This window comes from Leptidea sinapis, chromosome 24 (genome assembly GCF_905404315.1).
Source record: "Leptidea sinapis chromosome 24, ilLepSina1.1, whole genome shotgun sequence".
Classification (NCBI taxonomy): domain Eukaryota; kingdom Metazoa; phylum Arthropoda; class Insecta; order Lepidoptera; family Pieridae; genus Leptidea; species Leptidea sinapis.
In genome coordinates, this window is record NC_066288.1 from 12,196,575 (window position 1) to 12,340,753 (window position 144,179).

At 33.5% G+C, this 144,179-nt stretch overlaps 6 protein-coding genes across 8 annotated transcripts; 4 read left to right on the plus strand and 2 right to left on the minus strand.

Annotated features, from left to right (window-relative positions):
- Nucleotides 1–9,626: 9,626 nt before the first annotated feature.
- On the plus strand, nucleotides 9,627–25,215 carry LOC126971861 (protein obstructor-E-like). Its single transcript, XM_050818373.1, has 7 exons — nucleotides 9,627–9,776; nucleotides 15,428–15,514; nucleotides 18,518–18,631; nucleotides 20,073–20,137; nucleotides 21,723–21,861; nucleotides 22,990–23,203; nucleotides 25,094–25,215. The coding sequence occupies exons 1-7, from the start codon at nucleotides 9,737–9,739 to the stop codon at nucleotides 25,149–25,151; spliced, it is 717 nt and encodes a 238-aa protein (XP_050674330.1). The 5' UTR covers nucleotides 9,627–9,736; the 3' UTR covers nucleotides 25,152–25,215.
- Nucleotides 25,216–34,845: 9,630 nt separating this feature from the next.
- LOC126971864 (protein obstructor-E) lies at nucleotides 34,846–53,620 on the plus strand. Its single transcript, XM_050818380.1, has 5 exons — nucleotides 34,846–34,999; nucleotides 48,614–48,675; nucleotides 50,253–50,415; nucleotides 51,383–51,577; nucleotides 52,466–53,620. The coding sequence occupies exons 1-5, from the start codon at nucleotides 34,954–34,956 to the stop codon at nucleotides 52,684–52,686; spliced, it is 687 nt and encodes a 228-aa protein (XP_050674337.1). The 5' UTR covers nucleotides 34,846–34,953; the 3' UTR covers nucleotides 52,687–53,620.
- Nucleotides 53,621–56,464: 2,844 nt separating this feature from the next.
- LOC126971855 (protein obstructor-E-like) lies at nucleotides 56,465–67,153 on the minus strand. Its single transcript, XM_050818364.1, has 6 exons — nucleotides 66,986–67,153; nucleotides 61,530–61,686; nucleotides 60,803–60,921; nucleotides 59,623–59,823; nucleotides 57,646–57,841; nucleotides 56,465–56,676 (listed from the first exon to the last, which is right to left on the minus strand). The coding sequence occupies exons 1-6, from the start codon at nucleotides 67,029–67,031 to the stop codon at nucleotides 56,526–56,528; spliced, it is 870 nt and encodes a 289-aa protein (XP_050674321.1). The 5' UTR covers nucleotides 67,032–67,153; the 3' UTR covers nucleotides 56,465–56,525.
- A 16,675-nt stretch (nucleotides 67,154–83,828) lies between these two features.
- Nucleotides 83,829–103,668, plus strand: LOC126971852 (uncharacterized). 2 transcript variants are annotated; one of them, XM_050818357.1, is made up of 6 exons: nucleotides 83,829–83,979; nucleotides 88,947–89,074; nucleotides 90,326–90,635; nucleotides 95,144–95,274; nucleotides 98,275–98,473; nucleotides 103,249–103,668. In XM_050818357.1, exons 1-6 carry the CDS (start codon nucleotides 83,874–83,876, stop codon nucleotides 103,350–103,352), a joined length of 978 nt encoding a protein of 325 aa, XP_050674314.1. In that variant the 5' UTR covers nucleotides 83,829–83,873; the 3' UTR covers nucleotides 103,353–103,668. The 2 variants fall into 2 exon arrangements, with proteins under 2 accessions (XP_050674314.1, XP_050674315.1); XM_050818358.1 differs by having other exon boundaries at nucleotides 103,252–103,668.
- A 2,564-nt stretch (nucleotides 103,669–106,232) lies between these two features.
- On the minus strand, nucleotides 106,233–118,539 carry LOC126971857 (protein obstructor-E). 2 transcript variants are annotated; one of them, XM_050818368.1, is made up of 5 exons: nucleotides 118,381–118,539; nucleotides 111,446–111,655; nucleotides 109,944–110,132; nucleotides 109,190–109,400; nucleotides 106,233–106,923 (listed from the first exon to the last, which is right to left on the minus strand). In XM_050818368.1, the coding sequence occupies exons 1-5, from the start codon at nucleotides 118,424–118,426 to the stop codon at nucleotides 106,869–106,871; spliced, it is 711 nt and encodes a 236-aa protein (XP_050674325.1). In that variant the 5' UTR covers nucleotides 118,427–118,539; the 3' UTR covers nucleotides 106,233–106,868. The 2 variants fall into 2 exon arrangements, with proteins under 2 accessions (XP_050674325.1, XP_050674324.1); XM_050818367.1 differs by lacking the exon at nucleotides 106,233–106,923 and adding an exon at nucleotides 107,735–108,340.
- Nucleotides 118,540–142,138: 23,599 nt separating this feature from the next.
- On the plus strand, nucleotides 142,139–143,716 carry LOC126971903 (lipase 1-like). The gene has a single exon (XM_050818417.1). The coding sequence runs from the start codon at nucleotides 142,139–142,141 to the stop codon at nucleotides 143,387–143,389; it is 1,251 nt and encodes a 416-aa protein (XP_050674374.1). The 3' UTR covers nucleotides 143,390–143,716.
- The last annotated feature ends 463 nt before the right edge of the window (nucleotides 143,717–144,179 follow it).

Here is a 144,179-nt window from a genome sequence, read left to right on the forward strand (position 1 = left end):
CATTACAATGCAGTGCCGCTCAGGATTATTGAAAGACCCAAAAACTCTGAGCGGTACTACAACTGTGCTCGTCACCTTGAGACATAAGTTGTTGTCTCATTTGCCCAGTAATTTCACTAGCTACGGCACCCTTCAGACCGAAACACAGTAATGCTTACACATTACTGCTTCACGGCAGAAATAGGCGCCGTTGTGGTACCCATAATCTAGCCGGCATCTTTTTTTTTAATTTTTTTTTTCAATTTGATAACCCTTCTGGGATTAATACACAAATAAAATTTGAAAACATAATTTTAATGAACGATGCGGGATTCGAACCCACGACCTCTCGTGATCGAGTTCCGTGTCAGTGCTCTTCTAACTGAGCTAACCATTCGAGTGATGTATCGTAATAAAATCTTGGATACTTTGTTCAACTCTCAGGTTGTGGCTGTTGGAAGAGCACTCGCACGGAACGCTCCGGAAGGCCGGAGTGTGACTGTCTTCTTGCATTATTGGGGCATCAGCGATATCTCCCCGACCCCTCATCATCATCATCATCATTTCAAGATGGTGATGATGAATACTCCAATCTCGGTTGCTGTTCAATTAATCTCTGATTTGCATTACCATTGCCTAAAATAAACCGTGTGTGGGTTTATACCTAATTATAAGCTAATTTACATTCACATAGATGTAATTAATGAAATGAAATGTAAAAGTAGGTATAATATGACAAACTACTTTCTACTTTTGTTTTTGTCGAACTTTCATAAGTTAGATGTTGGTTATTATTATCAACTTCTCAATAAAAAATATTTTATAGGTTCAGTACGGTTTACTCTTTGTGTGAAAAAAATACAAGAGTGTCTTATTTTCACGAATTAATTACTGTTTTAGTAAGATAAAAATACTATTCAAAATGTGTTTTTTTAGACTTAAAGACTTACACCCTTATTCATAATGGTACGCTAACTTTAAACAGCTGCTTAGGAGTGTTTTTTCTCATTCTGACTTAGGTCAATAGAAGAGACAGAGTGAGAATTAGCAATGCTTTAAGTTAGCAGACTATTATGAATAAGGGGGCTATACTTTAGCAAGAAGCTCACACAAAGTTAAGAATCCTCTTTATATTGCTAAGGTTATATTATATAACTTAGTGCGTGTCGAGCCTTAGCAAGCTTAACGCTAAAACCGCACTACAACTTTATAAAAAAAATATAGATTTTATTAGTCTTTATTGAAGAAAAGACAATAATGATTATTAGGGATTATTTAAAGTTTTGTGATATTTTCACATGCTAAAATCGAAAATATTAGAACTCAAAAGTTACATGTAAAGCAAGATTCAAAGAAAGATTACTTACTCGGTCTTTATTTAGAAGGCCTACGAAAGTAGGTTTAAGTTGTTGGTGAGTGCTAGCCCGCTGTCCGATCTATAGAAAAATATTAATACTGGGGAACCGAGCCAACGGCCTTGAGAAATCGAGCGGAGCTAAGTTACTTCTCCCGTACAAGATCGCCATAGGTTTAATTCGGAATTAGAATCATTTTTAATTTATTACAAACATTATTAAATTTTCTTTACTATAAACTAACTTAATAACTTTACTGTAAACTGACAAAACTATGTCATGTTAAATAGTATTGGTGTACAATTAATAAATTTTCGTACAGTTTTTAGATAAATCTAGATTGAAAGATTAGCATGATTCCAACTATAAAAGTTAGGGGTATTTTAATAATTTTTTCTGTCACACACTGTCTATAAAAAATAGATATGTAACGAAAAAAAAGTTTTTGGTATATTCTGTTCTCATATTCTGTAGATACATATATTTTCTTTTTAAATATAAGCTTTCTACAAACCGTCAAGAAATGGTTGCAACTATTTGTCTATGTGCAACTATGCGCTATTTTGGCTATTTCTTGAGATAACGGACTTAATAATAAATAGCTTGAATGATTTTAATACTTATAAGAATTAAATTGAAAAAACTATATGACGTCTCAGCAGTCTCGATTCACAAATGTGACATTTACCTGTGACAAGCACGGGGAGGGGGTAAAAAGTTCATAAAATTGTGTGACGTATGTTATGGATGGCCTATTAGTTACATGTCTCCTTAAATTATTAAAAAATACATGAACTTATTTAGACTATTTCGATTGTAGTTTAGTATTAATTATAGATATAATTAATACTAAATTACTTATAAGGAAGCTCATTCTCGCTCAGAGGGCAATGGAGAGGGCTATTATGCTCGAGTTTCCCTGCGAGATTGAATCAGAAATGAGGAGATCCGTAGGAGAACCAATAGCTCAAATTGTTGCAAAACTGAAGTGGTAGTAGGCAGGGCAGATAGCTCGACGGACAGATGGCCGTTGGGGCAGAAAAGACCTCGAATGGCACCACGTAGCGGAAGAAGTAGTGTTGGTAGGCCCCGCACAAGATGGACTGACAATCTGGTCAAAATCTTTGAAGGATTCTCTGGCCTTTGTCCAGCAGTGGACGTCTTCCAGCTGAAATGATGATGCTATCATATAATACTCCACCACAATTGTTTCCTGTAATAAATTTTAAAAGGCATTTTGTTTGAGAAGGTCCTGATAATAGAGGGATTGTATGAATTTATTGTCACCAATTTCTAATTTATAATTAACAATAACAATTTGAATTACATTTCAAATTACAGTTTTGCGGCAAGGTGAACGTGTAAATTCTCAATTATATCCAAGCCAACAACTTTCGAAGAGTTCAAGCTCAAAACAAGATTAATTTAAATTTTCAAGTTATATTCAAAACAAAGGTCACAGACCGGATTTGTGAATCAAAGTTGCCAATGTATTAAAATCATATAAAAATTTAAACAGATTATTATGTACATCTATCTATATATATAAAAATGAATTGCTGTTCGTTAGTCTCGCTAAAACTCGAGAGGGGCTGGACCGTTTTGGCAAATTTAGGTCTTGAATTATTTGTGGAAGTCCAGAGAAGGTTTAAAAGGTGAATAAATAGGAAAATGTTGCAAAATTAAATAAAAACAACAAATTTGTTTTTCCTTTGATGTGTTCATATATAATTTCTATGAGAGAATTTATTGACGCACGGTTTGACAGTTCTGCTGTGAAACAATTTCATTACGACGGAAGTAATTTTTGATGTTATGATATATTATTGACAAATTCATATAAAAACATTACTTTATTTATAATATACAGAACAATGTCTGTCGGGTCAGCTAGTTGACAATAAATTATTTCAAACCTCATAACGCATCACGAAGCAGCTAATATCATCGCGTTACACGATTCGTCCGTATTTAGGGTACCATAGCTCAAGATTTGTGATGAGCTCAAAATAATTGGAGGTATTGAAATGGATGGGGTGAAATAAAGGATAAAGGCTTGCATAGGAATACGTCATTTTCGAAGATAAAACCATGAAACTTTGTGTTTAGGCATTTGATAAGTAATACTAGATATCAAAAATGTCGATTTTTCAGTTCTCTTTTTTTTAATGTTACAGAAACAAGAATTAGAAATTCAACTTTGGTGCGTTGTAATAGTCGATGGTGGATGGTCATCTGCTTGTGATCGCCACCGCCGACAGACTTGCAACGGTTGACTGACCAATTATATACGTATAGACTCTATTATATGATTAACTATGTTCGCGACAAAATGCTCAAATTATGACAAAATTTTTAAGTTTTTCCTGCGGACTATGAATGCTGCATCTGGTAGCCCTAACTGAAGTTCCCTAATATAAATTAAAGCTTCATATTAAGGAAATTTTAATGAAAAAAAGCATATTATAAATTTCTGTGTACTGTGAAAATTTTAAAGGACGGATAAAACTTGCTGAATTTATTGCCGGTTCTTCTCAGATCAAGGCTTCCTGAGGGCCTTCAACTTTAAATAAGCGGAGCGATTCCGATGCAGTTCAGTTTACTGAATCACTAAAATTCGTACCATTATGTGCCTTTTACTGAATGGCGCTTGCATCACAAAAAAAAGTCCAATAAAGTATTCTCATCTCATCTTTCATCAATAAAATTTTCCTTTTCTGTATGTTTTCACTATTTTTTAAAAGTTATTAACAACACGATTCACTTTCCTCTAAGGAAGTAGCAACTTTTTTCAAATCGCTCACTTTGACACATAAGCTATCCAGTTTAGGCTGAAATATTACCTCATGGTACGAATGAATGAACGAACTAAATCAGTTTGCGATTAAATTGATATCATTTTTGATATTTAATTCGTTGATTTGACGTCAACCCTAAATTAGATAGCTCTAATCACGTCGTTGTACGAAATAGCAAAGCAGTTCATTTTAGGTTGTCAATTGAATCGCAAAAGAGTTCATGGTAGGCCCGCAAAATTGAATTTCATAGATAATTGATCTATCAATTCATTTTTATCATCTTAAAATATCTTTATTTGTTATGATAATAAAGATATTTTAATTGAATTGAATTGATCTGATTTCTGCGACCGAATTCCTCTTCGCACGAAACAACACAAATTTGGATATCATCCTCACCATCTGAACGTGCTGCGTTCCTCCACAGAGCGGTTTTCAAGAAGCTTTCTTGTGCGGTGTTTCCGGGACGATACGACATAGCTGCTTTCAAAAAATGCACTTACACCTCCCTTAAGGGTTGGCAACGCTCCTGTGTTTCCTCTGGTGTTACAAGACTAGAATCATTTCGAATAAAGAAAAGTGTTCACGTTATAAATAAGTTGCCTAATACTTTCAAAGAAAGCATACAGGAAGCTTGTGGCTGGTAATACGGTTTCCTCAAACTGAGCATTGCGACATTATTCATTGGTTTCGTAGGATAGCTGGTCGGACACGTGTCTTGTTTTACAATGAGTCATTCTGGGACATCGTGCCAGCCATTGTTCACAGCGCCAGTCTGCAGTCGATCCGGTGATTGAACCCTGCATACTTCCTACTTCGGAAAGTACAGCTATAAAGCTTTTATGGAATTTTTCTTCTCACAAATAAATTCTTCTTACGCTGACATCAACTGACGACAATAATTCTCAATCTTCGTCTAACGACCGTTTTCAATAACGTATCTCTAGTTACGGATAAATTGCTATCACCGTTTAATGACAAGATCTTATGTATCCATAGTTATGTCCAATATAGATTAGATGTTAGACGATAGGTAATTGAAATGTAAGTAAGTGTAAAAGGATAGATTTGTCTACCTCTAGTAAGTTAAACTAATGATAGACAGGTTATTGAAAGCGGCCATAAATAGAGCGTCTTACTGTTAGTCAATCAATAAAAACAGGCCAGGATTATAACTTTAGTGTGCGTGACAAGCTACGTCTTACACTCGCGATTTGTATGTCACTTTGTGTTAGTATGCATGCATTGCTCAATAAGAGGTTAACTGTCAACCTCGACGTTTTCCCAGCTGCCACAGTCTATCTGGAAGTTCATAATGTATAATACAAACTAAAGCCTAAATATGTTTTCTTGCTAATTCTTCACATTAAAGCGCATTCCATAAAGTCCAATAAATAAAAAATAAATTCTCATGAGCCTTGTGGATCCCGGTCAATTTTGGAGCACTGTAACAGCGTTTTTAATGAAGGAAATTAAAAAAAAATCCTTAAAAGACCATCAAGATACAAGATTGGTCTAAGGTATGTTTTTTGTAAAATGTATAAAAGCGATTTGCTACACATTGTCTTTACGATTTTTTTGTACGACGCATAATTTCCGAGATGTCGGGAAAAAGGTGTTTGCACCCCTTTTTCCAAGATGACGGCCGAGCCCACAAACTTGGGGTTAAGCTTCTATTGACCCCCACATATATCCCAAATATAAAATGGCGTCCTCCAATAAATGGAATATTCGGTCCTTAAATTGTAACATTTCAATGTACTAATAGTGGCTACCGATATAATGTATAACTTTGACATTCAAAAGTGTCGTTGTTACGTACATTAATACATAACCATCGACTAAAGCATAATTCTGTAATAGAACAGTACTTTAACATCATACGCTATATAATCAACGCACGCACACATACACACGATTTACACGACCGCTAAGCAATCTTGGGACGACAAAACTATTGAGTGCCGCGCCATACGCTGCTTAGACTGGTCGCTGTCCGAGTTGGCAATCTTTTTGTATGTACCAACCCTAGCAAGTTGTACCTACTTGTATTGTGACTATAGCCGAAATTAATTTCAGATTTAAACTCCTCTACTTTGAACTTGCGACTCGGCCATTTTTAAGCTTACCACGTTTAAGTTTTGCTTTATGATTCTGTTCTAGACTAGTGCTTGCGTCTTGTAAATCATCAGGCGATCAGAACCCTTTAAAATGATTTGCCATTTATTATTTTTTCACTAACACTAGTAAGTGGAAATGATTGAATATTATAGTGCATCACTTTTCATACATGCTGTAAACACAAATATTTATTTAAAAGAGTGGCAATGAGATTCTTGCCACTTCTTTAAAGTTCAACTTTTTTGAAGCAGTACTAAATGGGAAAAATACACATAAGTGTGAATGATTTTTTTTTCTTCATGTCTCTGACGAGCTGTGGTCAGCTGTAGTCAACTCACTTAGTCTTTGATAAGCCTTTGTAGTAATTACACGCACCAATAAGTTCATAAATTAACACATGTTTAATTTTATTCGTTAATTTATTTGGTAACATAAATGTAAGCTTTGAATTTATTCGAATGTCATAGTGCTTGACCCACTGTCATCAAGTACTAATTTAATTAATTAGGGCGCACCCTAATTTATTCGGATGAGCTTTTATAGTACACAGTACATATTAACTCAAGTGTATGGTGGACGCAACTTGCGACGTTACTCTGGGTCCTTCTCATGTCCAAGTTACTTCAGTTGGTGCTGGGGATGCTGCTTCGACTGCCCAAGCCAACCTACGTCGCAAATATGTCGGTCTCAGTGAGTCTTACATCATCGTTTCGTTTGGTGTCGAGACACTCGGCCCGTGGGCCCCAGAGGCGCGGAGAATGTACAAAGTACTATCTTCGCGCCTCAAAAAGGCTATTGGAATCCCAAACGCTGGCAGCTTTTTGGTCAACGGATCAGCCTAGCTATCCAACGCGGAAATGCTTCCCGTATTCTTGGTACACTTCCCCGTAAATGTTTTCAATTTAATGTAATCATAGTATTGTAAAAATAGCTATAAAATTTGTTTTCTTTGAATAAATTATTTTTTACGTCAATGTAATACTATTTTTGGCGTTGAGACGCCGCCGATTGTAATGACTTCCGCAGCAATCCCACGGATGTATGTTTAAAGGTTTCTGGGACCAGTTTTAGTTGATTAAAATCTAGACCTGTTTCCAGACTGTTTGTGTCTTTTTTCCTTTGTGATGTCATGCGTCCGCACTCAATTACATTTTACATTAAACCGAAATGTACTCCAACTCAGTTAACTGATCTTTCTCTGGTCACCATATAATATGGAGCTATGCCAAGCTTCGTATTTCAAAAGACATCCCAATACGTAGTCCGTTTTCAACCAAAGTCTTAGAATATGCTACCGTAACTACCAGAGCCAGTCTCGAACAATGTGTGACGTTGACATGCCACATATTCTGTTGAACTTTGCTAATAATTGAAACTAAAATGCCGGGTTGCGTAGTAAAATATTGTAAAAATAATACTACAAGAAATAAGAAAGACACTGGGATCACACATCGTCAGTATTTTGTATTTTATTATGTAACATAACACGAAGCGTATTTTAAAAAATTTTAAAGATGCCATGTAGTGCCATCTTATATTTGCCGTAATAAAAAGCGATTGTTCTTAGGTAGTGCGGTATCTAGTTGGAGCGCAGCCGAGACCAATCCTTAATCTAAGACTTGCAAACGTAAGTGTATTCTGCAAGCAATACAAAATCCATAAAAGTAGTCTATAAAGTTTTTCTCTGTTTATCTGTACGTATGTACAAATGGCAAAACGCAAAAACTACAACAAAAAAAAAATACTTCTGAAAAATTATAACAATAAAAACACAAATTGACATTTATAATATAAATGAGCACTACGTAAAGAGTTGTGCTACTATTAGGTATTAAGCCAAACATAGTTATATCTTTTTTAAAATTGAAAATAAAATAATATGCTGCTTTCAAGAATAATTTTATTGCAGTTTCCATTTTTACAATCAATGTTAACGATCAAACTGTCTTCTGAAGGAGCCCCATAATACCTAAAATGTCACTGTTATATCGTAAAGATTAATTACCGATATTAAACGTGCCGTTAAAACTTATTGCAGTAGTTTAAATATTAAACATGCACCACTTTCCATGAGATTGACCATGATGTCCTGGTATTCGAGGCTGTCTAGTTTAACTACTGTAACTTCCTTTTTTACCCATAATATCTTTGGACAATTGACTCTTTCACTACACACCGTTCGTTTGACAACAGTGCGTAAAATTCTTGAGATCTAGCTTTCGAGGTCGCAACTTTATTCACACTGTCTTTTACAACTTTTATAATTTTTATATCAAACGCTTGGGGCTTTCATTTTCAGCTTCACTTGATGGTAATGAGGCAGGTACCAAACAGACGGTCTAATGACATCACCTAGATTTGACTTTTATTTGTTATGAAAAGTGTAAGTCGTGATTTACACCATTTTATTCACGAAAATCTTTTTTATGAGAAAACATACGATACGCCCTTCTCATATCAATACAGTGCCTTTCAGGATTTTTGAAAAATAAAACCATATTCTGAGCGTCATCTCAATTGCAATTGTTACTTTGAGACATAAGATGTTAACTTACATTAGCTTAGTAAAATCAATAGCACCCTTCTATTTAAGACAATAATGTTTTATCACATGAAACATTAAAAAAGGTTTGGTATCCATCTAACTGAATTGTGTACAAAAAAGCCTTTGCCTGATAAAGCATTGATTCTTTATTGCGTCAGTATTCTAAAAACAATCCTACCACCTGGAATATACTTATTCTAGAAATTCCAATATTCCCTCACCACTGATAAAATATGTTTTCATCACGGTTTCATTCAGGTTTCACGAACGGAAATCAAAGCCTCATCTGTTGGACTAAGGGAATCGTTGTATGGCTCGCATTGAGCCAAGCATTCAAGGATCTGATTCCAGTTTGCTTACATTTATGGACTTGTCCTAAGATTTTGCAAAAATAAATGCGATATATTAATGCACAAGCTTAAACACATAATTGAAGTAACGGGGCTTATTATATACGAACAAATCCTTATAATATGTTATTTAATATTAATTGTATGTTATGATCATTTAAAAATATACAGCATATTAAAATATACATGCAAACATTTAAGCCTCTACAGTTAAAAATTCTCAAATGTTAAAAACATCTCTCTAATAGGCTCGAAACAGATTAGAAATAAGAAAAGATTGTGTAAGAATCATAAGCTAATCACATTCAATATAATAATTTAATAATCTATTTTCTAATATTAAATGGTATGTCTCACACCTAAATTTTGTAACTTTGTCTCATTACTACCAATTAGAAAAAAACATTAACTAAGGACTATAATTAAGTGAGCAATACTTAATAAAAATCATTTAAATTTAAAGGCACTTAATTTACGTGAATGTAGTGTAGCAGGCTGCGTATGCGCCGGTCACGAGTCTTGATACTTCGAGCAATACAGAACAGCCATTCAGAGAAACCGCACGTGCTCCTATACAATTGAAACAATATGAAAAGCTTAATATTCTTCAGTTTGGCTGTAACTCTAGGTAAGTTTTATTTAGATTAATTTATTTAAATACAATTTTGCAACCATTTCGGATAAATATATTCATTGCTCTAATAATTGCTAACAACAAATTTTAACAATAAATATTTTCGAGAACTTTGTCGATGCTACTAAAGTTTGCAAAGTGTTATAAAATGTCTTGGAACTGGATTTTATTATAAGTATATTTTACTTGTATACGTGTAAGCAATATCAGCTTAATTTTTTTTGTTTAATGATTATGAAAGTAAAGCCAGTTTTTCAAGGACATATTACAAATTCCATTGGATTGTGGTTAGGTACTGTCACTTAAGACTGCACTATTAAAATTATCCGCGTCTTACGAAACCAAATGGTTTTACATGCAACTGTATCGAACGTTGCATAAGCGAATTTAGAAAGAAATTAAGTTTTAGACTTTTTATTGACATTTCTTAACTTCATATTGTTTAAAATGAATTTGTATTTTATGTCCATAGATGTGTACATACCTATACGTTGAGCACAAACATATGACGTGTACTGTTTTTTTATTATATATTTAGGGGCGCATGTTTTGAGCTTGTCATTTGTGATGAATTTCTAATGATATATTGTAAATGTATTGTGCAATCACTAATAAAATAAACATATTTCAAGTAAATAACGCTTTAAATGTAACAAAAAGACTTTAGTATCAGCTAGTTCAGTTATACACTGTATTGTCACTAAGCATGGCCAAAACTGCTTTTAGTCGGCTATCAGAGATAGTATCTAGGTCCTTGTATTAATGAAACTCGCTGGTTAAAACTGGATTCATACGCGGTTTGTTTAGCAAACATTTTCATAAGACTGCCACATAATAATAAGATACATTTTTACGTTCATTTTTTTAGTTTGTAGTCAAGAGATCTTCGACATTTAGTAACTTAAATAACTTTACATACGTTTTACAGCTACGGAAAACATTTCGTTCTTCATTTTCTATCTCCGAAATTTTCTATAATAATTTACATTCGCAGAAGATACTAGATGTTTGTTAATTTTTATGCAGAAGTACACCAATATGCTTCACAACTTATACAACATATGGATGCCATTCTATTTACAAATTAATTTGCGTTATTCGGCTCTTTAATTCAACAATAACATGGTGCTTGTAATTAGTAAAGAATTAAATTCATCTGAAGGTCATCGGAAACTTTGCTATATCGCATACAATTTCAATATTCTTCTCGCTTTTATGTTGCGTTACTTTACATAATATTGTAATTGAAATGATGTAAATGTTGATTTAAAAGAAAAGAATGAGTTTCTTGCCAAATGCTTCATCAAAGCACAACCTTTTCCGAAGTGGCGATAAATTTAAAAAGAAAATATACATTTTTGGCATTCATAAGTGTCATTTCCTTGATCTACACGAATAAAGTGATTTTGATTTGATTTAACATATTGCAACTCAAACAATTTTACTGCCTGGAAATTTTGCAATGTAACTTCACTATCGTAATGTAAATTTGAATACTTTGGCTCTGGTCAATTTAACAATAAATCACTGGTTCGTCCTCCTTTCATCACCCTGCCAATGTTTGCTGCACTATAATTTCCTAACACATATTTTGCAAGGGCAATTTTACTGTGCAGTTCTGTCACGCAAAATTGCCTCTTCGAAAGCTATAACGTCCTAACTTTAAAGTGGACTGTATGTGAACGATATTCATCAAATTGGCGCGAAAGTTTTTGAGATAACTAATGGCTTCATGGTACTGGTTATCCAAATAATATGAGTCTTATTGAGTATTAAGTCTACTAAGATTTGTTAGACAATTCGAAAGTGGAGACTCAATTACGTCTCGTTTCAGAATTACCTGAGTCAGCATCTAACGAGGATTAGCAATATATTCTTGATAATATATTGCTTAAGTGAATTTGCTAGAATCTATCATGACCATAATGTAAACACCAGGAACAAACATAATCTTATAATGCCTACTACTCGCCAAAGTCGTGTGAGTAAGTCTTTTGTGGGGCGTTGTATATTCTTTCACAACAAGATCCCAGATAATGTTGAAAACAAATGTATTACGAAATTCGAAAGAATTGTTAAAACGTTTGTGTGGTAAAGGTTACTATAACATAAATGATTTTCTTAATGATACCACTGATTGGGAATAGACCGACCGCCTATAGGCTAAAAAATAAATGTTATTGTACGATTTTACATAGTAAACATATTTAAAAAAAAGCCTTCTGAGTTTATTGCGCCCGTTCTTCTCTGGCATACTTTTTCGAATCGGTGTTGAGCTTTTTCGAGTGATTTTATATCCTATCTGAATAAAATATATGAATTTGATGCCTCGTGGCAAGCAAAGTTGAATTAACACTCAAGAAATTTCATAACTATAGAATAGCCCGAGTACAATGTAGTCATTAGTTGAGTCTAAAACTATCCCGCAATTATGACGCATTATATGGTTCCGTATACAGTCCACTTGCTATTAAGTTAGAACGTTATAGATTTCGGAAAGGCAATTTGGCGTGACAGAACTACACAGTGAAATTGCACTTGGAAAATAAGAACGCCTTATTCAATACAATTTTCTTAGTCAGAAAACAACTCTCTATTTATCTAGCTTTAGTACAATTATTCTCATATAAAATCTCATTGATATATTATTTTTCATGCACAATTGTATTTTCTATTAATGAAATGGCAAATCTTCCTCCTTCCCTCTTTCTCTAAGCCTCAACTGAAGTCGATCGATACAACAGTGATGATATTATTATTTTATCATCATTATCATCAGCCAGAAGACGTCCACTACTGGACAAAGGCCTCTCCGATCTCCACAACTATATAATAATATAATATAATTCTTTGCTCGTAATAAATGAATAGCATGAAAAAACTTGTATAGATTTAAGAAGCTTATACATAAAAGTTAACCAAAATCGTCTACTGAAATAAATTTACTACACAAAGCATAAGAAATTAAATCTAAGTTAAACAGTTTTATCTTTAACAAAGAAATGTTAAAACCTCAAACCTAATAATTACATTGGCCAGATTTATCAATTTAATTATTACCACGTAGATTACATAATTTATACACATTATTATTTTAATGAAATAAATACAATTTAAATAATTTATTACACAATTCTTATAGTAAACTAGGTGACCCGACAGACGTTGCTCTGTCAATAAATGGTTCGAGAGATATGGTAAATGCGTAGGTGGGATCGTGACACGACAAACAATATATGTGAACCTTCATTGAGCTTCAACGAATCTATTACAAAAGATTTCATTGAGATCGGTCGAATAGTTTAGGAGTTATTAGGGAACATACAACATACATTCTCTTTTATATTGACACATAAACACAAAACACATTTACATAAATTATGTTGCCCCAAGTTAAGCATATATAGCCTGTGTTATGGGTTACAAGATAATGATATACTTGTATTTAATACAATATACTTACTTAAACATACATAAATTCATATAATCATACATATAAACATACATAAATACATTTAAACATCCATGACTCGGAAACAAACATCCATATTAATATACCGGGATTCGAACCCGGGACCTCTAGCTTAGTAGGTAGGATCGCTAACCACTCGGCTATACAGGTCGTCAAAACTTTTATATTAATAGAATAGATAGATAGTCAAGCATTAAGGTTGAATTCGATAGGTAGGGTGCTGATGAAGCTGGCAACATTTCCTCTCTGTATGTCCAACCTTATCCTCTGACAGAGGTACGTACCAGACCTTGGGTCACCTGTCAAATCCCTAAGGCATTTAGACAACTCTATAATGAGTTATTGTACTTATAAATAAAATAAAATTGATTTTTCTTATGTAGGTATACTTAATTTAGCAAAACTGCAAATTTTACAAAATAACGTTTTATTTAACGATTAAAATAAAAGCTGCTTTAGTTAGAGGCGTGTTGATTACATTCTTATTGAATAAGAAACTTTTCACTCTAAAGTTTGATGCATATACGATATACGATAATTAATATACGATAATTTATATTTAAACAGTTTATTACTTTTTATGAAATAAATGATATGATTTAAACACGATTCATATATTGGATGCAGCCCGGATATATTACAACCATTGTAAAATACTCTTCTATTTGATTGAAAAGAGTGGCCATTGAGTTTCTTGTACGATGTTCTTCTCACGAGCTCAACTTTTTCCGAACATATTGTAAATTCAGTAATTAACACAAAATATAGAGACTATTCAAAAGCGCTCAGCTTAAGCTTAATTGAAAAAAGTTTATTTGACTTTGACGAGCATTAATTCAAGCAAATATTCCAGTAAAAATTATGATAGTAACTAATGTAGTAGGCCATACATAATTACACAATTAATTAATGCAAATTTCACTTTTACAGCGTATACTAACAAAGCTATCTGTATTACGACCATTAGGCTTATAGACCATGTCATATTGTTGCGTTTTATTGTGCGGAAGTAATAAAACTCACTCTCATTTCTGATAACTCATAACTCATTCAGTTTTGCATTGAAATATATAACAATAAATAAACTTGTAAACTTACAGTTTTACATAAAGCGTTTACAAGGTAGTCCCAGAAATACAAATAAAATTACAAAATTCGATTTTGAATTAAAGGTAAAAAACAATACTGAAATAATACAAAAAAATTCAACTTACATAAAATCAAATTATGTTCATAGCGCCAAATGAATAAAGTCCAAAGTTAGTCATAAAAGTATGTCAAGTCAGTAAATAATTTAAGAACTTTATGTTAAACAGTTATAACTTTATTCGTATGTTATAACTGTACTGGAAAGGAAAAATCGATTATTTGGCTATGAAGAGAGAAGAAGCTAAAAGTACAATGACTGCACATTTTTTTGACACTGATTTTCTGAGATCTGTATTTATCTTAGTGAATCAGGAATTCACGGGAGATTGGTGTTATAATATATATATATATATATATATATATAAGTGTGTATTGAAGATCCACGTAGGTCAGTGGTTAGTGAGTGAACTTACCCAGTGAACTAAAGGTTCCGGGTTCAAATCCCGATAGGTGCTTCATTAAATGATGAATATTGATGTTTGTTTCTGAGTCCTTGTTTATATGTATTTCGTTTTAAATATATGGGTCTTGCAAAAAAAGGCAAAGTAAGGCTATGCAAACAACAAGATAATTTGTATAAAAATTGTGTTAATATATTATTATATAATATATAAGTAGGCATTATCATTGAACAAATGATAATTAAATGATTTTAACTTGATATACCTGAGGGTATTGAAACTTGTACAGAACGATTGTAAAGTGATACCTTATTAAGGGTATACAATTACGTTATCCTTTATAAGTTATATATAAGTAACTGACTTCATACTCGTAACCAACTACATTTAAACATGATAAATGTACTTGGTTATTAAGTTTTCACTATTTAAAATAAATATTATGTCAAATTAAATACTTTTGCAGTATCAACACGCCTCTAACTAAAGCAGCTTTTATTTTAAACGTTAAATAAAACGTTATTTTGTAAAATTTGCAGTTTTGCTAAATTAACCCTTACCTTGTAAAACTCGCAAAGAATGTAATGTTTTAATCCCGTTGCTCATTATTTCTTTTGTTACAGTTGCAAGCCAAGATTTTAAATGTCCAGAGAAGAGTGGATTCTACCCCGACCCCTACCAGTGTGACCTTTACTACAAATGCAGCAAAGGTCAGTATCGTGTGTAGAAAGGTCGTATTTCTGCAGTCTTGTAGTCAAATGTCACTTACCTTCACACGAGTATATAATTCAGGGTGATACATACGTTGGACCAAAGTTAACTGCCACATATCTTTCGTAATACTAAAAGCCTTTGGTACTTATTATTATTGTTTCAATATTGACTAATATATCAGATTACAAGTCCTACTCCCAAAATAGTCTAAAGTGTCTTTATAAGGGTTTAGAATAAACTATTAATTATTCTGTTCGGGGAACCCATGGGTTTATGTCCCACATCGTTCATAAATTTTGGTTACAAATTTAATATGGATAATTAATTCCAGAAGTGAGGAGGAGAGAGGGAGGTTTAAAATAACAAATAACTTAGATTTTTAAGAGGGACATCTCAAGTCAATTTCCTAATATGCATTTATTGGAGTTGAGCAGGCTATCAACTGTAAAGTAGATCCTGTAAATAGAGCTACAACCTGAGAGTTAAACAAGATTTATTAAGATACGACGACCAATGCGTACACGAACGGTTGGCTCAGTTGATAAGAGCGCTCGGATGGAAACCAAGAGGTCGCGGGTTCGAGTCCCGCAACCTTTATAGATTTTGGTTACAAATTAAATAGGGTTTTGAATATGATTTATTAGCCTCTGAATTCAATTATTTTGTACTGGTCTGAATTTAAAGAAGTATCAAGTGACAAATCGAATCATTTGATCGTGCGACGCAGAGCTGCTTGAATTATCATGGATCCAGTCCTCTATGAATGGACAGATAGTCACCTAAGGCTTTGATCAATAGAGCGACACATAGATTTTACTTATGTAATACTTACCTGAGTTTAAGTTTAGCATAATCTTGGATTTCATTTTTTATAATTATGCTGAGCTTAAGCTAAGATGGCCCAAAACAAAAGTCAATTTTGCGTTTTAATCACACTCGGCTAAGTTTTACTTAAGAAACGTCTAAGTACATATATAGATTTCATCCTTACTATTGCCGGTGACTCACCACGGAGAGTTTTCCGAAGAGCTGTGTGGCCTTATTCCTGCCACTGAATTGAATCCTGGTACCACAAACTTTTATCATCCCAATCATCTAGATGTACGGTGTTCCTCTGCAGTGTCATTTACAAGGAACTTTATTTTACATACATCCAATCTAATGAGATTCCTTACACGGTGTACCCAAGATGCTACTACATGGGTATATTATTAGTACCTTACTATTGTTCCATAAAATGGAGGTTCGGAAGCATTTCACAAGTCAAATTACCCTTACCCTCACCCTTAATTACACATATTAAATTTAATGAACTAGACATATACAAGATTTATCAACAATACGTCACTCGAACGGTTGGCTCAGTGGAAGAGCATTTGCACGGAACGCGAAAGGTCGCGGGTTCGAGTCTCGCAGTCAAATAGTACCCATACCTTACTAAATATAATACTGATACAACAAAGTACACTAGCCAAATAGATAAATGGGACTTGAAATTGTTTTTACATTTGTAGACCAAAATATCTCCTTTCATTTCTTTTAGTGAACCATTCCACAGTAATTATGGTAACAAATAATTAAGAAATGAAATTATCCACGTTATAATGCCATATTTATGTAATCTAATTAGTGTGTAAGGTTGTATAAAGTTTTCTTTTAAAAGTACAAAAATAGTTCTGTAACACGAATAAATTTGTGATTTCACTGTGCATGTCGAAAGCACTTGAAATACTTCGTATCTACCAAGAATTCTAATGACCGCAGATGGAGATTGTGATATTGGCACTAACACGTCTCACCGTGTTTACACGACACAATAAGAAAGCGTTCGAAATTGTTAATCTAATGCTTGTCTTGCATAATGTTAGCTGTTATAGTTAAGACTTAAGTCAAATTTAACGTTAACAGTAACGCTGAACATGGACTGCGGAATGTGTTGCATCATCGTATTCCTTGGCAAAGTTAAAGTTTAAAAAGTGAAATATCGTGTCAATATTTATATGACACTTTTGACAGGTCGCTATTTAGCTATTTAATATTGACATTAGCTTTAAACGGCAAATATTGGACGGTTCGGTAATCAATTAAATAATTCGTTATCTAAAAATTTTCATTTTTTGCTGAACTACTACGTTAACATGTTTGTTATTGCTAAAGTTAAACCCATCCTAAGCCTGCAAGAATTTGACCATTTGGTGTTCAGTTTTGAGAAACATTTCTCTGTAGCAAAATTTCGTATATCAAGAAACAATTGGAATCCGTTTCTATAATAAAGGGATTTACATATTTTTTCTTAAAACTAGATTACTACCAATGTCCAATACCTTTAATTACATTATCATTATAGGTTACAATAGGGCTGAAACATTTCTGAGAATTTTCATAATTTTGGCATAGTTTTTAATATCTCATAGTTATTTAGTGGCGTGGAAGCCTGATCAGTTAACTAATTATAATTAAATATATTACTTTGTATAATATGGTTTCATTATAAAAGCCAATATCATTTATCGTTTTCTGAGAAATTAAATAGAATTTAAAGACTACAAAAAAATCGGATATTATGGACTATTTTTAGTTAGAATAATGAAGATATTTAAAACGTCATAGATTTCTATTAGTACCATTCATTATACTGATTAATATAACTGAGTCAATATTTTTTGGACGTCATTACTAATATAACATAATAATATAATACAATTTATACTTACTTTTAATGAAATATTTAATATTTGAAACTGTTTTAACTTTGAACAGGTTTCACATATTGGATGTAGTACCACAAAAACTAATTTGTGTTGTACTTTACAGCCATTGCTAAATACTCTGTTAATTGAAAAGAGTGGCCGTTGAGTTACTTACATGTTATTCTCACGAGCTCTCCTATTTTCGAACATAAGGTAGGGTAGATTCAGTAATTTAAAATAAATATTTATAGTGACTATTAGTGTTAGTCTAATTGAATAAACTTTTTTTGACTTTGACTTTGAATACAGGTAAAGCTGAGGAGAAACTCTGTCCTGATGGCCTGGTGTTTGCTGATGAGAACCCGAACAAGGAACTCTGTGATATTCCATCCAACGTTGACTGTGGAGACAGAAAGGAATTGCGTAAGTGTAAATCTTAGAAAAATACGTGATGCACGAAATATTCTAGTCTAAAATATTTAAATTTACTCAATTTATTTATATTTAGATTTTGAAAGAATACTACGATTTTTTTCTCCTTTCTTTAATATTATAATTATTTAAATGTTGCCCCACTTATATAACAATTTAGCCTGAACTTAGGCTAATAAGTAATTCTACTTTTACTTAAACTGCTAAATTACTACTAGTTAAACTAACATTGTGTCCATTAACATATTTCTTAATGTCTCTATTAAGGGGAAGTCACTTAATTCATGTGTCTTTTATAATATCACAATTTTTATAGTGTATTACACTAATTCACTAGCACTACACTAACTCAAAAGGTTTTGTTCGTTTTAGTCTTCTTACTATCATAACACATTTTTTTATTTATTTATTTACGATTACATCAGTCTTGTCAAGGAGATGGATTGCTTCGAAATTCACGTGATGATTGATGAAGTCTATGTTGATGAGCTTCAGCGTAATTTTGTATAACTTTTGTAAAAGAATACAAAATAATAAATTAATGAAAGCTTTATTGTAATCAAAAGAAATCAATTTACCATGCGTAGAAATTGAATTTAATTATCATTTTATTTTTTTACAAATAACTCTGAAAGTTTAGTTTGTTACGTACTTATAACTGTAACTAACTCACTATAACTAAGTAGTTGAGTAAAGTATAACCCCCTTATTCATAATAGTCTGCTATCTTAAAGCTTTGCTAATTCTCACTCTGTCTTCTTCTATTGAACTAAGTCAGAATGAGAAAAAACTCTCCTTAGCGGCTGTTTTAAGTTAGCGGACCATTATGAATAAGGGGGTTAGAATTTAACAGAATAGAATAGTAATATAATTATATTTATTTACCTGCTACAACACTTGGTGTACGTCGTGAAGTTACATCAGTTCGTAACAATAGACATGGGGGGAAAAACTGAATAGAAAAATAATAATTTATTTATTACTAGCTACATCTGGTATGAGTTGCAATATCACGAATGAGTAACTTTTTATTTTATAAATTTTTTGGACCAGGAACCCCGGAACACTATATCAAACTTTTACCACAATCTTATCAATGGTTACGGAACGCATAATAATAATAAATCATTTTATTTCAGGCATTTCATCCACTGAACTACAAACGACAATGATTTAAATAACATTTCTTCTTTGTCGTAACATTATTTGAATTCAATCACAGCTAAAATTAAATATATGTCGGGCTATATTAATTTTTATATATATTTATATATAAATTTCATATTCACACACACAATTCGTTTATTTAAAATTTAATTTCAATACATCATGAAAATGCTATGATTAATGATAATTCTAAGTTTTATTTCTATTCTTTAAAATCCAATCTATGTAAAAGATTACTACTAATGAAGGCTCTTAATATTTTTAGAGGAGCCAAAACCAACAAAGGGATGCCCTCGTCAAAATGGATACTTCAGACATCCTGACCCACAGGTAATATAAATTTTATTGTTACTTAAACTAGTTTTTTCTAGGCTAAACCAGTTCATCCTGGTTAACGCCGAAAAACCAGCGATAGGATAAACTGGTACAGACTAGGTTAAACTAGTTTCAACTATCGGCCTTAGGACACGTTTAGCCTAGGCTGAATTAGTTGAGCCTAGAACTTTGAACTGTTAAATAAATATTTTTCAACATGAAATTACCTGTTACATTGACGGAAAAAATATTTTTAAAGAAGAATAGACACAGGAATTTTCTTTGATTAAAAAGTGTTGTCATTTTAAACCTTTGCATTTGATTGTATGGATATCAGATCTTAAATTATGTTTATATATAAAATTTCGTCTCACGTTGTTTGTTCACGATAATACTACACAACAGATTTTAATCAAACTTTGCACACTGTGTGTAGTTTGATCCTACTTGAGATATAGGATATTTTATATTTCGAATCATGACACTTAATATTTTTTAATTTCTGTATGTTTAATTCTATGAGATAATTTTTTAAAGCATAGTTTTTACAGTTCAGCTGCAACATTATTTCATTACAAGAATACGGAAAACATAATAATTATCGTAATGAATGAACTTCTTCAAATTTCGTTAAAAGATTCTAATTTGTTATTTTAAAGTGATGACCTCATTCTACCATTAATAATACAAATTAAATTTGTAACCAAAATTAACCCGGAACCCGTGCGGTCGCATGTTCGAGTCACCGATCGTTCATACATTTTGGTTACAAACTTAAGATTTTAAATATTGAAATGTTTTTTTTTTTATAAATTTGTTTAGGTAAAGAGAAGCACACTGGTCTTCTTCTGTTCTGAAGGTCGTGTCCGTAATTCAAAGTTTTCTTAACGTTGGTCACTAAAGCCTTTCGGTCCGCAACCTTCCTTATTGCGGTCGAAAGTGGTAGGCCAGTGAGTGTCTTAATCTGGTCCGACCAGCGGCTAGGTGTTCGCCCGCGTGGTCTTTTGCCCTCCACCTTGCCTATGACTATCAGTTTGGGGAAACAAGGAGAAACCTCTGCACTAATTTCCCAAGAAATCCATAGGATGGAGCTTAGAAAGTGACAAAAAACTAAGGGATTCATAACATAGTATTGAGATTTATTTGGGTCACAACAATCCATAAAATGGAAATGGAGAAATGTATTCCAACGGTTCATGGAACTACAGTTCAGAAAATTTCAGAAATCTTGGTTTGTGAATCTGTTTATTATTTAGTCTAAACTAACAAGCTAATCATCCGCGTGGTCTTTTCCCTCCACATTGCCACCACTATCAGTTTGTCTAATTTACTGGGAAGGCGTCGGGCAATGTGACCAAAATACCCAAAGATCTTTTTAGCAAATTGTGGACTGTATCTGTGACCCTAGTGCCAATGCAAAGTACCTCCAGGATAGGCTTGTTTGTTCTCTTTGCCATCCACGGTATGCGAAGCATCCTTCTTCAACACCATATCTCAAACGCGTCAATCTTCTTTCCTCTCTGCCGCTTGGATCATCCATGCTTCAGAGCCAAGACGCACACCGGTCACCAGCTGGTAAATAATACAACTAACATTGCAGGCCTGTGACAAGTTCTACTATTGCGCTGACGGAATACCCAATGAGATGCCATGCCCTCCTGGACTTCTGTTTGATGAAGAGAGCTCCAACTGTGACTGGAAGGATGTTGTGCAAAGGCAGTGCGACAAACTAACAAAAGGTTTGTAATACTTTCATGACACTATGTCATAAAGACAATGTACCGGAAGACGTAGTGTTGGTAGACACCCCACAAGATGGACCGTCGATGTGGTCAAGTTTGCCGGAGTAGGTTAGATGAGGGCAGCGCAGGACCGATCATCATGGCGATCTTTGGGGAGGCCTTTGTCCAGTATTGGACATCTTCCAGCTGAAATGAATGAATGAATGTTATAAAGCCCCCGCTTATCAGCCATTTATCATTATTTTTATCCGCCATAAACTTAAAAGCCGCTAAACAGATTGACATCCAACAATTGATGTAGTATTTGATTCTTAAAGAAGGTTTCAAGCATGACTGCTCTTTTAAGCTTTCCACTCCTATTTCAACCTTTAGAGGGTAAAATTTTACAATGATTTGGGTAGGTCCGAAGGAATACTATTTCCTTCTTGGATTATTTATACGTCTAGAATCAAAATTGGGGTTAAATGTCAACGTCAATTTTACGACGTTTTAACATTTGTCACAGACGCATATTAGGAATAATTTAAATTTAGACTGTATACATAATATTTATTCTCCTTATTCTTAAAGAAGATATAAACGCGTGGAAAGAAAATGAGTTGTGAAAATTAGTAAAATTATTTGTTATTTTTAAGTGATATACCTCAATTCTGGGAATATTTTATTTATATATAGTAAATGATGTCAGAAAACATGTTCCTTAAAGATATTTTTTGGAAGGTATAAATAATTTTACAATTAATCTTATTATTTATATAGGTATTAATATGTAAGACAAAAACTTTAGGCCACTTTTAAATAGATTGCGCAAGCGGATGAACGTGAAAATGAACACTTTATATGGAAAAAAGTACATAAAGCTATTTTTTTTATAAAGAAGAACTTATCACATACGATAGATTAAATTAATTAAAATGAATATTTTTCACACTAAATATTGAATGACACAACATAGACACACGTACATTATAGATGTATAAATGGTTTTTGACAAATACAGACTTCAAGTTCAAACTTAAAATTAGAATGTATTATGGTCATTAATTTCGTATGGGCGACCACTAGTTAATGATAATTATAAGAAAAATTAAGTATTAGTATCTTTAATAATGCTCGTTTTTACAGATGTACTCGATGATGGCTTCACTTGTCCCGACGGTGAAGTAGCAGGACCGAATGGACGTGCTCTTCCTCACCCGACCTTCCCTCACCCAGAAGACTGCCAGAAATTCTACATCTGTCGCAACGGAGTCCAGCCCCAGAAAGGAAGCTGTCCTTTAGGCAAGGTCTACAACGAAGATACATTCATGTGTGATGAACCAGAGAAAGTGCCTGGATGGTAATTAAATTATCAAAGATTCATAACTATTTTAAGCTATATAGCGTAGATATATCTTAGTGACCCCGTTATTTATTATTTAACATCCATTTATATCTGTAATATCTTTTTTTTACGACAATAAGGGTCGAGAAACGCAGGATATTCAGCTGATACGACCTGCTCATTACAATGCCTTATTTTATATGGCAAAACAACAATTGCCGGGTCAGAATGTGCATATTATGTAGCGAAGCAAAACATATCGTTGTTTGAAACACCCACATCCCTAACAGAATAATTTATCCATTTTTCACATATAGCATTATATTATTACTCGTATTAATGACAAAATATTTTTTTTATTAAAGTATTCAAAAACAAACGTTAAGATTAATAATAGTTTGTTCTAAATACAATTGGCTAAACTGTAAAAGTGTTGACAGCAGTATTTTTTTAAATATTGTGAATGGTGCTCGAGTTTTATTGCATGAGCTTTCAAGCGTGTAATAAGTCTTGTTAGTTATATTACAGACAAATTTCTTAAATATTTCTATTTTGATTGCAAATATCAAATAGACCTCTATTTTCGTAACCTATATTTTAACAATATATGTTTTTAAGATACAATGAAGAATAGATTTCTATCACCAGTATGATTTACATGTTATCACGTATGAAACGTTCACGCTTTTGGCGATGTATTTTCTTATACAAACCATCAAAGGAATGCATTGGTAATAACTTGATGACCGTTAAATGCTGCCCCGGCAGTAGGGTTTATTTTAAATCCAATCACTGGGCAGCATGATGCTGTTTTGGTCTGTATTTAACAGCTTAAGTATTTTTAAACAGAGTTTGTTCCAATAGTGTACGCTTTAAAACCATTCCGACGATGTTTGGAATAAAATTAAAATTGAAACTCAATAGTTGAAGAAGTGGTAGTGGGCAGGGCAGCTCGAATGTCAGATGGCCGTTGGGATCACGTACTGGAAGACGGAGTGCTGGTAGGACAAGATTGACCGATGATCTGGCCGAGAATCGCCGGATAAGGTTGGATGAAAGCAGCGCAGGAGATCTTTTGGGGAGGCCTTTGTCCAGCAGTGGACGTCTTCAGGCTGATAAGTCAAAAAACCCAACAAAATGATTAATAGAGCTTGGATGAAATGCTAATCTCATGCGAGTGGAACAAGCTAGGCAAGGGACGAAATGGCTGGCGATTGAAGCTCCTTAATATCTGTATGAGATCTGTATCCTTCTGAGAGACTTAATATCTGTATCCTTCTGAGAGACATTGTTGTAATGAAACCAGCTGAGGCTGGCAGCTCGAATAATTTTGACATTCAAAAAGTGTAATTCTGGGGTGCAACCCAGCATTTTGGGGAAGCCAATTATTGGATCTGGTGCGGCTGCTATCAATTTGTTCATTCTTTAATAAGCAAACGCAGCCTTATTGGTCGGGGATCAACAGTAGAGCAACCAGGAAGGCCTCGGTGAGCACCAATCTGCCCCCGAAATGGTAGAGTAACGTTGCTCCACTGCCTTTGTTGCCTGCAATATTTATATTAATACAGTTTATCCTTTATTACTTTTTATTAAATATTTGATATTATTTAATTAATTTCATATTATTTAATTTTATTTAAACACGCTTCAAATATTGGATGCAGCACCTTACACACTATGTATATAACAGTCATTGTAAAATGCAACATTTGTTTGAAAAGAGAGGCCGTTGAGTTTCCTGTATGTTCTTCTCACGAGCTCTTATTATCCGAACACATAGTAGATTCAGTAATTTTAAAGAAATATTTATAGTGACGATTTGAAGGCGCTTAGTTTAAGCCTAATTCAATAAAGTTTATTTGACTTTGACTTTGAATACGCTAAATTAAACCATTAATGTTTCAGTGAAAACTTCTACGAGGGCCAGACATTTGAGAAGAGCAAATCACCGAAGAAGGCGTAAATGTAGATTATAACTTCTAATCCTATTAATATTATTAAGTTTATAATAAAAAATAAAAAATAAACCTGAGTGTTATTAGTTTTGTTCCAAACTTATTAACTTAAAGAGAAAGCTCCTTGAAAACCGTACTGTGGAGGAGCGCCAAACATCGTGATGGTGGGGATGATATCCTAAATTGTTCCTAATTTGTGGCGAGTCGTGTTAAGGTGGAATTCGGAAGGAATCAAGCCAAACAGCTCTCCGGAACACTCCCCGTGATAGATCTTGGTAATAATAAAATCTTTGATCCACATTTTACATTTATTCCTGTATTATTTGTATACAAAAACTCATCTTTAATGAGAGAAAGCTCCTTGAAAACCGCACTGTGGAGGAGCGCCACACATCCTGATGGTGGGGATGATATCCTAAGTTGTGGCGAGTCGTGTGAAGGGGGATTTGGTGGCAGAAATCAGGCTATATAGCTCTTCGGAACACTCCCCGTGATAGATCTTGATAATAATAAATCTTAGATCCAAATTTTACACTTCCTCCTGTATTCTTCATTCAGCTCTAGAATTAGCATCCATCTTGCCATAATTCAGTTTTGCAAACGTATTTATTTGAAATAATAAAGTATTCACTATTCAGGCATTTTCTATAAATAATATTAGGTGTTTTATTAATAAATGGCTCTGTCGTAAATCCTACAACTCCACAGCTGAATTGATTGGACAGCCTGGGCTAGTCCCAGGTCCCATTATGGTTATTTTATAGCATTAAAAATGACAGTACAATATTGTATATTTTATTAAAAAGGAAAAAAGTATGTTAGGAGAGTTTCTTGTGCCACTTCTTCTCTCTCAGAGCGCCTTTTGTATCCGAAGCGGTGGTTGTCTTAGAAGTGACATAAAAAAGAAAAATTCTAAAGAAATCAATTTTGAGACTAAAATGCCTTTATTAGAATGAATCAATGTATTTAGAATTCAGATAATTTGCGGAAATACTTGGCGTCAGGATTTCTCTTAGAGAATGAGGCATAAGTGTTAATAACATGAGCATAAATGAATTCTTCACTACTATCATTATTTCAAGCCTTGAAGCCAATGCCAGATTGCAAAGACACTAGAAATCTTGCATAGTTCCTGCAAAGTTGTAACAATTATCATTATACCAATTATATTTTTAACTAAACAGTAGTTTATCACTTGTTTATTACGAATTGTTACAGCATATATTAAGCACATGGAAACAGTCTTAATTTGAATTTGTCTTCCTTGAATTTGATAATAAGAGGTAAAATGTAACGAAGTATAAATATAATGGAGGTTTGGAAACATTGCATAGGAAAGCTCATTTGACATAGTTTGGTTGTTCGTGGAACAAAGTTCCATAAAAACCACACTGGAGATGGACGCGAATGTTGGGGATGATATCCAAGTTTGTGAGGTGCCACCTATGTATTAGATATACCAGAAGATCGCCATAGTCGAGCAACTATGGCGAATGCGCGCGCGTCTCATGTCGCTCGTTGATGATCTGGTGACCCTCTAAGTATACCAAGAGCTGGCGGTTAATAATGCATTCCATGATTTTTGACAGCAGGGAGGTAATTGCAATAGTTCTATAGCTATCCGGATCCGAACAGTCTCCTCTTTTTATGTTCGGATGGGCAAGGGCAGACTTCTATGAGACCGGGATTACGCCTAGTCTGAGTGGCGTAATAAATGCGCTTGAGCCATCGTTAACTCAGTCATACGTTCTGAGCAAGATACGATAGAAATGATATCCAGACCGCAACACTGCCTTAATCATCATCATCATCACTTTAGCCGGAAGACGTCCAATACCGGACAAAAGCCTCCCCCAAAGATCACCAAGACGGTCGGTCCTATACTGCCCTCATCTAACTTGTTCCGGCGATCAAATTTTTTGCCTTAACTGTACATCCAATATATACTTTTGATATCGCAGGGTCATCAGCAGTGTCTTTCTTCTTCTTGAGTTATGAGTCGAGTTGGAGAACTCCCACTGCGCTGGCTGATGTTGAAATTCGTGGCATGGTGGAATTGTGGTTATAATACCTGGGGCCTACTCCTAAAATGGAAATTTGTCATATCGTGGTATTAGTCGTGTCGAATGCTACTCGTAGTTACATCGTATTAAATGTCGAAACGATGATTGAACTAACGAAATATTATTCGAAATTATCGGTCCCTACTCTTAGTTGTAAATGTCAGTTACGAATATTCGAATTCTTTTTAGTTAAAAGAAATATAAATTTACATAGCACTAATAACTCTATGTGGTAAAGCTCACAAATTTTCATCAGGCGAAATAATCTCTTTGCACAAATGTATAGTAATCAATATTTAGGTCACTTTTAAAATTAATTAACATTTTACCGTTGGCCTGGTAATTTCGAAGCCAATATACAAATGTTACCCAAAACATGACCAAAGCTAATTACTCAGTAACTTTCATTACAAGTCCTTATCATGATAAATAGCAATTAGGTACAGGCAGAGTGAACGAGAATCGTTTCGTGAAGATTTGACAGTTCACCACGTCAAAATATTTTATCAGACTTTATTCAAGTTAATTTTTTTTTACTTAAGTACTAAAATTATTCTAACAAACCAAATCTGAATACTATATTTACAATACTATGATTACCTTAAATTATAATTATCATTACGAGGAAGATTGATTGATTGAGAACAGCTTCGGCCGCTGAAGACAGCAAACGTCGCAAATATGTTGGTCTCAGTGAGTCTTACTTCTTTGTGCCGTTTGGTGTCGAGACACTTGGCCTGTGGGGCCCAGAGGCGCGGAGAATGTACAAAGTACTATCTACGCGCCTAATTAGGGCTACTGGAAACCGAAGCGCTGGCAGCTAATTGTATTCAAAATAGGATTTCAAATCAGTAATTGAACGTAAAAATTACCACCCACTGGATGCCTCAAAGCTAAGCAAAAGAAAGCAAGAAATTTTCTTTCGAAGGTTTCATGAAATTGCCGTTTCATTTTAATAGGTACTTAGAATTGACATAGACCTTCATGGTCTGAGATTTTTGAGTGAAACTTTTTTCACACGGTACCTATATAGTTCTTCTTTTAAAAAATGATACATTGGATTTTCGAATTTCAGTTGTTTTTTTTTATTCAGCTTAAACAAGAAAGATGGATGCTTTGAAAATTTGAGTGATTTTTTAATCCGAGTTCCGACGCGGAACCATCGCGGCCGAAGCAGCTCCCAATGTCAATGTTACGTTTCGTTGCTTTAAACGAACCACGTGGAATACCGCCCACACAGGTGAATAACAATAAATTGAGAGAGATAGAGTAGAGAGAGAGTTTTCTTCTAAGAAGGCAGTACAGAATGCTTTCACAGTTTGTCGAACCTAGGTCATTACAATTCTATATCTAAGGCATAAATGACCTTCCTGACAGGCGGTAATGTATATATAATAATGGTAATTATTTTGATTAAATAAATATGTTAAATTAAAAAAAAACTAATTTCTTTTCTGTACAAATCGGCAATATCATACTTTGTATGTTGGCATTTTTTGCGATGAGGAAAAATTATTGAAATCGCAACACTGTTACCGACACCTCTGTAATTAGGTATGTGTATGTACGTATAAAGATACACATTGTTAAAAATTTTCTACATGCGTGTTGACATATTTAGAGTTGGGGAAAAACCATGGTACTCGCGACACTATTATCATTAAAATCACTTTATTTAAAATATTTCCTTCATCAATAAAATATTTTATGACGATTCAAGAAATACGCACTCAATTGTTTTAGTTTTCAATTACTTTTCTGTTGGCACTCGAGGAGTGTTAATGTCATTTTTTTGTGAGTGCTACCTTTTATTTCATTTTTTTTTATGGAATAGGAGGGTAAACGAGCGTTCGGGTCACCTGATGTTAAGTGATCACCACTGCCCTCATTCTCTTGCAACACCAGAAGAATCACAGGAGCGTTGCCGGCCTTTAAAAAAGGTGTACGCGCTATTTTTGAAGGTACCCATGTCGTATCGTCCTGGTAACACCGCACAAGGAAGCTCATTTCTCAGATTTGTAGAACGCGAAAAAAAGCTCCTTGAAAACCGCACTGTGGAGGACCGCCACACATCCAGATGGTGAGGATGATATATTGAATATAAATAAACGTCTATCAAGAACTTATAACTCCATCTGTGGAGAAGGAGACATTTTTAAAGATTCATTACCTACGTTTAAAAAAATATCACGAGTTTGTTAGGCGCCAAATGATTGATGATCTTCTTCTTTTCAAATTCGTATGTGTCTTGATTTTATAATTTTTGTTTTATTTTATATACTTGTTTTCTTGCTGTCACGGAAGCAGACTGTGCATGTTGTGACACCTTAATTTGTTGTACATTCAACTGATTATTTGTTAATATTTCATATATTTTATGCGTATTACAATGTAACAACTACTGGTTGTCCTATAAATAAATAAATATTAAAAATAATCAATGAATCATAACTTCTCGTTCACTCTGGTCCAGGTCAAGTCGATCGCCAACTAAAGGTAATTGTAACAGTTACGCAAGCGCATACGTAACAGCCGGATAAACTTGTCACAAGTCACAATGCATGTCAGTCAGTTAGTTTGTTACGCGTGATTCTAATATATAAATCGCTCGTGTATTGATCCCGGTTTCTCTTGTATTAAGATTGTGGTATCACGAGTGTAGCTGCGACAGTGTTGTCACGAAGTCAGTGATTGTTTCACTTTTACTTTTGCGCGTGTACCTCAACCCCATTTCAAGTTGTTGTAGAACTCAATTTAAGCTTTAAGCAACAATTATTTAAATTAAATTTCAACCTTCAAAATTCCTTCTTACTCCATTTTGTTGTATGAGTTGGCATTTCCGTTTTTTATCATTAACTAAAGTTTTTCAAAATTGCTGTTATTATTGTATTAATTAGGTTTAATGTTCACTCGTTTATTGGGAAAACTAGCTTCCTAATGCAATTAAACTACATAATTAATTTTCACTATACAAGATTACAAATTATTTTGAAGAAATGAATGTGTTAAAATTTTCGTTGTGACATTTAATAAGCAATAAAAATTTAATTAATATTATTACTCCAAATTGGAACAGTTAAAATTTGAATAAAAATCATCAATATGATTGAGATAGATCTATGTGTAAAATTATAATCTTATTTATTCCCGTGCTGTATCGTTGTTACCAAAGTTCGTTATGATCACTGAATGACATTGCTTGCAGCGGCGTCGCGTCGCCGGGTCCTCTCCTTCCCTCAAATATGTGCGAAGGGAACGATGGCTGGTCATTGCGTTAACTCGTGAACGGGTGCTGCTTGTGGTGCCAGGTCGACCTGTTATAGTTAATGAATCATTGTATTTTTTGGATGCAATTACTAATAGTGACAGTCATCACGACCACCATGTTCACGAAGCATCCTTACACAAACAATGAGTTCAAGCTATAAAGGTTGACGCATCCAATATAGGATGATTTATATTTACACATTTAATTCTTTATTACTTTTCATGAAATAATTTATATTATGTAAACATCTATTGGATCGACTCATATATTGGATACCTTAAAAACTAATTGGTTATGTATATTACAGCCATTGTAAAATACTTTATTTGATTGAAAAGAGTGGCCGTTGAGTTTCTTATATGTTCTTCTCACGAGCTCAACTTTTACGAGCATATGGTAAATTCAGTAATTTTAAATAAATATTTGAAGCGCTCAGTTTAAGCCCATTTGAATAAAGATTATTTGACTTTGACTTTGAAAAAGAGTGCAGATAGAAACTTACGTATTAGTACATTACTGCAGCGGCCAGCAGTGGGAGGCTCCTTAGCACAGGATGCCGGCTAGATTATGGGTACCACAACGGCGCCTATTTCTGCCGTGAAGCAGTAATGTGTAAAAATTACTGTGTTCCTGTCTGAAGGGCACCGTAGCTAGTGAAATTACTGTGCAAACAAGACTTAACATCTTATGTCTCAAGGTGACGAGCGCAATTGTAGTGCCGCTCAGAATTTTTGGGCTTTTCAAGAATCCTGAGCGGTACTGCATCGCAATGGGCAGGGCGTATCAACTACCATCAGCAGAACGTCCTTGCTCGTCTCTAATGAACGATCGTGTTAAGTCCACCATAGCCTAGTTGCGACCAAGATTTGTACGGTACTTTTCTCAAATAATGCGTGGAAATTAAAACTAAATCACCTCTTGAAATTCAAGTGGCGTTTAAGTAAAGTTCATCACACTCAATGTCTTCTCTTGAACCCATTTTGTCAAATAAAATTACTTTTTAAAGTCTATGACAAACTTGATATGAGTTTACTGTGTAATTAATTTGGCCGCTAAACCAAGAAAGGTATAGATTATCATACATATTTTTCCGGCCAATAGTTCTGAGAAAATAGTTCAGCTGATGGTAATTGATACGCACTGCCCATTAAAATGATATACCGCTCAGGATTATTGAAAACCCAAAAGTTCTGAGCAGCACCAAAGTTGCGCTCCTCACCTTGAGACATAAGATGCTATGTCTCATTTGGCCAGTAATTTCACTAGCTACGGCGGCCTTGAGACCGAAACACAGTAATGCTTATACATTACTGCTTCAGGTTGAAATAGGCGCCGTTGTGGTACTCATAATCTGGCCGGCATCCAGTGCAAAGGAGCCTCCCACTGTGCAAAGGAGCATCCCACTGGTATACTGCTGGTACAGCAATTTCGGTCGAAGAATGTTGTCAAAATTCTTAGCAAAAAAAATATTACTTAAACAACAAAGTAGAGTGTAATATATAAAAATAAAAATATAAAATAAATACATGTGCGTCTCGGGACGCCCGACAGAAATCATAACTTAAACTAATCTAAGTTGAACTACTTAATATTGAAATTGTTAACTTAAGAAAAGCTTAGTTTACTACATAAAAAATAAATAAATAAATCTTTGTAAATTAATATAATAATGTAAGGAAAGCTTATTAAATAAAATCTCTTATTGATTATAAACTATATTTCATTCTTAGTCACAATTCTTGATTATGTAAGTAACAATTGGTTAGAGTGAGAGCGAAGGAGACTGCTTATCGCTGCTGTATGCGTGGGAGAAAGGGAAGCCAGACATATTGGCACCGTAACGCGTTACGTGCCACACACATGCGCCAAACAAACAATATTTTTTATTTTATTTAGGTATACAAGGAACAATCAGATTCATACAATAACTATTCACTATAAGTAAATATAAACCTTTAGTTCTCTCTGTAATGTACTGGTTTTTGCGCATTTTGTATAGATAAATTATGCATATAGAAAGGTGAATTATATATATATATGAAATATAGATACCTACTTATATATTTTACAGGAATGTATATAACTTATTTAAACTTATCACTTTAATTGATCACTTTTAAACGTTCAAGACTGTGTGAGTGAGATAGCATCATAATCGCCTCTTTGTTTACCTAATGTTTGAACATATTACATCCTCAAAAAACTGGTAAAGTTAGAGACAGACTCGTAAAAAATGTTTCCAAACCATCCTTCTAGATATAACACTTTTATTTAGATTTTAACCGATTTCAAAAAAGGAGGTTCTCAATTCGTCGGAATTTTTATGTTTGTTACCTCAGAACTCTCGACTGCTTGAATTTTGATAATTCTTTTTTTATTTGAAAGTTGGTGCTTTCCAAGTGGTGCCATTGCAATTTGGTCCAGATTTGACAGTGCCATTCATGAGAACATGAAACCATAAAAGTCTTAAATTTGTTATAAGCACGTTTGCAACAAATAGACGAATAACTCGAAATCGCGCCAACTGATTTCGATAATTCTTTTTTATTGGAAAGCATATACTTCAAAGGTAGTTTGGTTATGATTATGGGATTCATGACAAAGTAACGGAACTCTTCAATTCTTAGGAGCAAATTAACGATACTCAGCCGGATTTTACTTTTGCTATCTGGATATTTGAGTCACCTACTGTAACGTTGTTATGGTCAAGTAATTGTCGTAGTCAAATATGATGATCAATGGAACGACTTACAGTAAGGGTGAGGTGAGGTAAGTAAATTAAAATGCGCTTACGTTCATTGCTGCATTGCAAAATTATTAGTTGTTGTACTTCAGATTCACTAAAAATGAAAAAAAATAAGAAAAAAAACCAACCAACTTAAAAAATCTATTACATAACAATATGTGCTCTAAAAAGTAAAAAAATAATTGCGTATATTTATACAATCTAATTAATTATTTTAATTCTAGTTACAATTATTGTTATTTTTAGATTCGGTGTTAGCCGTAGGTAGGCTTGTAACTATATAAATAGTTGTAGGTGAGGTGTGCTTGTGTCGCACGCGCAACGCGACGAGGCGAGAGTCAAAAATGCCTGTCTTACACTAGTAATATAGTTGAAATTTTAGCGCCTTATAAAAAACAATGCGCAGATAGAACGACGAACGGATAGAAAGAGGAATCTAAATAAGGTTCCCGCTGATTATACTTAGGGTGTGGAATGCAACTACGGGATTTAACCGGTAAATCCCAAATTTAGTTAAGTTACATTCCTTTTTAAGAAGCTGTTATTGATTGTTAAAAAATGTTTCAAAAGTTTCTTAAAATGACCCGAATAAGTAGTTTCAAAAGCTAGTTCATGAGATACAATAAATTGTACAAAGCATACCGCTTAAGTTGTATGACCGTTTTCGTAATAGGTGACTTGTGTTCAAATTGAGGCACGGCGGTATGTATAGTCGAGATATCGAATAAATTTAATGTCACAACCAACTATTAAAAATTTTAGTCATATGTCTTAATTATTTAAACAGATTTGCGACTGTACAAATATTGATTAAATTTTATGGCTCTTATTTTATTTATGTGATCTATCTTAATATTGTAAAATAGAAAGATTTTTTGTGTATGTATGTATTCTCGTTAATAAAACCGATTAAAAAAAGTCTTTCACCTTTCAAATTGCACATTATCACAGAATAACATAGGATGATTTTAATTGAAAAAATAGAAACTTAAATTCTTCTTAAATTCCAACAACGCAAAAATAGGTAAACAGTCGCAACCAATTTCAATTTTTACTCCTTTTATCAAATTCAGCGAAGTTGGGTTAGCGACTATATTGAATAAATTAATTCGGTTCAAAATGAGGTAATGATTTATAGGTATGTCAATTTGGTTACTTTATTTATCTTTGAATGGAATATGAAATCAAATTAACTAGGTAAGTGATCGCAACTACTTTGTGGTAAGTAATGACGTAAACCAGATCTATCACAAAATAGTTTCCAATGTACAAAATAAATAGTAAAGAATATTTTTTATAGTATTTATTACACAAATAAAAATTGAAAACAAAATTTATCTATCTATAATCTCAGGTTGTGGCTTCATCTACAGGATCTAATTTACAGTTGGTAACCTACTAAACCCCAATATTTGCATATTGGGAAATTGACTTAGTGACATAGCTCTTTCAAATCTTAACAAATTTGTTTTCAAATTTAATTTGTGTGATTAATCCCAGAAGTGAGGATTAATACTTTATAGAAATAACAAATTATTTATATTAATGTTTTTATTGAACGTAAAATATTAACAAAGAAAAGATTGACATAATTGTGAATTAAATAATGCTTCAAAAGTAGTCGTCACTATAGATACGCGCTGCAGGGTGGCAGAGGCCGTCTGTTGGTCTGTGTGTACACGCGTTGGCAGTATTGCCGGACCGAATTGGACGCACGGACGTCAGAAGCAAACATGAGGATTATTGAACACTTGGCACTTTTCTCTTGCATCGCGCTTGGTAAGTACACCAGAAAATCATTTATATTATTAACTCGTAACAAATTCTAAATTCAAAACGAATCTAATTCATTTGTATTGAAAATCAAATGCATTAACATACTCTAAACTATTATAAAATAAAACCATTTGGGTTTTTAAAATCTTTGTATTAAATAATCTTTAAAAACAACTTTATCTACTGTCCGATCTTAGTTCGAAACAAGTTCTTATATTATATAACGTGTACTATTAATCGAACTTGTTTTAAATCGAATTAGATAAATCTTGGCTGGTGACCTTTAAAATTTTGTCCGTAAATCCGTATACGTATGATAAATAATGTAACATACGTGTATAGAATATATTTTCGTTAATATAAAACAAAACAAGTCTTGAAATACTTACACAACGTCGTCCTTCATTTAGCGAAATAATTAAAGTCTTATGCAATTTTCTAACTTAATTAACTTAATCATTGCTTGTTAGTTTTGTAATAACTATTACCTTATTATTATATAATGACAGGACGGAGTGTTGATTGAAAGATCTGTATTACAAGGAACGTGGCGTAAGCAGTAGTAAATGTTATCTTAATATTGGTAAAGCGATATTTGTCAAAGCAACGTATAAAATAGCATTGAAATCAGTAATTTATAATAACTAATAGGACTTCTTGAACGAAATCAACAGATTAGCTTCGAAAAAACAGTTTGCGATACGAAATAAAACTATTTTATTTATGTATAAAGTAATGATGTACATAACTATATATATTATATATATATATAACTCATTTAAATTTTCGCCTTACTTAGTTGACTCGAGCTGGCTCTCTTTCCCATCAAGAGTTACATACACAAACGTGATAGCTCAGTGTCCTTCTTCTTCTCTCGATACGCTCTAAACAGAGCGATCATGGTTATCTTGAAGCTTTGTTCCTGTGTGATAACCTGCATGACAACTCGGGAAGTGGTCTCTCGTTGACTGCTGCACCAGACAGACTATTCTGAGGATATTTATGCCCGAAAAGTTGCTGAAGCCTCTTTTGATCGGTCTCCAATGCTGTGTTACGCGGTAGGTCTCGCTAACGCTCGCGGACTAACCTGCATCTGACAAAAGTGCATGTGATGGAAACGATTGGAGCCAGAATGATGGTACATGAGTGCTCCCACTTTCCCCTCCTAGTGCCTAGCACGTCTTAAGAAGTCTTCACTTCAAAAGTAATTCTGATTAATATCTACAATCTTCTATCATCAGTAAATTGATAGTATTATATTATATAAGTACCCGCTCAAAGCTAAGAGATTACAACCCTCCATTTTTCGGTGTCCTACACGTTTTCTTTTACTCACACCAGCCCTTTCGTTCAAGTTCTTCATAGCACTTGCCTGTCATCTAATACTCCCGCTAAATGATCGTGGAATACAAACCTAGGTGGATGAATATCTTATTAGTAAATCTATTGATCTATTACCTAGCTAATCTTCTATTACCAATATTATATACAATGGATGCCCTTTTAATGGTTCCTCATTCTCTGAAAATTAACTCTTTGTGACTTTATTTTGAAACCCGTTAATCATGACTGCTGAAATATTGAACCCTATCAAAAGGATGGTACTATGTTCTATTTTTACGATCCGGACAAATGGTAAGTAGCCCTTCCTGCTAAGCTATAGGTCCCCATAGGGTTCGAACCCCGTCCGTTAAGTGCAAACATTTATATGATGAATATTAATGTTTGTGTCAGAGTCATAGATGTTCATTTATGTATGTTTCTGTAAATATATCGTTGTCTTGCAACCCATAGCACAGGCTAGTGTGTGTCATTATTATTATGTTTTTACTTTTATTCGGAACATGATAAAGTAAAATTTAATCTTATTCTGTATAACGAATGTTATCATAATATAATGTAGTCGAATAACTGTATATCATAAAATTATATATTTTATGCCTTTTGGATTGAGCCAGAATACATAAATTAGAGAATAATAAAATTAATATTAAATTACAGAATATGTAAATTGCAAGACAATTACATCTGTAAAATTGATCACATTGGTAAAATTTAAAAGTGTTTTTGTCGTCATTTATGAATGAAGATATTGGACTCCTAAATGGACAATTGAACATATTTACTGAAGGACAAACTCAAAAATATACCTGTACACATATTCCATAACTTTTAATTTGTGGTTATTTCATTTAAATATTATTTCATAAGCCTAAAAAGATTAGAAAGGATTTGGTGTACAGGTTTAAATACTGCGCAATATTTACCAATTGCTAGGGCTTGGTTGAGTTTTGAAATGAACCAATTATAATTTAAATATTACATAGCGCAAGTAATTTACGTGTTTCAGTTGTAGCTTTCATAACCGATCATAAGGTTACTCAAAACTATTTTTTGAAATATGATTTAATTAAGAGGCTTCATTTAATGTATTATAAGAAGGAGTAAGTATAAAATAATAGTTCTCTTACAATTATAATAATTTTTTGGATTATTTATTAATTAAGCTATTTGATAATAATAACCTTTACTTTTTCCACTGGGAGGCTCCTTTGCACAAGATGCCGGCTAGATTATGGGTACCACAACGGTGCCTATTTCTGCCGTGAAGCAGTCATATGTATTCATTACTGTGTTTCGGTCTGAAGGGTGCCGTAGCTAGTGAAATTACTGGACAAATGAGACATCTTCTGAGCGGGACTGCATTGTTATGGATAGGGCGTATCAATTACCATCAGCTGAACGTCCTGCTCGTCTCGTGCCTTATTACACAAATATTTCTAAATAAGTATGGATTGCGATATAAAAACATAATGCGTGAAAAATCGTAAACCAACTATAAGGTTTAAATATTTGTTTATTATATGTATTATTATTATATTTTTAAATTGACAAGAGGCTTTTATATCGGGAGATAAAGTTATTGATATTTGCCAATGTGATTGGAAAGGGAAAGAACATTTGTTAAGTCTCAAGGCTCTATCTGTCCGTTCGCTGTACAAAAACTGTTGCCACTTTTGTAGGCCACCTTGTAATTTTTCTTATTACATTTGGCAGTTATAACATAAATTACAATGTTACAAACACAAAAAGTTATTTGAAAAATAATAATTATATAATAATATTGACACACTTTTACACAAATTATCTTGCCCCAAACTAGACATAGCCTGTGCTGTGAGTTGCAAGTCAACGATATATTTAACACAATGTACTTGTTTAAATATACATAAATACATATTAGTGTTATGCATCATAAAAATGTTTGCGCTTACCGGGATTCGAACCGGTGACGTTATAGCTCAGTAGGCAGGGTCACTAAGCACTGGGTTATATGGACCGTCTTAATATATACGACCATATGACCGCATGAGATTTTTTTAAGAAAAATTTTAAGTGGATTCCGCTTCTGAATAATACTCTTATAATATTTTTTTTGCTGAAAGATTTACTTTTTATTTGTTTATTTTAGGTTTTAAAACAAATTTAATTTTATCAACTTTTGAGATATTATGAATCCCAGATTGGGTAAAGGAAACCAGCAACTTCATCCACAACTTTCTATAAGTTGTGCGAAATAAATATATTTATTATTATTATGTATATTATGTATAATGATAATAAATATAGGGTGTACCTTACAATATATAAATACTTCAAGTATTTTTATTCATACAAGGTTTTAAAATCACTTATTAAACGTCAAAAACTACCACCCATTTGAAATAGTGTGCCTCAGGCCTGCGAAGAACGGGCGCAAGAAACTTAGCGGGATTTTTTTATTATAAAATAGAGATTCTAATTTTATATTTAAGACTACAAAAATACTTTTAAATTGTATATTAGCTTTCTCTCCCAGAAAATTTTAACCCCACATTTTTTTTCAAAAGCGTACATTTTTTTAATCCGAAGTAATATAGAATTTCGTTATAATATTAATAAAATAACCTTGAAAATACCCTATGTGTATATATACGTATCAAAGACAGTAATTAAGAACACAATAATAATTACGTTACTGAGATTACTATATCTGATCGTGAATACAATCACGATACAAAAGAGTTCAACGCGCGCGCGCTACGCATGCAAACTATGACGACAATATTTCTATTAAGGTAAATCAATGTTATTTTTCATTTATTCTCCTCTATTGGTTCCGTAGCAATAGGTGATACCGTCTCTACTGCAAATGCTGTCAATGAAAAAGTATCCTTAACAACAACGGTATTGGTTGCGATTCATTTGAAAATACCTATTCATTATTTTTAATATATTAACCATATGAATTAATTAACAAAACTGCTTGTGATTTTTAAGTAATAAGTATCATAGATAGTAATTAAATACACACTAATAGTTATGTTACTGAGTTTAGTATATCTTATCGTGAATACAATCACGATACAAAAGAGTTCAACGCGCGCGCGCAACGCACGCAAACTATGACGACAATATTTCAATTAAGGTAAATAAATGTTATTTTTCATTTATTCTCCTCTATTGGTTCCGTAGACATATGAGTTACAAAAGGCTTGGTAGTTGGAGTATGATACTAATGGTCTAGTTGACCCATAGACTTAGTATACTACCGTAATAGGCAAACACTCTCCTCATTACGGCGAGATTAATTTAAAATGTTCATGTGTGCTAGTTTTACATATATGTTAGTGAGTTGGTAAGGTGTGTAGTATTTAACTTTTGGTCAATCCCTACGACAAATATTAATAGACGGCGTCATAGCGGCGTATGCAATATATTATTATGTAACACATATTTTCCTTTAATTATTACTTATAATGTTAAGAAAATATAGTATGTACTGCATATATCAAATGTAATATTTTGTATTTTAGTGCATATGTTCTATGAAAATATACATCTCGAAAGTAGTATTGAACAATCAGTATTAACCTGTGAAATGTTTCTTTAGTTGGATTGTAACAACACAATCCAAAACAAAACATGACACCATTATATTTTTACGGTAGTATATTAAGTTTATGAGTTGACTTCAAATGTCAATGTATCCAATTTGCATGACGGTGTGCGAGCGCATAAATAAAAGTAAATGACAAACGCAGTTGTTGTACCCCTCGAAATTTTTGGGTTTTTTAAGAATCGTGTTGCTGCATTGTGTTGGGCAGGGCATATCAATAACTATCAACTGAACGTCCTGCTCGTCTCGTCGCTTATGTAATAAAAAAACGTATCCACTCCATATAATATTTTATTAAAAGTAAATTTCTACTACTCTTAAGCTACCGAAGTCCTTAAAAAAATAATTAAATCCAATATTTATGAACGATACGGGATACGAAACCACGCCTCACGGGTCATATCCCAAGCTAGTCGTCTAAACGTCCATAAAATTTCGTACAAATTAAAATTGAATAAAAACCTTCTTTTTATATAACATAAGTCACCTAATTTTCCCTATTTATAAGAATACAAATGCAGACATGTTATGTAGTTAACACGAGATTTGTTATGCTATTGTGTACAGAAGCGAAAGTTTGTCCAATACGATGTTACGCGTGCAACAGTCAAATTATATACGATCTGCTCAATGACTTAGTCACCAGCAATAGGTGATACGGTCTCCACTACAAATGCTGTCAATGAAAAAGTATCCTTAACAACATCGCTATTGGTTGAAATTCATTCGACAATACCTATACATTATTTTTAATGTATTAACCATATGAATTAATTAACAAAGCTGCATGTGATTTTTAAGTAACGACTTTAGCAGTTGACGTACAATAACAATAACAACTAGACTCGCAATCACGCTCAAAAATTGTCTAAAGCAAATCTCTGCCTACGCGTGTATTAGCCAGAGGAATAGTTAAGTTGTGTTCCGACCGCGCTTTGAATACAACGCCACGCAATGACAAAGTGTTTTCGAGGTTTCAAGACCTTTCCAGATCTCGTTTCGCAGTCCCCCTGAAGACGAGATCTGTGTATAATATTGTTCAACACTCACGTAAATCAAAGAAAACACTACCTAGAAAAATTCAAATTAATATTGTTATTTTATTATATTCATCTATTTTATGTTTTATTTATTTAAATAGTGTTAAAGGTGAATGGCTCTAGTCTGCATGTAAGATTTTCTCTTTCACTGAGAATAATACTAAACAAGCTTGCATAAGAATTCTTCCGCAATAACCTTATATGGCACAGGTCAAGTCAGTTTTGTTCGTTAGATTCGAACAAAATATGAATTAGAGATCATTTTACTGTGTTAAAATGTGACTAAGTTTCATTGTTTCTAGGTTCAGTTGCACTATTTTTGCACAAATTTATTTTCTGGTAAATAGATATTTAAATATTGGTATAGGTATCATTTGAGAAATTATTTATCAGAACAATTTCTTTTTTTTTAAAGTGATAACCCTCACTTCTGGGATTAATTACACAAATTAATATTGAAAATAAAATTTGTGAACGATGCGGGACTCGAACCCACCACCTCTCATGTTCGCTGCGTGTTCCTCGCGTTAAATAACAAATTGTTTAGATTTGAAAGAGCGACATCTCCAGTCAATTTCCTAATATGCAAATATTGATTTGATTATCAACTGTAAGGTAGGTCCTGCATTTGAAGCCACTTGAGAGTTATATCAAGAACAAGATATATCAAGATTTACGAAATTTACGTCACTCAAAAGGTTGGCGCAGTGGAAGAGCGCTCGCACAGAATGCGAGATCACGGAGAGATCAGAGGTCACGGGTTCGAGTACCGCATCTTTCATAAATTTTATTTTTCAGTATTCATAAAACAAGACCTAATCAGTATTTAAAAAAAAATCGAACTCTAAATATATTTATTTACATTATTTAAAACAAACATTAACATAACTTAGGCTAGTGTACTCCGGTTCAAAGATACCGCTTTACCTCAAAATTCCAACAAATTTAAAAGTATAAAAAGATCATATTACTATATGTATGCTTGAAGCCTACAATTTTTACATTTCCTTTATTTCTTTACAAACACCGATTTAAACCACAGAGTAGAGTATATACATACATACTTTAGTTTTTAAACAGAATACGTATAGGTCATTTATGCCCAGTAAGATGGGGGTGTAAATGTGACAAATCTTGTATTGAAAATGTTATATTAGCATGCCAAACAATTAGTAAATACTCGCTGATATTGGATAACAAATAGCTTCTAGCCGCGGCGAAGATTTTAATTAAATTTGCCCAACGTTATCATGTCCACAGTAAATATGACAGACGATCATGTAGAACTTTTTTTCTTATCACTGAGAAACATTTTTTTTTGATAAAATTGGTTACTTAACACTAACAAGGTGTGTACGAAATTTATTTATTTATTTAATTTATTTAATTCCAAGGTGATTGGTGGAGTAGCGCATGAAAGCCTAACAAAAAAAACAAACTAAATAGCCTATATAGTGGTTAGTGACCCTACCTACTGAGTTAGAGGTCCCGGGTTGAAATCCTGTTAGGTGCAAACATTTATACGATAAATATGGATGTTTGTTTTTATGAATGGTTAAGTAGGCATATTGTGTTAAATATATCACTGACTTGCACCGATAGTACAGGCAATGCCTAGTTTGAGGCTAGATAATTTGTGTAAAAGTGTGTCAATATTATATTATTATTACATTTTTTCTTATAATATTTTAATTTAATCCTAAGTTAAGACTAATAATAAGTTCGACTAATATTTTATTTACACATAACTTAATAATTAAAAACACTCTTTATGTAAAGTAAAAGTAATAAAATAAAACTTAAATAATGTATTGAAATAAAATTAATTACAAATTGTAAATATCATTAAGCAGCTCCAACAAGTAAGCTAGCAACATTACCTCTCTGTATGTCCAAATTTATCCTCTCACAGATCTCTATGAGAAGATAAATTTGGACACCTACGTACCTACGTACCAGACCTTGGGTCGCCTGTCAAATTCGTTAGACGCCTGAATAACTATGGTATTAATTTTCTTCCCGATGAACCCCATGGACCAACAGACACAACCCCATTACCAGTGGGAGGCTCCATTGGACAGAATGCCAGCTGGATCATGGGTAAGACAACGGCGCCTTTTTCTGCCGTGATGCAGTAATGTGTACGCATTACTGTGTTTCAGTCTGACTTAACATCTTATGTTTCAAGGTGACGAGCGCAATTGTAGTGCCGCTCATAATTTTTGAGTTTTTCAAGAATCCTGAGCGGCACTGCATTGAAATGGGCCGGGCGTATCAATTACCATCAGCTGAACATCCTGCTCGTCTCGTCCCTTATTATAATAAAAAAACAATATTATTATATAAACAAAACTCACGTTCATATTACTTAGTATTATTTGGGTTTAGTATTGTTCTATAAGGAAATGAAATGTATTTATTGCGTTGACCGTACAGTATACATCGACCTTTAATTCATACTAGTAACTTTTATACGGCTAATTAAAATTAACATGCAAAAAAGTTTATATTAAATTTCAAATATCCTTGAATCTCTAAAAGTATGATAGTTAGATATCGTTTTAAGTAAGTTAATACAAATAAATAAAAAAAAACATTTTTTTGAGTTTGAAGACCTTTCCAGATCTCGTTTTCAGGGGGACTACAGATGGAATGAGTCAAGTTAGTATTTTTCATATGTGTCATTTTGAAGTTTAGCGCCATTTATTGCCTCGGAGGTGGTATTTGCTGTAGACAAACGGTTTTTGGCAAAATTTACTAAAAAAAAAATCTGTTACAATGGAAGGAAACGATATGGAAAAAATGAAACATTGATAAAGTTTCGTGGCAGTTTAATAAAATTACATGATTGTGCCGTTGTTCTAATCAACAACGATATCAGCGAACGATTGCACACCTACATTCCAAGGTAGACTACTACACAGTTCACTTTCGCTCACTCAATTTACAGCTTAATAAGTCTTACCAATATTGTTGACAATTTAATAAACCATCAGTTTTTTTATACAAAGGACCTCACTATCTTAATATAAATGAATCCAGTGTCCTGATGTTTGTTTTCAGTGAATTCCTGGGAGCCAGTGGGAATCTCCTATGCACTGGAAGCCGGCTAGATTATGGGTACCACAACGGTGCCTATTTCTGCCGTGAAGCAGTAATGTGTAAACATTTCTGTGTTTGGTCTGAAGGGCGCCATAGCTAGTGAAATTACTGGACAAATGAGACTTAACACCTTATGTCTCAAGGTGACGTGCGCAATTGTAGTGCCGCTCAAAATTTTTGGGTTTTTAAAGAATCCTGAGTGGCACTGCATGATAATGGGTAGGGCGTATCAATTACCATCAACTGAAAGTCCCGCTCGTCTCGCCCCTTATTATCATTTTTGTAAAAACTCCTACACTAAAGAACGGATTTTAATGCAGAATTCTTTATGGAGTGCAGTTTAGTCCAACTTGAAAGACAGGATAATTATTATTTTTATTTCCAATATTTGTTTTGAACGGACATATTTTCAATGAGATAATTTATTGACGCACTGTTTGACAGTTCTGCTGAGAAACAATTTAATTACAACATATTTTACGGAATAATTCTTGATGTTATGAAATATTATTGACAAATTCATAAAAACAGTATTATGTACAGAACAACGTCTGTCGGGTCAGCTTTATTGTATAATGATTTTAATAAGAATTAAATAAATTGCAGCATACCTTAAATATTTCTTCAATATGTAAAACCTTATCAATAAGGCTTTTAAGGTAACGTATCTAATATAAGTTACTATACCTGTAAAACTCACCTTGGCACGATTGAACTAAATATGTCTTAATTAATTTTTGAAAGTATGCTTTGCCTTTAGATATGACTATAGGAAAATAAAGTTGTAGCTATTTAATATCACAAAGAAAAAGCATTATTACTGTATGTATAGACTTCCTAAAATAATTAGTAACACTTTTTGAAATGCGTATCTCAAGTTTTTGGCAATTACTGCAACAGTACTTCGATATATTCAAATTTTGATGCGTTGAATACAGTATAATCTGTATTATTATTTATTAATAATTATGTTTTTTCCGATTAACAGCAGTATTTAGACATATTTCAAATGAATACTTTTGTTATTTAACACGTGTATCTACATGCATTTGAGACCTTTTGAAAGATTATGCTTAAAATAAGTGACGGTACAAATTACTTATATGTACAATCTTTGTGATTCGGTTCATCACATTATAAAATTTTACTGGCGTAAATATTCTTACCCAGAAAATATAAATTCATTATCTTTTCATTACTACCCCAAGTAGCACATATTTTATTTATTTAAAACTTATTTTAATTATACAAAACTGTTAATCTAACTTAAATTCTAGTATATATTTCATCCCGCTGCTGGGCGAAGGCCTCCCCCTTTTTCTTTTTTTATAATTTGTCGGCTGTTGATTGGATGCAGTGTACTCCTTCAAAGGCAATTAATTCGTCAAACCACCTGATGGTACCTGCCTCTTTTTCGTTTTGCGTCCCTCGGATACCATGATGTGACCAGACTACTCCAGCTATTGCTAGATCTTCTTGTTATATGTTCTGCCCAGTTCCATTTCATTCTTTTCGTTGTTATTGCTAGATCTTGTAATTTACTTTTTGTCATATATTTTTATTTGGTATCTTATCTTTAACCTTTTGTTTCTGTTAAAATTCTTTCCGTGTTTCGCTGTGCTGTTTTCCTAAACTGACTCCTATTCAGGTGGCACATATTACCACACCGTAATTTATTGACTGTTACAATTCATAACCACATCATTAAGTAAGTGTTGCAAGGTCAATAGTTACATTGCCTGACTTAAGTTTCATATATCCGCATATTTAATTAAGTTTTATACCAAAGCAGTATGTATAAGATAACGTATGACGTATATTTAAATTACTTCTAGTTCAACTATTTCCGTTGACATTTATTATAAGCAATTTAAGAATTTTACAGCAAACGTTTTTTGACGGTATTTTTATAATTTGCTTGAGTCTTTTGCGTTGCGTAGAAATGCAGCTTCTCTCTGCATCTTCTACCGCATTTATCACGGGGAGTGCTCAGAGGAGCTGTTCGGGTTGATTCCAGCGGCTAAATTTCACCACCGGACATTACTTCAAAATGAAAATACCACCCGCATGACGTTGACGTCTGGCATTCCACAATCGTGCATTTGCAAGAAATTTCTTTGCCACTTTGTGGAATCAATTATCCGCGATGCTAGAGTTCTACAGATGCGTTGCCGGTCTTTAAGTTGTGAGTATGTTATTAACTTCCTAGCTCCCTAAGTCGTGTCTGTCCGGGATACGTGCAGTCAGTAATTGATTCCACTATTGGATGCTTAGGACTATGCTAAAGCAAGTTCGGCCTTACTCTAAAAGTGGTAACATAATTTTATATAATATATAAAAACATAACATATGAACGACCTTAATTTTTTTAATCGATTAAAAATATTTTTGTTTCGAAAAACCTATTTAGACACTTATTTCAATTACATGCATTTGAGTACTTTTAAAAGATTATGTTAAAAAAATGTTACTGTAAAAATTACTTTAAAAACTTCAATGTACCATATTTGTGATTCGGTTCATCACATTATAATTTCAACCTCTTTCTTAACTACAAATAAGAACTGTTTTACAATTGATCGACAATAATAACTGTTTTACAATCGATCGACTAATTGCTTGATCGTTAATGAACGACCTCACATCAATGTTACGCAATGGTTACGCATCAACGCACATGCATACTTCAATCATTATCATGAAAGTTTCCTCTTCTAGTTATTTTTAACTTGTGATTGTATTGTTTTGTCAGATCTGACCTGAAAACCTTGTAGTATGGGACAGCATGTTACCTACATTACATTTTAGATTTTTAGTTACATGTTAGTTATACCAATTACAATACATTGGTTACAGTGCAATATTGTAATATATTTTATTTGATTAAGAGCACAAAAAAGAATAATAGGAGAGTTTCTTTTTGTTTCCGAAGTGGTGGTAGTGTTTAGGCTGACATTAAAAAGAATTCTAAAGGAATCAATTTCGTAAAAATAAATGCCATTTTATGCCCTTTATGCCATAGTCTGTGAAGCGTGACCTTTGCCCACGACCATTTTCGGACGTTCTTGTCATAAGTGGTCAACTTTTCATCACTATACTATCGTTATAAATAGTGTATCTCAGATTATTTAAATAAATAAAATAATAAAATATCTTCAAAACTGGTTCTGTTTCTTAACGTCTGAATAAAGAATCGGAAGAATGAGAACACGATTCATTAGGTTTCTTTCAATGAGCTGGTGTTCAGTTTTTTTCGAATAATATGTCGGGTGTTAAAAACTGTTTTATAGTCAGTTCCCAGTTCTTCAGCTACGTCACCTATTTTTTTATGGAAAAGGAGGCCAAACGAGCGTGCGGGTCACCTGATGTTAAGTGACCACCGTCACTCACATCCTTAGCAACACCAGAGGAATCACAGGGGCGTTGCCTTTAAGGAAGGTGTACGCGCTTTCTTTGAAGATACCTATGTCGTATCGTCCCGGAAACACCGCACAAGAAAGCTCATTCCACAGGTTTGTAGTACGTAGAAGAAAGCTCCATGAAAACCGCACTGTGGAGGACCACCACACATTCAGATGGTGGGGATGATATCCTAATTTGTGGCGTGTCATGCGAAAGTGGAATTGATCACTATTGATATAAAGTTCTTATACTTTATCAAAAATGGCATCCATTTTATCCGTAACTGCGAAGTAGTCCTTGACGTCAAAATACCCGGATTGAGTACGCTTAAAGCAACTTTGTGTGAAACTGACACTGTGTCAGGTCCATATGTGACACAATTTTTGTCAGAATTTTTTTAAATTTCTTTATTAGATTCATTCATTTTGAAAGAAAAGAAAAACAAATGAAAAATTGCTAGAAACAACATTTGAATACTTTTTTCTATTTTTGAAATGTACTATCATCAAAATTGAATCGTGACCCACCTTAATATCAATTTCCTACAGTCGCGATAAACAAGTAGGTCAAAAGTCATGCACACAAACAAAAAACACGTCTACAAATTAGTGGCCAACAGTTACCCTCTACTTTCAGCAACGCAAGCACTTTAAAACCAATTAACCGGCATATTGCCAATGTAATAAGTAGCTGTACACTAAAGTAACAAACCGTTTTTTTATGACATTAAGGGACGAGACGAGCAGTACGTTCAGCTGATGGTAATTTATACGCCCTGCCCTCAGCGCCCTCACTCAATGCAGTGCCGCTTAGGATTCTTGCAAAACCTACAAATTCTGAGCGTTCTCGTCTCCTTGAGACATATGATGTTAAGTCTCATTTGCCCAGTAATTTCACTAGCTACCTTCAGACGGAAACACATCATTGTGTACACATTACTGCTTTACAGTAGAAAAAGGCGCCGTTGTGGTACCCATAATCTAGCCGGGATCCTGTGTAAAGGAGAATCCCCATGGAAATATGGCCTGTTGTCATGTTTTGCGTAGCAGAAAGAGCTCGACCTAGACATATAAATTAACTTATTATAATAAATAGCATTGCAAACACTTATATAATTAATTATTTTTATTTTAGCGAATGCAGGCCGTATCCTAGAATACAACGCACCGGGGTGTCCCGAACAGTATGGTGTACAAGTAAGTTCTCATTATTGCTAGTAATATATAATATAATGTTAATATTTACGTGGAGTTCCCTTAAATATAGTCGAACAAGGCGATGGCTCGTCCATGCGTCATTCTCGTGAACGGGTGCTACTTGTGGTAACTGGATGATCCTGTTATGAGAATCTCTGCTTCATATTTTTTAAATTTAAACTATCCTATTTTTAATACTCGCGTTTAATATACCTTTATTTATTTACAGTGTGTGTAAATTGATGCATCTACTGAACTAAACTGAAATAACTCTTGTTTTGATGTATTAATTTACATTAACTTTTTTTGACTTGCTCGTGTAAGGCATTGAGTATATAAAATTTGAGTATTTTTGTTGCATCACTTCAATCATCATCATTTCAATTACAAAATATGTAAATAGTTTTACAAATCATTTCAATTATAAAATATTTACATATTTTGTAATTGAAATGATTTGTAAAACTATGATGCTGTAAATGTTGAGTTTAAGCAACAGTGGCAATGAGTATCTTGCCACTTCTTCTCATTAAAGCTCAACCTTTTCCGAAGTGGCGGTAAATGTAAAAGAAAAGAAAACTTTTGACATTCATAAGTGTTATTTCCTTGACCTACACGAATAAAGTGATTTTGTTTTGATTTTATTCATGATTTTATTATTCAAAGTCATATTAACAATGTCATTTTTCATGAATACAAAAGAAAGTCGTACATCTTATCATCTGGCAAAATACTTATTGACACTCTCTATATCGCTTACTGCTTGTAACTAAATTGTAGTTATACCTTCACAAAAGCGTAAAACATACTAATAATGACTTTAAGATACGTATCCTAAGTTATCTGTTTTATAATGAATCGGATCTATTAGTTAAAAACGTAACTACTGCAACAATTTCAAAATAAAAACGGATATTTTTCTCACTATCTGGATTTTTGGTGTTCCATCAGAGTGTGGTTTTACTTTTTGCTACGTATACAACCACGTGAATTCTTAAGACAACAACGCATGAGTTATTCCTTTGGTGTTCCGAATTCAAATTCAAATATTTTAATACAAAATATGATTTAAAATCACTTATTGGACGTCAAAAACCCATCTGGAAATGTATTCCTCAGACCTGAGAAGAATGGGCTCAAGAAACTCAGGAAAAAACATCTTATTTTTTTAATAAATTTTGGTCACAATATAATTTCGTACGTTTTATTGAAGCAGTTATTAGCAGTATTAAGCGGCGGAATTTGGAGATCAGATGATCCGTATTCTTACAGCTATTTTTCTTCCTCTTCTACATGGATTTAATTTTTTATTTATAGGGCTCGTTAGAGCCTTGTCCATTAGAGGAATTGCATCCATCCAATTCCATTTAAACCGAAAGACCTTGACTGCTGGTCCTGCCCTCATCCAACCTTTTCCGGCAATCTTGACCAGATCGTCGGTCCATCTTGTGGAGGGCCTACCAACACTATGTATTCTGGTTTTTGGATTATGATTGAATGAATTACGCTTCAGCAATTCCATTTTTGAAAGATTATCGTGATAAATTGAATAATTAAGATTTGACGTTTGATTTCAGGCGTATGCACACCCAGAGCTGTGCGATCAGTTCTTCCTTTGCACGAACGGAACGTTGACTGTGGAGACCTGTGAGAATGGCCTGCTCTTCGACGGCAAGGGAGCAGTGCACAACCACTGCAACTACCACTGGGCAGTCGAGTGCGGAGAGAGGAAAGCTGATTGTGAGTATACCTATGCTATAATTAACACCAAGAGGATAGTTACTAGAATATCAGCCCTGCCATCTGGATATGTGGCGGTCCTACACAGTGCGGTTTTCAAGGAACTATGTACTAGCTATGGAATGAGTGACATGGGTACCTACAACAAGAGTGCATACACCTTCTTTAAATGCCGGCAACGCTTCAGAGAATTTGGATGACGAGTTTTTTAATTTGGTCGGTTAAACTTTTTTTTATGGAAAGGGGTACAAACGAGCGTACCTGGTGTTAAGTGATCACGGCCGCCCACATTATCTTGCAACACAATATTGTTGAAGAACGACCGCGCGATCTTTTGCCTTCGAATTTTCCTACACAATTATTTTTCTTCGCCTCTGCGCAGAGTGCGGCCAAAATATGAATATCTTGTCTGTAATTGGTGAAAAATCGAGTTTTTATTCAAAGCTGGTTCAGGATTGATGCATTGGTGCGTTTTCAAATTGGTCCGTCCAAAGAATTCATAGCATTCACCTACTTTGTAAGTCAGCATACTCTATTTAAAATCAGTTTGGGAGCGCTTTTTCTTCAGAATTAGTATAAGTCTTCACGTCTGCTCATTTCTTCTTGAATCTTGCAATCAAATATAAAATCAGTTATCTTAATCCGACTGGTAGAGCCAGAAATAGAAACAGACAAGTGATCCAACACACTCTTCAGCTTTATAATAATACTAGCTGACCCAGCAAATATGTCGGTCTCAGTTAGTCTTATATCTTTGTGCGATTCAGTCTCGAGACAGTTGGTCCTTGGGGCCCAGATCTACACAGAGCATAGAGCTACTGTAAACTGGCAGCTAGCCTAGCTATCCAACGCGGAAATGCTGCGAGTAGTATTCTTGGTACACTTTCTCCTAATGACAGTTTTTCTGTAAATAATCAGTGTTTAGTATTGAATAAATTTATGATGATAAATTATAATTAATTTCTAGTGACGCCTTATTCGACTCCCGGCTGCGAGTACCAGTTCGGCATCTACCCGGACAGCGCTGAGTGCTCCACCAGCTATGTCAAGTGCGCTTTTGGGATTCCCCAGCAGGAGCCCTGCACACCAGGTCTTGCGTACGACGACAGAATCCACGGCTGCAACTGGCCCGATCTTCTACAGCCCTTGTGCAACCCTGAAGGTATTATTATTACTGTATTTCTATAAGACGTAGAATTGTCATATATATTAAAGGCGTTCAAATGAATTTGTGAGGCACCTTTTGATGGTAAGTAATCTCCATATAACGCCGGTTTTATAAGTTGGAGATCTTTTGCCAGTACCATTTAAATACTATTGTTTGTGGCGGCTTCGTGGGGCGGGTCGTTCCCGTTATTAGAATATGGTCGACGGAGACGATGGCTGCTCCGTGCGTCAGTCTTGGTCATGAACGGGCGCTACTTATCGAGAACTCTGGATTTAGTTGTTAAATTTAAAGTTATCTTGTTGTTCGTATAATATCTTTTTTTATTTACCGTTAATGTGAGTTGGTGCATCTAAAGTACTCATTAAGTCTTGTTGTATCTAAAATTAACTAACATTTTTCATATTTAACATACTCGGAAAAAACGTGAAGTTTGAGTATTGTTGTTGCATTGCATTGCATAGATGGTAATCATCATCGTCATCATCATCAGCTGGAAGACGTCCACTGTTGGACAAAGGCCTCCCCCAAAGATCTCCACGACGATCGGTCCTACGCTGCCCTTATCAAACGTATTCCGGCGACCTTGACCAGATTGTCGGTCCATCTTCTGCGTTTTCCGGTACGAGTCGCCTTTCAAGGACTTTTCTGCCCCATCGGCTATTTGCCCGTCAAACTTAACATCAACTATTAGATTGTAATAATTGTAATATATTGTTAAATAATGAAGCTGTAAATATTGATTTAAAAGAATGGTAATGAGTTTCTTGCCACTGCGCCTCATCACAACGTTTTTAAAATGATTATAACTATTCATATTTGACCCCAACGTATAATACCAATTATGATTTTATTTGATTTATCTACTATTATTATTTTCCGCAGCTGTCGTCGGTTTCAAGTGTCCAACGAAGGTACCATCTCATTCACAGTCTGCTAGATTCTGGCCCTTCCCTCGATTCCCTGTTCCTGGAGACTGCCACAGGTTGATCACCTGCGTCGAAGGAAACCCTCGCCTCATTACCTGCGAAGAAGGCAAAGTTTTTGATGACCAGAACCTCACCTGCGAAGATCCGGAAGTAGTACCTCATTGTGGGGGACATTAAACTCTTACATTACGCAAATATTTAAAATTAAATACAACATGAAAATTAACATCGCCTCAAAGAATTCCTTGTTTCAAATAAAATATTATTTTCGTAATTATAAAAATTCCAGTCAAGTATAAGTGCGACTCACATATAAAGGTTTCCTTACAAGTTGTAATAAGATGGAATTTGTCAACTTGCTTTTTAAACCGGCAGTGTTATACGCATTCTGTTAAGATTTCAGCCTAACCCTAGACCCGATAACTATAATATTATAATACTGCATAGAATCAGACCATATCATAAAAATAATATCTAGTTTAAAAAAACGCTTAAATTAAATTTTCTTTGGTATTCGAAAATTTCCTAATATTAGAAAAATCGGTTTAAGATAATTGTTGAAATTTAAAATTCACATGAAGTCCTGTCTTATTGACGATAGATGAAAATCTTGTAAATTAACATACATCTTATTTTGAAAATTGTAAAATGGAATAATTTTATCAAGTTAATGTAATGTCATCGGTCTGCGATAAATCTACGAAGTTTGAACGAAATCTGGCCGTTTAAAGTGGGTCAAAATCGCGCCCAAATGAGTCGGTTACAAACAAACATACATACAGGTGAAGTTAAATAATGCGTGTAATAACGCTTGCTACTGCATTTTCATGTTGTTATAATAAAAATATAGTTTATCATGTGAAAAATATCAACTTTTATTATTTATTAAATATTCTCTGACTTAATGCTCAGATACTCTGTGTAAGATATCTATGAAGTACGTTCAAATAAAAATTGTCACATTTTATTTGTGATATAAGTTACCATAGATCGTTATGTAAAATGTATTCATTTTGTATATATATATCTTATAAACCCATGTAAATAAATAATGATTTAAACTGTAAATAGAGTGATACTACAAGAACAAATAAATAAAAATAAGATTTTAGTGGCGTTTTATTTTTAAAATGTTGTGACCCACATTACTTGCCATGATTTTTGCTTTGATAGCTACATCTATGGAATATATCAAATGGCATTGCTTGCGACGGCGTCGTGTGCCGGGTGGTCTCCTTCCCTGAAATATGTACGAAGGGAACGATGGCATGACATGCGTCAACTCATGAACGGGTGCTGCTTGTGGTGCCAAGGTTGACCAGTTATAGTTAATAAATATGTAGTATTTATTGGATGCATTTACTAATTGTGACAGTAATAACGTCCATCATGTTCACGAAGCATCCTTACACAAACAATGAGTTCAAGTTTTGAATGTTGATGCATTCAATATACGATAATTTGTATTTATACAGTTTTTTTATGGAAAACGAGGACAAACGAGCGTACGGGTCACCTGGTGTTAAGTGATCACCGCCGCCCACATTCTCATGCAACACCAGAGGAATCACATGAGCGTTGCCGGCCTTTAAGGAAAGTTTACGCGCTTTTTTTGAAGGTACCCATGTCGTATCGTCCCGGAAACACCGCACAAGGAAGTTCATTCTACAGCTTTGTAGTACGTGGAAGTAAGCTGCTTCACACATCCAGATGGATCCACAGTTAATTATATATTACTATTCATGAAATAATTTATATTATGTAAACACTACTCATATATTAAATGCAGCACCTTACAAACTAATTTGTTATATATATTGCAGCCATTACTCTATTTGATTACAAAGAGTGGCCGTTGCCTTTCTTGTATGTTCTTCTTTCTCACTCAACTTTTTAGCGACGTCTCAAAAGGGCTTAGTTTAAGTCTATTTTAATCAACTTATTTTGTCTTTGATTTTGACTATGATTAGAAAAACGATAACTATAATAAAGAGATCTAATTCGTAAATAAGATCTCATTCTTACACCGTTGGAAAAATAATTAATTTAAAACTAAGATGACCCAAATATAAAACAATCGAAAAAGGCTGATCATGAGTTGAAGGGAGAACAGTCAGTCTTCGGCTTAATATTTATTAAACACGAGCTGACCCGGCAATCGTTGATTTGCCATATAAATTAAGTATACCACGCCCGCTGTTTGTATTAATATATTGGGAATATATAGGATTTTCTAAGTCAAAAAAATATTGGTTTGAGTAAGTAATCATCAACATATATATACAAAAACCTTCTCCGTATGGTATAAATATTATTCCGATCGGTTCCGTAGTTTTCGCAGTATAATCGAAGGAAAAATCGGATCACCATTCTTTGGTATAGATTATATAAAATCATATAACATAGAAATAATATATAAATCAAATGAGTAAAATAAAATACAAGAATAAAGATTTATTATATATTATTATACTACGAACCCACGTGTGAAGGAAGGGCTCTCACATTACATAATTATTAGCCTGCTATCGGCCAAGCCTGACTTTATTGACCTAAATAACATCTTAAAATTTACTTCAATTCTGGGAGGTAGTTCAAAAAAGCAATTAAAATACAAAATCAGGGGATTTAGTTAGATATGATAGCAATCGATCTATCAGAAGTTTAATTATTTTTATGTCAATAATGGACGCTTGACGGCAGAAGAAGGTAAGTAAGGCTGTGGTATCCAGCCAGCATTTTGTGCAAGGAAGCCGTGATTCTGCAATATTTATGCTGAGATTTATGAGGCTCTAGAAGAAATCAGTGAAGGCATTATAATTAACATTCTCACTGAAGCCTAAGATTTTCCATACGAATATGAGACGAGACGAACTAGACTGGCCTGATGGTGAATGATACGGCTTACCAATAACAACGCAGTGCTGAAAACTCAAAGTTCTGTGTATCGTCGAAATTGCTCGACACTTCTAGAAATTATAAGAAGTTATTTATAATTTTCCCAATAATTTCACAAGTTACGCCACCCTTCAAACCGAAACATAATAATATAAATTACTGTTAGTCAACAAAGACAAACATAAAATCGAGGGGTATAATTATAATCAGTGGGACGCTCCTTTGCACAGGATGCCGGTTACATTATGGGTACCACAACGGCGCCTATTGTCTGCCAAGAAGCAGTAATGTGTAAACATTATTGTGTTCCGGTCTGAAGGGTGCGAAGTGAAATTACTGGGCAAATGAGACATCCTCTTAATATGTCTCAAGGTTACGAGCGCAATTGCCGTGCCGCTCAGAACTATTTTCAGGAAACCCGAGCGGTTCACTTCATAGTAATGGGCTGGGCGTATCAATTACCATCAACTGAATTTCCTGCTCGTCTCGACTCTTATTATTCATTAAAAAAAACCTTGGAATTTCTTATTTTTGCCAATGCGGAGAAGATCGAACGCAGATGGTAAACATCCATGTCATAGTTAGCCATATATCCAAAGTGTTTAAAATGAAACTCATATGCATTCTAATGAGTGAACTATGTAAGTTGGCGTAACAAATTTATTATAATAATATTGTACATATTTTTTAATTTTATAACTAACTAGTGGTCGCCCAGCGGTCGAAATTCGTCCATTATTTATTTAACTATTAAATTAACTTTTTAATTAAGTTCATAATTAGGGTATATTATATGTCAAGGATAATACCTCTATAATGTATATTCAAGCAGTAGTGTGTGTTATATTTGTTTTAATTACTTTAATGTATTTATAAGGCATTTAAATAACAAAAATGTGTCTATGCACTTCTTCTCCACATAAACCTTCAAGTTCATACAACATTTATTTTAAAAAAAATACTTACGTAATACGTAATATTTATGTAATTAGTACTAATAGATAATATCATTATAATATAATATATGCCATTAAGTATCGAAAAAAATAAGTCAAAATTTTTCAATGTATAAAAGATTTTAATAACTCTACTTAAAACTATATCTAATATGTATATATCTATTTCTCTACTTCTTCTTCGACTTGCTTGCTTTTGGGTCTCTGAGGCTTACGGCGGGATGGTGCACCAGAAGGCTTTGGCTTGGCCACTGGTGGGTTTTCCAAGGCTTCCAGCTCAGCATCTGTGAGACGACCGTTGTACCAGTCCTTGCTGAAATTTAAATTTTCATAAATAAGATAGTGCAGTAACTAAGCATTAAGGAAGTATTAGTTAGTAAACTAGCTGACCCAGCAAACGTTGTATTGCCGATATTAAAATCGCGATACAAAAGTAACTGTTGATCGTAGATGGGTGAAAATTTTAAGTTGTATGTATTTTGCAGACTCATAATCAAATAAATTTAAAAAAAATGTCAAAAAAATATTAAAAAATAAGATTCCGTGTGGATCTACCCAATATGCACTCAAAATTTCATGAGAATCGGCCAAGCCGTTACAGAGGAGTTCAAAGTTTAACACCATGACACGAGAATTTTATATATTGAGATCTACGAGTATCTTGTTCAAAAGTGGGTTAGCAAAATTTTATTATACAATGCTAAACAACACAGTACTACATAATATGTTGAATTGAAATATAAATATAGTGGAATTTAGAAATTTAGAATCCGATATTAGTAATTGATTTTATTTTGTTCTACAAAATAAATTGCAAATTAGGTAATCAAGTAATAAGTTGTAAAAAAAAAATAACCGTAAATGGGGAAATGATAAAATGATACCTATAATTCTATATTCAAATATTTTGTACGGACAAAAAGTTACATAAATAAAAATATCAAAATATATGAGACAATATTTGCAGTACTTAAAGTATGCATCGAAGAATCTGATAAAATCGAATTCCTATTTTTTTTATGGAATAGGAGGACAAACGAGCGTACGGGTCACCTGGTGTTAAGTGATCACCGCCGCCCACATTCTCTTGCAACAGGAAGGAATTACTAGAGCGTTGCCGGCCTTTAAGGAAGGTGTACGCGCTTTTTTTGAAGGTACCCATGTCGTATCGTCCCGGAAACACCGCACAAGGAAGCTTGATTTAATTTAATAATTTAATTTCGAACAATACTGCTATAATACTGAGCATTTATTGCTGCATAATATAAATAATGTTGTTTACCATTCAGGGACCTTTCTTGCCCACTCGCATTTCTTGCTGACGTCATCAAATGCCTGTCCAAGCTTGCATCCACTACGGCGAGGTGTATTGCCGTTGATACACACGTAGAAGAACTGACAATCTTCAGGGTCGGCGTAGCGAGGATGAGTCAAGCCAAAGGTCTCATTCACAGCCGGGCAGTCGAAGTCAAAGATGTCTATTAAAAAATACAGTTGAATGAAAAATGTGCTGGAATATCATTTTGAACCACGTAGCCCTCGGTTCGTTCCGGAGCGTACCAATGTTGTTTTTATTTACGAAAATAAGGGACCAGACGAGCAGGACGTTCAGCTGATGGTAATTGATACGCCCTGCCCATTACAATGATATGCCGCTTAGGATTCTTATATAACCCGAAAATTCTGAGTGGCACTACAATTTTATTGCGCACATAGGAGGAGGAGGCCTTTGTCGAAAGACAAGCTGTTTAACCTACCATATAATTTAGATTTAAGTTTATATTTAGTTAAGTATCATTTATAATATTTGTGAACAGCAATAAAGGCTTATTTTATTTATTTATTTATTATAGATAATGCCTGAACAGTGGCTGGGACTTTATTATAAAAGTGTATACATTTACCCTTAAAGCTATTATGTATCTTATGAAGCCTACTAGAATTAGTTACAAGCAATCCCTTATTTCTAGTGTTATAATAATGAAAATCACTATTAAGAGCAAAAAGGTGATGATTTTTGTGAACGTATATTAAGTTTTCATAAATGTACTGACAATGAACAGTCATAATATTTATTTCTTATAATTTTTCTTTGAGAGACTGTCTATAACCAAGCTGATATATAGCACGAAAAGCTCTCAATTGCAGAGCAAACACTATATCAATGTCAGCAGCATGACCCCACAGTAAAATACCGTACGTCATGATGCTGTGAAAATAACTGAAGTACACCAATCTAGCGGTCGCAACTCTCTAATCTTTCTAACAGCATATGCCGCAGAACTGAGTCTATCTGCTAGTTGGGCAATATGTGGACCCCACTGAAGCTTTTTATCTAACGTGATACCCAAAAAGACCGTAGTGTCCACAAATTCCAATTTCTGGTCATTTATAAGTACGTTGGTTTGTTCCTCCACTGTGTGTTTTAAATCAACATATACAGATTCATATACGGAAGACCAAGAGGAAGGAGCCCCATGCGATGGACCGATCAGATTCGCACTGCCCTTGAAAGCACTGTCCACGACGCTTTACACTCTGCTTCCGTCAGGAGCAGATGGCGGCAAATAATACGCAAAAAAGTTCTCTGTCGAGATGATCACGACCCTCAGCACTGAGGAAACCGACGCGAGGAGATACAGATTCATCTTGATAATCATATAAAACTCAAATGTTAAATCCTCAATGCCTGATACTCAAAGAAGTAAACAAGAGATCAGTAGAGTTGATGCATCAATCCAGACACATATAAAGGTATTTTGCGAGCATTTTATTATAAACCTTAAGACTCTGAGCTATTTTTCAAATGCTTCGTTATAATGGAACCACACAAATAACATTTGAAAGCAAAATTTATGAACGGTACGGGACTTGAACCCGCGACCTCTCGCATTCCGTGTGGTGCTCTTTCTAGTTAACCGTTCGAGTGACGTATCGTTGATAAATATTGATCTACAGAATCTACTTTACAGTTGATAACCTGCTGAACCCCAATATTTGCATATTAGGAAATTGACTTAAGATGTCGCTCTTTCAAATTTAAGCAATTCGTTTTTTAAAGTGATTACCCTCACTTCTGGGATCAATTACACAAATAAATTTGAAAAGAAAATTTACGAACGATGCGGGACACGAACCCGCGACCTCTTTTCACTGAGCCTTTCGAATGACGTATCCATTATAAATCTTGTATGTCTTGTTTAACACTCAGGTTGTGGCTTCATCTATAATGAAACTACACTGAATATATGAAACTCACCTTTCGTGCCGCATCCCTTCTTTTTAGCTTCATCGGCCCACGTGCAAATTCCAGTTTTATCGTTGTACACTAGGTCAGCTGGGCAGGTGATCATGTTGAATTTTCCGTCCACACAGTAGTAGAAAATTCCACATTCATGAGGTTCTTCGTGAGCGAAGTAGCCATTCTGGCGAGGGCAATGCAATGATGGTATGGGCGTTTCTGTTGAAATCAAATTGGTGCAAAATCATATATTAGGATTCCTAATAGATTTAAAATAGTTTTTTTTTGTGTTACCTTTACATAATGGTTCCATTAGAGGTAACTAAGTTCTACTTCAAGTACTTATTTACGTCATTATAATTAAGCTAAACTAACAGTGAATTCAGAATAAACAAATGTAAAATATTGTTATTACATCATGCATAAAAACTATGTTTAGTAAAATAAATATTTAATTTAATAAGGCGATGAAAAAATGTTAAGTCGGAACTGAGTATACAAAGGCATGTCAGATAAAATTCCGTCAAGCCAGACCACCAAGGCCGCACTTCCCTTGAGAATGGAAAGTTGTCCGAGCAAAGTTAACCTTTAACACAGCATATATTATATTGATGCGACGAACCATTTATGTTAAAATGATAAGCACGTGTTAGGAAAACGTGTATTAACATTTCCACTTCAATATATATATTTTTTTATATTTCAAAAATATTTTAGTGATGTGTATTATCAATTAACTAACTTTCTAGCGTGAAATCATCTGAAGTCACTTATCAATGTTGTGATTTATTTAAATCCCAAAACTTAGTAGAAGTAATCTTAAATTTGGAGTAACTTTTCATTGCGTTTATTAATAAGAGAGTGATAGGAACATTGCCACTACCAGATATTTAATTTTAATTTAACTTAGATCGCAAGTGATCATTTCTCCATCAAGCCTAGCAAGCAGTCGGTCCGAGGTTCAAGTCTCCGTCCGAGAAGCCCTGCATCTATGAGCTTTATTTTAAGCCTCCCAGACCAGGGCCCCGGTTTCACTGGAAAAGCTGTTAGGGCTACCAGCGTAGAGAAGGTTTTCAGTCGGTAGGGGATGAGTACGACATACGGGTCCCCTTGCGGGGTCTAAATACGTAAATGTATTTTCCTCCATTATATATTATCTATTATAAGACTAAAACAAAATTTTGATTTAGATACATACGCAGCTTCGGCCTGTTGGTACAGTTGATATTGAAGGGCAGATCGCACTTCTCGTCGTCAGGGTTATAGTCGTTGAACACCATACCGTCGGGGCAGAGTTTCTCTTTTATTTGACCAGCTCTGGAAACAAAATGTAAATTTAAATCAAGATAAACGAGATAGTGGCAATAAACGTTTCACTATAATTATTTTTTTCGAAACACTCAATTGTACAGAAAAATTGCTACGCGTTCGCATTTAGTAGAGTCTCCGTAATAGTTTCTGTAACGTAAATCATTAAGTTGATGATAACTAAGCTGTAGAATGTGCTTCCTTGCGCGGTGTTTCCGGGACCATTCGACATGGGTACCTTCAAAAAAAGCGTGTAAACCTTTCTCAAAGGCCGACAACGCTTTTGTGATTCCTCTGGTGAAACAAGAGATTAAGGGTGGCGGTGATAGCTAAACAGCAGGTGACCCCAACATTTGTTCTCCTCTTCCATAAAAAATATTAAATATTTTATTCACTAATTAAGCTTTAATGAAGATTTTTTCCCCGTTTAGGGAAATATAAATATATAAATTAATTACGCGAATTCACGTAACCGTGAAGTAAAGCTATTCCAAATTTAAAACTTTTTATCTTTATCTTACCTTTGTCACTACAGAATTACATGATAGGCAGTAGTAATTTTAAACTTGGAGTAACTTTGAAGTTTATTAATAAGGCAATAAGGGTGGGATACATACTTGCATTCATAGTATTTGTCACATTGTTCTGCATCAGCGTAGTAGCCGTCTTCTGGACATGAGCTGGTGATATCTGTGTCAGGGTCTGACTCAGCCACGCGTGCAGGTGGAGCTGGTTTCCTCTTTACATTCTTCTGTGCAGCAGATGTTGCCAATACTGGAAATAACACCTCATTTTTATGTATCTATAGACTACAGACATTAGGATGAAACTTGTTATTTATATAAATGTTATTTTAAGTGTTAAAGAACTTTATTCGTACAAAGAAAGGCTAAAATATTTTAAAATAGATAGCTTGGACAAAGAAGAGATTCGTTGGATTTGTTGTTTAGAAATAAAAGTCTTAACAACATCTATGATAATCCAGATTTAATATCTTAGATTAAATTTAATGTTCCCTCTCGATATTCCCACACAACAATAAGATCTTTTAACCTCTTCAAAGACCTTTTTGAAAAACTGTTCTCAGCAATAACTCACAAATTTCCAGGATGTCTAAAATACTAAACGGGACTCACTCAAAACATTCCGTAGTAAAATTTTATTTAGTGATAAATTAAATAATATTTTGTAATATTAACAAAATATAATTTACTGATTTTATTGTAACCAATTACCTGTGACCAAAACTATTCCTATTACTAACTATTATATTGTGATTTTTTTTCAGTAATAAGTTAACGTTTTTTAATTTATGTGTACTCCATTTGAATATACCATATAAATATTTGTAAGCTTCATAATAATTGCATGCTGTATCTGCCTTAAAAGATAATGCATATAGAATTAAGTTTAAATATAATTTAATTAAATAAGCATAGTTAGATTAGTCTATAAATGTAAAATACAAATGAAATTTGTATAATAATAATTTATTTTATTGTTCTTTATTTTATAGGTTACGTTAAGTTTAACGGATCATCTGCGGTGATCACATACCATCAGGTGACCAGTACATACTCGTTGGTCCTCCTCTTCAATAAAAAGATATTCCATTTTATTAATTATTCCCAATAAGTGACTGCAATAACCTTATTAGTTAATAGGTGCTTCAATTAATGAATATAATTTACTTAATCATACCCTTATAAAAATATGTAAATTATATCAATATAGTACAAAAACTCATAGTATAAATAAATATATATATAGAAATAAGAAAAGTACATCCAAAAAAATACATAAACATATTTCGAACTTTCGTACCTTTATAGATATAATAATAAAAATAATAAATGTATTATTTATGGCAATGAAGAGTTTGTTTTTAACTGACTAGGTGAACCTAGTCAGTTAAAAACAAACTCTTCATTTTTAGAATTCTTTTTGATGTCATTTCTAATTACTACTAGATACTACTACCGCTTCGGAAACAAATGGCGCTCTGAGAGAGAAGAAGCGGCGCAAGAAACTCTCCCAGCATTGTTTTTTTGCGCTCTTTTCAATAAAAATATACAATATTGTACAGTCATTTCTATCGCTATAAAATAATCACAATCTAGTCCCAGGCTGTCCGATGATTTAGATATTCAGCAGTGGAGTAGGATTTACGACAGAGCCATTTTTTTATAAAAAATGCCTGAACAGTGGCTGGGACTTTATTATAAAAGTGTATACATTTACATTTACCCTTAAAGCTATAATGTATCTTATGAAGCCTACTTATTATTTACAAGCAATCCCTTATTTCTAGTATTATAACTTATTTATAATGTCTACTAAAATGCTCGCAAAATACCTTTATTTTTTTTACGGTTTACTTTTTATTTACGGTGTGTGTGGATTGATGTATCTATTGTACTAACTCTAGTTTTTACGTAATAATTTACATGTACTTTATTTGACTTACTCATGTAAGGAAGGCACTAAGTAGTTGACGTTTGAGCATTTTTGTTGCATCGCATATACATAATACATTGTCATTGCAATGGTTTGAAAAAATATGTAGCTGTAAATATTGATATAAAAAAGGCATTGAATTTCTTGCCACTTCTTCTCATTACAGCTCAACCTTTTCCGAAGTGGCGTAAAAAGGAAATAACATTTTAGACATTCATAAGTGTCATTCTCTTGATCTATATGAATAAAGTGATTTTGATTTGATTTGATTATAATTATGTGACTCTTAAATAAGGCAGTTGCATAATTAATATCCTGCAATGGTAAACTATAAATGCAGTTACCGAAGCCAGTCTTGCGTTGGTGCAAACTTCCTAGTTTTAGTTGAGCTCGAGGTCATTACAATCTTTCTTTTAGTCACCTTGATTTAAAATACACGCTAGGCGTTTTATCTAATTATATTGTGATGAAGCCAATATACTTTGCCTATCATGTGGTTGGTGGAATGAAAGGTTATGTGAATTGTGACTAGGCATGCTTATGTGACTTTAAGATTGTTGTTTAATTGTCTCATTTAGTTTTGTTTAAAAGAATTACCGTAATATAGTTTCTTTTAAAAGTTATATTTTAAGTGTAAAATTAAATATTTATTTCTTTATTTTAATTAATCTTCATATTGATTAAATCAGCTATTTATCTCTAGAAAATGTTTTTTATCTCTGGAAAAAATAACTAATTTCCAACTGATAGTGAGCCATTGCGCTGTCCGCTTGTACATTTAAGAATTTACCTAAATATCCATCTATTTAATATCAAAGCCTTACTTATTCTGCCTAATTTTAAAAGCGGTTATTCGATTCACTCTTGGTCTCTTTTTATTTGATAATTTAAGAAAGAATTAAGGAAAAATCATTTATTCACTTAAATCAAAGATTTCACCACCACTTTGGAAACCTTAAGGTTTTATAAGAAGAAACTGCAAGAAACTAATTGCCACTGTATTAAATTTATATTAACAGTTTTGGCATTTTAAATTGCAGTATATACAATGTATTTAAAGTGTCCAAAATATATACTTGCGCCTATCGGGTTCCATCCAAGTGCTCTTACCAGTTGAGTCAACCATCCGAGTGACGCATCGATCGTAAATCTTGGTATGTCTTGCTGAACTCTCAGTGTTTATGTAAGTAAGTAAGTAAGTTTGAAAGCACAAACAAAGAAAATAAGTGATAAGTCATTAAAAATTCTCAAAAAAGTACCGAGTAAAATAGATATATCAATTCTCATAGCCTGTGAATAAGTAAAGGTATAATAATTATCATAGGATATATAAGATCATTTATACTTCTAGATAGACTTTAACAGCTGTGAAAAGCTCAAAAAAAATTGTACTTAGAACTAACCTCTATTTTGAGGAATGCACGCACACTGACACAAAGTGTCATTCAAATCGCGAGTGTAGTAGCTTGTCACGCACACTGCAGTATTATTCCTGGCCTGATTTTATCGGTTGTTTAAGGCTTTTTAGACGTATTGATAATCTGAGGTATTATGCTAACAATTATTTAAGCCGTATAAATTTAGCAGAGTACATACTTGTTTATTTTATTGTTATAATGTATATCAACTATCTTTAGAGATTGAACTGAATAAAATGTAAAAAAAATCTTTGATTAAATCTTGGTTTTCGTATTTCAAACTCTACATCTATCTTTGTTATCAGATCGATAAACAAAAAATTTGGCAATAGCTGATTTCACTGTTACCTAACGTCGCGTAATATGCGAAAGTTGAACTGGTGCCAAGTGTTGCCAGAATTTAACACTCTAATATCATATTTATCCTTGAAGTATGTGTTGTTACAAAAATAACGTTATAATTGTCCACTACGAAATCAATCTGTTCGGCAAACTTATCGGTATTTGTTACGAAAGCTCTTTTAATTTGCTTTGATTGTAATTAGCGAGCCGGTTTTTTTGCAATCTTGTTTTGCATGTTATTATTATAATAGTTAATTGTGCCTATGTAATATTACATAGGTACTTGTTTTTTTATCTGTTACGTCAACAAAGTTATAATAATAACACACTTTTTTATATTATTATTTTGTTACTATGTTTGTATTCCAGTACATAATAAATAAAATACTGTTTTGTTATGAATTTGTAAATAATATTTCATAACATCAAGAATGATGTCGAATAATATGCTCACTGTTGTTATAATGAAATCGTTTCACAGCGGAACTGTCAAACCGTGCGTAAATAAATTCTCTCATAAAAAAAAAATGTCCATACAAAACAAATATTGGAAATAAAAATAATTTTGGGTCCCAAATCGAAATAAAAACTATCCTATCTCTCAAGTTAGACTAAACTGCACTCCATGAAGTATATTATGTATGTATATTTAAAAAAAATTGCCATATCTTCAATTAATTTAAAGTTTTAAGAAACAACGATTTTTATAAACACTACGTATTCGGAGGAAGTCGAGGGTATCAGCTAGTATAATATAAAACATATTTTAAGACATTAATTAAGTTTAAATATTTAAATAATAGCTAAGTTGTGTGCTATTGGAAATGTCAACCAACTTGGCATTCAATATCAAGAACAACTTATTACTGTTACAACCTTGTATGATTTCCGCTTGTAACAAATTCACTTGTTTTAAATTCTATTTTTTATTATATACTATAAAGCAAAATAAAATTATATCCGACATATTTAAGTATCAATAATATAATAATAATAACATAACATTGACACACTTTTACACGAAATATCTTGCCCCCAATCTAGGCATATCCTGTACAACGATACAATATACTTACTTAAAGCAAACATAAATACTTACAAACATCTATGACTTACAAACAAACACCTTTATCTGTACTAATATTATAAAGCTGCAGTGTTTGTTTGTTTGTTTGTTTGAACGCGCTAATCTCTGATACTACTGGTCCGATTTGAATGATTCTTTCAGTGTTGGGTAGTCCATTTATCGAGGAAGGCTATAGGATATGTTTTTTTTTTTTCAAAATTAGGGATAATTGCTATTTTGTAACACAAGGTGTAAAATCGAAAACCTATTTTTGCGTGCGCTGCAAATACTATTGACAATAGAACAAAATGATGTACAGGCTATAATATAGGCAATATTTTATTACTTATAAAACTATCGCGTGAATTGTACTTTATATGGCAAAACAACGTTTGCCGGGTCAGCTAGTTTATTATATAAATGTTTGCATCTACCGGATGGACCTCTAGCTCAGTAGACAGGGTCACTAACCACTGGGCTAAATGGGTAGTCAACAATAATATAACCGTATATTTAAAATATCAAATACTGAATAAGTATCAATAATTAGAATAATTCACATTAGTGTACACGCAGCACTATATTTTGGTACTTTCAGTTATAATAAATGAATATATTATTATTATTAAGTTATATTCCTTATATAAATGAGATATAAAAATTTGTTCTCTTTTTACCTTTAAATGTTACATGTATGTATAAAATAGACGCTTAAGATAAAGAATGTCTAATAATCGAAACGTTATAATGATTTGTAAGTTTATTGATAAGTAAAGTAAAATTCTCTTACCTATTAAGCAAGTCAAAATTATTATATTTGACGACCGGTGCGCCATATTTGTTGTTATTAAGATATTCTTAGCACAAACTTAAACTTAGTTTAATAAACTTGACTCTCGCGCTGCGCTCTATGGCGCACTGACAATAACACTTTTTAGCTCGCTGTTCTTACATGATGAATATTTAAGCGAAAGGCCGAGTTGCTTTCTCTGTCCCACTCCCACTTATACAAATTAGTATACTGCCGCACTCTTCACTCATGAGTTCTTCGAAATATTCGGATCCTGTTATAGATGTACGTGCTCTGCTAAAGAATTAGCTAATGATAACTTGAATAATCTAAGTCATTAGACTTATGGCTATAATTAATCTATTATTATCTATTTGCGCAAGCTTATAGCAATTGAACGAGTATAATTGTAATTAGGTAATAGTTAAGTTAATAGTTAAATTAAGTTAATTCCTATGAATAATCATTTCTGATATTTTTTATAATTTATACGAGCTGATCCTGGCAAACGTTGTATTGCCATATAAAGTAATAAAAAGAAATTCAATAATTAAAATTTTTGGAGTATAAAAAATAGATGATGACTGATTCTCAGACCTACTCGTACCAGACATATCGTACCAAACTTTATCTTTCTACAATAATTATAATATTCGAAAGCCATCTTCCATCCCTATTGCGGATCTGTGGATGGAACAGAATAATATCAAAATCGCAGGTGAAACACGTACCCGGTAGTAGAGAGGTGGATCAACCTTAATATTTAGGGGGAAGAAAAATAGATGTTGGACGATTCTCAGACCTATTCTATATGCACACAAAACTTCATACAAACCAATCAAAAAGTGCCACGAGAATTTTATATATAAGATCTAGATAATAATAAATAATAATAAATAAGAAACGTCTAAATAGAGCCTCTTGCTGTTAGACAACCGATGGAGACAGGCCAGGTTTATTTCTTTGGTGTGCGTGACAAGCTACGTCTTACACTCGCGATTTGTATGACACTTTGTGTTAGTGTGTTTTCATTGCTCAAAATGAGAGAAGGTAACTGTTAACCTCAAATTTTTTCGGCGTTTTCACAGCCGCCACAGTCAATCTAGACGTATAAACGATCTAAGAAATTATACTGTTTTTTAATACTTCCATGATTATTAATTTTGCAGTATGAGTATCTATCGTAGGTTCGGTTTTGGTGTAGTGAACTAATCCTAAATACAAATAAATAAAATAAGACGAATACATACGATTGTATAAGACCCATTTTTTCACAGGAGACAATGATAATTAAAAGGCATAAAAAGGCATAAAAGGCATTTATTTTCTCAAAATTGACTCCTTTAGAATTCTTTTTGATGTCATTTCTAATCACTACAAGATACTACGACTGCCGCTTCGGAAACAAATGGCGCTCTGAGAGAGAAGAAGCGGCTCAAGAAACTCTCGCAGCATTCTTTTTTTGCGCTCTTTTCAATAAAAATATACAATATTGTACAGTCATTTCTATCGCTATTAAATAATCACAATCTAGTCCCAGGCTGTCCGATCATTTAGATATTCAGCAGTGGAGTAATAGGATTTACGACAGAGCCATTTTTTTTATAAAACATTTAAATTTATTTATAGATAATGCCTGAACAGTGCCTGCGACTTTATTATAGAAGTGTATACATTTACCCTTAAAGCTATTATGTATCTTATGAAGCCTACTATAATTAGTTACAAGCAATCCCTTATTTCTAGGTTTATAATAATGAAAATCACTATTAAGAGCAAAAAGGTGACGATTTTTGTGAACGCATATTAAATTTTCATAAATGTAGTGACAATGAACAGTCATAATATTTATTTTTTTAAATTTTTCTTTGAGAGACTGTCTATAACCAAGCTGATTGATAGCAGAATCGATCAATGTCACATTGAAAAGGTATTATGCTCTAGAATTGGTAGATTTCTATTTGTACTTAGAAGTACGATAGCTTCCAATAAGTTATCTTTATTGGGGTACCATGGATATGTCGCGTCTTCAGTAACTGAGCATTTCTTGCTCAATAAAATTTATGCGTACTCTATGTGGCGTAGATCCGACATTTTAATGTAGACTTGGTATTTAAAAAGTTATACGATTTTATTTATTTTATGAAAATTAGGGACGAGACGAGCAGGACGTTCAGTTGATGGTAATTGATACGGCCTGCCCATTACAATGCAGTGCCGCTCAGGATTCTTGAAAAATACAATTATTCTAAGCAGCAATACAATTGCGCTCGTCAACTTGAGACGTAAGATGTTAAGTCTCATTTGCCCAGTAATTTCACTAGCTAGGGCACCCTTCAGACCGAAGCAAATAATGTTTACACATTGCTGCTTCACGGCAGAATTAGGCACCGTTGTGGTACCCATAATCTAGCCTGCATCCTGTGCAAAGGAGTCTCCCACTGTCCCAGAACAACATAACACTTAAATAGTAACTATGTAATGTGTTTAAAATTATTCAATAATCTACCGCTAGGATTAAAAACTTACCGAGGAAACGATTTCCTGGACTCCTGTTTAAATTGTAAATAGACAGAAAAATTTAAAGTAGAAAGGTTTTTTTAAATTCAAATTCAAATATTTTTATTTAAAATAGGATATGATATCACCTGTCAAAAGTCAATAACTACCACCCATTCGAAAAAGTATGCCTCAGATCTGAGATGAACGGGCGCAAGAAACTCAGCGGGCTTATTTTTTTTATAAAAATATGGTTACTATGTAATATTGTACAGTATCGTGATTTAAACATTTTCCTGGATCTTTTTCTAAAAGCATATACAAAATACATATACAAAACGCCTCATAAAAGACTTACTCGACGCCTACTACTCGACTTGGCCGAGTAGTAGGCATTATAAGATTATGTCTGTTCCTGGTGTTAACATTATGGTTATGGCAGTTTCTAGTAAATTTACATATGTGCCTATGTACATATATAACATTATCAAGATAATATTGAGAAGTAACAGTCAGGAAGAAACTATACTAAAAGGATTCCCAGGCCATTCACGTCGAATTTCTGAATTTAATTGCTTATATATGAAATAAGAAGATCGAGCGCAGTCCCTAGTTACACGGACTTAAATGCTTCAAGCCCAAACAGATTTAAGGCGACCCTAAATGCCAGTAACCTTGAGCGAAATGAGCTCACAGCTGCCGGCCCGCCATCTATATAACAACGCCAATAATTTCAAATTTATTGCGTGGAAAACGTAACATTTTAACAGGTTTTAACAGTTATTATGCTTAAAATCCTCGTTATTCATTACTAATTTGAATAAATGCACCTACCCAAAAAAAAAATACAAGCTATTAGAATAACTTTTCTGAGAGTAGTACTAAAAAAATGCGTCATGCCGTGCCAAAAAACTTGTTTAACTGCAAAGTAAAGTGGTAGTTCAAAAAGGCTGTGGAGTGTTAACTATAACCAACAGCAAGCATTAGCAACCTACAAATAAGACTTAAGGATATGTGTAACAGGATTAAGTAGTGTTCTTAGTTCCAAATGCTACTTTTTCACAACAAAACTTGTCTAAAAACACCTTGTTTGCGTGTTTTGTGCTAACCCTTCGCCTTAAGAAAAATAGCATGCGTGAACTTATACACGAACAAAAGATAAGAATACTTTTTGTCAATTACAATAAATCCTAAATTCGTGTATATGTAATCGTATTAAATGCACTTGTATTTATGTTTGTGTGTAATAGACTGTATGTAGGTATATATGTTCAGTTAAAACTCGAGAACTATTAGCCCAATTGAAATGAAACTGCACACATAATATAAAGGGCGATGACCACTTAGATACGTTAGTACCAGATAAGTGGCGCTGGAGGTAGTGATTTTATCTTCTGAACCATAGTTCTAATTGATATACAATTTTGTATATATTGCAGCATTTGAACACATTGGTAGATTTTTATGAGGTGAAGCTAAGCTTACTGCCTTATTGCCATAAATTTATAAATAAATAAATAAATAACAAGCAGGTATAATTTCGTCACCCGTTAATTGCTTCTAATATAAATCAAATAAAGTAAAATTTAAAACATATAAATGTGCAACTCGTTGCGACGTCTGTTTAACACTACCTAATATACAAACTAACTCCGCGAAGATAAAATGGAATTTAGTCCCTTAAACAAATCAAATCAATCATCAAATCAAAATCAGTTTATTCACGTAGGTCACGGAAATGACACTTATGAATGTCAAAAAAAAAATCTTATTGATTCTACTGCTACTTCGTAAAGGGTTGAGCAAGAAACTCGTTGCCACTCTTTTATATCAAGACTAGCTGACCCTGCAAACGTTGTTTTGCCATATAAAGTATAATTCACGCGATAGTTTTATAAGTAATAAAATATTGCCTATATTATAGCCTGTACATCATTTTGTTCTATTGTCAAGTTTTTGCAGCGCACGCAAAAATAGGTTTTCGATTTTACACCTTGTGTTACAAAATAGCAATTTTATTACGGAACCCTAATTTTGAAAAAAAAAACGGCCTATAGCCTTCCTCGATAAATGGACTACCCAACACTGAAAGAATCATTCAAATCGGACCAGCAGTACCAGAGATTAGCGCGTTCAAACAAACAAACAAACACTGCAGCTTTATATACATAGATTTACAAATCATTTCAATTACAATATAATATGTAAAATGTAAAATGATGCAACAAACACACTCAAACATCAAATAGTCAATGTCTTACACGAGTAAGTCAAAAAAGTAAATGTAAATTACGAGTAATACAAAAGTTATTGAGTACAGTAGCTGCATCATCCACATACACCATAAATCAATAAAGGTATTCTGTGAGCATTTTATAAGCGAATTTAAATAAATAAATATGTATATATCCATAAATATATACACATAAATATATATAACTGGTTAAAAGTCTTTCGAAATATATCAAAAAAGCAACCACGAATGAACATCAATAGAAATAAAACCCAAGAATTTACTTATAACCAGTTATATGTTGCTACTTTGTATTTTGCTAATATACTCTTATTTACTCGTTTTTGTTAACTGTCACATTATTATTGTGAAGTATCACTGTCTGGTCGTACCAGATTACTGCATTAAAGGCCACTAATCCTCAATAATGGCCACTTATTTACTACGGATACTTGTCTTACATTACAATTACAAATAAAATAAATAATTACTTATTTATTTTATTTATAATTGATTTTTTGTTTTAATGGGAAATAAAGAGTTCTTTAAGTTATTCAAATTCAAATATTTTATTCATAATAGGATGTGAAATCACTTATTGAAAGTAAAAAAAAAACTACCGCCCATTCCAAAATGAATGCCTCAGGCCTGAGAAGAATGGGCGCAACAAACTCAGCGGGCTTTTTTTTCATCAAAAAATATGGTTACAAAGTAATATTGTACAATTAAACTTATTATTTAATAGCCATAGGTCGCTCCTTTCCCAATCTGTGGTATCATTGAGAAAGTCATTTATGTTATAGTAACACTTACCACACAAACGTTCTTTTAACAATTCTTTTGAATAATGTAATTCTTTTGTAAACCGCTACATATTGTACCGCAAATATCACAAGGAGCTCTGAGCAGTTCTCGAGGTTGTTACCATCAGTCAAATTTAACCGCCGAATTTTACGTAAAAATGCGAAATTCAATCCGCATCATGTAGACGTTTGGCATCCGCGAGGAACTTCATGCGGCGTACAGTCACTTTGTCGAATCAATTACCGGCCCACATTCTAGCGTTCTTCAAAGCGAAGGTCCGGCCACATATGGAGTATTGCTGTCATCTCTGGTCTGGCGCAGCCCAGTATCAGCTCGATCTATTTGACGCGTACAACGCAGAGCAGCTCGAATTGTCGGGGCCTAGTGCTCTAACGGCTGGATCACTTGGCGTACCGTAGAGACGTCGCTTTATTGTGTGTCTTTTACCGCATTTATCACAGGGAGTGTTCTGAAGAGTATCATTCTCACCATCTGGATATGTGGCGGTCCTCCACATTGCGGTTTACAAGGAGCTTTCTTCCACGTACTACAAAGCTGTGGAATGAGCTTCCTTGTGCGGTGTTTACGACATGGGTACCTTCAAAAAAGCGCGTACACCTTCCTTAAAGGCCGGCAACACTCCTGTGATTCCTCTGGTGTTGCAAGAGATTGTGGGCGGCGGTGATCACTTAACAACAGGTGAGCCGTACGCTCGTTTGTCCTCCTATTCCATAAAAAAAAGAGATTGTGGGCGGCGGTGATCATTTAACAATAGGTGACCCTCCTATTCCATAAAAAAAAAACAATCGCTGGAACCAAATCTCAAAACATCATCGTTACCCTCATTGCCCATACAGACCACCAGAAAAAGAGGACTTAGAAGAGCACACGCAGTTATAAAAAAGGAAACCAAAACAAATCCATAAGGTTTCCCTCGCGTACAAATGTAAACAGAGTACACAGTTTTTACACAAAATAGAAATAGAAAATACCTTGGCCGCTGTAGATCATCTTGAAATCCTTTCAACATTATATTACTTTTCTATTTCTTATCCGAAAACGTCATTGTGCAAAAGACAAATGCATATTGTTTTTTTAAATGTATACTGTAAATGAGGTATGTTTTTAATGAAAATAAAGGACGAGACGAGCAGGACGTTCAGCTGATAGTAATTGATACGCACTGCCCATTACATAGCAGTGCCGCTCAGGATTAATGTAAAACCCCAAATATTCTGAGCGGCGCTACAATTGCGCTTGTCACCTTTAGACATAAGATCATAAGTCTCATTCGCCCAGTAATTTCACTAGCTACGGCGCCCTTCAGACCGAAACACAATAATGCTAACACATTACTGCTTCACGGCAGAAATAGGCGCCATTGTGTTACACATAATCTAGCCGGCATTTAATTTGAATTAAAATTTGGTATTTATTTGTTATTATTAAGTTTCTTTTATTGAACCCCCGAAAAATCAAAAAAAACTGGTGTCTTATAAACTTTGTCAATATAAAGAAGTAAAGTTAATATTAAGTACCGTATACAAGTAAAGTAAGTAAATATTTAAACTAGAAAAATACACAAAAACCATTGTAAAGGATTTTTGGCTAGATTATAAGTAATTATTAAGTATTAACGGCGCCTATTTCTTCAGTGAAGCAGTAATGTGTAAACATTACTGTGTTTCGGTCTGAAAGGCGCTGCAGCTAGTGAAATTACTGGGCAAATGAGACTTAACATCTTATGTCTCAAGGTGGCGAGCGCAATTGTAATGCCGCTCAGATTTTTCGGGTTTTGCAAGAATCCTGAGCGACACTGCATTGTAGTGGGCAGGACGTATCAGTTACCATCAGCTAAACGTCCTGCTCATCTCGTCCCTTATTATCATAAAAAAACCTGTAGGCTCAACTGAATTTATAAAATATATATAGTATGAAAATAATAAAAATAAACAGCTACGTGTCCAACGGATATAATTCTTGAGTTTATTAAGGAAGAGAGGACAAATCAGCATAATAAATCAGTTCTCCTAATGGTAGTATGAAATCACCGCGGCACATTCTCTCTTGAAACACCAGAGGAATCACAAGAGCCTCAGTGACTTTATATAAAAAACATTTCAAATGTGCGTATAAAAGTACTTTAACAAACAAAATTGTTTGGTTCAATTCGTTACATAACCAGTATACTAGTATCCCTACTAATAATAATAATAAAATAATTATAAATGTGAATGTAAGTTTGTTTGTTACGCTTTTACGTGGGAGCTAATGAACCTTGATGAAATTTGGTACAGATAGAGACTAAACCCATGGATCCCGGAATAAACCATGGTATTCGTGGTACTTATGAAAATCTGTAATTCACGTCAGTAAGCTATAACTATACTTAAGTAGGTTTAGTTTGCCATAGCAATCTTCCTCGAAAGAAGATTCGTATGACATGTTGAGAACGGGAGCGAAAACGGGAACCGGAACTGGAATAATACATGAGATAACTTTCAATTCCAAACTTGCTTAATATTTTTAACAACCCTTTATCCATGTGGACGAAGTCGCGTGCATCAGCTAGTATAGTATAAAGGGTACTTTTGTATCTTTTTATAGCAACACTGATAACAACAGCTATAAAATAAAAGCCAACTAAAGTAAATGCCGTGTATGCAAATAGCCTGCGAATAATTAATATGGTGAGGCCGGATTTGTGGGCGTCTATCTCCAATTAAGTAAATTCAAGTGTAAGTTGGAACAAAAAGGCATGTTATTACTGTGATTCCATGTACGTGCTTCGTGCAAGCCTACGCGCGCCGCACATAATCTAGATAATACTAGTATATATAAATATACCTATATATACATATACGAGTATTCGACTCTGTCAGTAGTTTAAGAATTGTGTTGAAGTAATCCCCGATTTAAACAATGAGCGTCTCTTAATATCATATTATATAGAGATGAGAATTTATAATAATTGAATTTATGAAGATTTGACTGAATAGGGCAAACAACCCATATAATGGTACACGTAGTTATTAACTTCTTTTTTTAAACATCTAAAGTTATTATAATATAAACTCATTCCTTTTTCATTAAGTATGGTAAAACTAGTCAGAACTGCATATTTAATAGTCGCCATTTTTGGTTATTTGAATTAATTACTATTGTCATATCAATGTTATTTGATACTGAAACGATTAAATATGGCCGTTGATTTAATTACCATACCTAAGAATATGTATTTTATTGAAAGGTTCGATTCTGGTTGAGGCATTCATCATTAAATCGGCAATAAAGAAAATAAATAGTAGATCGATGAAATTTAGATGAAAGTAAATGGTCATCTTAATGTGTCAATAATTGTGTAGCTTACCCCACACCAATCGTTAATGGATGTCATACTTCTTGACCTCAGTTTGTCAATCTCTACAGCGCTTAACCCTAATTTGATAACGCCTACAATAATATCACTGGCAAATACTGCATTGTGAAAGCCTTTTTTAATGTTTATCACATCAGCAGTAGTCACTTTAGCGGGCAAGTAAACCTCGTGCTGGTTCGCTTATTTTATCACAAGATATTCTTTTTTAAAGTTGAAAAAATTGCCGACATATGCCAAATGATTGCGAAACTGAAGTGGCAGTGGGCAGGGCACATAGTTCGACGGACAGCTGACCGTTGGGCCAGTAATCCTCGGATGGCGACCACGTACAGGAAGATGCAGTTTTGGTAGGCCCCCCACAAGATGGACCGACGATCTGGTCAAGATCGCCAGAATACGTTGGATGAGGCCAGCGCAGGACCGATAATCGTGGAAATCTTTGGGTGAGGCCTTTGTCCAGCAGTAGACGTCTTCTAGCTGATGATGATAATGATGCTATTGCCTTTTACTCTGTTCAAAAACAGAAAAAAATTTAGATATGTTAAATTACAATTCATGAACACTTTTCGATGGTGTATAATAATAATAATAATAATAGTAATAGTAACACACTTTTTACACAAATTATCTTGCCCCAAGTTAAGCATATATAGCCTGTGTTATGGGTTACAAGACAATGATATATTTAATACTATATACTTACTTAAACATACATATATTCATATAAAAGTACATAAATACATTTAAACATCCATGACTCGGAAACAAACATCCATATTCATGATATAAATGCTTGCACCTACCGGGATTCGAACCCGGGACCTCTAGCTTAGTAGGTAGGATAGGTAGTTGTGCTAAACCTTAAAATTTTTATTTATTCTTACGTCTCCTTATTCATCCGAAATTAACGTTTTATGTTGTTTTTAAATAAAAAGCTACAAAAATCACTTTATTTTATTTTTACTCATGCCAACAACTACTAAGTGTACTCAAATTCAAATTCAAATATTTTTATTCAAAATAGAATTTATAATCACTTATTGAACGTCAAAATCTAACAGGATGGGTTAGCGACTATTCGATGTGGATTTTTTTAAAGTGTTCTTCTTGATCTGAGAGGAGTATTCTATTTGTCGGTATGTAATGAAATTGAGCTCTCACGCTCGACTACTTAACGCTTAAAATTGGCTTGAGTCGACTAAGGAAGCATGGCCATTCAGAGCAAAATTTTCCAGAGAGGTTTATATACAAATATAATTAATTATTATTAATTTATGTAAGCCTATTTCCACTGCTTATCTCACTGTTCTTCTTCCATTCTTCCATCAAAAGATAAAGAATAGATAAGGTAAATGTATACATTTTTATAATAAAGACCCGGCCACTGTTCAGGCATAATCTATAAATAAATTTTAATGTTTTAGTAGAAAATGGCCTAGTCGTAAATCCTACTACTCCACAGCTGAATATCTCAGTGATCCGCAAACCCGGGACTACATAATGATTATTTTATAGCAATAGCAATAACAGTACATGTACAGTAAAAAAGTAAGTACAGTAAAATAAATGGCATTTATGCCTTCCATTTATCTTTCTTCTCCCAAAGCACTACTTCGTTAGTAGCCAGCTTGTATTTCCATTTGGTACTTGGTTTCCCTTTTCATCTTTTGGAGTCTAATTTAACTGTTAAATTACCCCATATTTTGTTTCTGGCCTTTAATCATATGTGCCAATGCCTAATCCAATTATGCCGTATTTGCAGTTCTAGTCTTCTTCTTCTATTCTTACGTCTTTTAGCCAAAATCTCTGTAAGTTTGTTTCCATATTTTAGTCACTTTTAGGTTTTCATCTGATATTGATTGATTGAAATGAAGTGGAAGAGATAGCCAAACTAGCGTCTAAAAAGCCAGTAAGGCGAGATGTACTCGTATAACTCACATCTCACCTCTGGGCAAGCGCTCCTCAGTATAAGCTTCTTCCATTTGACCGTACACAACGATGAGCAGTTCAAAAAATAAGTCATCTCCGATCAGCTTGATTCTTTGGCGTTGCGTAGAGATGTGGATTCTCTCCAATTCTTCTACCGCATTTATCATGGGAGTGTTCAGAGGAGTTTCGAAAAACTGAACTAACTAACCCGAAGGCTATTACACTAGCAGCCGAATTCCAACCACTCTAGAGAATGATTCTCCCTATCAAAATGCAAAACTCCACGGGCATCATGTTGAAGTCTGGCATTCTGAAACCACGCGTTTTTCGAGAAATTTCTTGTCTCGCACAACTTTTGGGAATTAATTCGTAGCTGCAGTTTTCCCGATTGGATGCGTTATAAGGACCTTCGAGGTTAGAGTATTCTCTTAATTTAATGGGCCGGCAACGCATCTTTTCACTCCTGGTGTTGCGGATGTCATGAGCGGTTGCCCCATCACATTATCATATAAGGAAAAAAAGCCTGAATGTTTAGCGTTCCTTACCAGTGCAGGTTTCCAAGAACTTCAACATAGAACCAAACTATGGAATGAGTGTTATTACACAAGATTGTATGTATGACGGTGATTACCATCAAATACAATCATTTACCCTTCTATTCTATAAATAACATAACATCAATAGACGATATAAAGAATGTATATTGCATTCCAGGATCACTTAAGTGGCTGAAGCAGAAATCAGTACTGGGATCGCTTTCTTATATTACTTATTGCTGGCGTGATTGACATCACATGAGGTACGGCAAGGAAGTGATGCTACAGAAACTAGTTTTGATGCACTTGTGCAATGTTACATATGAAGATTGTATCTCAACATACGATTCCTCTCTTTGACGGGCACGCATAGCTCGTAGATTACATTTCTGAATCGAATACGACTTGCATTAAAAATTCTTTATCATGCTATCCAATATGCTTTGCTTCGCATCTCCGTAAATAATGTGGTGAATTATAATTAATTAATGCTATTTCGCGATGAAAATTGTTTATCATATCGTGTTCTTGCGTGGAATTCTCTGAAATGAATAATTTTTACTTTGTCGATGAAGGGGTTGGAGATACAATAATTTGTGGTTCTTCTTAATCTGTTTCATGAATAAATCGTAGTTTTTATGCAATAATAAGTTTTAGTACGGCAATTTTGTTTACAAAGCATCTTTCACAAGCACTGAACTCAAGCTAATGGTGTTTCTTTTTTGGTGTTATTCTTCGTTTAGAGTGTTAGGGTAAAATTATAAGAGAGAATTTTTAAGTTGCGAATTTGGGTATTTGGTGTGTGTGCACCAAATACCCAAATTCGACACTGGACGTTATAAAAAGACATAAAAGGCATTTATTTTCTCAAAATGGATTCCCTTAGAACTCTGGTTGATATCATTTCTAACTCTACCATTGCCTCAGAAAGAAATGTCGCTCTGAGGGAGAAGAAGCGGTGCAAGAAAACAGCATTCTTTTTTGGCGCTCTTTTAATAATATAAACAATATTGTACTGTCACTGCTATTGCTATAAAATAACCATAATCTAGTCCCAGGCTATCCGATCACTTAGATTAGCTTAGAGTAGTAAGATTTACGACAGAGCCATTAATTTAATAAAACATTTAAATTTATTTATAGATAATATGTAAATATAGATAAAATCTTTGGGGTTGGGGGTCACACCAGCAGTGGACGTCATCATCAGATGATGATGTATTTAATAAAGTAAAACACATTAATTGTTAACTACCTTTTACACACACTTATTTTTAGTGTGATAACGTCTTTTAAGTCGATGAACGCCGGCTGCACACATGAAAAACCGTCACGTTCGTGAGTCGAACGTGCAAGCGAGAGCGAGGATCAAGCGACAGAGAGGCACAATCGGATAAGTATTTGGCTTCTGACGCATCTTGTTCTTTGATTATTAAAGAAGGTAGCATCGGTCAGCGAGTGCAGTAATAAGAGCTTATGTTACAATTTTGACAAATAAATTATTATGTCTCATATAAAAGATCGTAATAAAAAAGGTGTTTTCTTGTAATGTTATCGCGTAAAATTATCGTCCGTTAACCGACTTTATAGACAACCAATTTTATTTTAAACAGAAAGGTTTAACAAACCAAAAAATACACAAAATTCACTGATCATAAAGATAGATTTCTTGATGCCGGCTATATTATGGGTACCACAAAGACTCCTTTTTCTGCCGTGAAACGGTAATGTGTAAGCATTATTGTATTTCGGTCTGAAGGGCGCCGTAGCTAGTAAAATTACTGGGCAAATAAAACCTAAATTATGTCTCAAGGCGACAAGCGCAATTGTAGTGCCGCTCAGAAGTTTTGGGTTTTTAAAGAATCCTGAAAGGTGCTGCATTGCCATTACATTGCCCATTGGCAGGGCGTATCAATTACCATCAGCTGAACGTCCTGCTCGTCTCATCTCTTATTATTATAAAAAAAATACAAAATACCAGAAAAATTTTAATATAATAAAACCTAACTTATCAAACTAAAGTGATACAAAACCTGCGTGAGTAGACCTGCATACCCTAAGGCGCTACACGACCAGAAGCCACATGACGTCGTACATATGCTTTAAAGTTTTAAAGCTAAGCAGACTAGAATTACATGCGAATAGGCGCCATTTTAAAATTTACACATCCTGAACAGAGGATTATATTAAAAAGAATCAGGAATCAATTTAATAGATAATAAATGTTGTTTATGCCTTTTTAATCGACTTCAAAAAGGAGGAGGTGCTCAATTCACCGTTACGTTTTTTTTATGTTTGTTACCTCAGAACTTTCGACTCGGTGAACCAATTTTGATAGTTCTTTTTTTATTTGAAAGCTTGTGCTTCCCGAGTGGTCCCATTGTAATTGGGTCTTCATTTGACAGTGGCATGAGAAGACCATAAAAGTCTCAAATTTGATTAAGTAGGTGATTCCAAAAATAACAATAATTGTAACTAGAATTAGATTGAATAAAAATACCTAATTATTTTTTACTTTTTGTGCACTTCTATCAATTGTTTTGGAATAATGGAGCATTCTGACAGATACGAAATCTATAATGTATACACACCGGCACAATTAGCGGAACAGAAAAAAAAGTGAGACTATGAGATATTAACGCATATATTTGACGAAAATGTAATTAGACACAAAATAACAAATTGATTAACATCTTTTAACAACGACTTTGAAAAGTCTTCGTTATTTTTTATCGAAAAATAAAGAAAATCGAAATAAGTGAAATTTTTAGATGATTATGAACCATCAAAAAAAATAAAAAAAAATAAAGCATTAAATGATTTAACAATAAAATTAAAGCAAAATTAATAACGACTGTTGCTCTGATTTCCATTCGTCTGGGCATGCTACAGATTATGTTATCGATGATTTCTTGAGCCAACCGCTCCCACTCCTCAAGTAATGCGTTTCCAAGTTCATTCAGATTGTTGGGGGGTGGCATTCTGGATTGAACCCTTCTTTTTAGAAAGTCCCAGACCTGCTCTATCGGATTCATATCGTGGGAATTTGCTGGCCACTGCATCACCGGTATACCTACGTGGCTCAGATATGCCTGTATCGATTGTGCACTATGAGCACGAGCATTATCTTGCATTAGAATAAAGTCGTCACCAATAAATGGGGCAAATGGTACAACATGTTCTTCTAAAATGTCTCTGATGTATCGATCTGCTATCATGGTCCCTCCTGTGACTATCACTAACTCCGTGCGAGCTCTCAAACATATCCCTCCCCAAACCATAATCGAGCCGCCACCATAAGCCACTGTGTGTTCAAAATTAGACTGTATGTGGCGATCTCCTTTGCGTATCCATATTCGCTGTCTCCCATCGATCTGTTTTAAAAGAACTCTGCACTCATCAGTAAAGAGAAGCTGCTGACATTCGTTCAAATCCCAATGACGATGTTCTCGCGCATAGCTTAATCGGTTTACCCGGTGACGTCTCTCAACTTTTGGGCCTTTGGTTGAAGAAGTTGGTTTAGGGTCGTATATACCTGTATATACGACCCTAAACCAACTTCTTCAAATCTCCTGCGAACTGTACGCTCACTTACTCGTACTCCTCGAACATCTTCCAGTTCATTTCGAGCTTGTACAGCCGTTAATCGCGTATTCCTACGAACTCCAAGTTGTAAAAAACTGTCATCTCGCCTCGATGTACATCTTTTTATACCTTGACCCCTCCTCCTCACAAGAGTATTAGACGATCTGTACCGCTGGATGCTGCGATGAATCGTTGATACTGGTCGACGAAGCCTTGAGGCAATCGATCTGTAGGTATGGCCATTTCTTCTCATTTCATCAGCCCTAATGATTTCCAGTGATGTTAAGTCAGGCATAGTAAAGAGCTTTTAATAAATAAAATTACCTATAGAATAAAAATTTATAAAAAACCATTAAGTGCAATTTTCCAAAAAAATTACAATTACGTAGTTATTACTCGAACAAGTTGACAAAACGTATTGTTCGGGAAAATAAAACAAATGAATGAAAAAAGTGTATGTCATCTAATTTTCTCTTTTCAAATTTGACAATAAATTAAAAAAATATCATAACTGGCCAGTTCCTCAAGTAAAAGATTTTAAAATCCTACTTTTTTGTGTTCCGCTAATTGTGCCGGTGTGTATATATAAATATAATTGGACACATACACCAAAATAATATTTTATACAATATATGTCTGTCTGTTTGTTCCGGCTGAAATGGCTGGACCTATTTTGACGGGACTTTTATTTGCAGGTAGCTGATGTAATAAGGAGTAACTTAGGCTACGTTTATTTTAGAAAAATAAAGTAATGTTGCAATGTCTAAGAAACGGTCTTACTCTAAAAACAATTTATATGGCAAAACAACTTTTGCCGGGTCAGCTAGTCCTAAATAAAATTAAATTTAGCACACGAATTACTTACGAAGTTTGATATTTTGTAAGAGGTCATGAAATAATCACCATATTAGTTTTGATAATTTATAATAGGTATTGTAACAACGTCCATATTTTTGATAATTTTTTAATAGGTCTTGCAGCAATGACGATATTTTATTAATAGAAACCGGATTATATGCTACAAAAAATGCCCAAAATATGCATGCAAATATACAAGTAAAATAGATAAAATATGCACGAAAATCCATAAAAAGGGCCAAATTAATGCATACAATTAAACAGTAAAAAATAAAAAGTCATATTTAAAAAATTTTTTATTTCATTTTATAAAGGCATGTACTGACAATTGTATTTGTGAAAAAATTATTACAAGATATACCTACTTAGGTAACAATGAAATTTCAGATTTGCCTTTAAAAATATGTACTACTAAGTACTGTTCTAAATGTTCTGTAGACAAATTGTGTCTACGATCGCTTAGTAAATTTTTGTAAGCGGAAAAGTAGCGTTCTACGTCTACTGAGGTTACTGGGCAGAATTTAAATTTGAGTGCAATGTTTGGGTTTACTATGAAAAGCATCAAACGATGAGCGAGATCGAGTGTAAAAATGCATAATTATTATTTTTTTTCTAAAATATGCAACTACCGCTGAAAAGGTACGAAATATGCAAAAGCATATGCAATATGAATTTGCATATAATCCGGTCTCTATTGAATAATATTGTCAAATGCTAAACCCTAAATAAAACTTAATTTTGCAGTCGAATTACGAAATTTGATACTTTATAATAAAGGTTTTGAAACAATGACCATGTTTGATTAATATAGGGTGATGTGAAACACAACATAGAACTTAATTTAGCACACGAATTTCAACAGCCTTAAAGCATTCCTTTGTTCTTTAAAAGGTGGTAAATAAGTCAACAGCTATTGAAGCCGCAATGTAGAACACACGTATCCTTTTAGTAGAGCTGAGAACCCACGCATCTATAGATAGTTATATATGAAAGAGAGATGCTATAAAAGCTAGGATTTGCTTTAGCCCTGACATTGACCGAGCTATCTCAGTTGAAGTAAGGATAATGTGGAAGCTAGTAGTACTAAGTACTTTGATATCCGTGCTAACGCACGCCGGCGCCAATCCAATTTTGGATAAGCTTCAAAACAATAGGCAGAAAAGATTGTTATGTAAGTTTTTATTTTATAATATTTACAATTTAAATAAAACACTTTTACAAGGATTAAATCGCGTATAATTGTAACTTTGTTTTTACAAAAAATTTAAATGTATCGTAAAAATAAATTAACAACTAAGGCCTATGTGAAAGATTATTTGAATGATAAAGATAGTTGGAATTAATGTTTCCAAATTTTTAACTTTTTGTTTTTTTTTTAATAATTGTAACTTTTGTACTTTTCCCTGACTTGCACAAAATAACTTATAAAGTTTTACAGTGAATAAAGATTTGTTTGACTTTGACATGAGATTTCGAATAGTATTTACATTTTCATTCATATTTGAGCTAACCCCACACTTCGTGACCTTTCCAGAGTATATTTTAGGGGGATAATAAGGAGAGGGGGAATTACAATTAAACGCGATTTAATCCTTTAAAAAGTGTTTTATTTAAAATATGTGTAACAATCGCATTAATCATAGAAAACAATATTTAAAAATTAAAGAAAATAATTCGTAATTATAATTGGAAATCTTGTGTACTTTATGAATTGTAATTCATTTTTAATCCCAATATGAATTGGATTTACAGTCGGAAGACTGTTGTAATAATTTTCCTGCTCATAAAGTATACGAATATATGCGATTTTTATTTCTGATATACGTTCATCTCATATAAAACATTCTGACAAATATTGCAATGGTCGATATAGTTATTTTAGCTATAGAAAAAAAAATGAATTGAATTTGAATTTGAATACCTTTTATGCTTAGATATACTTGATATTATTGAAATTGGAATGAAATTGACGACGTTATTTTTTATTAAAAAATTCTTATTATGATTTATCATATATTTTTTAATGTTATACGTTAAGTTAAATAATACGAATTCTACTAGTATGTGTGTCGTCTTAATATTAGGTTGAAAGATATGTATTTCTCATTAAAAACATAATATTGTCACTTACATGAGAACATAAAATGATGTAATAATTTATCCGCCGTTCTTTACATGTTCAGTACATATACATTATAGTACTTATTCTTCTTCACAAAATTTATGATTACACACTTTTACAGGTCACTGTCACATAACAAATAATTTCAGACATGTGTTTTATAAAAACTTTGAAACAATATAGTATGATAACTCACGTTTAAATGTTTTTAACAATTTAATCTTTTTGTGAGATGAAGGTAGACTATTAAAACCCTCGTAAATAAACATACGCTTGCCGTAATTTGTTCTTGTCGGGTTCGTAATATCGTAATTTGGTACAGTTAATAATAAAAGAAAGAAATTTAGTAGAGGCAAAATAATAACTGATTATATATATTAATATATTAATCTAACATTTTGTGTCATATCTATGCATATAAAGTTTGGTTAACTATTTTTTCTTACCGGTTTTGAATATATAATATAATATATATCTATAATTAAATATTCAAATTAGATATAATAATAATTATAATAAAGCCTTTTTTAATGATTTTCTACATTTTAGTGTTACTATGTTAGTACGGTTAGTCGACAAACATGATTATTTTATTATTAACTTTTATGTTAGTAAATTAAAATGCATGCACTATGTTAGTTTTCTTCATCATTTTCAAATGGATCCCAGTTGGGTAAAGGCCTCCTCCATTCCTTTCTATTTTTTCCTTTTTCGAGCCAGTTAGTTCCGCCAATCTCTCTAATCTCATCGGTTCACCTTTTATGTGGTCTGCCCACATTTCTCTTTCCTGCAGGTCCCTTCCATATTGTGGTCTGAATGGTCCATCTAGCGTCTGTTAGTCTGGAAATTCAAATTAGATAACACTGATATATTTTCAAATTTTAACTTTAAAAAAACAGGTGTCCTTATTATTAAGAAGACTACATATTGATTAGTAATTAAGTAATTAGTAATATTCTACTATTTTATTTTCCTTACTTATCATTCGTTATTTAGTTTATTTATATTGTGCATACCTTTTAATTAGATATATAGATAGTAACACATACAATTGTTTATCTTATTATTATATAAGTATATGTAAAATAATGTGGCAAGTTGATAAGCCTAAATAAAAAATATAGTGTGTGCGTACTTATGTATGCACGCTTGAAGTTATACTTCTTTGGCCTGACAAAGAAAAAATCTTTAAAATTATTTATTCCTCGTGCAATTCTACGTTTGTAGAAAGAACAATATCGTAAAAATCTTGCAACGATGGCTTTAAGAATTATTTATTAAAAAACGAATACGGCTGTACGAGCTTGAACCCTTTGCCTAATAATGGACAAAGAATCTAAAAAAAATAACGAATGTCACAAACGTCAGAAAATTTTAGGAACCAACTTCACCCTGTTACTTTTGTGTTACAGTGATGCGCGCGCATTATAAAATTACACTCTCATATTTTTTTCATAACGCGCCTAAAGAAGTATAACTTCAAAAACTTCAAATCATGTAAGTGAAGATGAAATGAGGAACTGTAATATTATAATAAGTGATATGCCAGTAATAATTCACATAACTGATTTCTTAAGCAGCACGGTTATTAACCTCTCTACAATCAGCTCTGCAAATAATTAATCTTAAAGACGTGATAAGTGGCATTACTTTGGGTGAGACACGCTCATTTGCGTGTCAGAACCCTTGCTTTTATTTGTATTACACAAATATTTTAATAGGCTTTGTATAAAACTCATACTGATTTGTGATCCGCTTAGATGGTGCCTATTTCTGCCGTGAAGCAGTAATGTGTACGCATTATTGTGTCTCGGTCTGAAGGGCGCCGTAGATAGTAAAATTACTGGGCAAATGAGACTTAACATCGTATGTCTCAAGGTGACAAGCGCAATTGTGGTGCCGCTCAGAAGAATCCTGAATGGCGCTGCATTGTAATGGGCACGGTGTATGAATTACCATCAGCTGAACGTACTGCTTGTATCATCCCTTCTTGCCATAAAAGAAAAACTAGTTACTAATGAACTAAAAACTATTAATAATACAATTTTTTTACGATCAAAATTAACTATAATAAACTAAACTAATTTTCTAACTATCAAGAAAAATGAAATTGCGAAATTATAAATAATTAACTGCGTTGAAGTTGCAATCTACAGGTTTGCATACCCATCCTCTAAGTAATATTTATCACTTACTAACTCACCCAGCAAACGTTGTATTGCCATCATAGTATCATCATCAACTGTAGTTAATCTATCAACTATAGGTAGCTAAAATTAAGTTTGTTTTTTTAACTCCTGAGAAAGACAGATACAAAGATTCTAATTAGTTAGAAATTAACTAGTTATTCATTTTAAACTATTCTTTCAATTTGATTTTTGAACGACAGGGGACACATCAAAGGAATAGCAAAATTGTTGTTTTTTTTTAATTCCGAACATTTTCATATTTATTCACCTTTTAAACCTTCTCTGGACTTCCGCAAATAATTCAAGACCAAAATTAGCCAAATCGGTCCAGCCGTTCTCGAGTTTTACCGAGACCTAGGCACAGCAATTCATTTTTATATATATAGATATAGCATGCAAAAATCATTGAATAAACTAATAAGTGTAGTATATACTTTAATTAACGCGAGTGTTACACATTTAAATGAAACACTATTTAAAGGATTAAATCGCGTGTAATCTTTACTTTTTATTTGCGCCTATTTGTGCCGTGAAGCAGTAATGTGTAAACATTATTGTTTCGGTCAGAAGGGCGCCGTTGCTAGTGAAATTACTGGGCAAAGGAGACTTCATATCTAATGTCTCAAGGTGACGAGCGCAATTGTAGTGCCACTCAGAATTTTTTGGATTTTTCAAGAATACTGAGCGGCACTGCATTGTAATGGGCAGGTCGTATCGAGTCGTGCTCGTCTTGTCTCTTATTATCATAAAAAGACTGTATTTTACAAAGGCCCCCTGAAAACGTGCTCTAAAAAGCTCACGAAACATCGGATTAGCTTAAATCATAATAAACATGTAACTTTTATGCAAAAACTAATGTAAAAACACAGTTACAATTCGTGTTTTAATACTTTAAAAAGTGTTTTATTTAAACAGATAAAAATATTTTTAAGGAACTCAATCAGAATTTATATATATAATTTGTGCTCTTAATAGTAATTTTCATAATTATAACATTAGAAATAAGGGATTGCTTGTAACTAATTCTAGTAGGCTTCATAAGATACATAATAACTTTAAGGATTAATGCATACACTTTTATAATAAAGTCTCAGCCACTGTTCAGGCACTATAAATAAATTTAAATCTAATATATAAAATTCTCATGCCGCGGTGTTTGTAGTTATACTCCTTCGAAACGGCTTGACCGATTCTCATGAAATTTTGAGTGCATATTGGGTAGATCTGAGAATCGGGCAACATCTATTTTTCATCCCCCTAAATGTTAAGGGTGGTCCACACCAAATTTTAATTTTTTATTTTTTTGACATTGTTTTTTAATTTGTTTGATTAAGTCAGCATTAAAAAATACATACAACTTCAAATTTTCACCCATCTACGATCAACAGTTACTTTTGTATCGCGTTTTTAATATCGGCAATACAGCGTTTGCTGGGTCAGCTAGTGTTTTATAAAAAATGGCTCTGTAAATCCTACTACTGCACAGCTGAATATATAAGTGATCGGACAGCCTGGGACTAGATTATTATTATTTTATAGCAATAACAATGACAGTACAACATTGTATATTTTATTAAAAACCGCAAAAATAATGCTGGGAGAGTTTCTTGCACCACTTCTTCTCTCTCAAAGCGCCATTTGTTTCCGAAGTGGTGGTTGACATCATCAGAAATGACATCAAAAAGAATTCGAAAGGAATCACTTAGAGAAAGTAAATGCCTTTAATGCCTTTTAATGGTTGTACTTACCGGTTTTCGAACCCTTCTTCAGAACCTGAAATTATTCATTTGTGTAATCTAATACAATATATAATTTGTACAACAACAGTTTACGATGAAGATGGCAACTTGGTCAAAACCTACAACACACCTTTCTTATATGATTTCGGAAACAATATCGAAGAAAGGAATCCCATGTTCTATAATTTTGTGAATCCGTTCTACAAATTCATAAGGGTAAGTGATACTTCATATTAATTTTCATTATTATTAATTATCTTCCCACTAAAATCAGAAAGTCTCAAACTCTCCAATCTTTCAAAATAATGCTCCTTAATTATTATATATCAGTGTGACAAATTCATTAGTTCTTTTCTTGGCATTATGTACTGTTATATTTATATGTATATCGATAACATCACCTACAGTGTTATCTTATTAACCAAAACTATTTCAGTACAGGTTTCCTATAAGAAATCGCTCTTAAGCAATAAGGCCGCCTATTGCTTGTAATGTATTCTCGATTTTTGTTATATTTTATGTTATTGCGGTGTGCAATAAAGATAATATGTTTCATTTTCATTTTTATTTTTCTATTTTGTTTATCAGCTTATTCAAAAACTTCATAAGTCAGTGCTGTTGCCCAGAATAAAATAGCACTGCACAGATACGATTTAGTATAACAGTGTTACCATATTAGTTGGTGTTTTCGAATGCTGCCACTAGCATATCTACAACACAATCATAACCAATTAGTTATTTTTTTTTAAGAGCGACATCTCAAGTCGATTTCCTAATATGCAAATAATGGGGCTAAGCAGGTTATCAACTGTAAAGTTGTAAAGATCCTGTAGATGAAGAACTTCACAGTTGAACAAGACAACAAGATTTATCAGCGATACGTCTCTCGAACGGTTGGCTCGAGCGCGAGATGTCGCGGGTTCGAGTCCCGCACCGTTCATAAATTTTGTTTTCAAATTTAATTTGTGTAACACAATTATAATATATCTCTCACCGTTAAGGCAGCCTTCGTAAGAACTGTTTTCGTTCAACCGTTTTTTCTCTCACTTACTTTGAAAATTCGACTACCACCAAAATGTTTTTGAATTTTTCGGGTTAATATGTGGACTACGATAATCACAAATAATGTGGCTTTCCATTCGTAACACAATTTTCAAAATCCGTTCAGCAGATCCAGAGATTACCCCCTGATTACAACCTAACCTCCTACTTCTACCTCTTTATAATATTTGTATAGAATACCGGATCTAGCTGTTACCAGGGTATGTCTCATTTTCAACCGTATTCGTTTTGTGGACTATATGTACCCATTTTGGTCCTGCGCTGCCCTCATTAAACCTATTCCAGTGATCTTGACCAGATCGTCGGCCCATTTTGTGGTGGTCCTACAAACACAGCGTCTTCCAGTTTAATATTTCTCGTATTTAAACTATATTCAATAAGTTCCAATTCATTTTACATTTACAGCCAACCACATTGAAATCTTCAATAACGTATATGATACCGGTGTCAGACGCGGTCATTCATGAAATCAATACCGATCCGCTATACCACAATAAGATATACCTTCTCTCTACTCGCGACCCCAAGGTTGAGGTCAACCCTTTATGCGCTGGAAAACGAACACAAATACCTTCGCCCAGAGAATGCAACAGTTTCCTAAACTGCTGGGATGGTTGGGCATTCGAGCAAGAATGTCCTGCGGGATTACTTTTCTCCAATGCTGGATATTGTGACTATGCATACAACGTTGACTGTCAGAATAAAATGATTCAAGGTAAGGGCTAACACACACTATTTTATTATATTTTTATGACGTAAAAACTTGGGCACTTTTTGGTAGGGCAAAATCATATGAGCTCTTGTCACTGACATGCTCATGGCTGGTGCTCACGATGAATAAAAAACTTAAATACATATATAGTTCGATACTTTTTGGATGTATGAAATCACGTGAGTTCACGTCATCGAAAAGCTTATCAGTATATCTGTAGCTATACAGCTGACGTATTGTGCAAAATAAGTGGTGTGTATATCCTGTAAGTGAAATTGAATGGATTTTGTAAAAAGTTCAGAGTGCATGCGTTCAATTTGATTTTAATCATTGTTTGATTAATATATTATTGAACATAAGATTAAAAAATAACTTTACTAATTTAAATGTTTTTAAACATATTGAAATTTCAAATTTTAATACTCGCTGTCTTATTCATAATGACGGAGATTTAAAACATAGCTTATATTAGCCATGTTTTAAATTGTTAAAAATGTTATTCATAATCGCATATTAGAGCTAAAACGCTCATTATCTCTCCGATAAAGCTGACGTGACTTATACCCCTTATTCATAATAGTCTGCTAACTTAATAAATTAATAATTAGATCCTGTTTGATGAAGAAATAATAAATAAATTTTTGTTATTATTAATATAATAAATGGGCAAAGCATTGCTAATTCTCACTCTGTCTTCTTCTATTGACCTAAGTCAGAATGAGAAAAAACACTCCTTAGCGGCTGTTTTAAGTTAGCGGACCATTACGAATAAAGGGGATAGTAGCTAGGACCCTTCTACAAACCTATTTTAAGCACTCGAACGCAAAAAAACATGACCGACATCGATCAGCTGTTCGTTAAATAATGTGTTAAATAGCTTCCCGCTCAAAGTTGTTGGATATACGTCATAGATTGTCAACCGACAGACTTCATAACTTTGATCTTTGAAGTTTAAAATTATTTTGACATCGACTTTTGTCAACTGACAAACCATTGACATTGAAAAGATGTCAGTTTCCATTGACAGTTCCTCATTAAATAAGTTAAAATCATGTTTTGTTGAATTGGCAACATTGCGTACTAAAGAGACCTATTACTTATTGGAGATTTATCTAACGAATATGAATAAGGAATTTTATCGAATGTTCGATAAGCTTAAACCACGTTTTAACTAATATAGCTTTATACCTTCGAAAAGCGTTTTATTATGAATAAGGCAGTAAAACTTCTAAATTTTCACTTGTATCGGAAGTCTCTAGAACTGCCAATTTTTTATTTACCATATGTATAATAACACAAAAAAATAACACAAAATAACTTATATTATACATTGTAAATCAAAACACAAAGAAAACAGAAAAAAAGAAACATTCATTACACTCATACAAAATGTAATTAATTCTGTAGTGACAAAGGTAAGATAAAGACTTAAAGCCTTACTTATAAACGTAGTATAAAGTTATTAGTTATTATTTAAAATTACTTCTCCCTGTCATGTAATTCTGTAGTGAGAAAGGTAAGATAAAGACAAAAAAATTTAAACTTCGGATAACTTTACTTCACATTTATAAGTAATCCATAAAACGTTTTAAATTTGGAATAAATTTACTCTGCGTTTACTAATAACACAGATGGAAAATTTATTGAAGTAGGCGTTAGGTACTTTGCGGAAATCCATAATTATACAAATGATTTGAGTTTTATTTAGTGTTAATTCCGCCAATATTTGTCTTTAAACAATTCGACACGTGTCCTCTACACGAAACTAAAAAAAACTAAACTACTAAAGAAAACTCTAATCATTTGAACACAGATAGGGTTAAAAATAGCAACAAATATGATATTATGAGTCACATATTAATAATGTTAGGTTGGTTTTGTTGCTATGTTGACAGTAAACCGCTGTTACCTTTTTCGTTTTACAAGTTAGACTCATATTAGGTACTGCATTGTTCATTATATGGGACTTAGCCAGAAATGGTAATAACTATTTTTAGTCATTATCAGACAACTTGTATATTACAGACATTTCAAAGTTTCATTTTAATGAATTTTAAGCATTTATTAGATTAAGGATTGGTCTCCGCTGCTCTACAACTAGATACCGCACTACCTAAGAACAATAGCTTTTTTATTACGGCAAGTATTAAATGCTTTTGTGCGGGGCATCTTGACACTCAATGGCATCTTTCAACTTGTATTGTAACATATGCTTCGTATTATTTTACATTGAAATTAATAAAATACAAAATACTTACTGATGATATGTGATCCCAGTGTCTTTCTTATTTCTTATAGTATTGTTTTTAAAAAGATTTACCACGCACACCCGGCATTTTAGTTTAAATTATAAGCAAAGTTTAACAGAACATGTGACACGTAATAGTCCCACATTGCTCGAGACTGGCTCAAGTACGCCCACTAGGGCGACTACGATCGCGGTATCTAGTTGGAGCGCAGCGGAGACCAATCCTTAATCTAATATTCATTCTGAATTCGAATCTGTTTTTGACATCTGCAAAGTATAAATTGTATAGAAGTAGTCGAAATCTCATATTATAATAAAATAGTGACAAATTAAAAAAGAATAATATCAGTGAACACAGTTTGATCTCGGTTTTAAATAAAATAAATAATTAAAATATTGAGATCAGTAAGGAAATATTAAAATCCGATGGTTGATAATAATAACATCATACATAATATTATATACTCAAGGAAAATATCGATTTAAGTACGTATTAAGGTTATACACAGGCTTTATAGCAACGACCTCATAATATCCACGATTTAATGTCAAATTCCTATAGTGGATCCAACTGGTAATACTTAATACCACTGATGACTTGTGTCGGTGACGTGGGGCGGGTCGTTCCCTTTCCTAAAATATGGTCGAGGGAGGCGATGGCTGATCCATGCGTCGTGCTCGTGAACGGGCGCTACTTGTGGTGGCTGGATGATCCTCTCACCTTTTTTATTTTTTTAAGTTAAAGTTATTATATATTTTTTTTTATATAAAATAGCTAATAAAATGCTCACATAATACCTTTATTTTATTTACGATATGTGTGGATTGATACATCTACTGTATCTATATGTATGTACTCAATAACTATGTTTTACTTAATAATTAAAATTTTTTGACTTACTCGTGTAAGGCATTTAGTAATTTACGTTTGAGTATTTTTGATGCATCACTTTGCATATATTGCAATTTAAATGATTTGTAAATTTAATTCAAAATAACAACTTGTAATACCATTCTGTTTTGAAAAGAGAGAGAGTTTCTTGCTTGTCCTTCGTTAAATGAAACCTGCCTTGTGAAACGAGCTGTATGAAAAAATTACATATTTCAAGTGCAATGCAATTTTAGGTTTAAATAAACTTTATTTTTATTAAGATGTAGTGTCTCTTACATGAGAAATTACAATTTGATGATAAAAATAGGTATTTTCAAACAATTTTAGTGCAAATAGGTTTAGTTATCTAGTGGAAGTAAAATGGAAATTGACAGGATGAACCTGTCCATTTCCATTTTAATGTATCTATTCTTGTCAGTAAATCTGTAAGGTTTACTACGTTCTCTTATTGCAATGTTACCAACCTTATCAATTTTTACACGTTTTTTATTAGTTTCACTTATATGTATGTTTGTTTGTAACCCACTCATTTGGTCACGATTTATACGCACTTTAAACGACCAGATTTCCTTCAAACTTCGTAGATTTATCGAGGACTGATGACAAAACATTATTTTGATAAAATTATTCCATTTTTCAATTTGCAAAATAAGATTTTTGTTTATTTATATGATTATTTTATTTATCGTCGATACGACAGGAATTGATTCATTTTAAATTTCAACCATTATCTTTTCAACCAAAGCGTGTTTTTTTAGTTTTTTTAAACAACTTTTATTCTTATATCGAGGATACTTCTTTCCATTGCGTGTTGGCAGGCTACTAATTTGGCTCATTGTAAAGCTGTTAGAGCCGATGTAAAATAAGAAAGAATGCATGAGTTTAAAACTTTGCGCTTTATTGACATGCTTGAAGTGTTTGTTTTTCATTATAAACTTTTAAACTCAGTATTTTCTACACCCTTATACTTTTATTTGTTTCTCTAATGATTTATTTCTAAAGGAAACGTTTTGGCCTAGATTTTAGATAAAAGTAGTCTTCTATAGTGCATTGTTTACTGTAATTTAGAATTGTTTGCCATTTGGCAAAACTTTCCTTTAAGCACTATCTATTCATTACAACCTAAAGACGCAGTGTTGGTAGGCCACACACCCACAAGATTTACCAATGATCAGGTCAAGATTGCCGGAATACGTTGGATGAGGGTAGCGCAGGACAGATCGTCGTGGAGATCTTTGGGGGAGGCCTTTGTCCAGCAGTGAACGTCTTCCGGCTGATGATGATGATGATGATTGTAAGGCCGTATTCTTTCTTTCCAGGTATAAGTCATATTTGAACTTCACATATATTTTTTAATCTCTATTATTTCAGAAATCCCCCTCCCTATATGCAATAAGGACTTTGAGGCTTTCCGGAATAATGACAATTGTCATGAATTCTTTGTCTGTGTACGAAGGTCTCCGGTAAAATTTCTGTGTCCAGCAGATCTCATTTACAACGAGGTTAGTATCCGATAAATATTTAACTCCAGTTTCATTTAAATAAAATACACAGTAAACTAAATTTATAGGAAAATATCTATGAATGAATTAAATAAGATTAATGCATTTAAAAACTCAAGTTACAATGATTTCTCAATAAATATAAAAATTGTCTTACTTTTTATTTTAATATTTAAGCCTAAATTAAACGTGAAATAACTATTCTAAGCATTATTTTTACATCAGAAGATTGTTGTAGTTCAAATATATCATTCAAATTTAAATATTTTTATTCAAACTTACGCCTAAAATTAATTATTGAAAGTATAAAACTTCCAGCAACTTGAAAACATGCGTTGAACTTCAAAAGAACGTTCCCAAGAAACTGAGTGGGTTTCTTCTTTGTTTTTTTTATAAATTTCGTCACAATAATATGATGTTGTACAAAAAAACTTATTATTTAAAAGCCTTTTCCACACAAACGATTTTTTAGCAATTCTTTTAAATTTCATAACACAATTGTTTGTTATATTTTCTAGGATCATGTTGTAAAAGCATATACGTCGCGCAACAAAAGCCTTACCAACTCGACGTAAACGAGTAGTAAGCATACTGCATACAATACCTAGTACCTACCTGCATTCCAATGATAGCGTAGATAAAAAATAACATCGCGATTAGAAGGCACACGTAGGGTAACCCCCTTATTCATAATAGTCTGCTAACTTAAAGCACTGCTAATTCTCACTCTGTCTTCTTCTGGTAACCTAAGTCAGAATGAGAAAAAACACTCCTTAGCGGCTGTTTTAAGTTGGCGGACCATTATGAATGGGGGTTAAGACTTTAAAGCGATACATGCTAGCGATTGGCACCGTTCGATACTGAGCGGTTAAGAAAGTGATTTATGTTATAGTAACGTTTACCACATAAACGTATCTTAACAATTATTTTGAATTTGAAAACATTTGTCAAAAAACATTCAAACAGTGCCCTCAGAGGAAGAATTATTTGACAAAAAATTACCTTGAACTTGAGACAACTTAATATTGGTAGGACACCCGGGACCCAAAGTAAATATCTCATCGTTATTAAAAGGTTATTGAATCGTATTAAACTTACTATTAATTTAAATCCGGTCTTATGATTGATACTTCGGTAAACAAATAATTACCTTCACGAGGTCAACTGCCTTTCAATATCACTTGCATCGACGTTTTAGAGAGCAAGCTTAAATATAACTTCAATGCAAATGTAGAACTTTGAAAATTGCGTCAGTGACGCAATAGTTAAAACCGTTGCCTCACACCACGGTTCAACCCTAGCCTTAATCGTACCGATCTGTTTCAAATTTTAGTTTTTAAATTCATATGTCAAATTCATAATCGACTCTAGGGTTGGCATCGCAATTTTCTGGCCGTTATAAGAAAGTATGGGCCGCGGTGACCAGATTTCATCACGTAATACTCGTTTGTCCTCCTCTCCCATTAAAAAAATATTTTTTGGATTGTAATTAAAATTTTACATTAAAAAAATATAATAATTAATCACTCCACTCCAAAACCTAAAGGAGGCTTTTATTACAGTTATCATGAATGAATAGGAACACCAGGAACAGACATAAACTTATGATGCCTACTACTCGGCTAAGTCGAGTTAGTAAGTCTTTTGTGGGGCGATGTATATGCTTTTACAACAAGATTGCAGAAAATGTTCAAAACAAAAGTATAACGTTATTCAAAAGAATTGTTAAAAAACGTTTGTGTGGTAAAGGCTAATATAAAATAAATGACTTTCTTAATGATACCACAGATTGGGAATGGAGCGACCGCCCTCAGGCTATTAAATAATAAGTTTAATTGTACAATATTACTTTGTAAACATATTTATTCGATGAAAAAAAAAAGCCAGCTGAGTTTGTTGCGCACATTCTTCTCAGGTCTGAGGCATTCATTTTGGAATGGGTGGTAGTTGTTTTTTGACTTTCAATAAGTGATGTCACATCCTATTTTGAATAAAAATATTTGAATTTGAATTTGAATAATAATCTATCAATAAAAATAAATTATCTTTCACAGCATGCATTTCGTTTTTCTCTATCGGCGTAGGTTGCTGAATATAATAAGAAAATATTATGGAGTTATCACTTGATAATTTTATGATTTTATGTTATCGCTGAGCAACAATGAGCTTGCTCACAAGGCCCATACTGAGCGACCACGTCTGCGTTCCGTATGTCATCACTGGTAACACACCTTAGTTAAAAACCTTCGTCTTCAGACTCTGGTATTTCGGATGAGAAGATTTTACGGAGCTTCCCGAACGCTGCCTATCCGGGTTGAATTTGTTACATTAAAGAAGAATAACTTCTTGCGTGCGTACATAAGACATACACACACTTTTTTTACGTAAAGTTCTATAAAATATTTCAATTAAGGCCAAAAAAGTAGCTTCCCTTCGCCGAATTCAATTTCTTACAATATGATTTGGAAGAAATATGAAAAAATTAACAAATCTTAATATTCAATCAATAATACCAGGATTTACATTTATTGAAACTAAACAAATCTTATAACCATATTCACAATACCATGACTACATAAAATTAAAACTATCATTACGTGGAAGCGTACGAAGAATACTGGCAGAATTTCCGTGTTGGATAGCTAGGCTGATCCGTTGACCGAGATAGCTGCCAGCGCTTGGGTTTCCAGTAGCCTTATTGAGGCGCGATGATAGTATTTTGAACATTCTCCGCGCCTCTGCGCCCCGCGGGTCAGATGTCTTGACACCAAACGGCACAAAGATTCAGTCACTGAGACCAACATATTTGCGACGCTTGCCGTCTTCGGCAGTCGAAGCAGCAGCCCCAGCACTGACTGACGTAACTTGGACATGAGAGGGAGCCAGAGTGTCGACGCTAAATAAATAAATCAATAATTAATTTTATTCATTTTGCAGACTATATACCAGGCATCAGCTTTTAGCCAAACGCATCTAACTCTTACTATGATATGATTTCAGGAAATTGGAGTATGTGATTACCCCTATGCAGTGAATTGTACTAGAAGAGAAATTCAACGAGACGAGGTTTCGACCACTGCGGTGGAAGTGACGTCACCAGCTGGGATTATATCAAATGAAGCACCGCTGATTTCCACCATGCCCAGCGCTACTTCATCTGATGTTCAGACCTTCAGCAAATCGAATCTAATTGGTCAAAGTAAGAGAAGTTTGAGCTTTTCTATTCCTATTATAGACTACCCCTTGTTGGAAAGGTATGTGTAAATAAATCTAGTGCTAGGTTCAATTCAAATTCATTCAAAATTATTTATTTTTCTCACAATCACATACACAGTTTATTAATATCGATATTTAGACGTTGTTTTAATTGTGAGAGACCAGTGCTTGAAATATGTAATGAATATCTGTGCTACAAGTCACCAGGCCCTCAAAGCACATGGTTATAGTGATGGAAAGGATATATAAAAATAAATATACAAAACTGAAACTTAATTAAATAAACAAGTTTATTACTTTTTTGATAGTTAACTGTATGTAATTTTAGCACTTTATTTATCTGTTTAAACAAAAACCAACCTAAATAGCATGGGAATTTATTGATGAAGAATGTATTAAATTTTGGGACGCTAAAAAGTTATGTTTAATACGTCTGTTTTGGGCTTCATTTATGTTTTCCACATCAACCAGTCTATGAAAGCGTAACATTTATCCCTGAATGAAGAGTTGACTCACAGTTAGTAAATTACTGTCCTGATTTAAAAACGGAGATATGAACGGATCTGATTCACTTTTGAGATGGCTATTTGAGCTCTTTCTACTGTTATCAGCTGAGTTCTTGCAGTACCTCCCCAAGTGTCAATACAGTAAGAAACTAGAGATTCGGAAGGCAAGACATGGTTGGATTCACGATGGGCTTTTTTCATCCCTTTTTGGAGTTCCATTCCAATTTTTTGACAGTATATATTACTTAATTACCGCTATAAAAACTAAGACAACTTCTTTTTATACTACAAAAATGATATCATTTGTTATAGCGCCCTCTCTTGTTTCATTAACAAGACTACTTAAAAGAACACGGTTATAAAAAACGGGTACAAAGTACGTACATATTATATTTGTATATATATTTGTCATAATAAAACAGTGGCCAAAATCTAATCATATTATTTAGTAATATATAACTTGAAATACATTCCGTTCCAGGACGATATGACAGAGTTACTCCCAACTAAACTCACATCACAAAAGATACTACGTTTTGAAAAACCGACTTCAAAACCTAATAATTATAAAAAAAAATCATATGGATTTAATTTAATTTACAAACCCAGAATCTTTTATATTAATAAAATACTATTATTTGTATGTGCTACCTAAATATAGGTTTTAATTTTAAATATAAACAGTTTACTTACTGTAATTATCAAAGACGTTTGCCCGCCCGTGTCTGCCGCCTGGGCTGTTTTGTTCTAGATGAAGCTATCCCACTCAAAGTCACGCGTGGAGCGTGTATGTACATTTGGCTTGGCACCGACCTATCGATAGATAGCACATACAAATATTAGTATTTTATTAATATCAATGGTATTGGGCCTGCATTAGAGGTGTTTAAAATTTCTTCTTTATTAAGTTATATTATACTTTTTAGTTTTTAAGCATATTATATATTTTTTTTTTTACTTTTTAGTGTTTGTTGTAGCATTTTTCCGTAAACTACAGTTTTTTGCTGCTACAGCTACAGGTTTTTCTAGATTTTATCCGGTAAACTATTACATGTCGTTGCTTTTTATTGTTATTTATTAAGTAGCTATGGGTAGGCCTACGAGAGGTGCCTCGGGCCTTAATCAATATAGATCCCAAGAATCGGGCACGGTAAGAAGGAATCGACTCCGAAAAAGTGCAGTTCTAAACACTGTTCTAACGTTCTTGACCGACAGGTAGCCCACTTATCGGGACACAGGTTAATAATATACAATCAAACTAAATGAGGTTCTAGGTTCGGGAAAACAGAAGTCGGTAATTGATTCCATGAGGCGGCTGTGCGAGGCAAGAAATTTCTTGCAAATCACGCGGTAGTGGTATGCCAGACGTCAATGTGATGTGGGTTGTATTTAACATTTTGAAATAATGTCCGGTGGTGGAATTCGACCGCTAGAATCAACCCGAATAGCTCCTCTGAGAACTCCTCGTGATAAATGCGGTAGAATATGCAGAGAGCACCAAAATCTCTACGCAACGCCAAAGAATCAAGTCGATCGGAGATGACTAGGTCGTCGACGATGCGAGCCATGCTGCGTTGTATGCGGTCAAATGGAAGAAGCTGGTACTGGGGAGCGCCCGCCCAGAGGCCATGTGAGGCCGATTTTAAGCCGTATAAATTTGCTGCCGGTGTCTTATAGTAAAGTACTGTCTCGCATTAGTGAGTACACCAACCTTTTCAGAGACCAGTTTGGCCTTCTCTTAAAACTGACTTCGGAACTGAACGCCGCTCATTTTATCGACACCAAGTATGCCGATAGAGGCTAGGCAGTTAGAGGAGTGATCTCGAATTGAGAGGATACGACAAAATGAGACTTTTTAGTGCTAAACGCACAAACTCGTTTGTTTGAATTGGACAAAATTTTGTGGGCCCCAATCCGAGACTTACAAAGCATAGTTTAGATTTCAGACACAAATTTGTTCTGGTTCTCGTCGACGCTATCCCGAGACATGTCTTCATATCAATGAATACTGCTGATTTGCATTATATATATTTTTTTGATATAATTTTGCATATCATTGATATGCAGAAGAAACAGTGTAGGGGATAGCACGCAGCCTTGCGGACAACCTTGATGCTCCCTTCGGCTAAAAAGCTAGTGATTCATTTACAAAACCTCTCGGAAAGCCCATAGGATAGCAGTTTCACTATAAGCGCTTTATGCCACATCCGATCGATGGACTTTGCTATGTCCAAAGTCACCGCCAACGCCTCGCCCTACGACTCAACCGCTTGCACCCATTTATGGGTGAGGTATACAAGAAGATCACCAGCCGGAAAGCGTACTGACAGTCGCTGATCAGCTGTCGATAATTGACTCCATTACTTTGGACAAAATAGAGGAAATGGCAATGGGCGGTAGTTGGACGAGCGTATAGCTTTCTTAGGGATCGAGTGCACTAAAGCCATCTTCATAATTACGACTAGGCCTGATGAGTAGGAGAGCCGAAAAAGATGGATAAGGAATTCAGCCAATTCCGGAGCACATGGCCGCATAACTATCAGGAGAATGCCATCGGGCCCACTCGATTAATGAATATCCGAGGTGCCTTAAGCACGTCGCCATGCCGGAATTTTACCTCTGGCATGTATAACTCGCACCGCGGAATGGTCGTCCAGAGTTGAGTTGGACGCGAAGAGGAAGCCCAGGAGATAAGCTTTCTCTTACTTCAGACCTTACCACCCCGATTATTTGCATCATGGGCCAACGAGTCATCGTCCCTGTGCAGTGGCGGATTAGCTGGCTGGCAGAAGTTTCCTTGGAAAGCTTTGGCGAGTGACCAAAATGTACGAGTTCTCGAGGGCAGGTGTGCAAGACTCTCGCCAATCCTGCCTATGTGCTTGGACTTTGCGTCATCAATAGTTCTTTTGAGGGACGTGGGGGCATGATTGTAGTGTTTTTTTAAGTTTGCTGGAATTCACATCCTTAGATACCACCGCGTTGACCCAAGCCTGATAACACTCCTGCTTTCGGCGGCGAGGTCATTTTGCAGGAGCGGTCAAACCAGGGTTGTGACCTGCCACCTATAGGCATCGAAGAGGACAGGCAGTACCACATCAGCAATAGCGTCATCACCGGTATCTGTATCATGCAGCGAAAACCAGATCTGCCTCCACGTATAGGATGCAAAAAAAGCCGCATCTCATTCCACTCTGCTGAGTTCCTTTTGAAGTCAGTTAAAAAGTCTATCTATCCAATACAATATATTCAGACTGTAAGGATTTTGTTTAGCGGTATCGAAAAACACAAATTCCTCGCTTGCCATGCACGGTACATATACAATTGTAGTAAGATGTGTTATGATTAATGAAATCTATTACAAATCATTGTAATTATAGTGTCTGCATAACAATTATTTGTTAAATTTATGAAATGTAATTCAAATGTACAGGAAATAAAAGGTTTTTTTATTTATTTTATTTAAAGCCTATAGGATCTTCTAGCGTCCTGCAACATACGATAATGATCACTTCTAATAAGTTGGTCCTGCCTGTTGCAGAGTGGACTTACTTAATGATTCCATGTATAGGTGCGAAGTGATGGGTATTTCTGTGCAGACGTAGATTTGCACCCATAAATATACTTACAGGCTCTCTTTAATACTGTTTTTTATATAAATAAAAAAGGGGGGCAACGGGCAAGAGGCTCATGTGATCGGAAGTGGTGAGGACTGCCCATAACCATTCTCAACCATGGTTAAGAATTGCGTTGCCGGCTTTTAAGTGGGGAGTATGCTCTTAGCTTTGAAGGTGGTGGTGGTGCATTTAAAGACAGCCCCGTTTTCATTGTATTCCTTCCGAATCTTTTTTTTATTGACAATAAGTGACATGACGAGCAGGACGTTCAGCTGATGAGAATTGATACGCCCGCTCAGGATTCTTAAAAAACCCAAATATTCTAGCAGCACTACAATTGCGCTCGTCCGCTTGAGACATAAGATGTTAGGACTCATTTTCTCAGTAATTTCACTAGCTACGGCGCCCAGCAGACCGAAACACAATAATGCTTACTCTTTACTGCTTCACGGCAGAAAAGGCGCCGTTGTGGTACCCATATTCTAGCCGTCATCCTGTGTAAAGAAGCCTGGATTTTTATCCATCATTCCACCTCAAATTTAGTTTTTAAGATAGTGTTGAATTTCAGCTATTTAGATATTTTATATTGTAAAGTATCTTTTTTTAGGAATAAATTTTAATAAGGCATCTTCTTTTAGCAGGCTTATCAACTCAAGTGGCGATGTCACGCCAAGATGCCATAAGAAAACTACAGCTCGAAATAAGCCAACTACAGACCGGTTCCAACACGGACAAGCCCTAGATTTTGTTTACTAGGAAGTATCTATGTAACCTTATATGTGTAAACTACTTCTTTCATTTGCTTTGACCGAGAATACTTTTATATGAATTGTAAATGTTTTCTCAACATAAAATGTTTATTATTCATTCACAGATCTTAAATGTTATTATGACTTGATTAAGAGGTAAATTAAAATTCCTTAGCAAATTTTCATGTTAATTTCTATTCATTAAAGTATGACTGAGAAATTATTATCGAGTAGCGGGTCCTTAGTTATTTTTAAATAATTTCTGTATTCAACAGCTTGTATTCAGAATTAAAAAAAATTGTAACAATACTGTGGTTTTTTATTATTATTGTTATTACAATGCCCCAATTGTTTTCGTATATCCAATGCATGTTGCATTACAACCGGCGGCGTAGTAGGGGTGAAGTTAAGACAGGTTGGCTGAATAATCTAAGGTGCCAGATTCTTATTCCCGTGAGGGAGTGTGGGTGTGAACCAAAAACTTAGCAATTTTTTTTTATAAAACCACACAATTGGTTTATGTTAGCATGTAATTAGAATATGGGTCACCTAGTTTTAAGTTATCACCGCAACTCACAATCTCTTGCAACACCAGAGGAATCACTGGAGTGGAATCGCTTTGAGACATAAGATATTAAGTCACATTAGCTCAGTAATTTCAATAGACATAGCACCTATTCTATTTTTTGGATGCAATTACTAATTGTGACAGTAGTCACGACCATCATGTTCACGAAGCATCCTTACACAAACAATGAGTTCAAGCTCTAAAGGTTGATTCATCCAATATACGATAAGTTATATTTATACAGTTAGTTATTTATTACTTTTTATGAAATAATTTATTGTATTGAAACGTGTCTGATATATTGGATGCAGTGCCTTACAAACTAATTTATTATGTATATTACAGCCATTGTAAAATACTGACTGAAAAGAGTGGCCGTGGAGTTTCTTATATTTTCAACTCACGAGCTCAACTTTTTACGAACTTATGGTAAATTAGGTAATTTAAAAGAAATATTTTTAGTGATGACTCAAAAGCGCTTAGTTTAAGCTAATTAAATAAAGTTTATTTGACTTTGACTTTAAACCGAAAAACAAGGTAATGCTTGCATATTACTGCTTTGTTTCTCACATACCCAGCATTCTGTGGTAAGTTGTCAACTTTAAATATTTTTTTTAAATAGGATTAAAAATAACTTCAGCAGGTCCGGCCACATGTGGAGTATTGCTGTCATCTCTGGTCTTGCGCACCCCAGTATCAGCTCGATCCATTTGACCGCGTGCAATGCAGGGCAGCTGATTTGTCGGGGACCCATTGCTCTGTGAACGGCTGGATCACTTGGCGCTGCGTAGAGACATCGCTTCATTGCGAGTCCTCTACCGCATTTATCACGGGGAGTGTTCCGAAGAGCTGCTTCACCTGATTCCTGCCGCCAAATTCCACCTTCGCACGACACGCCACAAGTTAGGATTTCATCCTCACCATCTGGATGTGTGGCGGTCCTCCAGTGTGATTTTCAATGAGCTTTCTTCAGCGTACTACAAAGCTGTCGAACGAACTTCCTTGTGCGGTGTTTTCAGGACGACACGACATGAGTACCTTCAAAAAAATCGCGTACACCTTCCTTAAAGGCCGGCAACGCTCCTGGTGTTGCAAGAGAATGTGGGCGGCGGTGATCACTTAACACCAGGTGACCCGTACGCTTGTTTGTCCTCCTTTTTCCATAAAAAAAGTAACGGTATCGTACTATAAAATTTATAATTAAATAGCCTGAAGGCGTTAGCTCCATACCCACTCGGTGGTATCATTGGTAAAACCGTTTATTTTATAGTAACCAGACAAACATTTGATTTTACCATTTTCTCAACAATACATGTCGCCCAATAAAAGACCTAACCGAGTAGTAGGCATTAAAAGTATATGTTTGTTCCTCGTGTTAACATTATGACTGTCGCAGTTTCTTGCAAATTCGTTAGTATGCTTATGAACATAAAGAATATTATCAGGAATATATCGAGATGCAACAGTCACAATTTTTATTTCTGTAAACTTTTCTCTCAGTGGTACTTTATGATCGAGATTATAAATAGTTGGAATAGCCCTCTTCTGCAGCATAAATATAATATTTAAATCCGTTACACGTATCGACATAATACTGTAAAAATAATTAAAGCAAACTAGTCACGCCGTATCTAACATTAGGGGTGAAAGTATGAAATTGCCGATTTGTACTGAAAAATTGAATTCGTTTTTTTTGTAACATATTTATTTGATCAAAATAATTACTACTATTATCTTTATATTGCTGTCACCTAATAGGAAGGTCAAGGTTTGAAGGGCGCCGTAGCTAGTGAAATTACTGGGCAAATGAGACTGAATATCTTATGTCTCAAGGTGACGAGCGCAATTGTAGTGATGCTTAGAATTTTTGGGTTTTTCAAGAATCCTGAGCGGCACTGCATTGTAATGGGCAGAGCGTATCAATTAGCATCAGCTGAACGTCCTGCTCGTCTTGTCCCTTATTATCATAAAAAAAAAAATGCCTTTGCGATAGAACTGTGGTGATCTAGATTCGACAAACTGTGTGAAAGCATTTTGTCCTGCCTCCTGAGAAGAAAACTTTTTATCACGTAGATAATAATAAAAATAATAAACAACTAAAAGTCGATAACCGAATGTTGCATATTTTAAAAAAAAAGAACTACATAGGTACCACGTGAAAAAAGTTTCACTCAAAAATCTCAAACCATGAAGGTTCTAGTCAATTCGAAGTACCTATTACAATAAAACGGCGATTTCATACTTAACTCTATTAATACAAATCGTGTTTTGATATTTAACTAAAAATAATTGAGTGAAACACAACTTATAATATATATGTTTATTTACAGAAAATATAAAATTATTAAATCTATCTTAAGCCTATTATATGACTAAATTACTGTGACGTAAATGCCACATCGAGGACTAAATTTTTTGGCAACAATTAAAATGTTGGAATACTTTCAATTTCTGCCAAAAAATTTTAAATATAATTTTGAGTCGAGAATGGTTTACGGAATTCTTATTCCATTCAGAGCGCCTCCTTAGACAATAATTAAGTGTTTAACGGCCTTACAAATAAACTTATTATAAAGTTATAACTGAGAATAAACTAGGAATATATAAAATGCTTACACAATAAAATTGTGCTTATAATTGGTTTATTCGGACGTATAACGTTTCCCGCGTTTATTCGCAAGACTGCCTGACATTCGGAATCTTCAGAATCATCATTGTTGTCAGCGGTATATCGTTTTACATATTCTTGGTTTATTCGCAGTTGTAACTTTATACCATGTTTATTTGTAATGCCGTATGAGTATCGAGTATTAAATAAAGAAAAAGTGAATGGATGTTTTGAATCACTACAGCGGTAGGTAGGAGCTTCATACAATTACGAAATTTAAATTAGATCATGTAGTTTGAACTTTAATCTGTCTTTGGAGTTGCTCCTTGACATTCAATAGCCTATCTTCTTCAGCGCCTTGAGGTCTACATCACCGTAGTAGTCTTGGCTGTAAAAAAAAACAAAAAAACATAAATTACTTGGACATATTGTATTTATTTAAATAAAAAAAGAAGTATTCTATTAATGCATTTGTATGTAGCAATGACGTCCACCTTTTTTTTTCTTAATTGCGGCTTTAGCTGAATCGAAGAGATATAAAAACAGTGTATGTTTAAAACCATACAATAATAATGAAAACGAAGGTTAATCAAGGTTAATAATACGAAAAAAACAATATTTTTCTATATTGATGCATGATCATGCTTAATAAGTCGACACGAGCGTTACATGGCCGATCGTGTCGGCTCAGTCTAATTAAGTATCCAAAAAAAAGTTCTCATCACAGCTATAGAACCTTTCACTAAAAAAATATTTTGAAGCTAAGTAATATTTATATCATGAATAATTAAAAATTGCATTTATCTAAATAGATGCTATGTTTAAATTGTATAACTTTACTATAGCGAATTATGTTATCGTTATTTGCGCACAATTATATACAATTAAGTTAATATTTTTTCCTATACCAAGCTCCAAAAAAAATCTATAACCAGAATAAAAAAAACTCTTAGTTTCTAAGTATTTACTGCTTTAATACTGAATTTGCTTAAATATAATAGTGAAACTCACCAGCTTGCGCCCAAAAGAGCATTTAGAAGAACCTGCTTATTGAAAGTAATAGACAAACAGATAAGATGCTGTAAGAAAAGTTATTAATTATTAATGTTATAAGAAAGTGTATGCATTGAAACAGAACAGGTAGAGTGCTTGTTAAGTAGTTTAGAAGGTGCAAAAGTGCTTGCAAAAATCACACAAAATTTCATACTTTTCTTATTTTGTTTATTTAAATGACTAATAATAAAACTTAAGTATTACATTTTCTATATCAAACAAAATCACTCAGTCGCATCGTTTTTGTTCAGTAAGTAAGATATTTACAATTCGTCATGTTATGGTGAAACTATTTAAATGTCAATTAAACGGAAAACTAATTTCATAAATGCATAATTCAACAATTAAAATCATTACAATAATCAAGTTGGGAACCTATCTACAATAATGGAACTAAGACATAAATATTGTTACTGTATCTCACAAACTTGTAAATCGTCAATTTGTTAAAATATAATGAATAGAAAACAATTGAATATCAATCATATAATTATTAACAATCGAATTTGAAACTGAAATTATCTATGTCTGCAAACATCACCAACAATACGAATAGGCGTTTTATTGAGAATGTATTGCTTGTGATGTGTGCAAATGAAAGTTTGAGTATTTATAGGTTATGGGATAGAGGCATTGTTTAGTTTTCTTTTTGGGGACGTGGTTTGAGTTGCTTGGCAGAGGTCGTCTTTGTACCGGCGAGGAGTTCACTCTTGCGGATAGCCTTCAGATCCAATTCTCCGTAGTATTCTTCGCTGAAAATGGATGGGAACCTTACTACCTGTTTCAATTGGCTAGCTTATACAATATACTGTCCCACTTTTCCTTGACTTAAAAGGCATAGACTGCCTTTAGCAACATTTGTCTATTCACAAATACATCTAAGAATAGAAAATTGTGCAACAACTTGTCTAAAGAGTAGATATCAATTGAACTGCCTTGAATTACGTGAAATTTGCAAGAACGCGTGTTATTCTGTTAATAACATTTTTCAATGTGTAAATTGGCTCAATATTTGATGAAGAATTGAGAATTCAAATTGACTGAATAATAAGTTTTTCACAAATTTATTTTTTATTAACGTGCAAATTGGCTTAGTATATTTGATAAAGTTATTGCTTAAACCATATATTTGATAAATAATCGTTACAAATTTAATTGAGAGAGTTATAAGCTTTACGCAAACTTATTTATACGACATTGACCACGAAAGACAGTTACGGAATTATAATGACACAATATTGATATACCTACATCTTACTAGAGTTATGTAAATCCAACTCAAACAGCGAGACTCATATAAGGCACTGAATTACGTATGTGACACTAATGTAGGTAAGCAAGATTCTCCGTTTCGATAAAGTTGCATAATTTTTTCTTCCCAATTGCGTACGCAATACATTCTTGTGACCGTAAGACATAACTATTTCATATTGGTGCGAATGTATGGTTAGTCACAGGTGAAATCTTATTTGTTAAGTGGTTCAAGAATGTTATTATCATATTAATTACTATTAGTAAAGTAAGAAAAGAGTTCAAGCTACTCAGTCTTAAAAGTGCTGCTTGAATTGAAGAAAAGATTTGGAAATTATAAAGATTCTTACCATCCGGGAACATCTTCTGGGTCTTCGCAGTTACCAGTTCCATCGGAGTCTCCGATCTTGAAAACTGTGCCGATGGGGCAACCGTATTCGCGGGCAACTCCTTCAAGACAGATGTAGTATTTCCGGCAGTCCTCAGGGTGGGCGTGACGGCTGAAGGATCCAGCGTTGGAAACTTCACCAGGAGCAGGGCAAGAGAAACCGTTTGCTACTTCTGAGAAGGTAAAAAAAACAAATATTAGTAGGAGTCGAAAGTGAAAACCAATTAAAAAAGTTTGTTGGACGAATTGCAAAATATCAACAATCTTAGTGTTTTAGTTTTGCCCTGTGCTTCCCCAGGGCATAAAAAGAATAGGAAAGTCCCAGGGCAAAGGTGTCGTAAGGTCTCTTACACAGGATGCCGGCTAGATTATGCGTACCACAACGGAGCCTTTTTTGTCATGAAGCAGTAATGTGTAAGCATTATTGTGTTTCGGTCTGAAGAGCGCCGTAGCTAGTAAAATTACTGGGCAAATGGGACTACATTTTATGTCTCAAATTGACGAGCGCAATTATGATGCCACTTAGAATTTTTCGGATTTTTTAAGAATTCTGAGCGGCACTGCATTGCAATGGGCAGGGTGTATCAATTACCATGAACTTAACGTCCTGCTCGTAGTGTCCCTTCTTGTCATAAAAAAGTCTTCTAAGCACTGCAGAAGATACTAAGCCAAGAGTTGAATGTGGCAGTTAAGGTGAAATATTACATAGGACTTACCTTCATTCCGGCATTCAGGAACCTGGTCAGCCCACATGCACACACGGGCTTCCCTGTCGTAGGCCAGACCGGGGCTGCACTGGTAGCGAGAGGCTTCACCGTTCCAGCAGTTCCAGAAGACATCGCACTTGGCTTCATCAGGGAAGATACCGTACAGCCTGCTGCAGTGAGTTGTGCCAACTGGTGGTTCTGTTTGACAATTTGGTCATGTTAATTCAAATATTACAATACAAATAAGTACCAACGTAGAAATACAGAAATTGTTTGAGATAATTAATTGAATTGACTTGATGGATCGTGATATCATTAGTAATAAATAAGACCAGTTATTTAAAAGACATAGAAATGTTTTTATTTACGATAGGAACTGATAACATAACATATTGCAACAACACTTGGTAAACGGCATGAATCTACATCAGTTCGTAAAGGAGCTATGCAGACAAGAACCATGCATCAATATCCTCTATTTAATCTACTTTACCACAGTAAGCCTTCTTTGACAAAGAAGATTTACTGTTTTTCTTAAATTTGTGCTCAGTTAGTGTACTGTCTGGTATTTTATTGAAAAATTTAATATCAAGACATATGAAGAGACCCTTAAATTAGCAAACTTATTAAAAACATGATTAATTATTATTACATTATGAATATGAAATGGTATTCAATAAAAGTCCATGTTAACTACGAGAAAGGAAAGATATAGGAAAATGTCATTAAACTGGTTATTAAAATAATATACAAATATAAGATTATTTACGTAATTCATACGACCTTCGGTCACATCCTGGTTGTAAGAGTAAGCCTGTCTTATATCGAAGTTTCATAAATATGCGAATCTATTAGCCTTGACCACAGCATTCTAATAACGGTATGTCATTTGAATTAATTAACACATATTTATATCATCACTATATTAATATTAATTGTGCTAATTTTTGCTTTTAATTCCATATGTAAATATTAGTTATAAATGTTTTCGAAAACACGTTTTAGCTTTTGTATTAATGCTTTATTAAAAATTATTTAATTGCTTCAGCAAAACATATTTCAAATTTAACTAGTGATGGAAAAATTAAGGGAATATCCACAATATCAATCAATAAATCAACATCATCTATCAGTCCAAAATGTTGCTATGATGCATCGCAGTACAATGTAAAAGGAGTCGTATCTTTAAACGCTGCTCGAATAACTTTTTAAATACAGGGGGCAAACGGATATGTGTTTCACCTGATTGGAATGAAAAACAGACGTGGACATGGACATCCAAAATACCAGAGGTTAAGAAATGAATTATCCGACAGAAAGGTGAGGGTTTGCTTTAAGAATGAAGGTCCCTAAGTCGCTGCCAGAAAATTACTAATTTGGAAATGACTCCATTAATTTGCTGCAAAGGCAAGTTTCTTGCGAAATATGCCTTTTTAGTCGATGCAGTTTAATATAATAAAGGACATTTGTTTGTCCCGTAACTTACTCCGAAACACCAAAATAGATCTTACCAAGTTGTGTCCTGTCTCCGCACTCAACATTGTGGAGGTAGTCGCAGTTTTCAGTCAGGTATTTAGAGTCTGTGGCGTCGAATGCTAAACCGTTTCCGCAGGTCTTCAACTCCGCAACACCATTGTCGCACTTCCAGTATTTGTCGCACGAGATGTGGTGAGGGTAGAAGCCAAAGTCGTCGGGACATTTGAAGGATTCTTGCGCGACCGCTGTAAAAAAACCATAATATAATCGTCACATTACAACAAATACCATGCTAAAATTCACCATATGAAATCATTGACGTTCTATTCATACAAACAAATCACGTCGTATAACAACGTAGCTGAAAGCTTCGACTGCTATAACTATAACTAAACATTGCCGCATGTACGATTCGGACAGTGACAATTGACACACGACTAAGGAGAAAAGTTTGCTTACATTTTCTTTAAGCACAGTTTTTCAGTTCTTCAGATATGTCTTTATTGTGTTTAAAACGTCATTATATGTAATTAATGATATTTGTGAGCTCCTAATGAGAAACTAAAGTAGAAAAATTGTCCAAGTTCATTTTGGCAGACTTCGTTGTTATTCCGACAATGAGGTTTTATATAAAATCTCCAATAATCATAGTGTCGAGGAAAATGCCTTCTCGTTTTGACGTCTTATTAACATTTACTATTTTTTAGTATTATATATTTAGAGCATTAGTATCAAGACCATCAGCACAAACCGAAATACAATAAAAGAAGAATATTTAAAATATTTTACAACATACTCGATTACAAAAAAACCCCGCGTTAGGTTTATGCTTATAAAATATTTGATGTAGATAAGACCTCCATTTTACGACTTTTGACGTTTACTTTGTATTAAAAAAACTTCAATAATATTTAATTAATGTTTTAATGTACAGATACAAATAAGTTATTATTAAGCTAAGCCCACACGAAGCCTACCGAATATTTATATGCTTTATTTTGAATTTTAATTAGAATTTCATCAGTCACAGGGTTGGTAAGTAATACGCAACAGATTTTGCAAGATCGTATCGAAGGCAGGGCCGATCTTTCCTTGCAGAACGCGACAATGTTGTGCAAGAAACAAGTTTATATATATTATCACTGTTGGATGTTATAAATTTAATATAATTACATACTTTATTGAATAATATAAAGTCAATAACGCTTATTATTCAGTTGTGTACTAAATAATAAAGGAAAAGCAGGGTACATGCATATTATTTAAATAAGACTTAAATATTTTTATGCATTTTGTCAATTATTTACTATTCCTCTATTTCGTTAAATTGTCACAGTTTGGCTGGCAACGCTCTTATGATTCCTCTGGTGTTGCAACGGAATGTGGGCGGTGGTGATTCCATAACAACAGGTGTCTAGATTTTTTTTTAATTTAAATAAAACTCGTTGTTAAAATATTAAATTACTAGATTTACTTGCGTTTATCTTCACATGTGAATAATAAAGAAAGCTAAGTATGAAGTCACTAATTTCCAAATAAATATATTCGGAATTTTTTATATGTCAAAAGGTTATGCTGTGAATGATTATCTTGTCAAACATCTTGCGCAGTAACAGTTCAATTGGGTAACACCATGTACCGTGATAACTGTTGACATTTGCAAACTGTCGAAGCTCATATCCTGGTTTCATAACAGACTCATCTCCATTTAGTTGTCTATATAACCTAACCCACAATCGAGAACTTCCTTAGCATTTCTCTTGAATATTTACGATAGACTTTCTCAGTGGAAATTTTCTCAACTAGGCGAAAGCTGTTGTGTTGCTTTACTTATCTGACAAGTAACTGTTATATCAAGAGAGAAAATAAATTATATGCTTTTAAATAGCTATTATATATAGGCACTATTATAATTCAATAGCAATGAAAATGCTTTTTCCAAATTCTTTGTAATAATCAAATGCAATAATATCATTAAATAAATATTTATACAAGGAAACAGCTTATAAATTTTAATATAAACGAAATATGTAAACTCATCTACATAATTGTGACAACCTTTCACTTAATGGAGTCGAGGTCAACTACTTTATCAAAAATATTACAAAACCGGCCAATTATTATGTTAAAATATGACAGGGACTGTGTTCATCATTACTATTTACAGATTGTTATTACGAGCCATCATTTTTGTAGTTTAACTTCTTTATCGACGTCTGAGAGACAAGACACAAAACGTCACGATTTTCGGTTACGCGCCATTTTGTTTTTTCTGACATTTGAGTCATTCTTTAATATTCAATAACAACATTATATTGACTTGCTAATCGTACCTTAAATTTTCTACACTCAATTATTTAATGAGTGATTTTTTTTTACAATTCTTTAGCTTAAAATTAGGTAGCCATAGACCATAATGCTTACTACCAATAATAAGTAATTTGAAGTATTATTATGATATCTACCCGAGCATGATTACAAGCTATTCATCAACGGAATATATCTTCAATCTTCTTATAACGAGTCAAATGAATAATAAATGACCTATTCGTTTGGTGTTACATAAACATTATCTAACGCAAAGGTCAAAAACCGTAAAGTAATACAGGTGAAAGCCTCAAAAGTTGACCTACCAAGCGAGAGTAGGTGGGACTTTCGATTTCGTTATTTCGATGCGCCCGCGCATCGGCAACCTATTGTGTAACGTGTATTAATCATAGCCGACCTTCGCTCTGTAATTATTATGAGAGAATACATTTGGGGCTCGTTTTAAAAGACGCGTCGTTTGCAACCACAATATACATATATATGTTTATTTTGTGGGAGGCATCATTGCACAGGATGTCGGCTAGATTATGGGTACCACAACGGCGCCTTTTTCTGCCGAGAAGCAGTAATGTGTAAGTATTACTGTGTTTCATCTGAAGGGCGCCGTAGCTAGTGAAATCACTGGGCAAATGAGACTTAGCATTTTATGGCTCAAGCGGGTGAATTTTTGGGTTTTTAATAATCCTGAACAGCACTGCATTGCATTGAGCAGGCCGTATCTAAACGGACGGTAAAACGTTAAAATAGTTAATACAAATATGCTATACACAATTAATGTGGTTAGTGAAATATTATCCTAATACTCTAATTGATATTAATACACATGTTAATTAAATATTTACAAGTAGTTGCGGTAGAACTTGACACTACTAAATACAATTGTATAACCATGGACTAATTTCATATAATACGATCTAAAATTAACACTGGTTAGATAAGAGATAATGGGTGCTAAGAGAAAGTCAAAAATCAGAGCAAATGTTGCGTCAGCGATTAATTTTCTATCTATGTCACTCAAGCACTTAATTGAAAGGAAGTACAAATCATATTGTAAAATGGCAATGCCAGTATAATCGTATATCCACTATACTTGAAAATGTTTTATAATGCGCAATATGTATGGAATTGGAGAATAATGAATGAATAGATGGAGATAGTTGTACAGAAGAATTTTAGTGAAAGCTTTCTTAGGCACGACCCACGCTATTTTGTGGGTAATGGGACTGAAAGTCTAAGTGACTTAAATAGTAAGGGAGCGCGCTCAGTTGGAACAATAGCTACTCGAGTAACTTATACGCAGTTATAATTATACATATCGTATGTAATATACTGATTTTGAATTAAAAACAAAAGTAAAATTTATTTCGTATTATTAATAATTAAGTTAACTTCGCTTTGATTAAGTTTTGACTTTTGTCTTTCGGTTTTTTTTTCTAGTTTTGTTGGTTGACTGCTCATTTTTCGTAAACGATAGGAAATATATTGATCAAGACGTTTATACCACGATCAAATAGGGAATGTACTGATGCTTAGTCAAGTTAAGTGTAACAGGAATAGGAGGGAAACATATAAGGACCGTTTAAATTGAAGTTCGTTATGCCTGCCATTCTAGGAGACAGGGGATAAAGTTTATTTTAGACTAGCTACTACCCGCGACGTCGTCTGTGTGGATGCTAGTAGTTAAATATTATGCTAGCATGTAGCTTGATAATATTATGTAGCCTCTATATTTTGTCCCGGGTTAATGTTAATATAAATACAAAGTTTTCATTAAGTTCAGTTTGCGTTTTGCATGTATATCTATACCTATTGTATATCGTACACAGCAAATATTCTTTAAAAAATATTCATTTTACAATTTATTATCTGTATATTGTTATGTATAGATATTTAACAATTAAGATCGCTCACACATACTGCAAAGCATAATGTAAGTTGATATATCTTATAAATAAAAAGAGGACAAAAGGACAAAGTACTTCGTGAGGTTTTGTATGCTTGTTATATGAAGGACGTACAATCTCTTCATTGTTTGATGTCAGATACTAAGTACAGATACATAACGGATCTTATATCCTTTATTACCGAGGTATTCTAATGCTTGATAGCTTTGACTATCTGATTTTTTTATTTTAATGTTTAATTTATCATTAAGAGAATTATGTTTGCAAGATTTTAGTCTTCATCAAAGCCGCATTTCTTGTAATGCTGAAGTGTTGATACGGGTAAAAATTCGTAATATTTTGTTTAAATGATAATAAACGTCATTAATTATAAATAATTATAAGCTCTTAAAAATTCGAATTCAAATAGTTTTATTCAAAATAGGATATGAATTCACTTATTGGAAGTCAAAAACCCATTTGGAAATTAATGCCTCAGACCTAAGAACGGCCGCAAGAAACTCCTTCTTTATTTTATTAATGATATTTAAATACAATCAAATTTATAATTAAAATATCTTGACGGTGGTCAATGTATTCCCAATCAGGATTTACTCGGACTCAAGTAGAATACATAGTTTCAACGATGAACCAAAACCCCAAGGAATTGAAATAACAACGTAATCAGAAACGAAACGTTTTTCCCTGTCTATTTAATAAGCAAAAATGTTTTTACTAGAACATAAAGCAAAGTAAGAAGTAGAAATACCTAGAGTATTTCTAAACGGATGCGGTACTTTAGCCCGATACATTGTTATTCTTAAGAGTGACTGTTCCTTATAAAAACTTGTTTCCGTTTATTGTTTTAAATAACGCATACCGCTAATTATACAATTACAATTAAACTTCCCATTCACATCTATGCAACTCATTTCACTTCCTTTCAAATATGGAGGGTCACCATAAAGTATTTTTAATACCTATAGGGCAAAAGCATCTTCACTATAAAACTTCTCCATATCCTGTCCAGTTATTTTAGTAGCTTCATGGGTTATTTATATATGCTTTACTTTACTGTCACTACTTTGGAAAGTACTAGCGTTATTTAACGATGCAATCTTCACAATAATTATGTCATGTGTCTTTCTATTTATAAAAGAAAAAACAATTATAAATGTGCAGCGACCACGCATTCTAGCAATTAAATAATTTTCACCAGATTATTCCTCTCGTGAGATTTACACACGCTTCATGAGTTCACATAATGGAATACTTACACGCTATCACACATGACTAAGTACTTTTGACTTTAATTATCCAATTAAATGCTTTTTAGTCTGTATTCTAATGTAATAATAATCCGTTTAGTTCAATACTAAGCGTTGAGCCTCGAAAGTTTGCATACTTTTAAAGATATTCAAATGTTATTCAGTCTTGTCGACACAAATGAGATAATTGACTTGTTGTCGAGTGCCGTTAGTAATCCTACGTTTGGCAACTGTTTCAAATCACAGCATGTTAAGTAGAAAATTTAAAAGCTTACGTAACACGTGTGTCGTGAGAACTCAATACGTGATAGAAATTTGAAACAATACCTTCTAAATGCTGCGAGAACAATGTCCTGTTGCCACGAATAACTTACAACTTTTTTCATTTACACATGCTTTTTATAGAAGATTTTCATAGAAGAACTGACATCGAAACAGTCCATGATCTATTCCGCCTAGCCATGGATAAAAAGATTAAAAAATTGACCTTAGTAATGGAGAGACACGTGAAGAAAAATCAGATTTTTATGATTATAATCATTGTGTAGTTCACCTCTGCGTTATAAAAAAAACATATATATATATTAGCCACGTGTTGAAACTATTAAAACATTACTCGAGATAATAGAGGTTTAAGCGTCTGTGGGATTTGATTCGGAAATTGGGGCGTAATTGTGTGAGTTTTAATTTCCGAGTGCGTAATATTTTCTAGGTTAATTTACACATTATGCAACTGAGTCTAAGAATAGAAAGCTTAGTGAGGTCGTAAGTGTAAACTGCTTCATTTTATCTTACATTATATTTGTACAAGCTCAATGAAATAATGACTATATACATCACCTGTGTAAACTAAAACTAATATGACGGAAACTTTCTTTGCAGTTCTAGAAACTTAGCACGTTTCTAGACTGTACACTATCTAGTGGATTTTTTTTACATAAAACATTTTATTGAACGGAAAATGAAATAGCTGATTTTAAATTAAACACGAGAGTGTTGTAAAAGTATAAAGTAATTTTAAGTACAACCAAATTCAGAAAATGTTAAACGGAGGCAGTGAGCGCCATATTGAAACTATTGTAGAAACAACTTTACTGCGTATGCCACAGTCCAAATTGTTAAAAAGAGATTTTCTAAGCACAATCTTACGACGAACTATTGCACTATCTATTACATATCAAAGTCAAAGTTACATCACAAAAGAATTATGTATTAAAATTTATTCTTATTTGATATCTGCGATAATAAATTTGAGTGCAATTTATATTTAGCACACAGGACATTATCGCAATAAATAGAATCTCATTACGTTGTTTCCACGCCGTTTGCATACATAAGTAAAAACAATATCCACGTAATACAAGTTATTAAATAAAAAAAACTGATGTGCACAAAGCTTTATATTAAGGAGTCAATGCACAATTTATCCACCAGATAAATAATTAGGCACTACTCGCTGGCCGCACCTTAAATATTTGAAATAGTACATACCTACGCCCAGGGCGGCTGCTAGCACTAATAAACACCTTGTATTCATAATTAAAAAAGTCCTTTCACGAAACCTAGTGGTCACTTAAACGAACGATCACTGACTGCGAACGGGTGAATGGGCGATGGAGGCTTTTATATCGGGATTGAGTGCGTCGCTGCGTACGCGCCGGTTTGTCGGTGAAAAGCGGTAATCGACGAGCGCCGCGCACTCAACTTCAAAACTCCTTCAATCTTGTCCACAGTAACACATTATTTTCACACGTTAGATAAACTTTTGGCTATTGGAAGTTATTTATTTATTTATTAGGCAATTCAACATAGTAGGTACATATTAATACATTCACATATATAAAGTTAACGATATTTACAATTCTAATATATATATATATATCTATAAAAAATGCACTACATTGACCAATAATAATTTAAAGTTAGTAATAAGTAAGAAAGAACAAATTAAAGTTATTGTGAAAATTAATTTAAGTTACTAGGTTTATAGTTAGTAGTTTGACTTAAAGTATGTTAGTATTTTATTTTTTAGTGAGCCAAGAGAATCGTTGAATATATATATATATACATTTGACTGTTTTCTAACAAGATGTTAAACAATTTAATTAAAATTATAAAAACGTTACATTAAGTGTTCATTTCTATATAATTATATTAAGCGTAAGTTTAATTTAAGCAAGTTTATTCAAGTTAAAAAGGAAATAGCACGAAGGTTTTACAATTATAATCACACCAAAACAATACAGCTATTGTAACCGTGAAATACGCGATCATAAATATGATTGGCCATCGTTTCTCATTCGGACAGGCAGATAATTACTATTAAAATTCTGCCATAAATTTCTTTTTGACAATACTCGTTGAGATGTTTCGTTCGTCGAGCAAAAGTATTCCGTTTAAGCGATTCCTTCTTATATGGTAAAATTATATCTCCTCGCTTCTACAGCCTTGTGAGAACATGGTCAATATCTTAAAAGGAAGAACTTCTTCTCAAGGTTTGCTGTTAAGTATGCATCTAGATTTAAATGTATAATTAATAAAAACAACAATTCCTACTTCAATTATTGTTTACTTTCAAATTTCAGTGAAGTGTTTTATGTATGATTTATATTTAGTATTTTATATTATATTATGTATATTACTTGCTATAGAAGCGTAAATAAATGGTAAACATATAGTTTATATGCTAATAAACATGTAATTCATAACCGCAAATTCTTTTTTACTATCAAGCAAATTTATTTTTATCATTTCAGAGAAAAAAGAAAAGATTGTCCTAAAATCGATTTGAAATTCAAAAGTTATCCAATTGAATTAAATTCAAATAAAAGTAGTGTTCCGATTGCCAAATAAGAGAAATTTATTGAATGACATATTTCGGATATATAATATACGAGAGATATATAATAATATTATATACATTTTCGAATGTGTGGTAGTTTTTGACTTTTATTAAAGCATAATAAAAGGCAAAAAACCTAATACAAAAGGCATTTATTTTCTCAAAATTGATTCCTTTAGAATTATTTTTGATGTCATTTCTAATATACCAGATACTACTACTGCTTTGGAAACAAATAGTGCTCTGAGAGAGAAGAAGCGGTGCAAGTAACTCTCTCAGCATTCTTTTTTTGCGATCTTTTTGATAAAATACACAATGTTGTACTGTCATTGCTATAAAATAACCATAATGTAGTCCCAGGCTGTCCGATCACTTAGATATTCAGCTGTGAAGGAGTAGGATTTACGACAGAGCCATTTTAATAAACCATTTAAATTGATTTATAGATAATGCCTGAACAGTGGCTGAGAATTTATCATAAAAGTGTGTACATTTACCCTTAAAGCTATTTTGAATAATAATTATATAATGCTTTGATTTTATTAATATAAATTAATTATTAATTGATTAAATTACTCTACAGAGATATGAGATAAATATATTAAACAGCTTTTATCTATGAAATTATTTGTGCTTTCTGTAGTTCTTTTAGCAATGATGATTCCGTTAGTTAGTTATTTTGGAAAGGTATAAAAGTTGATAAATATATTATAATATATTGACACTCTTTTTACACAAATTATCTTGCCCCAAATTAGGCATATACGTATAGCCTGTGTTATGGGTTGCAATACAACGATATATTTAATACAATATACTTACCTACTTAAACATACATAAATACATATAAACATCTACGACTTGGAAACAAACATTCATCATATTAATGCTTGCACCTACCGGGATTCGAAACCCGGGACCTCTAGCTTAGTAGGTAGGATCGCTAGCCACTCGGCTATACAGGTCGTCAATAATAAGCAATAATGTAATAAAATCATACATAAATTCAAATTCAAATATTTTTATTCAAAATAGGATTTATAATCACTTATTGAACGTCAAAATCTACCACCCATTCAAAAGAGACTGCCTCAGACCTGAGAAGAATGGGCGCAAGAAACTCAGCGGGATTTTTTTTTAATATAAAATATGGATTACAATGTAATATCGTACAATAAACATTTATAATTAAAGAGCCTGAGGGTGTTCGCTTTAATCCCAGTCCGTGGTGTCATTAAGAAAATCATTTATGCTATAATAACCTTTCCCACACAAACGTTTTTAACAATTCTTTTAAATTTCGTAACACATTTGTTTTATACATTTTCTGGGATCATATTGTAGAAGCATATACATCGCCCAACAAAAGACTTACTAACTCGACCCAACCGAGTAGTAGGCATAACAAGTTTATGTTTGTTCCTCGTGTTAACATTATGAATGTCACAGTTTCTAGAAAATTCCTCAATGTGCTTATGAACATACAAAACATTAACAAAAATGTATTGTGAAGCAACAGTCAAAATGTTTATTTCTTTAAATTTTTCTCTTAATGATTCTTTAGGACCTAGGTTATAAATCGCGCGAATAGCCCTCTTCTGCAAGTCAACATTTAAAAATACATACAACTTCAAAATTTCACCCATCTACGATCAACAGTTACTTTTGTATCGCGATTTTAATATCGGCAATACGTTTGCTGGGTCAGCTAGTATTATTATAAAAACAGACAAAAATTGTATTAAGTACTTTTCAGATTAGTAGAAAACAGAGAAAGTACTATTTTAAAAGATATTCAATGTACAGTTCTTATTTGTTACAGATTTTAGTTTACAGAGAGAACAATCCATGCTTAGATGTTATACATCTCGATGGAACTTCTTGCTTCTAGACAACCATACAATAATATATTACATTCGTCATGCTCGCTTAAAAGCCTCTGCTTGTGGCGGCGACGTGGGGCGGGACGTTCCCTTCCCTAAAATATTGTCGAGGGAGGCGATGGCTGGTCTATGCGTCATGCTCGTGAAGGGATGCTACTCGTGGTGGCTGGATGATCTTGTTACCGGGAGGTCTGCTTGATGTGTTTTTCATTATTATTATTTCCTTTAAAGTTATAGTGATTATATAATTTATTTTATGAAATGCTCACATAATGCCTCTATTTATTTACGGTATGTGTGGATTGATGCATCTACACTACTACATACTCAATAACTCTTGTGTTTATAAGTATTAATTTACTTTTTTTTCTATTTTTGACTTACTCGTGTAAGCCTTTCAGTTTTTGATATTCGAGTATTTTTGTTGCGTCACTTTGCATATATTGTAATTGAAATGATTTGTAAAACAATTAAAATGTAAATCTTGACTTAAAAGAGTGGCAATGAGTTTCTTGCTACTTCTTCTCATTAGTTCAACCCTTTACGAAGTAGCGGTAAATTTAATAAGAAACAATATTTTAATTTTTTTTTGCCATTCATAAGTGTCATTTCTGTGACCTACATGAATAAAGTTTTTTGAATTTGAATTTAATCTAATTCTATACAAGCTATCTCAATTAGTAGCAGTATCTAGTATATCAGAAATAACATCAAAAAGAATTCTAAAACAATCAATTTTGAGAAAATAAAAGCCTTTTCTGCCTTCCGTCTGTATGTCGGTCTGGATATATCTCGGGAATGCATGGAGAAGTTGTAGTATCGAGTTGAAATTCGTGAAAGTCCAGTGTACAGACGCTTGAAGGGTATCTTCCAGAGGGAAGAGATTCCCTTGAGAGCAAGGGAATCAAAATTTATAGGATGTTTTCTCTTGACCGTTGAAAAAAAGTGCAATATCTAATATTTTTACATTTTTAATTACAATAAGGGCATATTAATTACTGGGCAAATAGGACTAAACATCTTATGTCTCGATGATATGTGACGTCTCTCGGGTGACGAGCGCAGTTGTAATGCCGCTCACGTTTTTGGGGTTTTTCAAAAATCCTGAGCGGCACTGTATTGTAATGGGCAGGGCGTATCAATTACCATCAGCTGAACAAAATCCTCGTCTCGACCCTTATTTTCTTGAAAAAAAATTTTGCGTTTTGAAGTATTATACCTAATTAAATTACATTCAAAAATCTTCGGCAACCAAGGAGATAGTTCGATTCAAATTTTGAGAGGACTCAGGAGTAAAGGAAGGTTTACGCGATTTTTTTGAACGAAAGAAAATGTAACCATGTCGTAACATCCCGGAAACACCGCACAAGGAAGCTCTTTCCACAGCTTTGTAATACTTGGAAGAAAGCTGCTCGAAAACCGCACCGTGTAGGAACACCACACATCCAGATGGTGGGGATGATATCCTTTTTGACGTTTTAAGTATCGGCTTTCTATATTTTGATAAGTTTTACTTCTAATTTGTACAATGTTATTCAGCGAAAAAATTTGCGAAAAATTTCTCAAAATTAATTTAAGGTAATTCATAATGTGTAAGCTACTGAGAACAAATACAATTGTTAATTGCATTATTGTAATTATTAATTAATAAGCTAATAGTATAATAATGTAATAAGAATTTATTAAGCTAATGGTATCTTAGTATTGACGAAATTAGTAATATTCTAATTAGCTATTTATGAAGTGTTTCGTAATATGAAGAATTACGTAAAATTAAGCAAATGATAAATGATTTTTGCGGCGGCAATAAGCTACTAATGCAAATACCAGAAATTCTTGTCAAAATAAGAATGTATAACAAATCAGAAAGTCTTTTTTTTTATTTATTTATTGCCAACGACAGCGTACTTGTGGAATGTAAAGTTAAGGCTGGTTTGCATTATATTAGCTGTTATAGTTAGGTGTTTTAGCAGTGGGAGGCTCCTTTGCGCAGGATGCGCCTTTTTCTGCCGTGAAGCAGTAATGTGTAAGCATTACTGTGTTTCGGACTGATGGGCGCCGTAGCTAGTGAAATTACTGGGCAAATGAGACTTGACAGCTTATGTTTCAAGGTGACGTGCGCAGTTGTAGTGCCGCTCGTAATTTTTGGGTTACAATCTTGAGCGGTGCTGCATATTAATGGGCAGGGCGTATCAATTACCATCAGCTGAAGGTCCTGCTCGTCTCGTCCCTTATTTTCATAAAAAAAGTGCAAATCGAATATAACGTTAACAGTAACGCTGACATTAACATGACTGTGGAATGTGTTGCAAAATCGTATTCCTTGGCAAAGTTAAACTTAAAGTTAAAAAGTGAAATATCAAGTCAATATCGAATATTTAATTGAAACCTTTTGGGGGTACTTACAACTGAAACTCAAAATTTTTTTTTCATCAAACCCATACTAGTGGGGTATCTATGGATAGCTCTTCTTAAATGAGGTTTCAGATTTAATTCTTTTCTAAACTGTATAGTTTGCACGAGAGACACTTCCAAAGTGGTAAAATGTGTGTCCCCCCTGTCACTTCTAAAATAAGCGAATGATAAAATTAAAAAAAAATATATGATGTACATTCTTGCAATTTCATGCAATCCACCGAAAATTGGTCGCAACGAGGTCTAGTAAGTAGTTTTTTTTTAAATACACTACTATTAAAACATCGATCAAAGTTACAACAAACTACAAGAACTTTTATAGTATGTTCCCTGCTGCTACGGAACCCTTCATGGGCGACGCCGACTCACACTTGGACGCTTTTTTGCTTAACCGGTACTTTAACATGTTTGTAATTGCTAAAGTAAGTTCACGCAACCCAACCTTAGTATCTACATTTTTGATTCACTAAAACGTGCCAACACAGCGTTGAAAGAAGCATACTCAATATTAAAATACAAAGTATGACTCAAAACAATAAGGAAAAAAATAAAAGTCAAGGATGTAAGATTCTACACTAAAAATTTAAAATGGAAATCGGCAGGTCATTTTATAATAATAATATTGACATTTTTTTACTGACAAACTTGGCATAGCCTCTTGTATTTGTAGTATAGGTACAAGACAACGATATATTTAATACAATATACTTACTCAAACATACCTGTCCTGTACACACGTCTTAAATTTGAAAAATCGGTCCAGCCGTCAGGAGGAGTTCACTAACATACACATGAGTAGGAGAATTATATTATATGGACGGAATTGAGAATCTAAGCCATTGATATTCACTGGAACACACAAAAAAAATCTTCAAAATTGGTCAAGCCGTTTAGTTTATTGTGAATCTAAACCATTCTCGAATCCACCTGAACACAGAAAGTTTCATTAAAATCGGTCCAGCCGCTTAGGAGGAGTTCAGTTACAACAGACGCACAAAAGAAATATATATATTACGATATACGAGTAAACATCCATGAAGTGGTAGTTCGAACTGTGCTTTCACGGGGCATAAAAAGTCCCATTTCCAAGGGTGCTAAAGGCAGCTAAGGGCATTTACCAGTGAAAGGCTTCTTAACACAGGATACCGGCTAGATTATTGGTACCCCAACGGCGCCTTTTTCTGCCGTGAAGCATTATTGTGTTTGGGTCTGAAGGGATAGCTAGTAAAATGACTGGGAAAATGACACATCTTATGTCTCAAGGTTTTAGCTCCGCTCCAAATTTTTAGGTTTTTCAAGAATCCTGAGGGGCACTGCATTGTTATGGACAGGGCGTATGAATTACCATCAGCTGAACGTCCTGCTCGTATCGCTCCTTATTGTTATAAAAAAGGAGACAAGCATGTCACTGTTTGCACGTACTGGGATTTGAACTCAGGACTTCTAGATCAGTAGATAGGATCACTAACCAATGAGCTATATGGGTTAGCAACATTAATGAGGAGTAAAAAAGGCAAATGGGCAAAAGACGTGACGGAGTGGTGCCCGAGATATAAGAAAAGAAAAAAGGGCAGACATCATCGCAGATGAGAAGACGACGTTAAAAAAGTGGCAGATCTAAATTGGTTCAGCAAAGAGTAATGATTAGATAGCGTAGAAATCTTGGGGAGATCTATTCTGAAAAGTAATAGAATCAATATCACCCTTGTTAATAGTGATTTGTACTATTTTGTGCTATTATTATTACTAGTGGTCGCCCAGAAGTCGAAATGTGACCATAATTTATTTACTTTTTAAGTTTAAATTTTATTAGTGTTTATGTGTGTATGTTGTTTGTCATTCAAGCATAGTGTGTGTAATATTTATTTATTTTTTCATAATTTAATGTATTTATAAGGCTTTTTATACAAGAATAATAGCTTTATGCATTTCTTCTCCATATAAACTTAAACTGTCTTATTAATAAACGCAATGTAAATTAAAAGCAAGTTACTCCAAGTTTAAAATGACTTCTCCCAATCATGCAATTCTGTAGCGACAAAGGTAAGGTAAAGTCAAGTATAGTTGTTTGGAATTACTTAACTGTGTTAAATTTCATGTTCATCCGTTCGTGCTTTTATTTTAAAAAGGTGTACAAAGTTTTCAATTCACATATAATATATAGATTATTATTAGTTTTTTAATGTAAACACCAAAATAGATATAAGATATCCTGTTATATGGAGGCTTGTTAAAAAATTATAATCTTTATGTTTTTTTTTAACACAATCTTAATCTTTATATATCTGTTGACAGTAAACTCCTCCTAAGCGGCTAGATCAATTTGAATTTTTTTGGCTGTGTTCAAGTAGATTCCATGATGGTTTCGATTCACAATTGAACTACCTCATAAAGTGCTGGTCCGATTTTGGTGATTTTTTTGTGTGTTCCAGTGAATTGGAGAATGGTTAAGATTCTCAATTCTGACTATATATAAATCTCCTGCCAATGTGTATGTATGTTAGTGAGCTCCTCCTAACGGCTGGACCGATCTTACAAATTTTGGACGTATGTACAGGACAACGTCTGTCAGGTCCGCTAGTGTGTTATATAAATCCAGTGCCTTAGGTTTGTTCCCAATGAACTCCTAAACTAATGAATGGATTTTAATGGGGATTCCTTCATGGTGTGCAGTTTAGTCCAACTTGAGAGATGGGATAGTTTTTATTTCGATTTGGGACCCATAATTATTTTTATTTCCAATATTTGTTTTGTATGGACATATTTTCTATGAGAGAATTTATTGACGCACGGTTTGACAGTTCTGCTGTGAAACGATTTCATTAACGGCCGTTTTCAATAACCTATCTATCCTTAGTTTAATTTAAGAGATGTAGACAGATCTATCCTTTTACGCTTACTTACATTTAAATAACCTATCGACATAAAGCATTAGACTATAGCTATACTAGACATAACTATGGATCTTGTCATTAAACGGTGACAGCAATATAGGCGTAACTAAAGATGCGTTATTGAGAACGGCCGTATAACAACAGGAAGCATATTTTACGAGATAATTCTTGATGTTATGAAATATTATTGACAAATTCATAAGAAAACAGTATTTTATTTATTATGTACAGAACGTCTGTTGGATCAACTAGTGGATAGTAAAATGTGAAATAGTTCGAACAGGATTTTAAGCGGCGGTTTAATAGTGCTCATATTTTAAGTAAGATGGCTGGTCCATGATTATTTTTTCTTTTTATATTATAATAAAGGACGAGACGAGCACGTTCAGCTGATGGTTATTGATGCGCCCTGCCCATTGCAATGCATTGCCGCTCAGGTTCCATGAAAAACCCAAAACTACAATTGCGCTCGTCACCTTGAGACATAACATATTAAGCTCATTTGCCCAGTAATTTCACTAGCTACGGCGCCTTTCAGACCGAAACTCAGTCATGTTTACAAATTACTGCTTCACGACAGAAATAGGCGCCGTTGTGGTACCCATGATATAGCTGGCATCCTGTGCAAAGGAGCCTCCCACTGGTACGTCATACATGCTCATGAACGGGCGCTATTTGTGGTGGCAGGATAATCATCTTACAAGAAACTGTGCTTTATGTTTTTTAAATTAAAGTTATTTAGTTTTTTCGCTAATAAAATTCTCGCGTAATACCTTTATTTATTTACGGTGTTTTTGCTGCATAACTTTACATGTTGCATAATTGATTTGTAAAACGATGTAGGTGTAAAAGTAGATTTAAAAGAGTGGCAATAAATTTCATACCACTTCTTCTCATTAAAGCTCAACCTTTTCCGAAGTGGCGATAAATATAAATAAAACTTTTGACATTCATAAATGCCCTTTCCTTGACGTACATGAATAATATAATTGTGATTTGATTGGATGTACACATTTAGGTGACCTGCGCAGACCCAGTCACTCAATATGGATTATATTATCTACTCTACTATAGTAAGCCTTTTTTGTCAAAAAAGCTTTAATATATTTCTTTGGTTTGTGCTTAGTGAGTGTGATACCAAGACCTATGAAGGAGCCCTTAACCTACTACCCGGCTAAAAACCAATCTGGGAGGGGAGCACACCAGATATCTAACAAAAATATTTCAGTCCATAAAAAGAAGATAAAATATACGAAGGATTTATACGGACAAACATTCAAAAAGAACAATCGAATTATATACCTTTTTGTAGTTGGTTAAAATTTGTAGGGATGTTTATAATATATACTTGAGTAACTTATAAGCAAAATTCATGTAAAGAACATTTTCACTACATAGAATAAAACAAAGACGCTTCCCGCTGTCTGTCCCTATGTATGCTTGGATCTTTAAAACTACTATAGTATTGTACAACTTAATAAGGTCTACAAAAATCTCTTAGGGATAACCCACAATAATCTTTTTTTAATTTTGTTAAATAGCATAAATAAATAAATATAAAAAAAATACCGTACCAAATGTCAAAAATGTACATGCAAGTGTTTTGTTAAACGGAGAGGTGATAAAACCGATGGAATCTGCTATATTTCTTGGCATTACTCTGGATTCCAAATTACAATGGGGGTGGGAAATCCCCCATATTGAAGGATTGGCGACTTAGATCTACAATACGCGGTTAAAGTTTTTATTTTTATTTTTATTTTTATGGAATAGGAGGACAAACGAGCGTACGGGTCACCTGTTGTTAAGTGATCAGCGCCGCCCACAATCTCTTGCAACACCAGAGGAATCACAGGAGCGTTGCCGGCCTTTAAGGAAGGTGTACGCGCTTTTTTTGAAGGTACCCTGAAACACCGCACAAGGAAGCTCATTCAACAGCTAAAGATTAGATAGTTAACTGATATAGATACGGCGCGACTATATATGTGCTATGTCCTATGGTATATTGCTATGGGGCAACGCTGCCGATATTAATACAATATTTGTGCTGCAGAAAAAGGGGTATTCGTGTTATTTATAACCTGACCTAAAGAATCATTGAGAACAAAACTTAAAGAAACTAACATCTTGACTGTTGCTTCTCAATATATTCTTGATAATGTAATGTATGTTCAAAGGCACATAAGTGAATTTGCTAGAAACTCTCATAACCATAATGTTAACACCAGAAATAGGCATATACTAATAATGTCTGACTCGGCTAAGTTGAGTAAGTAAGTATTTTGTGGGGCGATGTATATGCTTTTACAACAAGAATCCAAAAAATCCAAATCAAAGATCCCAGAAAGTGTTCAAAGCAAAAGTAATTAATTCAAAAGAATTGTTAAGAAACGTTTATATACGGTAAAGGTTACTATAATATAAATGACTTTCTTAATGATGCGACAGATTGGGAATAGAGCGGCCGCCCTCAGGTTATTAAATAATAAGTTTAATTGTACAATATTTTTTGATGAAAAAAAAGCCCGCTGAGTTTGTTGAGCCCATTCTTCTGAGGTCTGAGGTATTCATTTTGGAATGGATGCTTATTATGATTTTCAATAAGTGATGTCACATCCTATTTTGAATTATCCTTTACATTTTTCGAGAAATAATGGCTTATTTACGAAGCGTATTTAAGCAATACAGCATTAATCCTTATCCAATCAAACACCTTAAATACATTGTGCTTTTAATATAGTTTAATTGACTTTTACAGCATGTAATTTAAATGCATATTTTTGAAGATATTAGAAATTTAAAATTCAGAGACTTAGCAGTTGTGGCGGTACCGGCCGGGAGAGTATTAGAATGAGTATCAACAAGCTTATAAAGTATTGCAGTCTACGAAATAGATAACTTATTATTGTATGTTATTGTCGTTTATTGCTTAGATATAAAAAATAGAATCACTTTGAAGTACAAGAATTTATTTAATTTTTACAATTAACTTTTGACAGACTGAATTCTCAGCAGGCAGGTGGTACAAAATAAAATTACGTAAAAAGTACAACTTCAGATTACTGTATAACAAGGTGTCTAAATTGTTGTTTAAGTAAATTGAAGTTGCACCAAAAGGTACCTTCCAAACTTTTAAATTACTCGTAGGCTTAATACCATAAATGTAAATATTTAGGACATTCTGAATGAATCGCAGAGAACTGAGCCGTCCGCGTTCTCCCTGAAGGCCTGCAAGTTTTCACGGCTGGCAAACACTAAGTTATGCGCAGATACGCTAAATAATACATTAAATTGTATCCACATTAGCAAAATCAATTTTTTCATTCGTTATTGTACATAATAATAATAATATGTTTGATTATCCATTTCACAATTATTTATATCAAAAATATTATAAATTTATTCTAGTATTTGTTATTTTCTAACCACTAGCGCTAATTGTAAGCTGTTGAGACAAAATGACAGCAGTGAAAAGTGGGTATGAGTGACGTCTTTCCACATTTTACCATTTTCAAAATAAGCTTAATAATAGTAAGATAACTTAAAAGAATAATAGATGGACAATTTTCACAAAACTTTTATATTTACATTTATTTTTAACTATGAAATAAAATAAACAGTTGCGTTGATATAAATTATTTCTTTTCATGCATTCATTGCATGTGCGTGCCCACACGATCGCTGGCCATTCATTCTTTGGAGGACTCTGGACAGTGAGTGAAGCCGTACGTACTGCGTTGTAATGTTTTCCCTTTGTGATGTAAATAAATGATCACAAACGATCGTGTGGATGCTTACACGATGATCAACGATTAACTTGTCGATGACAGACGATCATACAAGTAACGATCAAATTCAAATTCAAATATTTTTATTCAAAATAGGATTTAAAATCACTTATTGAACGTCAAAAACTACCACCTGCCTGACTGCCTCAGACCTGAGAAGAATAGGCGCAAGAAACTCAGCGGGCTTTTTTTTATTATAAAATATGGATTACAATGTAATATCGTACAATAAACATTTATAATTAAAGAGCCTGAGGGTGTTTGCTTTATTCCCATTCCGTGGTGTCATTAAGAAAATCGTTTATGCTATATTAACCTTTCAAACACAAACTTTTTTTTAACAATTCTTTTAAATTTCGTAACACATTTGTTTTGTACATTTTCTGGGATCATATTGTAGAAGCATATACATCGCCCAACAAAAGACTTACTAACTCGATCCAACCGAGTCGTAGGCATAACAAGTGTATGTTTGTTCTTCGTATTAACATTATGAATGTCACAGTTTCTAGAAAATTCCTCAATGTGCTTATGAACATACAGAACATTATCAATAATGTATTGAGAAGCAACAGTCAATAAATTTATTTTTTTAAATTTTTCTCTTAATAATTCTTTAGGACCTAGGTTATAAATCGCACGAGTAGCCCTCTTCTGTAGCTCAAAGATAGTATGTATGAATATCGGCCGCACTACCCCATAACAATATACCATAGGACATAATACTATGAAAATAACTAAAGTATACTAATCTCGCCGTAGATAGATCATCGCCGATGGTGCATCCTTCCGCACAAATTGCTTTATTTAGTAATATATCAGTTCTATAAAAAAACATACAGATGTATCTGCAATAAATTATAATCTATGAGTACCGCCGCTATGCGTCTCGACTCTCGAGGCAGCGTCGACATAAGATATTCGCAGTATGCGGAAGGCAGCCTGCCTCGAGCAATGTTTATCCATTTTAAATTTATAAGCCACTAACCCCAAAAGTTTGGTTATGTATTTGACCCACAAAGTGTCATTGTTGATAGAAATATTACGACATGCATACAGCTCAGAAGCCAACCTTACCTGTTGGACTGGTTTGACCTCATGACATAGATAGCACTGTCAACGCATGATACAATGAGAAAAATTCAACTCTATAATAGGAAAATTTATAATATATATGAAGTAGGCATTACTTTGCGGAAATCCATAATTATCAAAATATTTTAAGTTTTCTTAAGTGTTAATTCCGCCAATATTTGTCTTTAAATAATTCGACCGATCAACAGTCAACCAGACAGTCTCATGCCAGAGTTTGGTGAGTCAGTATGTCCTGAGGATGCCTCGTGTAGAGGCGAAACACGTGTCCAATTGTTTAAAGATAAATATTGGCGGAATTAACACTTAAGAAAACTTAAAACATTTGGATAATTATACTCGTCTATTGGCGCGTTAGAGAAAAATTATCAGAGTGAATTCTTATGATGCGCGTACACACCGTCACGCAAATTCGACACCCTGACGTTAGCTGATCAACTAGACCATTTAGATCATACTTCAGCTACCAAGCCTTGTAACTCATAATATGTCTACTGAACCACAACCAATAGACGTGAATTAAATAAATTTCGATATATTATTTTAATTTATATACAAGTTTTAAAATACAAAAAATCTCTCTCATTGTATAAAAATAATTTATTGATATTTTAATTACACGTTATATTAAACTAATTTATGCGGTATTATAATATTTTCATTTTTATTCATTTCATACCTTCTTTATAACAATATTTATTTCTATAGTATTTCTTAGTATCGTATATATAAGCACTATGTACCACTCGGGAAAAAGAGTGAAACCACTATTTAGGTGTAATGAAACCTCGTCTTCTGCTAGTAACTACAAATTACACTCTCATAAGGATCGTCAACATTCTTTGTTGAATAATGTACTATTCACCCTGACTAGAAATCGGTTAGATTTGAAAGATAAATTTATATATTTATATATATATATATATATATATATATATATATATATATATATATATATATATAAATTTATCTTTTATTTTTTATTATATTCCACGTGAAAGTACTTATGTACTCCTTCTCGAAAAGGTGCAAAAAGCTAAGATACTACCCCTATATGTATCCCACAAAATTTCATCTGGGTACATTAGGCTACAACTCCCTCGAGGTTAGGCGAAAACGACAGCAGCTCACAGTTATGTGCAGAGTTCTCAGAGGTGATATAGATGCGCCGAGTTTGCATGTTGAGCTATGTAGAATCTTTGTACCGGACAATTACATTACGTTCGAGGCGCAAGCATAGATTGTTCTCAAGTCCGACACATCGTACTGTGGCTCGCACCAACTCACCTATACCGAGGTCTCTCTCTGCTCTCAACGCTCTTCTCGAAGCCAACCCTGCTTGTGATTTATTTGCGGATGGATGGCAGACGATTTTAACAGAGTGCTTGCGTTTTTGTGAGAGGAATGGATGAACGGTATTTGGATGTTAATTAATTGTTAGTTATTTACAGTAAACTTTGTATTTATTAACTATTATTTGTGTAATATGTCTAGTTTGTAATTAATTCTTACTTTAATATTGTAATTGGCTTACGCCGTTTTATTAAAGTATAAATAAATAAATAAAAAAATAAAATATTTATTTAATATTATCTTTCTGTTGTATCAACATACATTCCACTAACTACACACAATACAAACAAATACTACAGGCAATCAGACATGCATGAAAAATAATTTTATGACGTTGTTTGTATATAAAATAATAACTGCTAAATAATATGGCTAAAAGTAAGAACGAAATTATATAAATCTAAGAATATTTTACAATTACTTCTACACAAATAAGAAGAAAAATATATAAGAACAAATTTAAATTGAATGAGCAATTTAGAAAAAACTTTTTGACATCAAAAGTCAGAAATAGTGACAATGATTTATACTTAGAAACAGGAGAAGGAGGTCTTGCCATAATTATGTATCAAATTAAATCAAGTATTTTTTACCTGAATAATACGATTATTTATATCTCTGCAGCTCTGGTGAAGTTAATAACTTTCGTTCCCCGCCGTTATTGAGAGGCTTAGCCGTCTTTTAAAGAATCATGTATAGGTACACCTGTGCCAATGTTTCGACATCATTTGACACCAGTGAGAGGCTCCTTTGCACAGGATGCCGGCTAGATTTTGAGTTACACAACGGCGCCTATTTCTGCCGTGAAGCAGTAATGTGTAAGCATTATTGTGTTTCGGTCTGAAAGACGCCGTAGCTGGAGAAATTACTGGGCAAATAAGACTTAACATATGACTTATGTATCAAGGTGACGAGCGCAATAATTGTAGTCCCATACAGAATTTTTGGGTTTTTAAGAATCCTGAGCGGCACAATTACCATCAGCTGAATGCTCGTCTCGTTCTTTATAGTCATAAAAAACTGTCACAAAAGTCGAAAAAAGCCCGCATTGTACTAATTAAGACGAAAAATTTGTGGCCACTTTTCTATTGAAAGGTTTTCGACTCAAACGATCAAAATTATTTTCAAATAAGATCGATATCATTAGTATTGGTGTCTCCATGTTTTGCTTTTTTTGTTTGTAATTGAGTTGTAGAGTACTTTAAAAAGTGTTTAAAACTGCTTAATTAATATAAAGGTTGCAAACAGAAGCCTTGTGTACAAAACTGATAAGCGAAAAAATTAATACAGTCTGACATAGAATATTTCTTTCCCATGTAGCTTTCAAAATTTCATCACAATTGGTCTATGTTTGAACTGCGAAATTGCTGAGAACGAAACTCATGTTTTTACCGAAGCTGTAGTTGCTCTTATCGTACTGATGATTTTTTAGCCCATGTTAGCGCGATAGTAAGGACTCAGCTGTTTCCTCTTAAGAGCTTCATTAAGCTTTCAGGGGTAAAGAGAGAGCATGACGACCTTTTCCAGGATAATTTCTTAGTCAAAGAGTATCGTCCCATTGCCATCCCTTCCACATCTGCAAAGGTTTTAGAAAATATACTTCATATGAAAACTTACAATCAAGTTGAACAGCAACTGTGTAATGAACAACATGGTTTCAGAACTAAAAGATCAATTTATACTAACTCTCTAATTGTTACTGACTTTATATCTAAATTTCTAAACTAGATCAGAGGAGTCAAGTAAATGTTCTCTATTTTGATTTCCAGAAGGCTTTTGACAGGGTTGACTATGACATTTTACCAGAGAAACTAAGTGCCGTAGGTTATGCCTCCAAAATATTACGCCTAACCGCAGAATACCTAAGAGAGCGCTAGCAGCAGGTCAAATTAGAAATTTACGAGTCACAGACGTTCCACACTCGGTCAGGCGTGAGTCAGGGTTCAATCCTAGGGCCCTTGTAAGTTATACTAATGATCAATGACCTTCTATCCCTTCTAATGCTAGGTGCCTTCTATATGCAGATGACTTCAAGTTCTATCTGGAAATAAAATCCGGTGTAATCTTGCACTTTAGCGTGATATTGATTCCATCTACTCAAAAACAAATTGAATTCCATCTATGGGGCCGGAGAAACAAGATGGAATTTAATTTGTCCAAATGCAAATAAATCTATGTCTTTCGGACGGAAAACCCAATCTATTATAATTATAAATTAAATGATTCACTGATAACCTAAACCACCAATATTAAAGATTTGGGCGCTACATTCAACCGAAAGCTAACTTTCCATAACCACATCTCTGCGTTGACAAACGAATCATTTCGACGATTGGGATACAGTTATAAGCAACTGTCATGATCTATGTAGTGGTTGCTCTAGAATTGCTCTACAGCGCTCTGGTGCGCAGTAAAATGGTAGCCGCCGCTTGCGTTTGAAACCCGCATGAAGCAAGCTACTTACTACTCCAAGTGCAAAAAACCTTCCTTAGGTACTTGTATAAAAGAAACTACAACTACTATCCTTTTTTTTATCCAACCGTATTTCTTCTCTGAAGTGAGTAGGACTCTAGATCAGATAGTGTTAGCCTGTAAAGTTTTATACGGACGTATCGATGCACCTGATCTCCACAACAATCTGTTACGGTTATATGTTCCTCACAACTACCTCCGTAACCGAAATAATTAACTTTTTGTTGTTCCTTTGTCTCGCACTGTTGCGCGAAGTAAGTCACCAATACCGTGCATCTTCTCCGTGTTAAATACACAACTTGTTACCAATCCTTAATCCAATTTGTTCGACGATAGGTTGAGTATTTTATTATGTATTTTTTTTTGGCTTCTATGAAAATAATGTAGTATAATCATTAATTAGTGTAACTGGTCTACTACCGTACTATTGAAAGTAAAATGAATAAATAAATAATTAATAAATGATGTGGTGTCGTGGGACACCAGGTAGGAACGAAGTTCCTTCGGCTAATGTAAAATCGACAAAAAGAGGGAGAAAGAGAAAGGTATTTTACACTACTCGCTTGTGTACGCGTCTGTCGCGCCTGCGCACGTCTCATTTAACGGTTTTATTCCACGCACTTTTTTCCACGGATTTTTTCTTACGGTTTAACTATCACATTTTTTTCAGTTTGGTCGGGCAGCAAAATCCCTATCCCCTCCAAGCCTGCCGTAAGGAACTTCGTTCCAATAACGTAATTAGGTAACCTTACATCATCTTACGATGACCATATAATATTAAAAATATTTTATGTTTTAAAATATAAATAAATAGGTTAACTTAGCCTGCATTGCATGAAAATACAGTGTATAATTTTTTTTGTTAAAAACACAAAGTATCTCACAAGTAATACACATGATATAAAATTAGTTGTTTAGTGCAATTTCCAAGTCAATCTATTTATTTAAAACAAAAAATGTTGTTATAAATGTTATTTTTTGTTTTAAATAAATAGATTTAAAAAATGTAAGCAGTAGTGTATAATCCCAAACGCAAACCAATCAAAAGTGATATTTTGTTGTTTTCATTTAGAAGTGACTTTATAAAGGTTGAGGTCTGTACAACCTTCAAATTCTGCCCTTTTAAAGGACAATGTCCAGTTAATACTTGTAAGCGGCGACAGAGCATTTCATTGAGTAATATTCCACTTGTTATGATTATTATGATCCTAGGCTGTGCAAGATGGTAAATACATATAGTGATTACATCGATATTAATTTCTCGTCTTGTGTCCATACAGTTCGTAAATTATTTGTATGTTAGTTTAGTGAATAAAATGTAGTTATAATAATTATATTTCTTAGTCTTATATAATAATAATTAAATACCATATCATTTAACCATTATTAATTGTTAGCATATATTATGGTTTTATTTTCTCTTAAACTAATATTTACTTTGTGAAAATTATTGAAGCTTGTGGTAGATACCTGTTTAGTCTGTATTGTAATATTTAATGCATTAATGTAAATAAATGTTGTTATTTCTAAATAAATAAATGAAATGAATTATTTTCACATAAAAATGCAATCACTTGCTCTATGAATTTTCTTTCTTTTTTAAACACGGGATTCGCTTGACAATAGCTTCCCTCCAATACATCATAAAGGATATATCACAAATCAAAGGAGATTGATCAAAAGTGGTCTAGCAATGTTTCATATTGCAAATTGAATCATTTCATTCCAGGAATTTTATATACGTATCCGGAATTATGTTTAAAAAAAAGAGTAAATAGGTCGCTACGTATTTTTACGTATTAATATATAGGTTTTCTTTATATTATGTACGAACTACGTCATCAATTTAATAAAAAGGCAAATAATTTGCAAAATCAATATGTTTTGCAATGTATTTAATTAACATTTTATTGTTCTGTAACATTATTATTTTCGTGTTCCGTTTGACGTGTCGACAGTTGCTACTATGACATCTGTTGGTTGGAAAAAGAACTGTGGGCTTATGATAGTTCTGTTCTTGAGCTGGGGGCGCTATAATCTATACATTTAAATAATCTATCTTATATAAAATTCTCGTGTCACAATGTTAGTTACCTTACTCCTCCGAAACGGCTTTACTGATGTTTTCCAAATTTTATATGCATATTCAGTAGGTCTAAGAATCAGCTACTATCTATTTTTCATCGCCCTAAATGTTAAGGGTTAAATTTAAATATTCGCCCTTTTACGATCTACAACTATTTTTGTATCACGATTTTTATATTATTCTGTTCCATCCACCAAACCGATTTAGGGTTGCAAGATGGCAATCGAATACAATAATTGTAGTACGATACATTTGGCAGATCTGAGTATGCGGTTGCATCAAAATTTTAATAATTGATTTTTTTTTAATATGTTATATGGCAATACGACGTTTGCTGAGTCAGCTAGTACACCTATAGATTTAAATAAAATTGGAGTGACTGTTTATAATATTGAAATAAAAAAATAAAACTGTTTTTTACTACATGTGTATGAATATATTATATACACCACCATAATAAACACATACACCAAAATAATATTTTTGAAAATGTTTGTCTGTCCGTCTGTTAGTTTGTTCCGGCTAATCTCTGAAATGGCTGGATCGATTTTGACGAGACCTTTATTGTTGGCAGGTAGCTGATGTAATAAGGAGTAACTTTGGCTACGATTATTTTAGAAAAATTCTTTTATTTTGGAAAAATAAAGTAATGTAGCAATGTCCAAGAAACGGTGCAACTCTAAAAATAATTTTTATGGCAAAACAACTTCTCCAGCTCGGTACTTAAACAATTATATCATTTTGTATTTATTATTCAAACAAAACAAATCTAATAACTATATTTACAACACTATGACTACATAAAATTAAAACTATCATTACGTGGAAGCGTACCAAGAATAGTGATTATTTTTAATTACTAGCTGACCCGATAGACGTTGTTCTGTATATATTAAACAGAATAATGTTTTTTATGAATTTGTCAGTAATAGAAAATATGTCAATACAAAACAAATATTGGAAAAAGAATAACTGCTTTAGATTGTAAATTTTCTCCCACAATGACACTGCTATGCTTCGCATAAGTTCGTGTCGAAAACTAACGCCTTTTCCCCCCAACACAATTTGACAGCAGTCCTGAAAGAGATTTGTCAGAGAAACTTCCTCGAGCTCATTGCAAGTTTTAAGTCTCACCAAAAATTTTAAAATTATAGAGGAATCAACTCCAATTTAAACTACATGCACCATCTTCATACAGCCTAGCTCGCTTGCTTATTCCTAACGGAAAAAATTAAGGGCAATCTGTGCATCAATATCGTTGGGATAGTCCCTGTCACCGCTGCGCAAGGAGAATTATTTTCTGGCCCATACTGCAAAGGAGCCGGATGATCTTCTAGGTAGGCTCGTCGCATCAAGTCTAGTCTTAACAAAAACTGAAAAACATCCCTGACCACCCGACCGAGTCAGTACTCTTTGCCTGAAGTACATTTACACATATGGGTAGTATAACACTATATAGAGGGGTGATCTAGATAAAGCGAAGGTTGATCGTGTATGACACCAGGCATTTCTCTTAGAGCTTCTTCATCATTTCTCACTGGGTGCAGAATTCAGGTCGTATCAGCTTCAGCATATAAATTACATCTTTGATGCCTACAACATGCATTGCTATGCTGATTACAGATGTTTTTTTATTTATATATTTAGAAACAAACAATCACATACATATTCAGGTTTATAAAGAGATGTTAGTATTAAATTAGACCTACAGTTTCTTAAAATTAATATTTTATGACAATTAAGACTAAATTACAGCAGAGAAGAACAAATTATACAAAATAAAAATAAAAAGAGGCACTAGTAAAAAAAATGTTAATAATAAACTAAGGTTTACTAATTTACTAAATAATAAAAATGTTATTGTTAAATAGTTATAATCGTCCAAATCTCACTTTTTCTTAGCACAGTTAGAACATTATTCTTAAAACTGGACAAGGTTTATTATTATTATTTCCAGCCTGTGCTACTTTTTTTAAATATGAACAAGGGTTTACTTCGACAGGTACGAATGTTTCTTTTAGGGACTTCAAAACTAAGTGCATGTAGTAATAAAGGAGCATCAATGTGGTTATTTACGATTTTATAAAGTAGCGTTGCATCAAAATAGTTTCGGCGATCACTTAATTTGACAACATTGTAATTATTAAATGATTCAGCGTAGCTGGAATACCTAGAATTACTATTATAATCTAGTGACTTTACAAATTCTTTTTGGAGTCTTTCGATTCGGTTGGTATGGATAATATGGAAAGGATTCCAAACACTACAGGCATACTCGATGTGACTCCGAACGAAACTATATATAAGATTAAACTATTATATAAGATTTTATACGTGAAAGGCCTTTTAGATGGTTTTCCAACTCGTAAAATAAAACCTAACTGTTTACATGCTTTGCTTAACATTAATTTATCTATGTGTGGCAAAAAACTTAGCTTTGAATCCATGAAAACTCCTAAGTCACGATTTTGAGTAACTCTAGTCAATTTTTTACTACACAATTTGTAACTGAATATTATTGGTAATCGCTTTCTACTAAAAGTGATGACAAAACGCTTATCGGAGTTCAAAGAAAGATGGTTGCTATAACAAAAAGATTCAAAGCTACTCAAATCAACTTGAAGAGAATAACAGTATTCTACATTTCTAATAACTCTAAAAAATTTTGTGTCGTCAGTTAGAATTTTTTATATAGTCACAAATATCGTTAATATATAATATAAATAGTTGTGGTCCCAAATGGGACCCTTGTGGAACTCCAGAAGGAATAGATTTGTAACGCGATGTATAACCACCTAAGACAACAGCTTGAGAACGATTCTCTATGTAGGACTGTATCCAACGAAAAGATCGCCGTGTATACCAAGTCGATAAAGCTTATGTACTAAGGTCTTGTGGCATATTTTGTCAAAAGCCTTACCAAAATCAGTGTACACAGCGTCTACCTGTACGTTATCATCCAAAGCAACCCTTCGACCTTTATAGAAACCATGTAGATGTGGAGTTATATGACTATCTAGTATTTTTCCAAATTGGCATAATTTTGATATAGGCCGATACTTGTCAATAAATTGGCTAATATCTCCTTTTCGTATCGGAGTGACCAGTGCCATTTTCCAAACGACAGGGACACGGCCTTCTCTAAATAATTTCATGAATAAAATGGTGATTGGTAACGCTTTGTTTGTAGCACAGTTTCTTATCAATACTGGATTAATAAATACCATCCGGGTCAGCACTCTTAGTTACATTTACAGATTTAAGATATTTGTAGACAATTTCTTTGGATATATGAATAGAACTTATTTTAAAAATTGTATTGTTAGCCAAAGGAATTTCAGATGAGTTAAATGAATTTATGGTCGAGTTTTCAAAGACAGAATAAAAATGAGCGTTAAAGAAGTCGCATATTTGTTCACCATTTGAACTTGATCTGCCTGTACGTTGATGACAAGATGTTGCCGAGTACACCACGGCTATGCAGGTCTCTCTCGGCAAATCTGCAATCAGTGCCGGAAGTAACTTGTCTCATGTATTGAGTCCAGTCTTTGTCAGGGTAAAATGAACCTAATTCGATTTGATTTCACCCGCAGGAGAATAAAATTTGCGAGTCAATCACAAACAAATTGGTGTTTCTGGGGCGATACAACGTGGATAAACCACCTTAAAGGCCATCAATAATGACTTACCACCTGGAAAACTCTTTACTCGAGGAATTATTTTATAGCTCATCCAATGCACATCTGCAGATATGTTAGATGTTAAATTAATAACAACTTTTAACCGTTTAATCGGAATTTGTTCAAAAAATCATAGGTTTTGTCTCAATAAAAGTGTCCACTTTAGGCTTTGTTTGGACTAAGTTATTCTTATAGCATGAGCTAGGTACCTGTAAAACCTGTCTAAATCGGTTTTTAAGATACGCCACAAAAAGTTAAGATCTCGACAGCCACAATAGTGTAAACATTCACATAGATGATGCACTAAGATTATTAATTATTTTGATATTACAAACATACACATCGATTTGAGTATTATGTAGACATATACTTTTAAGTTAATTGAAATTACTTATAATATTCAATTGTTGTAACTCAACCTAATATTACATCAATAGTCAGACCATAAAAATTCTCAAAAATTACAAATGTCATTAATATACTGATCATTTGTTAATTAGACCTAAATAGAGAGCAGATGAAAACTTTTAAAAGTAATCTAAACAAAATGTTTTGCACCAGTATAATTTGGTATTTAACATAATTATATTTAGTTATGATTCAGGAAACTTCCCGTTATTCTTAAGACCTTTACTCCGAGGTCAGTACGATATTATAAAACTGAACAGTATCTTAAATACAAAACATTATGAAGTTACTTCTATGTGCGTTAACAATTAAATCATTAGCATGCAAGATGGAAAAATGATAAGTTACATCATATTAATCGTATGTGTTCAAAGTTCAGTGTTAACGATATCAGTTATCTATCCACACCCCCATAAATTGTTATCTATTTCGATACCAGAAAATCGGGCTTTGAAAAGATCGTTAGGATTTATTGAAGACACTTATTACAATTTCACTGAATTAGCAAATAAATACGGACATGAAACAGAAGAATATGAAGTTACTACTGACGATGGATATTTGCTTACGATATTCCGAATAAAAACAAAATGTGTGACACCAAGACCCTACCCTATAGTTCTATTGCATGGAATAATGGATAGCGCTGATGCTTGGATATTGGCAGGACCTGAATTAGGACTTGGATATATTTTAGCAAACAATTGTTATGACGTCTGGGCAGCTAATCATAGAGGAAATCAGTATTCTCGTAAGCATATTAAGCTTAATCCAAATACAGATTTTGAGTTTTGGAACTATTCAATAGATGAACATGGCTACTATGATTTGCCAGCAATAATAGATCATGTTCTTAACGCCTCGAATAAAGAAAAAGTGTATTTTATTGGCCATTCTCAAGGAACAACGGATTTCTTTATAATGACTTCAATTCGCCCTGAATATAACAATAAAATTCATCTTTCAATACAATTGGCACCAGTGGCATATTTGAAACACTTAAAAATACCCTTAGCAAATTTTGCCGCCAAACAAACAGAACTTATAAAAAATATATTAGACGATATTGGTCTGCAGGAGCTCTTGGGGAAGTACGAAATCATACATCCAGTGTTAGAACAGTTGTGTCAAGTGGCGCCGGTTCCATTATGTGAATTCATATTACAGTTAACCACTGGTTATAAAGATGGTATCTCTCCAAGGACATTATCGGTGGCATTTGGACATTTAGTGGTTGGTGTTTCAGCCAAGACCTTGTCTCATTTTGGACAACTCATTCAATCAAAAAAATTTCAACGCTATGATGAGGGAAGAGAAATAAATCTGCAAAAATATGGTTCCGAAAATCCTCCTGAATACAACGTATCAAAGATTACATCGGCAGTTTTATTAATGTGCAGTAAAAACGACTTGTTATCATCTTTAGAAAATGTAAATGAACTTAGTTCGAGGCTGCCAAACTTAGTAGAAGAATATGTAGTTCAGGACAAATCTTGGAGTCATCACAATTTTCTTTGGGGAATCAAAGCACCTGAATACGTGTTCAATAAAATTTTGGGATACTTAAAGAAATACGATCAAATATGAAAATATTAATATGTTATGTATAACGAGGAAGTAAATGTTTGGAAATTGAAAAAACATTACGTCAATGCCAGTTGAACAACTTTGAATAAGGTCGAGATCATAGAAATAATGAATGTAAGAAGAAATATTTTCCAAGGCAAAGGACAACTTGTAATTAGCCACTTTATGCCGACAACTACAATATGCATTGAGAGGACAGCAGTGGTAAAAATATTATGGATATCATAAAATTTTAATAGTGTTTACTTTTAGATTTAAATTATATTTTGTGTCATATTTTTTATAAAATTTTCATGTGACTTATGTTAGGTTCTAGTTTAATGAATTACGGGTATTACAAAAAATGTGTGATATTTAATAAAAAACGTTATTGTTGCTGTGTATTACTTTTCAAAATAGTTATCCAAATATTAATTATAGTAAATAACCACTGATTAACCGTTACATAATGTTTTCAGGTTCAATAGTAGAATATTTTATATTACACAAGTGCTGACGCGGCGAACATTGATTTGCCATATAAGTACCCCGCGCGTTAAAGTTCTTGTCATAGCGATAAAAATGTATGCATATTATGCAATATAAAGGTATTTCTAAGTCAAAAACATATAGTTTTTGGATTAGTAATCACCATGAATTATATATATACTAAACTAAAACCTTCTCCGAAACACGCTGCATATCATGGTGTAAGTATTATTCTGATCAGTTCAGTAGTTTTCGCAGTATAACCGAATGAATCCGGCGTTGCATGTATTAGTATAGATAGATATGGGCTTTGTTTTTTTAA

Bases quoted from the DNA above. Each gene is read 5' to 3' on its own strand.
- LOC126971852 (XM_050818357.1), top strand. From the start codon at position 83,874: ATGTGGAAGCTAGTAGTACTAAGTACTTTGATATCCGTGCTAACGCAC. The intron at 90,636-95,143 runs GTAAGGGCTAAC...CTATTATTTCAG, and splicing joins TCAGAATAAAATGATTCAAG to AAATCCCCCTCCCTATATGC. The intron at 98,474-103,248 runs GTAAGAGAAGTT...ATCTTCTTTTAG, and splicing joins ATCGAATCTAATTGGTCAAA to CAGGCTTATCAACTCAAGTG.
- LOC126971864 (XM_050818380.1), top strand. From the start codon at position 34,954: ATGAGGATTATTGAACACTTGGCACTTTTCTCTTGCATCGCGCTTG. The intron at 50,416-51,382 runs GTGAGTATACCT...ATTAATTTCTAG, and splicing joins CGGAGAGAGGAAAGCTGATT to TGACGCCTTATTCGACTCCC. The intron at 51,578-52,465 runs GTATTATTATTA...TATTTTCCGCAG, and splicing joins GCCCTTGTGCAACCCTGAAG to CTGTCGTCGGTTTCAAGTGT.
- LOC126971903 (XM_050818417.1), top strand. From the start codon at position 142,139: ATGATAAGTTACATCATATTAATCGTATGTGTTCAAAGTTCAGTGTTA.
- LOC126971857 (XM_050818367.1), bottom strand. From the start codon at position 118,426: ATGAATACAAGGTGTTTATTAGTGCTAGCAGCCGCCCTGGGCGTAG. The intron at 111,656-118,380 runs GTATGTACTATT...GTTTTTTTACAG, and splicing joins AGCAGCCGCCCTGGGCGTAG to CGGTCGCGCAAGAATCCTTC. The intron at 108,341-109,189 runs GTAAGAATCTTT...ATCCATTTTCAG, and splicing joins CCAGAAGATGTTCCCGGATG to CGAAGAATACTACGGAGAAT.
- LOC126971861 (XM_050818373.1), top strand. From the start codon at position 9,737: ATGAAAAGCTTAATATTCTTCAGTTTGGCTGTAACTCTAG. The intron at 18,632-20,072 runs GTAAGTGTAAAT...TAATATTTTTAG, and splicing joins TGGAGACAGAAAGGAATTGC to AGGAGCCAAAACCAACAAAG. The intron at 21,862-22,989 runs GTTTGTAATACT...TCGTTTTTACAG, and splicing joins GTGCGACAAACTAACAAAAG to ATGTACTCGATGATGGCTTC.
- LOC126971855 (XM_050818364.1), bottom strand. From the start codon at position 67,031: ATGGCGCACCGGTCGTCAAATATAATAATTTTGACTTGCTTAATAG. The intron at 60,922-61,529 runs GTATGTATCCCA...TTTTGTTTCCAG, and splicing joins GACAAATACTATGAATGCAA to AGCTGGTCAAATAAAAGAGA. The intron at 59,824-60,802 runs GTATGTATCTAA...TGATTTCAACAG, and splicing joins TACCAACAGGCCGAAGCTGC to AAACGCCCATACCATCATTG.